The 141,299-nt window shown below is 52.5% G+C and overlaps 3 protein-coding genes across 7 annotated transcripts; 2 read left to right on the top strand and 1 right to left on the bottom strand.

Annotated features, from left to right (window-relative positions):
* Positions 1–20,535: 20,535 nt before the first annotated feature.
* Positions 20,536–22,565, top strand: TFF2 (trefoil factor 2). The gene is made up of 3 exons (XM_059064011.1): positions 20,536–20,626; positions 21,279–21,428; positions 22,351–22,565. The coding sequence occupies exons 1-3, from the start codon at positions 20,542–20,544 to the stop codon at positions 22,563–22,565; spliced, it is 450 nt and encodes a 149-aa protein (XP_058919994.1). The 5' UTR covers positions 20,536–20,541.
* A 25,464-nt stretch (positions 22,566–48,029) lies between these two features.
* LOC131756941 (trefoil factor 3) lies at positions 48,030–51,339 on the top strand. Of its 2 annotated transcripts, XR_010840944.1 has the most exons (4): positions 48,030–48,177; positions 49,549–49,695; positions 50,760–50,883; positions 50,952–51,339. XR_010840944.1 is itself a non-coding variant. In XM_059064012.2 (3 exons), the coding sequence occupies exons 1-3, from the start codon at positions 48,030–48,032 to the stop codon at positions 50,771–50,773; spliced, it is 309 nt and encodes a 102-aa protein (XP_058919995.2). In that variant the 3' UTR covers positions 50,774–51,339. The 2 variants fall into 2 exon arrangements, 1 of the variants encoding a protein (XP_058919995.2); XM_059064012.2 differs by having other exon boundaries at positions 50,760–51,339.
* Positions 51,340–59,488: 8,149 nt separating this feature from the next.
* ABCG1 (ATP binding cassette subfamily G member 1) lies at positions 59,489–127,756 on the bottom strand. Of its 4 annotated transcripts, none has more exons than XM_059063992.2 (15): positions 127,579–127,756; positions 120,776–121,019; positions 79,613–79,730; positions 77,610–77,742; positions 75,261–75,311; positions 72,895–73,040; positions 72,611–72,734; positions 71,807–71,921; positions 68,786–68,934; positions 68,512–68,613; positions 67,358–67,526; positions 66,435–66,535; positions 66,163–66,321; positions 64,903–65,021; positions 59,489–63,740 (listed from the first exon to the last, which is right to left on the bottom strand). In XM_059063992.2, the coding sequence occupies exons 1-15, from the start codon at positions 127,618–127,620 to the stop codon at positions 63,512–63,514; spliced, it is 2,001 nt and encodes a 666-aa protein (XP_058919975.1). In that variant the 5' UTR covers positions 127,621–127,756; the 3' UTR covers positions 59,489–63,511. The 4 variants fall into 4 exon arrangements, with proteins under 4 accessions (XP_058919975.1, XP_058919974.1, XP_066891267.1 ...); XM_059063991.2 differs by having other exon boundaries at positions 68,750–68,934; positions 127,579–127,755; XM_067035166.1 differs by having other exon boundaries at positions 64,903–64,969; positions 68,750–68,934; positions 127,579–127,733.
* Positions 127,757–141,299: the final 13,543 nt, after the last annotated feature.

Here is a 141,299-nt window from a genome sequence, read left to right as displayed (position 1 = left end):
TCCGTCAGACTGTTAGCTTCTTAACGACAACGTCTCTATTTTTCATTTCTGGGTCCCTATCACCCAGCACAGGGCCTGGCATGTACTTGGTCCCTGAGGGGATAAATAGATCCGTGTCTATTTCTGCTGCACTGGCTCCCGTTTCTAACACCCACACGCGGTGCTCCACAGATATTTATTGATTGAGTGAAAAAAGTTTAATAATTGTTGAAATTAATGAGCAAATGAGTAGATTATCTAGGTAGGTGCAAGGTTTACAAATCCCAGGCACCTTGCATTTTCCCAGAGTTTCAGAGTTTTCACATCAGGAAATGAGGACAGGGTCTCCTCTTGTATGGGGAGTCCTGGGTCTACATCAACAGCTCCGCTGGCTGCTGATTTAATTGGGGAAAGGAAGCGAGCTGGAGTGCGGGTAATAACAGGGAGGGGTTCAGCCCGCCACTTACCTTCACCTCTTGGCCCATATACTTTCAGATATTTGTCAGATGGAACCCCATCAAAGGGTAAATTGTGGTTCCCCCGGTATCACATCTACGGAGTGCCAAGGTAAAGGCTGCTGCTTTGATAGCAAGATTCCTGGAGTCCCCTGGTGCTTCAATCCTGTGCTCAGTGATACAGAAGGTAAGGCCATGACAGCACCGTGGGGTCTGAAGATGCAGAATTAGTGAGAAAAAAAACCCACATGGGACCACGGGACCCCGCTCCGAATTGCCAGCTGTGTTTTTCCCCAGAGTAATGGCCAAGGGGTGACTAGAAAGAAGTGGTTTTGCCTAAATCAGTCTGAATCCAGGGCCGGGGGATGGAACCACAGGGGTGAAAGACCCATTGGGTGAGGCACCCTATTTTTTTCCTGGCTTGTTTTCACATCTGTAACCACAGATCTGTGAAGAATTGTCGTTGGTAACGCTTCATCGCTTGCTTGGGGGTGGGGAGTGGAAAGAATGACAAAATATAAAGACAATCTTTGTTTTCTAAAGAATGTTCCGGGGTCACGCTTTTAAGCAAATTCTCTGTAATTATTTAAAAGTGAAAGAAAATACTTATTCTTGCTAATGCATCTCTTCTTCCCCACACTTCACCTTTGCAGGGTGTGAGTTTTAGACGCGCATCAGCCTGGCGCCAGGGTCGTAGCTCCAACTCTGGCCGGATGCTTCGGGGCCCTCTGAGCCTGAGCTCGCTCCCTGGATTGACTGCTCTGATTCCTCGCACCCAAAATTAGCCTAAACATTAAAAGAGATAAATGTTACTCTGTGCTCGTACTTCTGTTAAAAAATAGAAGGGATTTTCCCTTTGAGAGAGGAACGCGATATTTGCACCTCTGGGCCCTCATCGTGGATCACATATTAACGCAGGCTGTCTTGGGCCAGACGACAGCGTGACTCTCTCGATGGGTACCAGCCATCGGCGTCCGTGCACCAGGCCACTGGGTTGCAAAGTCTCAGAAGCAACTCGGAGCCACACCTCTGTCAAATCATGAAAACAGGCACCAAACTTTACTCACATTCTTTACGGATTCATGGTGGTAATAAAAATTGCCCGGCAATTTCTTCACTTCCCCCAGATGGAAACTGACTTAGGAGATCAAATGCATCACAAAGCGTCTGCAAGTGTTAAGAGTAAAAACAATTGCAGAGGACGGGCGTGAGTTGACGTCTTGAGGAAAGACCCACCCGCCTGGCCCCCCACTCTTGAGCTCCAAACTGGAAAATAGAACAAAATGGGGGGTGGGGTGGGCGATATGGAGGCCACGGTGCCCCCTTATCACCGACACAGGCAGGACGTAGGGAGCCAGTCGGACCTGCCGGGACCCAGCAGATGCCTCACCCCGGCGGGCAGGGCTGGGCTGGGGAACCTCAGGTGCCCCCGGGGCAGTCAGCCCTGCTCCAGGGAGCTCAGCTCAGCTCAGCCAGGCGCTCCTGGACGCCTCCTCTCAGATCTCGTCACTGGGGTCCCAGGAGCCCCGCCCTCCAGCACTCCCCAGCCACCTGGTCCCCAGAAGGAGGTACCGCCCCCTGCGCGACCAGTTTTTTCCCAATTTTCCAGCAGATCCGTCACCCACCCGCAACCCTTGGACACCAGGACGAGTAAGTACAGAGGCCCCGGGGGCCAGGAGATACACCGCACATGCGGAAACATCAGGATGTTTCCATAAGCCCAGCACACGCACACAGCAGCATACGTGTGTGTGCAATGGTGTGTGTGTCATGCGTGTGCCGTGACCTTCACGGGAGAATGTGCAGAGAAATTTTGGCTTCTCTTCTTTCAATCCGAAGCGTATCTGATCTTTCTCACAATCTTCACCTGTTAGTGAGAGGTAAAAATAAACTACCTGTGTTTACTCCGGCCCCTTTGGAAATGCAGAGTGTGTGACGGTACTTCGTGCAGCTTCTGCAGGTAGCGCAGTCGGCAGTCTCTCTGAGCCCTCCCTCTCCCACTTTCCTGCCCCTCCTTGGAGCTGGGTGGACAGAGGGGACCAAGCCCCCACGGCTGTGGAGCAAGGGAGTCCTTGGGTCTACGTCACGCCCTTTGGGTTGCCACTGGCCTGTCTGGGGGTCTTGGCTGGAGTCTTTTCTGGAGTGCAGCTTGTCGCGCGTCCCCTGTGCCTTCTCCCCACGTTCCCCAGTGCCAGAGATGAGGGCTTTCCCCCGTGACATAACAGGCCCGTTTCCCAGTTCCCGACATCCATTCCTTGCCTTCTTTCTTCCCTGACTCCCACTCTATAAAGAATGGAAAAAGCACTCACTTTCCCAACCTCTCTTTCAATTAGAGGTAGGACTCCACTCTGGCCCATGAGGCAGAAGCAGGCTTGGGAAAGGCTTTTACTGCTTGGTAAGAGGAGAGCTCCCTCTAGCCGTCGCAGATGGCCCTTGCAGCCTGCCTTGGGATGCTGTGTGGTGTGAGGGTGTGATGTGGTGCTTCAGGCAGTCATTCTATGATAATGAGGAAAAGCCAGAGAACTAGAGCCTTGATATCCCTCAGCTGCTGATTTGCCCCAGCATCACCCACCTCCAGACTTCGTGTTAAGTAAACCCAAATATCCTTATGGGTTAAACCTCTGCTGGCTGAGTTTTCTGTATCTTCCAAGACTTTTTCCAAGGCCTGTATCTTCCTTGTACCTTAGAGGGGTGAGCCTACATCCCAGCTACCACGGGCAGGGACAAGCTCTCACCCAAAGTAAACGTCCTCAGGGGGAGTCCTCCAGGCTGGGCCCTTCATCTGTTAAAGGACAGTGGGCAATCTGTCCCCTCTACCACACCTAGTGTTTCACTAACTTCTCACAGAGCCATCCACCCGACTCAGGCTCTCAGGAGGAATTTTGGGCTCAGAATCAGGAGTGATCAGGGGCAAAGGGAGGTGCCTGTGGGGAGAATTAAAAGGCATTTCTTTAGGTTTTCGAAACAAACTCCATTACAAATGTTATCTTACCCTTATCTTCATCCCTGTTGGGTAAGCCAAGAAATGTTTAGTAACTCGCCCAACTGAGCAGACGCACAGATCAGACCAGACTCCCCTGAACCAGAGAGCCTCTAGAATCAAGGTTTACTAATAATTTCAAGGACGCAATCAAGAGAAAAAGCCAAGGATGGGATCTGGGACACGAGGCCCACACCCACTCTGCCCCTTTGTGCCACACTGGCTCTGAGAGGTGAACTTGGTCTCCTGGGGGTTCCTGCAGCAGCGAGCGCTGGACTGGGCATTCTCCCCCCTTTCCCGGGCAGAGGGCGTGCAGGCTACGCCACTTTTCAAGGAGCTGTGATGCAGAGATTGGGGTTTCTTGACCCGAAGTTCTCCTGTGGCTGACAGGAGTCAGACTGCGGGGCGGAGGCCAGGTGGGTCCCCTGCCTTCCTTCTGTTTCTCTGGATCCCTGCCCACTGAGGGAGTGAACGGATGGAGGGCCAGCGGCTTCAACACCCCCACCCCCACCCCCACGTTACAGGGAAAGAAATCTGCGGTCCACGATGGCTTGGCCACCTCCCCGGGTGTCTACCCGCGTGGACGCGTGATCCCACGGCTGCACCGTCCGGACGCCAGGCCTCTCGGGCTCACCCGTGCGGGTACGAGAACACGGGCACGCCCGCAGGGACGCCCCGTCCAGCACCCCGCACGGTGGGAACGGGATTTGACTTGGCCTCGGCCACACTGTGCTTCCTGAGAATCACAAAATCCCTAGGAATTCCGACAGTGGAGGCCACTGAGGGCAGAGAGGGAGGCGCTCAGGGAGCGTGTGGGGGGACCTGTCAGAACAGGTGGCGGTGGAAACGCTCTGGGAAACCGGGTGGCCTCCGAGGGCAGTCAAGCCCGTGCCCGGCCGTGCTGTCTGGCCTCAGCCGCCCAGGACATCCCAGTGGGTCCCAGCGCTCAGTGAGGCTGTGGAGGGAGAGAGGCGAGAGGCGGGCTGTCGCGTCCATTCCCGTGTTCAGAGCCAGGACGGGGGAGACGGCAGGGGAGCGGGTGGGGGACAGAACAGGACGGTAAAGAAGTCGCCACCACCCACGGGGGCAGACCTGCCCCTATGGCCGCCTCCCCTTCACGGTCCAGCATCATCTGCGTCTCCCCGACACGCGCCCCCATGAAGGCGATCGGACGGTGACCCCTCCTGGGGAGGGGAATCTGGGCTTCCCAGGAGCCCGGACCACCTCCCCGCCCAGCGCTTCAGTACAGCCAGGGCAGCAGAAGAGATGGCAGGGCTTCGGAGCAAAGGGCGCCTTCTCACGGCCGGCACAGAGGCCTTGAAGCGTCCAGAAGGCGGTGGGGAAAAGGCAGGCTGTGTGATACAGTGTCTCAATAAGAGCAGCTCTGCTGATAAGGCACAAGGAGCCTTTAAGAGTTAGGGGACCATGTCACACGCATGCACATACACACACACACACATGCAGACCCACATACACACAGCTCTTAAAGGGCCCACGCGGCTCCCTCCCCCCAACCTTGGAAACCAGGCTGAAGGAGGCTATTTGGGGGTGAGCTCTCTTGCACCCCATAACCAGTGGATTTCTGCCAGAGGAGGGAAAGCCACCCTTATACTTTCTACATCTGAATACGTAGCTTGTTAGTGGAAAGTTTTATGTTTTCTATCTTTGTGTTTAGAGACAGGCCTTCAACTTCAGAACGACGCAACGGAGTGATGTGTCAGTTTAGAGTTTTCTTGGTTTTCACACATGTGGAGCTACAAGGCTAGCTGGCCAGTCGACACGGCTGTCTGACACCCTGCGTACTGACGGCCCTTTCCCTCCAGCCTGGAAACCACCAACGCGGGAATTTTTCTAGAACTTTCCATGTCCTTGAAGAGCTTCAGACAAAAGTCCAGGAAGTTTCTCCTGGGAGAGATTCATATTGACGGCCCTTTCCCTCCAGCCCGGAAACCACCAACGCGGGAATTTTTCTAGAACTTTCCATGTCCTTGAAGAGCTTCAGACAAAAGTTCAGGAAGTTTCTCCTGGGAGAGATTCATATTGACGGCCCTTTCCCTCCAGCCTGGAAACCACCAACGCGGGAATTTTTCTAGAACTTTCCATGTCCTTGAAGAGCTTCAGACAAAAGTTCAGGAAGTTTCTCCTGGGAGAGATTCATATTGACGGCCCTTTCCCTCCAGCCTGGAAACCACCAACGCGGGAATTTTTCTAGAACTTTCCATGTCCTTGAAGAGCTTCAGACAAAAGTTCAGGAAGTTTCTCCTGGGAGAGATTCATATTGACGGCCCTTTCCCTCCAGCCTGGAAACCACCAATGAGGGAATTTTTCTAGAACTTTCCATGTCCTTGAAGAGCTTCAGACAAAAGTTCAGGAAGTTTCTCCTGGGAGAGATTCATATTTTGGGGGGAAGTCAGGGGTCTTCTGGTGGACAGCTGGTGTAGGAGGGAGTCACGTCTGTGTCAGCCCTGGAGTGGACACGGAGTGGGTAACAAACGCGTAACAGAGGAGCCCAAGTGAGCACAGCTCCCCACGCGGCCTGAGGGGCCGGGCGAGGACAAGTGGACGTGCAGAGAGGGGCCCAAGGGAGAGGGAGAGAGTCCCGACCCCGAGGCTGGCAGTGCTGTCACCCTGGTGTCCCAGTGACACCTGAAGCCATGTGACACCCCCTCCCCTTTCTTCATCAGCTTGCGCTGGTATCCTCGTCCGACCAGATGGCTTAAACAACAGACATTTATTCTCTCAGTTCTAGAGGCTGGAAGTCCAAGATTGAGGTGTGGGCAGGGCTGATTTCTCCCGAGGCCTCTCTCCTTGGTGTATAGATGGCCGTCTTCTCCATGTTCTCTGTGTGTGTCTGTGTCCCTGTCCTAATCTCCTCTTCTTAGGAGGACACCAGTCATATTGGATTAAGGCCCACCCTACTGGCTTCATTTTAACTTAATTACTTGTAGAGACTTCATCTCCAAATAAGGTCACATTATGAGGTCCTGGAGAATAGGACTTCCACATATGAATTTGGAGGAGACATTTTAGCCCATAACAGCCGGTGTCTCTTACTTGCAACCAAGGAACCCTAATACATGCAAATTACCAAAGGGCAGGGGTCACAACCGTTCGTTGTTGAGACTAGTCACTTCTGCTCTAGATGATAAGAAAACAAAAGGAATGCGTGAGACTGAGAATGTGTCACATGCAGACAGTGAGCAAACCCAGAGACTATGAGACGTAGGGGACATTCATACTGTGTGCTAAGGGCAGACAGGGAGTGAGTGGGTCACCTGTAGGATGTGTTATGTGACAAAGAGGACGGAACAGGCAGAGTGTTACCCCAGGTGGGACAGGATGGAGGCTCCGTGGGAGGCAGACTGCCCATCTCCAGCCGGATCGCTCCGTCATCCTTAATCAGGCCCCCACTGGTGACCCTGGTCATGGCCCAGTTCAGGCTCCACATGTCATCCCAGACACAGACTAACAGCATGGCTGCTCTGTGGGTCACTGTGGGCTGCAGCTGGGCCAGCGCTGCTTTCCCCGAGTCTCCCCAGTAAAGCCTGAGTGTGTGGTGGCACTGCCCATGTCCTGGCCCCTGTCCAAACCCCAGTTCTGGTCCTTGTCACCATGCATTGATGGAAAGGCCGAGAGAGGAACAGGACACATGAGCATCTCGTGACCCAGGATCCAGGGGTGTGTGGTCCTTGCACCCACCTGCCCCCCGTGCAGAGTACAGACCTGCCCCTTCTGCCCCTGACTTGTCACCACGTGTTGGGGATAGATTACTAAACCCCGTGGCTCAAGCACCTTAATTGGATCTGTGAGCCTTTCCACTCTGCAGCTGGCCGTGTACTTGGAGGTTATCGCTGTTTCTAGATAATTGCCAACACAACAGGCTTCTATTCAGAACATGTTGAACTAAGGACCAGACCAGGAACCAACTCTTGAAGCCAAGTTGTGGCTTCAGATCCTATTCGTAGGGTTGTAGGGAAGGGTATTGTTAGCTTAAGAAAACTCCCTTGAGTCTATTTGTGAGTGTGGGCAGAGACAGCTTGTGGAAATATTCAGTGCCCGTGAGCCCGACAGGAAACATCAGATAAGAAGAGACACACACCTGGCAAATCCCAGCACAGGAATGTACTGGCGGGTGTCAAACAGTCACCCATTTAAAGGTCCGAGCAGACACATTCTAGTTAGTTACAGAAAGACAAATAGTATTATTTTAAAGGTATTTCTTAATTGTTCTTCTCAGCTCTGGACATTGTCCTGAGCCGGACATCTTGGGGGTAGCAAACAGATTAAATTCGGCAAAGCCATACATACTCACATATATATGTGGTACAGTGAGGTTGATTGAACCTAAAAGTAGGGAACATCTATTCTAAAGACAAACATTGATGGGGTTTTTATATTTAATCTTACGTGGTTCATCAGTGTTGAGAACTCAGAAGGACTGAGAGTTTACCCTCTTGCAAGCGAATAGCTTCACGGCTGCTGGCCGAGGACAGGAGACTCCCGGTTCAGAGATAAAGGACCTTATTACTCATCTCATAGCAAGCAGTGTAAACAGCAGCAGCTTGTCTTGGTTCCCTTTGCCACAGATGAGCTCAGATGGATGTCAGCACACACGGTGGGGGTTGCCTTTTGCAGGAGAGAAACACTGACCTCTCAAGGGGTTTAAATCTTTCAAGGGGCAGTAAGCCTGCCTGCCCTCTGCCACCTGCTTATCTACCTTCCAAGGTTGTTTGCCACACAAATATCCTGCCACGCAGGGCCACACAGGGATTGCACTCGGGAACAACTAGGGGCTGTGGAAGGAGCTGTGTAGTATCAAGAGGGCGGGGTGCCCCCTGGTTCCCGCAGGAGGATGAGATTGGCTTGTTTGAATAGTTCTGCTGGCTGGCAGGGAAGTGCAATCCACTCCTCAGGGATAAGCAGGAACTGTGCCCAGTCCCTAGATAAGGAGGTTGTTTGGCTAAGGGGCCTTATCTGTGGGAGCTGAGCAGGGAGGAGGATTTGTCGTTAGGCCACTTGCAGCCTCTCAGTTGCCAGGTGTCAAGGCAGCACTTAACATTCAACTGTAATCGGGACAGTTAGTGTCTCATTCGCAAGACATGCAAGAACGTGAGAGACTCATGCGGAATTGTCTCCTGACAATCAGTATACTGAATATACCATTTCCAAGACCAGATTACAGAAGGGGAAAAGAGCACTGAGGCACATTTCTGTAACATTTCATTTATAAATACACATATTTACCACCTCCTTTTTTAAATTTCGTTTTTAGAGAGTTGTAGGACTAAAATACAGGGATAGGCAGATTTTTTTTTTTTTTCTTAAAAGGCCAGAGAGTAAATATTTTAGGTTTCCTGGGCCATATGGTCTCTGCCACAGGAAATCAGCTCTGCAATCATAGCTAGAACGTGGCCATAGACAATGTGTGAATGAATGGGTATGGCTGTGTTTTTAATAAAGTTTTATTTAAACACAGGCAACAAGCTCATGGGCCAGAGTTTGCCAACTCCTACTCTAATATATCATTTTTCCTTGACTTGTGGTAAGTTTCAAGACTGGCCAGCTCCCACGCAGATACAAAAGGGGTACAAAAGAGACATTTTGAAGGAATGTAAATCTTGGTTAAAGTCCCTCAAAGTAGGACAAGGAGGAAGTCCATTGCACAATTCATTGAAAAACGCTAAGGTTTATGTCTGTCCAATTATGTCCCCCGAATATAACCCATCAAGACATCTCTATTTACTCCTTCCTAAACTCTGTACCAAATTCTCATCAGCATTGGCTCATCTATTTATGTCTCCTCCTAGCTTTGGCCATCTTCTTTATTACATAGCTAAATTAAGTCCTGGGTTTTAGAAGAGTCTATTATTATTATTATTTTTGGCTGCATTGGGTCTTTGTTGCTGTGTGCCAGCTTTCTCTAGTTGCGGTGAGCAGGGGCTACTCTTCATTGCAGTGCGTGTCTTCTCATTGTAGTGGCTTCTCTTGTTGCAGAGCATGGGCTCTAGGCACATGGGCTTCAGTAGTTGTGGCACACGGGCTCAGTAGTTGCGGCTTGTGGGCTCTAGAGCACAGGCTCAGTAGTTGTGGCACACAGGCTTAGTTGCTCTGTAGCATGTGGGATCTTCCCAGACCAGGGATCAAACGCATGTTCCCTGCGTTGGCAGGCAGATTCTTAACCACTGCGCCACCAGGGAAGTCCCATAGAAGAGTCTATTATTTACCCATTCTATTGATCAGCACAGCCAAACTCCAGAAACCTGGAATGCTGGGGAGGGAAATTGAATTTGCATGTTTTTCAGCCCCACCTTCTATATTTAGGAACACCGTACATGCAAATGTTAATAATAAAAATTTACTTTTCCCCCTGGTGACAGTGTAAAAATGAAATATTATCCTAGTCAGTGTCCGAGTGAGGGTTCACCAGGCATGTGAGATCTTGGAGATCATTTGATAAGCTCTCATTCCAGTTCTCATTTCACAGATGAGGAAATTAATCCAGAGATGAGAAGAGGCTTGCCTTACTTATTTGTATATATCCAGGCCTAGGTATTATTTTATGAATTCCATAAGGAAATTTGGGTGATGGGTGACATTAGGAGGCAGACTCCCATTCCTCATCTTCTGGGTGTCACTTACCCATTTTTCCACCCCACACCACCTCACTAAGTAGGTCTGGTTTGTGCAGATGCTGGCTTTGGTTCTAGGGATTCAAAATAAAGGAAGCATAGGTCCGGTTCTGGATGCCACCCTACACTTACTTTCTGTGTTGTTTGGGGAAACTATTTTTCCGTATACACTATAAAATGAGGGTGATAAGTTTAGCTCTTCATTTGGATTGTTGTAAGAATTAAATGAGATATAGCACATGAAATCCTTAGAATATCACCTGGGACAAATTTGGCCTGCAGATTTAGCTGTTACCATTGGTGCAATTAATAAAGGAACCAGAAATCTAAAACTCCACTTAAAATGCAAGTGTGGCTAAGTGTTGTGAATCAGGTGAACAAAGGATGCTTGGGAGAGGGGTGAAGGGCACTGTCTTCTCTCAGGGGAAGTGAAGGAGGCCTTCCTGGAAGAAGTGGCTCCTGAGTCAAGAGCTGAAGGATGGACAGGAGTTGGCAAAAGGCAAAGAGTGGAGGAAGAGCATTGCAGAGAGAGGAGAACATGCAATCAAAGTGTCAGAGGTCAGCGTGTGTCTAGAGGGCAAGATGCTTATGTTATGAAGGAGACCTGGCAATAGAAGAGTGTGGGGTGGTGGTGGTGGGGGGTATGTGGGGTCCAGTTCATAAAAGATCTTGCTTTTCATGCTCAGGAAACTCATACTCAGGTTTTACCCTTCAGGCTGGGAGGCGTGAGGGAGTGCCAGGGGAGTGACATATACTGATTGTCACTTTATAAGGGTAATCAAGGCACCAGACTTCTGTCTAGATGAGGACAAAACTCTGGCTGAGAGATTAGTTAGAAAACAGTTGTAGCAAACCAAGGGAGAAATCATGAGACTAGACTGGGCTGTAAACACAAATGCTGACAGAGGCCCAAACGCTGCCATAAATGAATAAATCCAAGCCAGGTGGAAAGTGGTGGCAGCAATGTGGAGAAATCATGCCCTGCATCAAGGGACAACCACAGCTTCAGCCTGAAGAACCAATTTTAGATTCCTTGGAAGACAGGTTGGCAAGTGACAGATTCTTACAGCCTTTGTTTGTCTAAAAAAGTATTTGGAAATCTCTGTACCTTCTGCTCAATTCTGCTGTGAATCTAGAGCTGCTCTAAAAAATAAAATAAGGACATTTTCCATGAGTACAGAATTCTGACTTGACAGGTTTTCTCCTTTAGCACTTTAATATCATTGTTCCATTGCCTTCCAGATTGAATGGTTTCAGATCGGAGGTCACTTGTCATTCTTTTTTTTCCAATACAATATATATATATATATATATTTTTGTGTGGTATGCGGGCCTCACTGTTGTGGCCTCTCCCGTTGCGGAGCACAGGCTCCGGACGCGCAGGCTCAGCGGCCATGGCTCACGGCCCAGCCGCTCCGCGGCATGTGGGATCTTCCCAGACCGGGGCACGAACCCGCGTCCCCTGCATCGGCAGGCGGATTCTCAACCACTGCACCACCAGGGAAGCCCCCAATACAATATTTTTAATAACTTTTAAATAATATCAATCTTTCTAAAATATACTTTAAGTATGTTTCTATCCAAAGTTGGAACTGACATTTTTCAATTTAATTTATTTTTTTATGCAGCAGGTTCTAATTAGTCATCCATTTAATACACATCAGTGTATACATGTCAATCCCAATCGCCCAATTCATCCCAGCACCACCCCCCCACCCCCGCTTTCCCCCCTTGGTGTCCATACGTTGGTTCTCTACATCTGTGTCTCAAATTCTGCCCTGCAAACCAGTTCATCTGTACCATTTCTCTAGGTTCCACATATATGCGTTAATAGACGATATTTGTTTTTCTCTTTCTGACTTACTTCACTCTGTATAACAGTCTCTAGATCCATCCACGTCTCTACAAATAACTCAATTTCGTTTCTTCTTATGGCTGAGTAATATTCCATTGTATATATATATACCACATCTTCTTTATCCATTCGTCTGTTGATGGGCATTTAGGTTGCTTCCATGACCTGGCTATTGTAAATAGTGCTGCAATGAACATTGGGGTGCATGTGTCTTTTTCAATTTTGGTTTTCTCTGGGTATATGCCCAGTAGTGGGATTGCTGGGCCATATGGTAATTCTATTTTTAGTTTTTTAAGGAACCTCCATGCTGTTCTCCACAGTGGCTGTATCAATTTACATTCCCACCAACAGTGCAAGAAGGTTCCTTTTTCTCCACACCCTCTCCAGCATTTGTTCCTTGTAGATTTTCTGGTGATGCCCATTCTAACTGGTGTGAGGTGATAACTCATTGTAGTTTTGATTTGCATTTCTCTAATAATTAGTGATGTTGAGGAGTTTTCATATGCTTCTTGGCCATCTGTATGTCTTTTTTGGAGAAATGTCTATTTAGGTCTTCTTCCCATCTTTGGATTGGGATGTTTGTTTTTTTTAATATTGAGCTGCATGAGCTGTTTATATATTTTTGAGATTAATCCTTTGTCTGTTGATTCATTTGCAAATATTTTCTCCCATTCTGAGGGTTGTCTTTTCATCTTGTTTATGGTTTCCTTTGCTGTGCAAAAGCTTTGAAGTTTCATGAGGTCCCATTTATTTATTTTTGTTTTTATTTCCATTACTCTAGGAGGTGGATCAAAAAAGATCTTGCTGTGATTTATGTCAAAGAGTGTTCTTCCTATGTTTTCCTCTAAGAGTTTTATAGTGTCCAGTCTTACATTGAGGTCTCTAATCCATTTTGAGTTTATTTTTGTGTGTGGTGTAGGGAGTGTTCTAATTTCATTCTTTTACATGTAGCTGTCCAGTTTTCCCAGAACCACTTACTGAAGAGACTGTCTTTTCTCCATTGTATATCTTGCCTCCTTTATCATACATTAGTTGACCATAGGTGCGTGGGTTTATCTCTGGGCTTTCTATCCTGTTTCATCGATCTATATTTCTTTTTTTTGTGCCAGTACCATATTGTCTTGATTACTGTAGCTTTGTAGTATAGTCTGAAGTCAAGGAGTCTGATTCCTCCACCTCTGTGTTTTTCCTTCAAGACCACTTTGGATATTCAGGGTCTTTTGTGTCTCCATACAAATTTTAAGACTTTTTGCTCTAGTTCTGTAAAAAATGCCATTGGTAATTTGATATGGATTACATTGAATCTGTAGATTGCTTTGAGTAGTAGAGTCATTTTCACAATATTGATTTTCCAATCCAAGAACATGGTATATCTCTCCATCTGTTTGTATCATCTTTGATTTCTTTCATCAGTGTCTTATAGTTTTCTGCATACAGGTCTTTTGTCTCCCTAGGTAGGTTTATTCCTAGGTATTCTATTCTTTTTGTTGCAATGGTAAATGGGAGTGTTTCCTTAATTTCTCTTTCAGATTTTTCATCATTAGTGTAGAGGAATGCAAGAGATTTCTGTGCATTAATTTTGTATCCTGCAACTTTACCAATTTCATCAATTATCTCTAGTAGTTTTCTGGTGACCTCTTTAGGATTCTCTATGTATAGTATCATGTCATCTGCAAACAGTGACAGTTTTACTTCTTCTTTTCCAGTTTGTATTCCTTTTATTTCTTTTTTTTCTCTGACTGCTGTGGCTAGGACTTCCAAAACTATGTTGAATAATAGTGATGAGAGTGGACATCCTTGTCTTGTTCCTGATCTTGGTGGAAATGGTTTCAGTTTTTCATCATTGAGAACAATGTTGGCTGTGGGTTTGTCATATATGACCTTTATTATGTTGAGGTAAGTTCCCTCTATATCTACTTTCTGGAGAGTTTTTATCATAAATTGGTGTTGAATTTTGTCAAAAGCTTTTTCTGCATCTATTGAGATGATCATATGGTTTTTATTCTTCAATTTGTGAATATGGTGTATCACATTAATTTATTTGCGTATACTAAAGAATCCTTGCATCCCTGGGATAAATCCCACTTGACCATGGTGTATGATCCTTTTAATGTGTTGTTGGATTCTGTTTCCTAGTATTTTGTTGAGGATTTTTACATCTATATTCATCAGTGATATTGGTCTATAATTTTTTTTTTTTTTTTTTTTTTTTTTTTTTTTTAGTATATTTGGTTCTGGTATCAGGGTGATGGTGGCCTCATAGAATGAGTTTGGGAGTGTTCCTTCCTCTGCAATTTTTTGGAAGACCTTGAGAAGGATGGGTGTTAGTTCTTCTCTAAATGTTTGATAGAATTCACCTGAGAAGCCATCAGGTTCTGGACTTGGGTTTTTTGGAAGATTTTTAATCACAGTTTCAATTTCAGTGCTTGTGATTGGTCTGTTCATGTTTTCTATTTCTTCCTGGTTCAGTCTTGGAAGGTTATACCTTTCTAAGAATTTGTCCATTTCTTCCAGATTGTCCATTTTATTGGCATATCGTTGCTTGTAGTAATCTCTCATGATCCTTTGTATTTCTGCAGTATCTGTTGTTACTTCTCCTTTTTCATTTCTAATTTTATTGATCTCAATCCTCTCCCTCTTTTTCTTGATGAGTCTGGCTAATGGTTTATCAATGTTATTTATCTCCTTGAAGAACCAGCTTTTAGTTTTATTGATCTTTGCTATTGTTTTCTTTGTTTCTATTTCATTTATTTCTGTTCTGATTTTTATGATTTGTTTCCTTCTGCTAAATTTGAGTTTTGTTTATTCTTCTTTCTCCAGTTCCTGTAGGTGTAAGGTTAGATTGTTTATTTGAGATTTTTGTTGTTTCTTGAGGTAGGCTTGTATAGCTATAAACTTCCCTCTTAGAACTGTTTAGCCACATCCCATAGGTTTTGGATTGTCTGGTTTTCATTGTCATTTGTCTCTAGGTATTTTTTGATTTCCTCTTTGGTTTCTTCAGTGATCTCTTGGTTATTTAGTAATGTATTGTTTAGCCTCCATGTGTTTGTCTTTTTTACGTTTTTTTCCCTGTAATTGATTTCTAATCTCATAGCATTGTGGTCAAAAAGATGCTTGATATGATTTCAATTTTCTTAAATTTACTGAGGCTTGGTTTATGACACAAGATGTGATCTATCCTGGAGAATGTTCCATGCACACTTGAGAAGAAAGTGTAATCTGCTGTTTTTGAATGGAATGTCATATAGATATCAATTAAATCTTTCTGGTCTATTGTGTCATTTAAAGCTTGTGTTTCCTTATTAATTTTCTGTTTGGCTGATCTGTCTATTGGTGTAAGTGAGGTGTTATAGTCCCCCACTATTATTGTGTTACTGTTGATTTCCTCTTTTATAGCTGTTAGCAGTTGCTTTATGTATTGAGGTGCTCCTATGTTGAGTGCATATATAATTGTTATATCTTCTTCTTGGATCGATCCTTTGATCATTATTTAGTGACCATCCTTGTCTCTTGTAACATTCTTTATTTTAAAGTTTATTTTATCTGATATGAGAATTGCTGTTCCAGCTTTCTTTTGATTTCCATTTGCATGGAATATCTTTTTCCATCCCCTCACTTTCAGTCTGTATGTGTCCCTAGGTCTGAAGTGGCTCTCTTGTAGACAGCATATATATGGGTCTTATTTTGTATCCATTCAGCAAGCCCGTGTCTTTTGGCTGGAGCATTTAATCCATTCATGTTTAAGGTGATTATCGATATGTATGTTCCTATGACCATTTTCTTAATTGTTTTGGGTTTGTTTTTGTAGGTCCTTTTCTTCTCTTGTGTTTCCCACTTAGAGAATTTCCTTTAGCATTTGTTGTAGAGCTGGTTTGGTGGTGCTGAATTCTCTTAGCTTTTGCTTGTCTGAAAAGCTTTTGATTTCTCCATGGAATCTGAATGAGATCCTTGCTGGGTAGAGTAATCTTGGTTGTAGGTTTTTCCCTTTCATCACTTTAAGTATATCATTCCACTCCCTTCTGGCTTGTGGAGTTTCTGCTGAGCAATCAGCTGTTAACCTTATGGGAGTTCCATTGTACGTTATTTGTCATTTTTCCCTTGCTGCTTTCAATAATTTTCTTTGTTTTTAATCTTTGTCAATCTGATTACTATGAGTCTTGGCGTGTTTCTCCTTGGGTTTATCCTGTATGGGACTCGGTGTGCTTCCTGGACTTGGGTGGCTATTTCCTTTCCCATGTTAGGGAAGTTTTCGACTATAATCTCTTCAAATATTTTCTCTGGTCCTTTCTCTCTCTCTTCTCCTTCTGGGACCGCTATAATATGAATGTTTTTGCATTTAATGTTGTCCCAGAGGTCTCTTAGGCTGTCTTCATTTCTTTTCATTCTTTTATCTTTATTCTGTTCCACAGCAGTGAATTCCACCATTCTGTCTTCCAGGTCACTTATCCGTTCTTCTGCCTCAGTTATTCTGCTATTGATTCCTTCTAGTGTAGTTTTCATTTCAGTTATTGTATTGTTCATCTCTGTTTGTTCTTTAATTCTTCTAGGTCTTTGTTAAACATTTCTTGCATCTTCTCGACCTTTGCCTCCATTCTTTTTCTGAGGTCCTGGATCATCTTCACTATCATTATTCTGAATTCTTTTTCTGGAAAGGTTGCCTATCTCCACTTCATTTAGTTGTTTTTCTGGGGTTTTATCTTGTTCCTTCATCTGGTACATAGCCCTCTGCCTTTTCATCTTGTCTATCTTTCTGTGAATGTGGTTTCTGTTCCACAGACTGCAGGATTGTAGTTCTTCTTGCTTTTGCTGTCTGCCCTCTGGTGGATGAGACTATCTAAGAGGCTTGTGCAAGCTTCCTGATGGGAGGGACTGGTGGTGGGTAGAGCTGACTGTTGCTCTGGTGGACAGAGCTCAGTAAAACTTTAATCTGCTTGTCTGCTGATTGGTGGGGCTGGGTCCCATCCCTGTTGGTTGTTTGGCCTGAGGTGACTGAACACTGGAGTCTTCCCGGGCTCTTTGTTGGGGCTAATGACAGACTCTGAGAGGGCTTACACCAAGGAGTATTTCCCAGAACTTCTGCTGCCAGTGTCCTTGTCCCTACAGTGAGCCACAGCCACCCCTCGCCTCTGCAGGAGACCCTCCAACACTAGCAGGTAGGTCTGGTTCAGTCTCTATGGGGTCACTGCTCCTTCCCCTGGGTCCCGATGCACACACTACTTTGTGTGTGCCCTCCAAGAGTGGAGTCTCTGTTTCCCCCAGTCCTGTCAAAGTCCTGCAATCAAATCCCACTAGCCTTCAAAGTCTGATTCTCTAGGAATTCCTCCTCCTGTTGCCAGACCCCCAGGTTCAGGTGCCTGATGTGGGGCTCAGAACCTTCACTCCAGTGGGTTGACTTCTGTGGTATAAGTGTTCTCCAGTCTGTGAGTCACCCACCCAGCAGTTATGGGATTTGATTTTATTGTGATTGCGCCCCTCCTACCGTCTCATTGTGGCTTCTCCTTTGTCTTTGGATGTGGCGTATATTTTTTGGTGAGTTCCAGTGTCTTCCTGTCGATGATCGTTTAGCAGCTAGTTGTGATTCCAGTGTTCTTGCAACAGGGAGTGAGATCACGTCCTTCTACTCCACCATCTTGAGCCAATCTCCGACTCACTTGTCATTCTTAATATGCTCCCCTGTAATGCAGTGTGTTTTTCTGCCAGTTGCTGTAAAAACATTTTAAAATTACTGATTTTCAACAATTTGATCATGCTGTGCCTTGATGTGGTTTTCTTTATCTTGCTTGGCATTCATTGAGCTTCTAGGATATACGAGTTTATATTTGTCAGCAAATTTACAAAAAAATTTGGCCATTATTTTTTCAAATCCTTTTTCTTGCACAATATTTCTTCCTCTCCTACTGGTACACTAATTACATGTATGTTAGTCTGCTGACACTGTCTCACAGGTCAGTGAGGTTCTGTTCCTTTTAATTTCAGCCCTCTTTCTCTCTACGCCCCAGTTTGGAGAGCTGTACTGCACTAACTTCAAATAAATCAGCCATTTCTTTAAAGTATCTAATTAGAATTTTTCATTTCAGATATTGTAGTTTTCATGCCTAGAATTTCCACCTGGTTCATTTTCAGTTTCCATTTCTCTATGCAGATTAAAAATGTGTTCCCTTGTTATATTTCTATATTTCTCTTTAAGTAGTTGAACATCTTAATGCAGTATCTGGTCTGTTTCTATTCTCTGTTATTTCCAGTGATTACAGGTCCTGCTTCTTCACACACCTGGTAAGTTTTGAGTTTGTGTTGAACATTATGAATGCTATGTCACGTGTCTGGATTTTGTTGTCTTCCTTAACAAAATGCTGAGTTTTGTTCTGTTAGGCAGTCAATTTACTTACAGATTAACTTGATCTTTTAGGACTTGTTTTAGAGTTTTGCTAGAAGGGGTATAAAGTGGCTTTACTGTAGAACAAGATCAAGCCTACTCTTATGGCATGTTATGGACTGAATGTTTGTGCCCCCCCCCCACATTCATATGTGAAAGCCATAACCCCCCATGTGATGCTATTAGGAGGTAGGGACTTTGGGAGGTAATTAGGGTTGGAAGAGGTCATGAGGATGGATCCCCCATGATGGGGTTAGTGGTCTTATAGAAAGAGACAGCAGAGAACTTACCCTTTCTCCACCAGGTGAGCACACATTGAGAAGGCCACCCTCTGCAAGCCAGGAAGAGAGCCCTCACCAGAACCCTACCCTGCAGGCACCCTGATAATGAATTTCCAGCCTCCAGAACTGTGAGAAACTAATGTCTGTTGTTTAACCCATCCACCTGTGGTATTTCGTTATGGCCACCCACGCTGACTAAGACATGGCATGGTCATTCTATGTCCCTGCTCAGTGCTTGGACGGCCAAGAAGCCTTTCCCCTGTGGCTGGTGGGAACTCATGTGAATCTGGCCGCTGACAGCCCTGTCTCCTTGGTGTGTGTTCCTTCCTGGGAGCTGTTTCTTCCTGGCCCTGTGTGTGTGTGGCAGCTTAGCATCTGACTCAACCCCAGGGAGTCCCTAGTCCTGTTTCAGGTGTCCCTCTCCTCCGGCCCCCACCCTGGAAACCCCTCACCCCGTGGCCTCTGATTCCAGCCTCTGTCCCTCAGCCCCATGAGCCTCTGATGCTCTGTGGCCAGACTGTGTTTCTAGACAGAAAACCAGGTGACCTTGGGCCTCTCCACACTGCTTCCCTTTCTGTCCCACACAGCCTGTTGCTCAGCATCTGTAAACGGTCATTCCACATAGCTTTAGAGTTACTTATGGCAGGAGGAAGGGTCTGGTACCGGTACCTCCATAATAATCAGAAGTAGACTGGGGCTTCCCTGGTGGTGCAGCGGTTGGGAGCCCGCCTGCCGATGCGGGGGACGCGGGTTCGTGCCCCGGTCCGGGAAGATCCCACGTGCCGCGGAGCGGCTGGGCCCGTGAGCCGTGGCCGCTGAGCCTGCGCGTCCGGAGCCTGTGCTCTGCAACGGGAGAGGCCGCAGCAGTGAGAGGCCCGCGTACCGCAAAAAAAAAAAAAAAAGAGTGACAGGGATGCAGTGGAGGGGAAAGGTGACTTTCTCAAAGTTTGCAGAGATAGAGTCATGGCGGTGGCTCAGCGGGGGAACAGGCAGGGGTCTGGAGCTGCTGCAGCTGGAGCCGGCGGAAGCCCTGAGCTCTCCGGACCCTGAGGACCCAGGGTTTCAGATTCCCTGCGTCTCTGGGTTCCTGGCTGCTCAAGCCGTGCTGGACAGATTGGTGGTTCCTGGAAGTCCCCCAGAGTAGGGAGTTTACAATCCTCTCTTTCCTCCACATCACATCTTTCCTCTTTGTGTGATATGTGTCTCATCGCCATTTCTCTTTTCTCTCTTTGGGTCCAAACCGCAGAGTCTTTTCCCTGGAGCACCTTATCCTGGGCCTAGGCTGGCTTGCAGGTGCCGTCTTTTAGGAAACACAGACAGTTCCCATGGAAGAAAAACATGACACACTTCAGGCTTTGCTGAAACGAACTTGTTACTTCCACACTCATCGGGGGCAGTTCCGTGTATCTGGACAGCTTCATCTTCACGAAGAGCAGCCCCCTCCCCCAAACAGAGACAAGGAGACACAGGCAGGGGCTGAGAGAGGGGTCTGCAGCCCTGAAGGAGGGTCTCCTGCCTTCCTCCGAGGCCCTCCCATTCCTGGAGGAGGGGTCTTCTCTCTGTCCGTGGCTGGCCCAGTCTTTTTCCCTAGTAGCCTTGGGCCCAATGTTTAAAAATTCCTGTGGCAGCCAAGCACTTTATCAGGAGAAATACGTGATTTCTCCCTTCCTGGGTGGGACCCTGTGAGTAAGCAGCGCCGCACGTGCACGTGGCCCGTCTTCCATGCTGGCATCCTGGCACGACCTGGCTCCCTGCCTGGGTCGGGGGAAGCCTGGCCGAGCTCGGGGAGCCCGGAGTCCTGCTCTGTCACCACTTGGACCTTCGGCCAAGCTATCTCAGCTCCTTTTCCCAACAAAGGTTCCAAAGTGTCAGTGCCCCGGGGAGAGAGGAGGTTATCTAGCTTGCTGAGCAAACAGAGAGATGCTTATAAAACAACGGCCCGCGGTGGGGAGTGTGCACTCTTCTGGCGGCCCCGGGGTGCAGCTGAGCATGGACATGGGAGACCGCGGCACCCGGCTCCTGGCCGTGCTCCTCCTGCTGGGGCCGTGTGCCCTGGGGGGCGGCCAGAAACCTGGTAAGCGAGGGCTCGGGTCCTCGAGGGGCCGCGGGGAGCATTCGGACCCGCGAGCCTGGGAGGCCTCTAGTGCCCCGAGCGCATGACGGGTCCTTGTTTTCTGGCCCTCGGGGTGTCTCTGTTCATGTTAGTTTCCCTCAGAGAGAAAAAGCAGGTGATGAGTTAACTTGAGAAGGGAAGCAGGTGGGAAGGTGGCCTAAGGTTTGGGGTGCTAGTCACCCAGCCAGCTCCCGTGTGCGCGCTTCCCCGCCACTCAGGAAGGACAGCGGGGGGGGGGGGGGGCTGGAGGGGGGTGAGACCTCCCAGGAGGACCCCCTTCAGGGTCAGTAGGATGGCCTCAGGCTCAGGTGGGCGGGCTCCAGGAGGGGCTGGCTGGGAGGCCCACTAAGGGCTCTTAGGGGTCCCGCCTTTTGCTCACTTTCGTCCTGACCTTGGCCTGAGTGCATCTGTCCACCCTCTTGCCGGAAGCTTTTATTTTTAAACTAAGAAAACACTTTGAGCTAAGCCCTGTCAGTTCCTCTGAAGGACACTGGCTGGTTCAAATACGAGCAAGATGGGACAGCCTTTCCCAGGGTGGGAAGGGGGGTCCTGGATGTGCCCGAGGGCTGGGGGGCAAGCGTGGGGGGCTGGCTGACCCAGGGCCTCTCCGCAGCCCCCTGCCAGTGCACACGCCTGAGCCCCAAGAACAGGGTGAACTGCGGCTTCCCGGGCATCACCAGCGACCAGTGCTTCTCCGCCAGCTGCTGCTTCGATTCCAGCGTCTCCGGGGTCCCCTGGTGCTTCAAGCCCCTCCCCAAGCAAGGTAACGTCCAGGAGAGCGGGGACCTCCTCCGGTGCCCCGGCTGGCAGCCCAGGACCTGGCTTCTTAGGGCTCCGACACCACCCGGGCCGCAGCCCCAGGGAGGGGAGAACGTGCCCCGAGCCCCATGTCCACACTGGACCCCGAGGGCCAGCTGTTTGCCCTTTTGGGGAGACTTGGGGGAATCCGTTTGACTGTATTTGAAGAACAAACAACTCTGAGGCCCCTCTCCGTCGTGGCTCCTGGAGAAGCTTCTAAGGGACATGAGGCATTAAAATCAGGGCATTATTAGCATAACTGCAATCAGACCCTAAACGTTAAGAAATTCACTTAAGTCTGCTTGAGGTACCTTTTGAGAGTGACTTTTGCGCCTGTGCGTATCATCCATTTAGAAAGTCTTCAACTCGAAGGCGAGCACGCAAAAAAGTCTGTGTGCGAAGCTGATCCGTGTGTGTAGAACCGAGTAGCCTGCCCTCCCCCCCGTCCACACCCCCCGAGGCTGCTGGCCAGAGGCTCCCGGGCTCCGGGGGCGACGGGCCCCACGGCTGTTGGTCGGTTGTAGCCAGGGCTCTCCCGGTGGTGGAAGCATCGTTGGGTTTCAATTCTTTGGTCTAATGCTCTACATCCTTAAAGGGTCCCCACAGGAGGTACGGTGGGCCGCCCCACTTTACAGAGCAATGTCAAGTCCAGGGAGGTGAGACGCTTTTCCCTCCAGACCTGCTGACTTTGGGCATCAGGAGGAAGGGGTGGCCACCTGCTGGCGCCCACTCTTAGTCCCGGGGTGACAGTCTCAGAAGCCCGTCGTGTTAGCCCGAGCCAGTGAGCCCAGCGGTGCCCCCCTGGGAGGATGCAATGGACGTGTCCGGTTAGCTAGCTGGCCTAACTGAGTCCCCTTGTCGTCCCCAAATCCGGCGGCACGCGGCAGGGCCGGAGGAGTGCGTCATGGAGGTCTCGGCCCGCAGGAACTGTGGCTACCCGGGCATCAGCCCCGAGGAGTGCGCCTCCAGGAAGTGCTGCTTCTCCAACACCGTCCCCCAAGTGCCCTGGTGCTTCTTCCCGCTCTCCGTGCAAGGTAACGTCCGGTTCCTGGACAAGGAGGATTCTCGAGGGTGGGGGCAGCCGGGGCAGGGGAGGTCCTAGGCTGGACAGGATGCCCGACGCCCTCCCGGCCAGGCCCCTGGACCCAGTGGGTGACCAGCTCAGGAAAAAGTGTACTCGTGTAGGAAGCCACCTTTCTCGTGAACCAGCTCAAAAGGCAATTCCAGAATGTTCTCAACAACGACAGCTTCTCTTTAATAAGTTAAGCCCTCCAGCCTTCCCACTATGTCTTTTGGATGGTTGCAAAAAGCATCCCTTTCTCAGCCGCACCCCCAGGTCCCAGCACAGCTGGGTGGTGTCACTATTTTGGATGCTTTGAATGCCACGTGCTGTGCTGGGCATAGGAGAGGGACCCAGAGTGAAGCAGGCGTGGTCTCTTCTCTCGTGGACCCCGCCGTTCTCCCCCGTGACCACGAGGGACGGGTCCTGCCCCAGCGCCAGTCCCAAGAGAGCCCACCTCCCCTCCCCTCCCCCACCCCTCAGTTACAGTGTGTCCCTGACGCCGAGTTTGATAAGATCAAGGAAAGACCCGGTATTCCAAAAGATGGGTGCATCTTGAAGGATGCCTCTTCCCATTCTGAGGAAATCAGTGCGCTCTAAAGAGCACGGCCTTTACTTTCAGAAATTTCCAAGTGATTTTTTTGTGCGACCTAAGTGTCTACCTGGAAAATTGCCAGTGATCTGGGGAGAAAGGACTCCCAGAGGGCATCTGGCCCCAGGGGACTGCGCCCCGCAGGCAGCTTCTTCTCCAGCGGGGATGGCTGGACCAAGGGCTGTGGTCCCGTGAACCCCCGGGGCCGCCTAGCTCGGGCTCCCTGGCTCTCCGAGGTGCTCACCAACAATGTCGCGTTTAAATTTCTAGACTGTCATTATTAAGAGGCAGTGGCTTCAGAGAACCCCTCAGGCTCCTTGGATGTCCTGAAACAAAAGAAGAAGATGCACCATCTTATGGTTTCAGATTTCATGTTTCCCGGATTCCTGGGTTTACTTAATCTGCTTTTTATCCTCTTTAATGGCTTCACATGCAATTTCTTCAAATAAAGAAAACCCTTATAATCTGCTAAATTTCATTTTGGCTTCATTGACACAGAGGTGGCAATAGCAGTGTGTGTGTGTGTGTGTGTGTGAGTGAGAGAGAGAGAGAGAGAGAGAGAGAGAGATGAGAGTACGAGTGTGTGTGTAATTTTAAGATTCTTTCATTTGCTAGAAGAGCAAAAATTCATCTAATACATTCAGGCTAGTCTGACAGTGAAAAAGTATTGTATGTAAGGAATTTCAGAATCCATGATCCCTTTATAACTCTCATACTAAATCACTGTATAAACATTCAAATGATTTTACCCCAAAAAACATACTAAAAATTACATGCTGCTCTTGCAGCAACATATAATTTCAGATCGCAATTACAAAGCTGCTTTGCTTTTACAAACGCATCACAGACCACTTGCTTTTGAAATTCGTGCCAGGCACCCAAATACCTCTTCCAGAGGTGAGTCGGGGCTCCCGCCAGATTAACTCCTGTGAGTTCTCCCCTAGGCCTGGGAGCGCATAGCTGCAGCGTGCGTGCGTCCTGTTGCGATTTGAAAGCTGTTCCAAAGAGGTAGTTCACAGCTTCCATCAAGGCTTTTAGGAAGCGTGTGGGAAAGTCGTTGCATGAGAGATACTTCAGGCATCTGGGTGAAGGGGTCCTGGCATTCTTCGGCTCAAGGGTGCAAGTGCAAGTGGGTGACCCCAGGCCAGACTTCCTGTGGCCTGTCCCTCCTCCCTAACCCTCCTCCAGCCAGGGGCCTGTGGTCACCCTGGAAACCCAGGGCCCCTCCTTCTAGGTGACACTGGCTTTGCATTGAAAGGAGGGAATTGAAAAAAGTGTTTCTTTCAGGAAGGGGCTTGGCCTCACCTCCCCTCTCGGGATCCCTACTTTGAGAAGGGGGCCCCATACAGTCTTAGGTCACCGTTGCATCTTTATCTTGCTAATAACACACACATAAGCTCCATGAAACAACGGCTCTTGCTGGAACACGGGATCTGAAACACTCAAGACAAGTGGCTCACGCGCGGCTCGCCTGTCCCGAGTCAGCCCCGCCTCGGCCCCCGCAGAGCCAAGGCCGGCCCTGGTATTGGCACACTGGGAAAGGCTCTTCGATGCATGAATTCTTCGCACCCACACCCCCGGGCCGGGAACGGGGCTGTGTCGCTCCCCGAGCGGCCCCGGCTCTCTTGGATTTGGGGTCTGGTGGAAGCTTTTGGTCTCAGGCCTCCGGTTCCAGGGCTGCAGGTGCGGGAGCCCCGGGTCTTTCCCAGGAGTCCTCGCGCACGACCCCCATCCCACCCCTCCTCTCGGACGTTCCCTCTGACGCACTGACGCCCTCATTTCCCAGCCGGCTCTTGATGGCCCTTCTGATAACCGAGCACAGACTTTTAGATTTTGAAGCAATGTCAGCGGCGTTCCCCGGGCGGGGGATCCTTAGGCCATTTGAATCTGTTTGACATTCTCCCGATAACGCCTCTTGCTGCAGCGCCATCGATTACAGAGAAGGGCGCGGCCCCCAGAGTGGCTCAGACCGCCCCGTCCGCCTTGTGTGGGTGGCCCATGGCGAGTGTCCTCGTTGCCCTTGCTGCCGGCAGCTGGTGACATCCCACCCCCCTCCGTCAGACACCCGACTTTCCTCCTCCCGCCTCCATCGCCTCCTCTGCTGGGGGCGCCCAGAGCCCCGCCGGGCTCCGCTGGGACGTAGCTGATGGTGAAGAAGGGCGGGCTTGGCGCACAGGGTCTGGCGGGTCACTCCCACTGTCCTGGTCCCCCGGCTCCGGGCCTTCACCCAGGTCCTTGCCCAGCTGGTCAGTAATGAAGGTGCTTTGAGAGGCGGTCGCGGGAGAGGGAACGGGCCAGGTCTCTGGGGCGGAAACGACAGGAGACATCCCGGTGCTCGCGTGCGACCAGTGTCGGGCACGTGGCGAGGGCGTCCTGACAATTAACGCCAGTTATTGTTAGAGTCACACACACTGACCCCGACGGTCCAGGCCCCACCGAGTGGGGGCCGAGGGGATCTCCTTACCTCAGTGCCCGATCAGCAGCCCCTCCGAGGTCGCCCCTGCTGGGGCAGAAAGGCGAATCCCTGCCAGGTCCCCTCCCCGGGGGTCCTTCTGTGGCCCTGGCTAATGGCATGGTCCTGGTGGACAGCCGTACCCACGGCAGGCTGCGCCCCAACTGCTGGACCTCCTGGGAACACGCTGGGAGTTGCCCGGCCAGCGGCGTCCCCGTGAAACGAGGGGAAGCTTCCTCTTCCGTCTCGCTACGCTTGGTGGGCACCCCGGGAGGGATGCTGAGCCTTGGCACCCCACAGCCTTGAGAAAGTGGCTGAAGCACAGTGTCCTCTGCGGCCCCCCGAGGCCACCGCTTCAGGGTCACACACACAGAGCGCAGCGTGTTTCTGGGCTTTGCACACCTAAGCATCGCCTGGGTGGTGAGCAGTGCCCCTTCCCCTGGCTGGTGACCTGTCCTGCTAAGCGAGGCGACACCGTGCCTCCTGGCCAGGCTGCCTCGGGGTGGCGCCCTCATGGACCACCGCTCTCCCCTGCCCGGTGTCCCTGCGTCCCTCGCCACCGGTCAAGCCCTCCCCTTGCACCTCCTGGGCCCTTTTCACAGCCTCTGTCCCCTCCCCAGGGTTTGTCTGCATCTGTGCGAACAGCAGTGGGAGGTTCCGGGACATGCTGGGAGCTCCCTGGGCTTCCCTGCGGCCCCGACGGATGCGGACCAGAGGTGCAGCCTCACTCCACAGCCCCTGGGGGCCGGACCCCCGCTCCAGACCAGCCAGGCCTCCCTGGCAGCTCAGACCCACTCCCAGGTGCCAGGTACCTACCTGGGCTGGTATTGCTCCGGGGCTGAGGGGCTGGGTTTCCAGAAGGTCCCGTGCGTGGCAACTTCTGTATTTATTTCCTGGGATGCAAAGAGAGCTCGGCACTTAATGAAGACTCGACCTTCATTTAGCACAGTCGGAAACGCGGCTTCAAGGAAGGAAGGCCCGTCCTGTTCGTCTCCGGACGCGGGTTTAATGAAGGGAAGGTGTTTCCCCATGAAGAGCCTTCAGGCCCAGGATGCTGGCAGGGTTGTGTGTCCTCCAGTGCCCTCTGCTGGCCACCCTGGGGACTGACGCAGCCGCCTTCACCGGCGGGCGGGGATTTGTCTGACAACAGGTGGCCTCCTCATATCCAGAGATTGGCCTCCATAACTACTGTAAAGGGGGAAAGGGAGGAGTGGGGGGAATTGGGAGATGGGGATTGACGTATATACACTATTGATACTCTGTATAAAATAGATAACTAATGAGAACCCATCGTATAGCCCAGGAAACTCTACCCAGTGCTCCGTGGGGACCTAAGTGGGAAGGAAATCCCAAAAAGAGGGGATATGTGCGTACGTAGAGCTGATTCACTTTGCTGCACAGTAGAAACTAACACAACGTTGTAACGCAACTGTACTCCAATAAAAAAATTTTTTAAAAAGATTGTAAGTTGCTAAACTTATAAATTTGGATCAGGCCAAATTTACTGATATGGGTTCAAGGAAGCAGAAACGCTGCACGTAGTGTTGCAGCCTAGGAACTTGGAAAGGGCTCTCTTGCTGGTTTGAAGATGGCCACCTTCTGGCTGTCCTTACAGGGGCTTTCCTAGGTGTATATACGCGGAGAGAGAGGCAGAGACTGAGATAGAGACAGAGTGGGACAGGGAGAGAGAAAGCTATAAGGCCTAATCCTATCAGGTCAAGGCCCTACCCCGATGACCTCATTTAAGCTTAATTACTTCCATAAAGGCTCCATCTCCAAATACAGTCACATTGAGGGTTAGGGCTTCAACAGGTGCATTTGGGGACACAATTTTGTCATAGCATTGACCTTTCATTCAGCTCACTGTCTTTACACCAGTACTACTGATAATTGTTATACCTTGAGGTTGTTGTGTTTTTTTAAAAAAAATTAGCCTTATTGAGGTATAATTCAAGGCAACAAACTTTGTCTATTTTAACTGAATCAGCTCAGTGAGTTTTGAAAAATGTTTGCAGTTGTGTAAACACTAGCCCAAAGAAGATATAGAAGAGCTTCATTTCCCCCGTCGATTCTCTCGTGCCCGTTTGTAGTCAGTGACCGCCCACCACTTCCAGCCCCAACTAACCAATGAATCTGCTCCCTTTCACTATAGTTTTGCCTCTTCTAGAATTTCCTGTGAGTTCCGTCAGGTGGTGCGTGATCCTTCGCATCTTTCTTTATGAGATTTATCTGGGTTGTCCACGCCTGTTGCTCGCTGAGTAGGATTCTGCAGGGGGGCATTTCACTGTGTGTTTACCATCCCCCAGTCGATGGGCATTTGGGTTGTTTCCAGGGCTTCACTCTTAGGAACAGACCTGCCGGGCACAAGTGTGTATGAGTCTGGAGTTGGCCGTGTAAATACCTTTTCTCTTGGAGAATATCGGCTAAGTAGGATCGCTGGGTCGTATGGCAACTGTTCTGTTGGACTTGATAAGAATCGAACCAATTCTTCTTGCAAAACGGTTGTGCCATTTTGCCTTCCCACCAACAAAGCATGGGAATCCGGAGGTTTCCCACCCCCTCTCCAGCACGATGTTGTTAGCTTTTACTTTGAGTCATGCTGCTGTGCGATGGGCATCTCGTTTCCACTTTAATGTACATTTCCCTAGTAACTAATGATATGGAGTATCTTTTCATGGGCTTGTCTTTTTTCTTTTTTTACTTTTTCTCTGGTTAAGCATCTGTTCAAGTCTTTTTATTTTAAATGGATTTTTATTGGGGTAGCGTTGATTTACCATGTTGTGTTTGTTTCTGCTGTACAGCAAAGTGAGTCAGTTATACACATACATAGATCCACTCTTTTTTTAGATTCTTTTCCCATACAGGTCATTACAGAGTATAGAGTAGAGTTCCCTGTGTTATACAGTAGGTTCTTATTAGTTACCTATTTTATACACGGTAGTGTGTGTATGTCAATCCTACGGTTTTCATCAGGTGTTTTGTCTTCTTTATATTGAGTTGTAAGAGCTCTTTATCCATTCTGCATACAAATCCTTTATCAGATTTATGTTGTGCAGATATTTCCTCCAAGTCTGAGACTTGCCTTTTCATTTCCTTAAGTATCTTTCAAAGAACAGATGTTTTTAATTTTGTAGAAGTCCAATGTTTTCAATTTTTCTTTCATGATTCACACTTTATGTGCCCTAGCTGAAAAAATTATTTGCCTAATCCAAGACCACAAAGATTTTCTAGTATGTTTTCTTCTAGGAGTTTTATAACCTTAGCTCCTATATTTTGGGTTTATGACACATTTTGAGTTAACTTTTTCAGTGTGAATTTTGGCATTTTCCTTTGTTTTTTAAAAATTATCTGGAACAATATATGTTGCATTGGGACTGTTTGGTATTTGCAGCTTTGTTAGAATTTCTCTGTGAGACCATCTGGGCACGGAGAGTTTTACAGAACAAATCTGTAAAACTTGATAACGTTCTCTCTTTCCTCTATGGTTGATTTGAGCTTCATGCCTCTACGAGACCACTTTGGGTAAAGTGTGATTTTCCTAGGAACTTGTCTATTTCATCTAGCTTTTCAAAATTAGCTGCATAAAGTTATTCAGAGCAGCCTCTTATAATTTTTAAAGTTTCCTCTATTGTAATAGGTGTTTCCCAAAGAATTCTTATTTTGTTTATTTGGGGTTTTTTTTTTTTCTCTCTCTTTTTTTTTTTTTTTTCTATTTTCTTTATCAGGTTGGCTAGTGGTTTGCATACTTTGTTTATTTTTCAAAAGAACCAAGATTTTGATTTATTACTTTATTTTTTTTCTCTTAGCTACTTCATTAATTTCTTCATCTTTGTGTTATTTGGCTTGCGTTCCTATTCGTTTCCTAGCTTTCTGAGTTGGGAATTTACTTCCATTATTACTGACATGTATTTAAAGCTATACATTTTCTTTTGATCACTATTTTAAATACTCTTCATAGATTCAGAAATGTCATGTTTTTATTACCATGATTTTTAAGAAAGTCTGTAATTTTGGTTCATAGTTAATCTTTTAGCCACAAGTGTTTAATAGAGATATTTAAATTTCCTTATGCAAGAAACTTCAGAAATGTTGTCATTATTTTCTAGCTTTTTTTTACATTTGACCATAGAGGGATTGTCACGTGTCTACCATATGGAACACAATGCTTTCTTTGTGAACAAACATATGATTAAATTTTGTGAATATTTCCCATGCAGTTAGGAAGTTGTAGTATGGAACCCACGTTTGGCTGCTCGCTGCTCCTAAGCCAATAATTCGAGAGGCAAGTGCCAGTAGAAAGGAAAGGTGCTTGAATCAGAAAAGCCAGCAATCTGGGGAGAAGGTGGACTCGTGTCCAGCGACCAACTCCGGAGATTCTGCTCAGCCATGGCAGTTCTCAATGGAAAAAAAACCGGGGTGGGGGGAGGGGCGGAATCTCAGTGAATTATGGAGTCGGGAGGTTGGGTTCTGCATCCTTCTCCATTGCTCACAGACTGGATGACTCTTCAGGTGTCATCTTGCCCAAGTGGTCTGCAGGATTGCTGAGGGGCTGTTGGGGCAGAGAGCTGGTCACCCTTTCACTGCTTACTTCTTCATCCTTACTTATTTTTATCTAGGGAAAGAATCAACAGGTCAGACACGGCATGGTGGCCATCGAGGAGAGCACACGTTAGGAGTTAGTTTCAACTGCTTAGTGATCTCATTGCTATAATTAGGTTCTTTGTAAGCTTAGAGGGGAACAGCAAAGGGGAAAGAGGAAAGGGGCAAAAGAGCTGCTTAACAAATCCCCGCTTGTCAGACATCACTCCAGTTCTAAAGGGTTATGGGCAAAAGTCCGCCTTGTCAATATGTGTCTGTAGCATCTCTCGGCTGACAATTTTAGTTGCCCTCTTACGGACACGGGCAGAGCAAGCTGCAATTATTTTGATGCCCGCAAAAATATAGATTACTGTGAGCAGTCATCTTAATCGCATTCTCTTGAGACCAGTTCTTGGCATTGTGCTAGCCACAGACTCAGTACTGCTCAAGATGGAGCCGCTTATGTCATGGCTGCAGCCTGGCCATCGTGCAGTGAGCTTTTCCCCTCCGGTGGCAGATGCAGTATCTGTAAAAGCAGTTCAGGAATGTGCATCAGACAATGAGTCTGTGATTCTATTGACCTAATCATTAACTCCTCGGTTTCGTACCTGGAGGGGGGCAGGGGCTGCAGGGTTCTGCTCGGTTCCAGTTGTATTATCAGGCCTTCAGTTCGACATATGCATGTCCATAAGATCTACCTTATTGATTGTATTGTTTGTCTATCTTTTCTTATATTTTTGTTCACATGACACACCCAGAATGGCGTCCCCATCAGCACAGCACGGCGTTCCCAACTCAGCATCAGCTGTGTTTTTCTCTCCTTCTGCATCACCTATGCTTTCTGGTTAGGAAAATAGAATACCTTTGCCCAGCCCCTTATTGGTGCAAATATATTTGTAACTGCTGGACCTTCATTGTGAATTGTGGCTTATAAAGTGTCCCTCTCCATCATGTGTAAGTGCTTTGCCCTGAATTCTATTTCGACTGAGGTCAAGACACATCTCCTGCTTCATGTCACATCAGTTAAATCACTTTTGATCCTCAGTGTTTCCAAATTTACATTTATTAGCAATATACTGACTAATTTTTAATCATAATGACTACTAGTTAAAAGCAAGAAGCAAGAGAATACTGGTCAAGAGATGCAGGAAGCTAATGAGGAGAAAAATCATAAAAGTAATAATACTGAAAATTCATCTTCAGATCTTCAGCAGAGAAGTTATCTGATGAATTGATTTAGAAATCTTACAGAGAACATCAAATTTCTCCAGAAAGTAAAAATGTTAAGAAATAAACACAACTGTAGTAGAAACGACTGCAGTTTTAAGGAAACACCTAAAAGAAAATATTTTTATATCAATTCACTTTATCCTACACCATACAAAGTTAATACGACTTATTTTTTTTGTAGTTCCTAGAAAAGCGTTTGAGGGTTTTTATTTTTTACTGTGAAAAAGGCACAGTGGAAAGGTCTGGGAAGCCCGGCTCCAGTGCCCGCCTCCACAATTCCTTATCACTCGGAACCTCAGAATCACCCCACCAGTTATGTACTAGCTACAGAATCTCTGAATTTTTCTGCTTTATGGCGACATCATTCTGCAAAATGTACCTTGTCGCAGTGAGTGTATTGAATTATGGTCCAAATGACCCTCATTAAGGCAGATAAACCCAGCACAGAGAGCCTGCCTGCCTGCTCTCACTTTGCTTTATTAGAGTCTATAAAAATGGGATGGTCAGCAAGGGCCCAGCTGATGGTGCTCCAATCATTTAATAGCCTTCGGGCACTCGCCTGGAGCAGTGCAGTCTGCTGGACTGCTAACTGCTGGCCTCAGGGCACAGCCCTCCGTTACAGGCTTCCTCATCCATGAGCTCCAGGCCAGGTCACCTCCTGCCTTCTCCTCCGTTACCCATCCCACCTCCACACTCACCTACTGGGAGGACCCCCACCCCCCGCGGCTGGGGTGCCAAGGAATTGAGCAGACAGCAGCTTCCAGCTCAGGGAGAAGAGCTGGCAGGGCAGGGGGTGCCAAGGGTCTGGTCCAGGACTGGACAGCTGCTCTGGGCACGAAACCTAGAGTGGGACCCAGTCCCCGAGGCCAAGTTGAGCTGAACTGAGTCTTGAGGGATGGAGCATGTTTATAGGCTTTGCACCTCCAGATTGTCACAAGTGCACTAAAGCAGTCGCCTTGGATAGGACTCCTGTTATGATGGCAACAGCACCCGCGACCAGCACGGGAATGACGCTTCGCCCATTACATTATCCTGACATCACTGCTCCAGCCTCAGACCCACCTCGGAAGGCGTCCTAGTTGCCCATCAGGAAACCACGGCTCAGGCATGCGGGGACACCCACGAAAGCTTGAATCCGGTTTTCCGTCTCTAGATCCCACAGGACCATCCCCTCTCAACCTTCCTGCACGACAGCGAAGATGACGTAGTGGAGGGTCCAGGTCACGACCACTGTGCTTGGTCCTGGAGCTGCTGCCACGTGGACACCAAGTGCTGGGGACCCTTCTGCCCAGGGCTCTCCAGGGTCTCTCTCACCACGTATGCTCCAGTGTCAGGACTGTCTCCCTCTGCCCTGATGCCCTGGAAAGAGGCGTGTTCTCGCTACATCTTCATCTTCCTCTTCCTCGCGTTTCGGACAACACACCCCCACTGCCCCCTGCCTGGCAGAGCCCGATTCAGGGTCTCCTGTATCTTTCATATTGATATATCCTCCGTTAGGAAGAGTGACGTGCGGACGTCGGGGCCCCAACACTCACACATCTTTTCCTCCCACACGACTGCCTGTGTGTTTTGAATTTATTTTTGAAATCAGCATATTCACCCACTCAATCCTTCCTAATATAACGAATACGAAAAGAATGTATGTGTGTGTGTGTGTGTGTGTGTGTGTGTGTGTGTGTGTATAACTGAACCACTGTGCTGTGCAGTAGAAATTAACACAGCAGAGTAAATCAACTGTACTTCAGTAAATTAAATTCTTTAAAAAATGAGTAAGTTTGGGGAATGATAACAGCTTCCTCTTATGCAAATCGAAGTCAGATTAATTTAATTATTCATGAAAGGCTATGTGTCATTTACCTCTATTCAGATAGAATTAAAAGGTATATATATATAATAGAAAACAAAGCACAAAGTTGACTATAGAAGTTTTTCAATTAATTTCAGGAGGAAAGAATTCTTAGGTGAAATTAAACTTTGAGACCATGTTATACCATTTCAATACACATACGACCATGTAAAAATAAAGAAATATGGATTATAGAAAAATAATTAAGTTGTTGTATTGTGAGTACTTTTAAAGATAAAAGCTATTTGGAGTACAATGGAGTCTTTCATGTCATGTTAACCATTTACTTATTAAAATACCCCCCAAAAAATCTTAAAAAAATATTCCTAACGTTTGGAGCCGCTGGAGGGAAGTAGCTGCAGCAGAAGGGATGCTGCATGGATTCCGTGATGAGGCATCTGGGTTTGAGTTCATGATGCTCCCTTCATGACCACAACTTCCCTATCAACTGTGACCACATCATCTTCCCCCCTTGGAACCTCCCCAGGGTATCTGGGCCAAAGGCTGTGCACACAATGGATGCTTAGTAAATATTGACTGATTTTTCTTTGCTCAGTAATGTATCGGCCTGTGGGAGTTGACCAAATATGAACGCTTTGGTAAAAGCTCTCAAGACAGTCAAACACAAGCTGTCATGTGAGTGCTGCGGATATGAATCACCTATTAACGAGCCTTGGTTTCAGCTTCTTTACATTTAATATGCGAAACAGGGCTATTCTGAGTCCTGAGAACATGTGAGCCCCTTTATAACTAAGAGGTACATGTAGGGAGGCTTCGGCGGTTGAGGTAGGCTCTGGCCTGTCGATGCTGCCATGCTTGATGGTCTCACACTTTGCTTTCAGTTCCCTGGTGGACTGAATTCTTAATGAGGGGAAGATGTTACAGCCGGGGAAATGCGTTCTCTGAAACATTGAAATGATGGTGAGTAGGACGGGTCAACCTGAGAGATATACTTGCTTCAAACCCACGTGGCACCTTAGCACAAGCCGGCCAGAATCCCTGTGAGCAGCAGCCCCGGAGAGGTGGCAACCCCGAGGAATTCTCCTCCATGCAGAGAAAGCTCCTTTCCCCCTCTGTAGACAGCTTCGAGGGATCAGTCGGAGATTCCAGTCTGGGTAGCGGATACATTCGCTTTGCAGTTTTGATGGTCCAGTATGGCTTTGCTTTTGGCGACACGTTTCTCACGGGACGGATCTGCTCTCCGCATCTTCTGAATTCCCTACAAACGACTTTTTAGGCAGCTGAGCCAACCATGGTCGGGGATGTGGTAGAAAGAGCCAGGGGTGAGATACGGCTGCAGTTTATGAGATGTAAGGTGCCTTTATTCTGATCGTCCGTATCCTGCATGGTAGTGAAAACGCGAAGAGGCCATTTGTTCGCCTCTGCTGGAACCACTTGCTTTTTGAACAACCTCGTGGTCACTTCCCCTAAGAAGTCAGAGCCACAACCTCCAGTTTATTTTCTCTGACAGACTTTGAGGTGAAGGATAAGCGGGCGCACGGTGTGAGGGTCACACGGAGAGCACAGCTGACCCAGGGATTCGTCGTATAAAACAGGGTCACTTACTGGACGCTTCCCTGGCGGGATGCCAGCTCACTCTCACGAATGCTGTCCACCCTCACCCAGGGATGTAGCCGGGTCTCCATACCTGGTGAATTTGGCAAATCTACTGATATACAGAGAAAGCTGGGATGGCACTGCAGATGCCCAAGGACCTAGGAGTTAAAGTAAGAAGACTTGAAGTGACTTGAGACTTTTATTTACTCTTAAGCTGGATGCTGGGTGGGATTCCAGTGGTGCCCTCCCTCGTCCCTGGGCAGATAAGTCTCTTTGGTATTGACCGGGCGTCCAGGATGGGACGTTCAAATGGCTCCCAAGCAGAGGCCCCCAGGGTCCTGACCCCAAGTCTCAGTGCTGACCTCTTCCAGGCCTGCTAACTCTGAGCCCTTCCTCTCCCTGCTTCCCGGACCACCCTATTTATTTGGATATTTTAAATGAAAATTTGAGCTGCCATATTTTCAGCCCTTTTCCTCAGATTACCAGTGTATAATGTTACGGGCTGGGCATCTATATACGTGCTACTCAGATTTATCCATCTTGGACTTTGGTTCTATTTGCCTAGATACCTCTCATTTTATAAAAAGGAATAAAACAATAAAAGTGCCCCCTTAACCCACCCTTTTCCCCTCCCTCCCCAGAGCCAACTGTCATTCTAAAGTCAGTGTACATTATTCCCATCATATCCATAAGGAATCTATAGTATTTGTTGTTGTTTTTAAAATAATCAGAAATGGTAGGGACTTACCCGGCGGTCCAGTGATTGACTCCGTGCTTCCACTGCAGGAGCATGGGTTCGATCCCTAGTCAGGGAACTAAGATCTCACATGTGGCACAGCGCGGCCAAAAAAAAAAAAAAATCAGAAATGGTACCATAATATGCAGGCTTTTCATCTTATATTTTACAGTTAAATTTTGAAATTTATTTCTAATGATAAATAGTCTGATTCATTTAATTTAACTGAATGCATTCCCCTATTGATAGGCAATTAGGTATATTATTCCCAGTTTCTTCCTTTCGGAACAATATGGACTTGCTCAATTTCCTAGGTATTGCCCAAATGCTTGCCAGGGTGGATGTGTCAATTACGCCCTACCAACTTTAAGAGTTCCTAATTCTCCACCCCCTTACCAACATTTGGTGATATGTCATTCTATTGTTAGTTTATTTTGTAATTATCAATTATGAGTGAGGTGGAGCCTCTTTCCACATCCTTATTGACTACTTAGGTTTCCCTTACCATACACTTCCTATTTGTGTTTTCTAAACACCATGTTTGTCCTTTGTGACCTTAGTTTGTAGGAGTTCTTTGTGTATCCTTGATAGCAATCCTTTGTCAATTATGTGGGCTCCAAATATCTTCTCCGAGTTCAAGTCTTGACTTTTTACTCATCTGTCACGTACAGATAAATATGTAGTCTTGATTTTAATTGAGTCACATTTATCAACTGTGCCTTCACAATTTGTGCTGTTTTAGAAAATCCTAAGAAACCTTTGAAACAAAAAAGTTATAGGATACAAAGTTAATATAAAAAATTCAATTGTGGTTTTATCTATTAGCCACAAGCAGTTGGAAATAAGATTATCTTTTGTGAATAAAGACAATTTTACTTCTTCCTTTGTGATCTCTGCTATTTTTTTACCTTGCCTTATTACATTTTCTGGAACCACCATCATAATGCTAAAAGAAGTGGTGAGACTGAGAATTCTTGCTTTGTTCCCAATCTTAGAATGAGAATGTCCAGTATTTCACCTCAAGGTACGATGTTAGTTGTGGGGCTTCTTTTGCCAGTACCCTTTATCAGCTTAAGAATGTTCCCTTGTATTCCTAGTTGCTGAGAGTTTCTATCATGCATGGGTGTAAATTTTGTTGAACGCCTTTTATGCATTTATTAAAATGATTGCATGTTTTTATTTTCATTTTTCTATTAATGTGGTAAATTGCATTAATTATCTGATGTTAAACCTACCTTGTTTTCCTTAGAAAAATCCACCTAAATCCTGATGTATCATTATTTTTGTATCTTGCTGGATTCAATTTACTAATATTTTGTTAGGTATTTTTGAATCTATATTCACAATGGTCTTTCATAATTCATAATGTATTTGTCAGGTTTGAGTATTAGGCTTATGCTGGCCCCATAAAATGAGTTGGGAAGTATTTCCTTGTTATATTTTTTTGGTAAGTTTGCATTAAGATTAGAGTTCTTTGTTTGATAGAATGCAATAGTGAAACCACCTTAGCCTGAAACTTTCTTTGTAGGAAGGGTTTTGATAGTAACCTCAAAAATTTTAATAGAAATAGGGATATTTAAATTTTTCTATTTATTCTTGTGCTCATCTAGGTAAATTTTGTTTTTCAAGGAATTTGTCCATTTCATCTAAGTTTGTTGGTATGAATATTAATTAATATTAATATTATTCTGAATATTACCTATTTTTCCTTTTAATATCTGTAGGACTGTAGTAATAGCCCATCTTTCATTTCTGACATTGGTAGTTTGTTTTCTTTAATTTTTGTTTCTTTATCAGTCTAGTTAGAGGTTCATCATTTTGCTAATCTTTTCAAAGATCTAGGATTGGTAATCTTTTATCTTGTTTATTTTTTTCTATTTTACTTCTGTTAGATGTTTTGATAGTTTCCCACAGGTACTGAGGGCTTTGTGCCTGTTTTAAACTTTTTTTCTTCTCTGTTCTTCAAATAGGATGATTTCCCTTGCTCTATCTTTAAGTTAACTGACCCTCACATATTGGAGTTCTCAGTTTTAGAATTGTTATTTGTCTATTTTATTACCATTTTCTTTCCTTTTCTTTCCTTCATTCCTTTCTTTCTTTCTGCTATGATTTTCTATCTTTTCATACATTGTGAGCACATTTTTCTTTACTTCCTCAAGCATAGTTATGGTTGCTGTTTTAAAATCTTTATCCTATTGTTGCAACATCTGGGTCATCTCAGTTTGTTTTTTCTCTTAAGAATGCATGACACTTTCCTGTTTCTTTGCCTTTTCGTAATTTTGGATTAAATACAGGATAATATATTGTTATGTTGTGGAGACTCTAGATTCTCTTACATTCCTCTCAAGAGTATTATATTTGTTTGTTTTAACAAACCATCTACTTGGTTGGATTCAAACTTCAAGCTCTGCCTCTTGAGTGGCACTCAAACCTCAGTTCTTTTATTTTAGCTGGAGTCTGTCCTGCATACACATGGTTCAGAGGTCAGACCAAAATTTGGGAAGAGTTTTTACACAGAATTTGGGGTTCTCCCTGTGGCTCTCTCCTTTTTGGAATTTCCCCCTCACTTCCCAGCTGCTGGGCTTGTCTTGTTCTCTGTATGCTAGTTACTTAGGCTAGAAAGACTGTAGATTTTCTGTGGGGGTTTTAGCCACCACCAGACAATATCAACCATGGCCTGCCCTCAGGCAAAAATCCATAAAGATGGCAAATTCACTCCATTCCCTTTCCCTTCCTCCAAATGTCAATGCCCCTCTAGGATCTTACGGGGCATTTTTGTTCTGTTTTCGCTTCATTTTTCACTCCCCATTGCCTACAGGTCATTGTTTTTGTATATTTCCCAGAATTTTCATTATTATATTCAGGAGGGTTGGGTCTGGTGTGAGGTGGCTGGTCATCTATATTTTCTTTTTAAATTTTAAGGCTTACTTTCACTTTGGGGCCTTTAATTTATCTGGGAATGTGTTAATGAGTTGTAAGTTGTGAATCTAAATTTACCTTTTTCTCAATATGGATAATTAAGAGATGCTTAGTGTTGTGACGCAGGGATCAAAATTTATCCTTTTCTAATATCAATAACTGATTGTCCTGATACCATGTACTTAGTTGTCCTTTCTTTCCCTACTGATATGAAGTATTTTTCTGTTATTATCCAAGTTACCTTATGTAAATGGATCTATTTCTAGGCTTTCTGTTCTGTTCCAGTTGTCTGTGACTCTATCATTGCACCAATACTTCTTTGCTTTAAACACAATTTTTGAATAATCTGATTAGACAGATACCTTCTGGTCCTTCTCTTCCTCTTTTTACTACTTGTTTTTTAAAAGTTTCACTGGATATCTTTGACCCTTTACCTTTCCATATAAATACTAGGACCAATTTGTGGAGTTTCATAAAAATCTCCCTTTGGGATTTTGATTAAAAAAATGTATTGAATATGTAGTTAAATTTTGAAAAAATGGCTACCTTTAAAATCTAGTCTCTTCAACAAGTGGTGTTGGGAAGGATGGACAGCTACATATAAATCAATGGAATTAGAACACTTCCTCACACCATATACAAAAATACACTCAAAATGGTTCAAAGACAAATATAAGATATGGCACCATACAACTCCTAGAAGAGAACATGGGCAAAACAGTCTCAAACGTAAATTGCAGCAATATTTTCTTGGGTCAGTCTCTCAAGGCAAAAGAAATAAAAGCAAAAATAAACAAATGAGACCTAATCAAACTTAAAAGCTTTTGCACAGCAAAAGAGATCATCAACAACCAAAAAGACAACCTTCGAATGGGAGAAAATATTTGTGAATGATGTGACAGACAAGGGGTTAATATCCAAAATATACAAACAGCTCATACAACTCAATATCAAAAAGCCAAACAGCCCAATCAAAAAATGGGCAGAGGACCTAAAGAGACATTTCTCCAAAGCAGACATACACATGTCCAACAGGCACATGAAACGATGCTCAACATCACTAATTATTAGAGAAATGCAATCAAAACCACAGTGAAGTACCACCTCACACCTGTCAGAACAGCTATCATCAAAAAGTCTACAAATAACAAATGCTGGAGAGGGTGTGGAGAAAAGGGAACCCTCCTACACTGCTAGAGGGAATGTAAATTGGAACAGCCACTATGGAAAGCAGTATGGAGCTTCCTTAAAAAAATAAAAAGAGAGCTACCATACGACCCTGCAATCCCACTCCTGGGCAGATATCCAGAAAAGATGAAAACTCCAATTTGAAAAGATACATGCACCCCAGTGTTCATAGCAGCACTATTCACAGTAGCCAAGACATGGAAACAACCCAAGTGCCCATCAACGGATGAATGGGTAAAGAAGATGTGGTACATACATATACAATGGAATATTACTCAGCCATAAAAAAGAGTGACATATTGCCATTTGCAGCAACATGGACGGACCCAGAAATTGTCATACTAAGTGAAGTGAGTCTGACAGAGAAAGACAAATATTATATGCCATCACTTATACGTGAAATCTAAAAAGTAATACAAATGAATCTAAATACAAAACAGAAACAGACTCACAGACATAGAAAACAACCTTCCGATTACCTAAGGGGAAAGGGGGTGTGTGAGGGATAAATTAGGAGTATGGGATTAGCAGATACAAGCTACTATATACAAAATAAACAACAAGGCCCTACTGTACAGCACAGGGAACTATCTTGTAATAACCTATAATGGAAAGTAATCCAAATCTAAATCTATTTCTATCTATGTTTACATATATATATATTGAAACCAACACAGCTGAAACTAACACAATATAGTAAATCAACTATACTTCAATTTTTAAAAAGTACAAAAAAATGTGGTCTTCTTATCCACGAATAGACACCTCCCTACTTATTCAGTTCTTTCAGTTGCTTCAGTAAAGTCCACAATTTGTTTGCTTATTTACCCTTCTGCTGTGCTATGAAGTCCCTCATGAGAAGGAAATGTTCATTTATCTGAGTTTATTCTCTCTCACTAGAGTCTGTCACAGTGACCTGCGCATTAGAAGATCTCAAGAAACAAACTTAGAACTTCTGTCTTTGGGTTTTATATTCAATCAAGAATCCTGTGAATAAATACAGTTATCATCTCTCTTCTTGCTCCCCTACCCCTAGTGTCATAGGATGTTAAGAGTGGAGGGTCAGCTGGGACATCCAGAAACAACAGATGTCATGTTTCAAAGTGAGACACAGACCATGACATCTAAAAAGTAATTTGGACTGTTAGATGAGTCTTAAATTTTGTACTTGTGTTGAAGCTATAAAAGCTTCATGAGCAGAGAATTTTGGAGAAGATGACATGTGAGAACATTCAGAGAGAGCTGTTTAGGTGCTGCGAGTCCTTCCTACTCCCATCTTGCCCCAACGGGGAAGGAGGGTGGGTGTGCCTGCCCTTAATCTCAAGTCTGGAGGACAAGGCATAGGGGGACCCCCGAGAGAGCTCCGTCCATGCTCGCCATAGTTGGGGGTGAGAGAAGGCTCGTTTCTGACTCTTGAGAACTCTGATATCAGGCAAGGAACAAGATGAGCTGTTAGGCTCGTCCTGCATCCCAGAATTTGTTGGGGTGGAGGATGAATAAGTGTTTCTACTTATGAACCAGAGACCGGCCATGGGGCCTAGGGGAGCTCCGTGCATCCCCTCTAGGGCTTGTACAAGAAGTGTGAACTCTTCTCTTTTTTTAGATAATCTAACTACCAATTTAAAAAAAAATTTTTTTTTTAATTAAAAAAAATTTGTTTTTGGCCATGCTGCGCAGCAGGTGGGATCTTAGTTCCCCAACCAGGGATCAGACCCAGGCCCTGGTATATATCTGAATATATATAGGTACCTGAATATATATACAGATACCCAGTCATCAATCTATAATACACTTATCATACCTACCACTAATTCCTTTATAGCATCAAAGGAAATCAAATTCAGAATTTTGAATTTAATTATAACATGGAGCTTAAAGCTTCAGTTCCTGACAACTAAGTTTTGTGACTTTAGGGATCATGGGATCACCTGAGTTTTCATCCCCAAAGGAAAAGAATCGGTCCCCACTGAATGGGAAATGAAGACAAAGACACTTAGTGATGCAATCCCACGGGGCCCTGCGTGGTTACTCGGCTCGCTGACTACTGATTGCAGCCTGCGTGTCCTTCCCAAACTCCTGTGCTGAAATCCTAATGCTCCATGTGATGGCCTCTGGGAGGTGATGAGGTCATGAGGGTGGAGCCCTCACGAATGGGATCAGTGGCCTTATAAGGGAGGCTCCGGAGATCCCCAGCCCCTCCCGCCGTGTGAAGTGCAGGTGTCTCTGAGCAAGAAGGCCCATCTATGAACCAGGACAATGGCCCTCACAGAAGGCCTTGGTGCCCTGATCCTGGGCTTCCACCCTCCAGAGCTGTGAGAAATAAGTGTTGTTTATAAGCCGCTCAGTCTGTGGTGCTGTTACAGCAGCCTGAGCGCCCGAACACAGGGCTGGATCGTCACCCTCACACCCACAGGCAGACTGCCCGCCAGTGCACAGGCATGCACGCCACAGCGTGACGGACCGTGACGCACTCACGTGTGCGCCCCTGGGCCTTGTGCCCCTGTCCAGAGCTTTAGAGAGCGCCTGGCCGGTGCCCCGTCAAAGCCACAGGCTGTTCAAATCAGACTCAGAAGTGAGGAGCTGGTTGAGTGCCCTCTTGGCGGGTGGCCTGGGTCCCCACACCTGCTGTCCTGGCGTAATTGCTAATAGCACCCCGTACTCTCCGAGCATGTCCCAGTTTGGAAGACCTACGACACGGTCACCTCCCTTTGGGGCTCCCCTGGGGTGGGCTGCTCCCTGCCCTGGCCCTGGAGGCCCTGACTGGGAAGTGAGACCCCTGCACTTCCCTGCTGGTCCGTGTGGCCCAGCCTCCCCAAGACAAGGAAATTGGGATAAAGGACCCATGGGGATTATTTGGGTGACGTGTGGAGCACGGGAAGGGGTCCAACAAGCACGTGGTGACTGATCATAGGGACCGACAATCGAGGACAAAGGCAGGGGCCCGAGCCGGGCTGGAGTCACCGTCTGCACGCAGGAGGCCCAGGGCCCCAGGCGGGGGCGGGGGGCGGGCACTGGGCAGAGTTCATGCAGGTCTCCAGGGGAGGGTCAGGGCGGGGAAGGAGAGGGGCTCTTTTCAAAACGACTGTCGAGATCTTTAGCTGTGTCCTCCCCGCCCCTCACACAAGAAAGTACAAGTTAAAATAGACCTTCAGAGCCGCGTGTCCCCTGGGGCGGCCATAACAAAGTAGCACAAACTGGGTGGTTTAAACCACAGAAATCCCTTCTCCCACGGTCTGGAGGCCGGACGCGTCGGTGGGCTGGGCTCCCTCTGAGGACTCCCCCCCATCTCCGGGCTCCTTGGGTCTGCCCGCGTCCCTTGGATCTTAGCTGCGTCTCCCGGTCTCGGTCCCCGTAGTCAAGGGCGTCTCCCTTCCTGTCCACGTTCACATCGTCTCCTTTCTGTGTGTCTGTCTCTGCACCTCCTCCCCTCTGATAAGGACACCAGTCAGATCGGACCAGGGACCCACCCTACTCCAGCCTGACCTCATCTTAACTGAAACCCTTAACATCTGCAACAACTCTGTTCCAGATAAAACCACGCTCTGAGTTTCCAGGAAGGACCCGGCACACCTGCGAGTCAGTCAGTGACAGTGGCTTAATTCACTCACGGGGGAGAAGAGCGCGGTGGCTTTTATCCAGCTTGGCTGGCGGGGGGCGCGGGGCTCCCCGGGATCTCCTGCTGCTGCTGGGCTTTCGTCCTGCCCCGCCTGTACCGGGGGCTCTCAGGGACCACCTCTGTCTTCCATGGCTGTCCCCCCGGGACACAGCGCAGGGCCAGGGGCTGGCGTTCGTCAGGCTCAAGTGGGGGCGCACCCAGGTGCCGCCTCGGCGGCTGACCGGCCTCAGCTTCCCGCTGGAGCCCGTGCGGCTGCAGAGAAAGGCCGTCTGGGTCCAAACGGCAGGGCTGTCTACGAGGGACCTGGTGCCCCCCGGCCGGGCACGTCTGCTCCCGGCTCTCAGCTCTGTTTATTTCTGACTTATCTCTGTTCCTTTGGGTGCCCTGGTCTTCGGCTGACTTGTTCTTGGGAACCTTTCCTCGGTGTCACAGCACCTGGGGCTGACGCAATAGCTCCAAACCCAAAGGAGCCCTGGACGTAGAGGTCACTGTGGCAGCATCACCGGATATGTACCTCGAGCGGGACGCTGCTTTCCCTGAAACCCCCAGGGGCTGTCACATGCCCCTGTATGCGGTATGCTGGGTGCTGGCCCAGGACTGGGGGCAGGCAAGAGATCCGGGGTCCATAAGGGGCGTACTCGGGCCCATAACCTCCGTCCCGACTCAGGACCCGCCCTCCCCAGCCCCTCCCCCACAGCGGGTGCGTGATACACGTGCACGATTCTAAGCCCCCTGCTTGTCCTCAGGGTAAACCAGGAGCCTCCCTGAATCGGTCCATGGTCGCGTCCCCAAAGCATCCACACTCAGGTCCGGCTCCTCAGGAAGGGTCCGGCTGGAGGGAACTCTGTACAGAACACAGAGGGCAGGGCCACACCCAAGGCAGCTGCAGAGCGGAGCGACAGCTGGTCAGCAGGAAGCTCCCTGGGGAGGTCTATGGCCCCAGGGCTACCCTAGGTGTGTCGATCAGTGTGACTTTGTACCTTCTATCTCTGTGTGGCTCTCTGCCGGCTTGAGTAACCAAGAGGGACAATATTAGAAAGCTGACAGGTGACATGGAGTGTACAGCCCTGACTGTGTTTTCTGTGAGGTGGTGAGTTCACAGTGACTGCCCGGAACGCTCTTCTGACCTTCACCCATCTGTGAACTCCTACTCATCCCTCAAGACCCAGTGCAGATTTCACCCCGGATGAGAAGCCTGCTGGGTAGCATTCTGCCAGGTCTCGTGGCGTCACACCCCAGTTCACACTTCAAGGCTGGTTCGCCCTCACAGGGCTGTGGGCTCCGAGGGCAGGACTCTGGGCCCGACATTACAGGCCAAGTACCAGGCCTGTGATCACGCTCGGTCCGTGCTTGTTGCATACGTGCCGGGGGCCATGCATCCCGCAGGTGGGAGGTTGCAGCCCCGGCACTTGGGGCCAGACGGCGTGCTTCTTGGCCCTCGCCTTCCCTGGGCACCAGCATACAAAGCCCAGGGAGGGAGGGGTGCAGGGCAGGCTCCCAGGTGGCTCTTCACCCTGGTCTCCGGGAGCACTGGGCAAGCCATCTGTCAAGGCTGGGCCAAGACAGGTGACCCTGGGGCCTGCCGCTCTGGCACTGGTGTTACTTCATTCCCGGAACTTGAACCCCCCCCCGGGGGAACGCGGACGGCTGCGGGCCTGTGCGCTCTGGAGGGCAGGATGGGCTCCCTGCCCCCATCTTCTGCCCCTGGTGGACAGCCCAGGGTCCCCAGAGCAGAACACAGAGGAGACACACGGCTGAACTTCCCCCAGCAACATGTGCTCAGTCCTCGAGGCTCCGAGGCCGGCCTCACCCGCTTCCTTCTAAGAAGCCTGTGCTCTGTGCCCCCCGCCCCCCTTCGCACAGCCGCCGCTTCTATCAAGACCTGGAGTCTGCAAGGCTGGACCCTCTGCCGCCGTAGCTGCTGCACCGCAGCTGGCAGGTGATCAAGTGTGGCCCCAGCACCTGGTTCGGGCTCACCAGCTCAGGCAAACCTGCAGATGAGGCTCCGTGGGACAGGCAAGGAAGCTGGGGCGCCGGCGGGAAGTGAAGCGTCCAAGGTCACGCAGCCCCGGACTTGGGACCGGGTCTCGCGGCTTCATCATTGTAACGATGAGCCCCGTCTCCCTGTGAGGGCGTCTTTCGGGACGGGGGTCTGCCCCCTTGTTATTCCTTCCTCAGCCCCAAGCCCCAGGCTCCTGCAGCGGCGGCTCCATCCACACTCACCCGGTGAAACGGAAGCAGAGCGTCAGGCGGGGTGGCTCGCGCTGGCTGCCGGGGTCTCCCAGTCACCTGCCCGGGCAGGCGGGGCCCAGGGGTCCACGCCGGTCCGGCCTTCCAGGGGATTCCAAAGGCAGCCAGGCGGGCTCCCTGCCAGGGCAGCCTTCAAATAACTGTCCCTTCTAAGCCCGTTTCTGGGGGTCTGTGCCTTCCTGAAACCTGGTCCAACCCCGGCCTGGCCCGGCCTGGGGTACTGTGGGGGGTGGGAGGGCGGGGGCTGTGGCAGCAGCCTGGCCAGAAAAGGCTCCCGGGAATTTCCCCTACGATGACACAGCCATCACGCCATCTGTTAGCTGGGGCGATTCTCCCTCTGGGAACAGAGCAAGTGGTGTGAAAACAATGCAGAACCTGCTCTGCCTCCAAGCCTTGGAGCGGGGAGCAAAGCAGAGGCGGGTGTCGCCACCGCGTGTGGATTCCCCCGGAGCTCACTGGGTAGCAGGGCTGGGCCAGGGGAGTCGCGAGGCGGGACAGAGTCCGGTTCCCAGTGCACACGCAGCCTGGCCCCATCGGTCGCTCAGGGGAGGACAGCTCTGAGGAGGAACCCCTACGTGGCTTGGGGACCCCCTCCAACACTGTAACCCCGCCTGGGGATTAAAATGCGGCCAGCAAGTGGGTCCGCCCTGGGATGGTGTACAACACCGACCCCACGGTTCCTGGGTCAGAGCCGAACAGAGAGAAGAATCGCCCAGCCAGGAAGGAAGCCTGAAGAACACACGGGACCTGGACCCCAGGTGCTTCCTCTCTCCCCGGTCAGCCGGCTGCAGGGCGGGGCGGGCACCCTGAATGCAGAGTGGAAACTGCAGGGTCCCAAGAGGCAGGTCGAATCCCAGCTCCCCCGGGGTCCCCCAGGTAACCGTTGACAGCCATCCTGTAACGGAGAAGAGCAAACCTGACTCCATGTGGGACCTGCCCCCTCAGCTCTAACCTTTGTGACCTGTGCTGAATCACTGTTGCCTCTTCACCTGGGAACCGGAATGTCACCTATAGCCTGAAATATACTTAACAGCCCTTTCTCAAGGCTCTGCCTCCCAGGCTTGACCTTTAAAGGTAAAACCCTTTTCATTCACATACGGATAAAAAGTTGCACAATAGAGAATAACCCTTGTCTTGTTCCAAGACAAACTTGTTCCAAGTTTACCGGAACACGGTGACTAGACCTGCGTGGAAGGCTCTGCAAGAACAAAGGTCTGGGTCTGGCGGCACTAAGAAGTTTCAGGCAACCAGCCACGCCCCCTCCCCTTTTAGAATAAAAGAAGCCCGAATTCTAACTCGGGTAAGATGCTTCTTTGGGAAATGAGTCCACCATCTTCTCGGACTCCCAGCTTTCCCAATCAAGCTGCTGTTCCTGCCCCAAACTGTCTCTCCATCTATTGGCCTGTTGTGTGGCCAGCAGTATGAGCTTGGATTCAGTAACAACATTTTGAGCCTTGGTTTGTTCCTCCAGAAAATGGGTAAAATTGTACCCGTCTCATTTAGATATGCTGTTATAAAATAGTTTCCAAGATATAGCCTTCGCTTAAAAAAAAAAAAAAAAAAAAAAGCCAGCTGGGCAAGGTGTAAATTCGCGTTTGTGTTAAAAATGTGCTTAAATGTACAGAGAACATTCTGGAAAACACCTAAGAACGTGTTAAACATGGACAGCGCCACACAAAAGGGGGAGAGTCTTCTGTACTGTCTGATTTTAAAAACCTACTGCAGGGACCTCCCTGGCGGTCCAGTGGTTAGGACTTTGCCTTCCATTACAGGGGCTGTGGGTTCGATCCCTGGTCAGGGAGCTAAGATCCCACATGCCTCCTGGCCAAAACACCAAAACATAAAACAGAGGCAATATGGTAACAAATTCAATAAAGACTTAAAAAAAAACAAATGGTCCACGGCAAGAAAATATTTAAAAAAAAAACAAAACCAGCTGCAGGTATTATATTTTTATGAAAATGTATCGAATAAGTTTATTTAACACATTTGTTAACGTGTAGCTGATGATAAAAACAATTTTTTTTTTTTGCTGAAGAAAAGCAAAAAAGAAAGGAAAGGAACTTCTACCTTTCAAGAGTTGTGAGATCTGCACGCACCACATTCCACACTTGCGCTGTCACCTGTCTTTTCAAGTACCCGAGGCTGGTCTGCGATTAGGCGGCCTGGGAGCTCTTGTCGCTGAGCAGAAGCCCTGGTGGCCTGCTGCTGGGCGGGTTGCAGGACTGATGCCCACGCCTGTTGACCCTGCCCTCCAGCCCCAGGCTGAGCCTTTATCCTTTTCTCCCAGCCAGGCTAACACAGGAATCTACACGGCCCTGCTCCCTGACGGAGAGGTATTCACAGGCAACTGGAATCTGCTACCACCGCTGGCTTGCTACCAAAAAGATGGGGTCGGAAGCAGTCTCTCCCGTTTGGGATGGACGACGCTCTGGGGGCTGTGCCATCTTGTGCAGGGGAGAAGCAGGTGGGGCTGGACCTAGAGGGAAGGGCTCTCCAGGCAAACAGAATCCGGAGTGCCTGTGTAAACACAGGGGTATAAATGAGTCTTCTCGGCCGACGTGGCATGTCCTCTGAGCCGACGGGTCCCCAGAGCCCGCCCCGAACCATGGAGGCCAGAACGTTCTGGCTGCTGGTGATGGTCCTGGCCTTGGTGTCCTCCAGCTCGACTGGGCAGTACGTGGGCCTGTGTGAGTACCGCTCTGACCTCCTCCCACCCAGCAGGAAGGAGGAGGGGCCGGGTGGCGGGGTGGGAGCACATGACAAGGGGACAGGACCTGGAAGAGCCAGGCTGGGGGCTTGCTGCGGCTTGAGGAGAGTGACCAGGCCCCTTAATAATTTAATAGTTGCCACTTACCAGACACACACATTTTCTCTCAACAGCTCTACATATTGGGTCTCGCTGTGCCCATTTTACAGACAAGGAAACTGAGGCTCAGAAAGTTTATAACTGACCCTCTCGGGCAGTGTGCAAATCAGGATTGGAACCCAGGTGCACCTGGCTGGCAGCCACTTTCCCACTGTCTTCCTTGCTGGAGATTTCCGAATTACAGTACAGGTCTCTGTGCATTATTCTGGCACATTCGCAAAACAAAAGGAAAAGACAAATGAAAGCGATCACTTCCAGAACATTTTCAATACCTACAAACACAGTCTTCATTCAGCCATTGCACTGCAGTTCCAGTGGAATGTGGCTGCTCCATTAACCAGGGGGTGAAGAAATTAGGGTGTGGCAGGTATATCTACTGAGAGGTCTCAAACCTGTCACCCGTCGGAGTCACCTGGAAGATTTTAAAACTCTTAAAGCCCAGGATACGCCAACTGTATCAGAGAGTCTCTGGGTGGGAGGAGGTATCGATGGTCTTTCAAGATCCCCGGCTGATCCCAAAGTGAGCAGAGTGTGGGAACCGGTGGAGTAAGGGAATTATGAATCGGCGGCCAGAGAAGAGGGTTTGAGAGTTCTCGTGATTTCTGGTTTCCAAAGGAAAAATCCAGTTTAAGAAATGAGGCAAAGTGGACTTTTGCTGAACTTCAGACATAAAGACTTACTTGGAAAATGAGTATTAGAGGCCCAAGGACCTACAGGGAAAGCTTGACAGGGAGGTAGGGAGATGCAAAAAAGCAGCAGAAAGTAGCACACATTGTGATTTTCTCTTTTGAATGCCTGCCCTCTATTATACTCCTCTTTTGTTTTAAGGGGGAGATTTTGTTGATAAGACTGTGAAGGGGAACATTGTTTCCGGGTTCAGGAGCCCTGGATTCCCTTGGGTACCTGCCAGCTGGAAGGAATCTGGGCCCTATTGACTTCCTGAGAAGGTGCTAGGAGCACCCAAGGGAGAGACACCCGGCAGCCAGCCAGATCTCCTACAGAACGTTCCTCCTTAACCGTTTACGGGGAGCGCGTCCTCCACAAGCAGACCAGCACAGGTTATGGGAGGGGGGAGATCACAGCCTTTGAGCTCAGGAGCTGGGGGGAGGGTGCAGAGCTGCAGAGTGCAGCCGGAAGACCAACCCCAAGGCCAGCCAGCGAGGGCTCTGACTGGGCTTTGTTTGGGACACAGCGCCGAGCCAGTGCGCGGTCCCGGCCGAGGACAGGGTGGACTGCGGCTACCCCGAGGTCACCCCAGAGCAGTGCGACAGCCGGGGCTGCTGCTTCGACTCCAGCATCCACGGGGTGCCCTGGTGCTTCAAGCCCCTGCAGGAAGCAGGTGAGTCTGCCCCACGTGCACGGGGCACCTTTCCGGGCCCCCAGGAAGCCACACCCACCTGGGCCCCGGGCGGGACCCCCCCGCGCCACGGCTGTCAGTTGGCCGAGGAGGTCTTCGCAAGCTCTAATCGTTTCACAAAGGTGTTCAAAGCCGAGGCCCTCTGGAGAGGGAACTAGTTTAAAAAGTACTTTGGAGAGAAATGGACAATACGTAGGTTTGGAGAGCTGGGCGGATTTCGAGGTCATTTTCAGCACACGACCCCAGCAGAGTCTCTGTCCTTTGCGACTGGCGACATGCTCTCGGCTGGGCTGGAGTCCTGGCACCTCTCCCCGCCCCGCCATCCCCCACCCTGCCCCCAGCACGAGGTGACCACCCCTCCAACGCTGGAGCGGTGGGCTGCAGGACAGCCCCTGGGCACCGCGTGTCGGGAGCAGGCTGTGCACAGGGCATTGGCTGCCTTGGCTCCACGCCCCACCCATCACACGTGGGGCGTGGAGGTGGCCGCGAGCCATCTGGCAGCCCCGGTGCCGGATCTCCGTCTAAGATGAACGTAGCTACCTAAGGCCCCTTCCTGGAAAGGGCCCCCGGGGGGCCACTCTTGCCCTTCGTCCCCGGGTGACGACAAAGGAGGCCGCGTCTCCGCCTGATCGCGGCTCCCTAATCAGCGCGAGGCCCCTGCCCACTGTCCAGGGCCTCCTCCCCTTCCCAGCAAAGCCGGGCAGAGGTCCAGACGAGGCTCTGGGCCCAGGAGGGAGAGTCACCCCTGAGCTGGCCGTCTCCGCTCTGCTGGCTCCTCGGCCTGGGACGACACGTCTTTGAACTCTGCCAGTGGCCCTGCCTGGGCCCGTCTCCGGTGCCATCTGCCCCGACAACCTGGGTCCCCGTGGGGCGTGTGGCTATCCTCCCACGAGGGCCGGGGGGAACTCAACCCTTCCCCAGGGACTTGGTGTGGAAAGCAGCCAACGGCGCCGACCTTGGAGCCCGTCGGGACCTGGAGAAGCGGGGCAGCGGGTGGGCAGGCACCGGACGGCTCAGGGTAACGCATGTCTGTGCTTTGTTCCCAGAATGCACCTTCTGAAGCCATGCTGCTGCCCGACAGCTTGGGAGGGGGACTCTGCCTGGTGCTATAGCACCTCTCCTTCTCTATCAATCACCCGCTCCCGGCCAGCGCTGCCCCTGATGTGTGAGGCCTGATGCTATAGCACCTCTCCTTCTCTATCACCCGCTCCCGGCCAGCGCTGCCCCTGATGTGTGAGGCCTGATGTCTTAGAGAATAAAGCTCCCCGTATTCAGCATGAGGACACGTCTTCACTCCCGAGACTTTCCGCCGCTGTGTTTTCTTTCTGCTGAGTCACTCTCTCCCTTCTCAGCATTTCACAGACGGGAACGGTGGAGGGTGTCTTAGCATCTCCCAGCAGAGGGTCTCCCCCAGGCCTGGGGAGGAGGGAAGGGCCCCAAAGTAGCTCCCTAGCGGTGACGGTGCAGCAAACCTCACATCTAGTGCTGACCTGACGGGGAGGGCAAGCCACCTTCTAAGTGTCACTTGAGAAACCCCGTTCCAAATATAAGTTCCAAAAAAAAAAAAAGATTATTAATATCTTTCTTGGCGAAGAGAAAGCCAATAAAACCATCTTACCAATTGGCACTTTTTGGTATTTCTTTGTAAGTCAAGTTTACCGTCTGTGACAGCTTGGGTGGCCTTCTTTTGCTTTACTCCTCTGAAAATGGATGCAGCTCTGTGGATAGATGAACACATGTCACCACGAACACCCGTGAAGTCTTAGTAACCCCGAGTTGGAGAGTTGTTCCCCGAGCCATGAAGACCACAGACAGGTGGGCACCCCCCAGGCCACTTTTAAAAAAATTATGTTAAAATATCATTCCTGAGTTACGGGCACCCCCTCGGATCCCAGGCCTCGCCCGAGCCACTCGGTGTGGGAGGCCCACAGACCGCCGTCGGGCCGGCCACCGTGACCACATTGGGGCCGGACACAAGCAAGCCTACGTCCCCGTCCGACCTGGCCCACACCTCAGCGGCCATCAGCGCCCTGCGCTGGGTGACCCGAGGGACGGTCGCTTCCCGCGATCCCCGCGGCAGCCCGGCTGCGAGCCACCCACCTCCCAGATGAGGTTTATTAAGAGACGCCACCACCCAGCTACCTTGCCTGCTGACAGCATATGCGCAAAAGGCTGAGCAAAGCTGACCCCGTGTCCGCCGATCAAGGGAAAACTTCATGTTTGCAGAGAATCCTGAATTTTTTCTCCTTCTCTTTTCTCTTGTGGTTAAGTCTCACCCAAGGCACGGCCCAGTCTCCTGCATTTTCCGCCTCCAGCGATGTCCTCTGGGCCCGGTTGGTGGGGAGAGAGAGAGGCGGGCGACTCAGGGAAGCGCCCTGTCTCCCCCTGAAACTACCGAAGGAGCGGCTCACCCTCCTTTAGTGCGCACTGCCGCGGCCCTGCAGGGTTTTACGCATTTGACTTCCTTTCATTCCCACAGCAGCCCTGCAAAGTGCGGGTGATTCTCTCCACTTTTGCAAGTGAACAAGCAGAGGCACAGAGAGGTTAGGTCAGGACCCCAGGCTCACACGCAGTGCATGGAGCTCTGGTTCCAGCGTCCGAAGACACTCTCCCACCCCAGCAGCTCTGAGCTCTCACAGTACGGAGGGCTCCTTCTCCGTCCCCAGCCTGGACGCCGGACGGGGCTGCCTCCGGGTGGGGGGGAGGAGAAGATGCGCGGGTTGGCTGGGCGGCTCCAGTGCCCTCGGGTCAGTGAGGACCCCGGTCGGCTGTGTGTCCTGCCAAAGAGAGCTGGAAGCAGCCCCGCTGAACCCGCAGGTTCCAGAAGGGTCTGGGAGGGTGTCCCATCGGGACCCCACCTCCGTGTGCGCCAGCCCGGGGGCGGGGTCTTGCGGAGGTCCACGGCACCCTGCCCAGCATGGAAGCCCGGACCCCAGCAAGCCCCAGCTCGCTCAGCAGGCAACGGGATGGAATTTGCCCCAAAGTGTGCCTGGGTGGGGATTTTAAGTTCAGCAGTCGAGAAAACTCGAGTCACTGGCGTGCGCACATCGCAAATGAATTTTGGGGTGAGGCTGAAACACGTGTGTACCACATTTCGTGTGTCTGCCCTAACGGTGTGGCCGCCTCTCGTTTCACCCTTTGGGCGGACGGACACACAAAGGGTCTGCGTGAAGCCCAGAGTCTCACGGTGACATCTGGGGGGTGGAAGGAACTTGGAGAGACGCGGTTGCTGGAGAGCTCTGTGTTGGGGCCGGGTGGTTTCTGCCTTTATCCTTCCCCCGGGTGTGGACGTCTCACGGTGCAGCCAGCCGGAAGCCCTGGCGGACACCCAGAGGAATCTGTCGAGATAATCAAAGCTAATGAGATGGTCAGGCACTTGGCATGCGTCAGACACCCATCAGGTGCTTGAGATCTGCTAACTCCTTGACAGCCCACGCGGGGAGGGGTACCACCATCCCCATTTTCCTTTTCGGAAGAGGAAACTCTCCTGGGATCCCTCCAGTAACTTGGTCAGGGGGCGGCGCCCAGAGGCAGCCTGCGAGGACAGGCCAGCAGCCGGAGGCGGGGAGGGTTCAGAGCCCTTCTAGAAGGTGGTGGCTGAGTCCTAGCCCCTCCCACTGGGCATTCCCGTCTCATTCAGTTTGTAAGTCACAATAGATTTGGGATAAGGAAATTCAATAGTTAGTATGTTTCCAACCTCGTGTGAAGGTCCGTAATAACAGGCTAGGTTTATAAAGGAAACACTGAAATGCCTGTAAACTAGAATCATTATTCTAATTACTGGCTTGCCGGGAGCCAGCAGCTGATCCCACTGAGTTCTCTTCTGTCCTTGCGTTCGCTGTGACTCGATGGGGGTCTCCCAGGGGGGGGGGGGGGTGGGTGGTCTCCCTTGGGAATTTTAAACAACCTTCTTGGCTCTGGACAGTGGATGTCAAGTAAGTACCCAGAGAGTGCTAACCGATTTTAAAATTCTGGGATCAGAGTACTACAGTGTGGACTGGAAACCTTTTTCTCTTTTATCCAGAGTGCAGTGAGTAACTTGATATTTACCCCTACTTCACCCATGAGGACATTCAGACAAATTCGCTCCAGGACGCGGCCTTGCTAAGACTCAAACCCGGGATGGGCTGTGGCCGCTGTTGCTGGGCTGCGTCTAATACGATCGTCATCGGTGGACTTCAGCCCCCTGCCGGTGCTCAGCTGACGCTGACTGCCCGCGGCCCGCGTGGCCTTTACACCGCCCTTAAACCTCCCCACCTCCCGGTCACCGCGCCTCTAAAATCTGAATCCACAAGCGGCTCATGGTGAATTCAAATGGTCAATTGAGTTTCACAGGGTCCAGGGGTCACTTTGATATCAAGTGCCTTCCGCACTGACTAATGGTGCACATTTGTAGAACCTTCCAGAAACCATGGAACGAGAGCTTTGACTTGCCAAGGAGAAGCCAGACCCCCACTGCTGCTGGTGAAAAAGGAAGATAACACCAGGCTCCCCCCCCCCACCAGCCCCCAACACACAGTGTGGCCACTAAACCTACTGATGACTCCCTGTGGTGTTTACGTGCTTCTCCCCTCCTCTCGTGTCAGTACGGTCGGTCTGTAAGAGCGTCGCTTCAGCATGTCTTATTTGGCAATGGTTCCCTCTGCACTGTTCCAGAATATGTCAAAAATTCACTGGAATTCATCATGCTATTCCAGGAATTCTTGAACATTCAGTGGCCTGGAGAGGAGGGATTTAGCTTCAAACTCAGACACCTGCACAGGCTCAGATGGTCAGCAGACGCATGGCGGGGCGGGAGACCCTGTGAGGGAGAAGAGCGTGTGTAGCAGGAGGTCTCAGAGCTCACTGGGGACCTGACACCACTGAATGGAGCGCTGAGTGGAGCAGGGAAGGAAGGGCTGGGTGGGCAGAGGGTCTCAGGCCAGTGCCAACTTAGACAAGGTCTCCGACAGGTGGATGGACGGTCCCTAAGCCAAGGTGCCCCATCGGGGAATCCCGTTTGGGGCAGGAATGGCCTGCTTGGGAGAGGCCAGCGGGAAGCGTCCTGGTGTAGGTGACACGGGACTGGAGGCAGGATGTGGGTGGTGGACGGGGCTGCCTTGCAAGCACCGTGGGAGTGGGGGGCACCCGCGGGGTCTGCAGTTCCACCTCCAGTGGGAAACCTTCTCCGCGTGCCTGTTTCGCATTTTGGAGTTCCTTCCGCTTGAGTTTCAGGAAAAGCTTCTGTGGTTTAAGTGGTGGGTTGTAAGGATGTAAGCGTAGGGATGTCTTCCAAATTTTCAGACTTACTGAAGCATGGTTGTTCTGGTAGAAACAACCACAGCACGATCAGAAGGGACGTGGCTTTACGGATTCTGGAACATTCTGACGAAGGCGTGAGTGCTGTGCCTTCTGGTCCAGGGCGCTGGTGGCAATCTGGGGCGAGGGGCGCAGCTCCGGTTACCTCGAGGGGGTGGGCTTGGGACAGGGTGGTTTGGGGGTGAGATGACTAATGTTTGTATTATTTGTTCAAAGAAGTGTGCAGAATATTTGTAAATTAAAAGGTCTAATAAAGATCATTTGGGAAGGAGTGGGGATTTTGGTGGGGAAGGTGGCAGGTGGTTCGGGAGCATCAGACAGCATCCAGGGACAGGGAAGCCTGGGCAGGGAGGAGGAACGGGGGCGCCAGGTCCTCAGCGTGGTTTCTCTCCCTGTCCCGTCCCTGCACGCACACCTTCCTCCACACCGACAAAGATAACCTAGTCCAACCCCGTTACGGCCACACCCGGGTGATTAATCCCAGAGTGGCGCCTGAACTCCAGTGCTGACCCATATGGGGTCCTAACAGCACAAAGATCCCCAAAGCTGACTCCGGGGGATGTTCGCCCGTCACCCTACCCTAAGCAAAGCGTCTGGGAGAAACTTCCCCTGGTTGTGGGGGACGGACTCCCCCAGGCCACTTCCTGTGACCCGATGGATCCTTTGCTGTCGGTTCCTCAGTGTCTTCCTCCAAACGAGGGAGTGCGAAGCAGGGGCCAGAGCGCCGGTTCCCTGGCTACGTCACCGTCTGGATTCTGCCTCCACCACTTGCCTCGGGCCACTTGTCTAACCTCTCTGAGCCTCAGTTCCCTGGCCTGTGAAATGGGCCGGCAGTGACCTGAGACCACGTATAAAAGGCACCTGACCCTGTGCTACCACATCACCTAACAAGCGGGGCTTGCATATCAGCACCATCACTCTTGTTTTTCTTCCCAGTTTCACCCAAAGCCATTATAACACCTACCAGAGGAACTTTTCCATTAAAAGAGGGGGCAGTACAAGAAGGAGAAAATTCCCCAAAGGCTCCGCCAGACCCCGGGCCCAATTCTCCTGGCTGGTCTGCAGGCTGCTGTTGTTGAAAGCAAAACGGAGAGAGAAACAGAAATCTGAAAAGAACGATGCTTTATTTTGATTTATGTCACATTTTCAAAAACGGCATCTATTTTCAGAAAACAAAGTTCAAGTCTGCAAAAAATGCACGTACAAATTTTCTAAGGAGATCTCTGCAGAAATATACAAAGCAGGACCGCGGTCTGTAGAGTCAGAAAGCTCACATCTTAGGGTCTGCTTGGGTCTATGTTCCAATAGACCCAAGGGAAACAGCCAAGGAGACAAGTACCCAAGGGAGCCGCTGTTATTTTATACACACACACACACACACACACACACACACACATTATGCACGTATGTATAGATGTTCTCATCTGGGATAGTGCACACCTCTCCCAGGGTGCAAGCACATTATTTCCTAAAGTCACGTGGCTAAATCAATGTAAGGTTCTCCACACAGCATTATAAAAACCAGACATTACATAATTACATATTAGATATACAGATATATGCACATCTTTACACGATGATTAAAAATGTTATTTGCATTGACTCTTGCTTTGGAAGGAAGAACACAGGAAAAATGTTAAATAGCTAACCATTAAGTAAAAGGCAGCGATTCGGATTCCGCTCTGAGCAGGTATTAAGCCACCGCAAAGGAAAAACAAACCCGGGTAAGGGGGTCAGCTACACACGTTAACTTTTTAAACATACTCATTCTATGGAGAAACTCATTTCTGGTCACCCCCTCCCCCAGCGAGCATCTGACTAGAGAAACAGAAAACTCCTTGTGTGGGGTGGGTGGTCCATTTTGTTAGCAGTTTGGATGATAGGACCTTCGGCTGCCATTTTTCACTGGCCGAGGAGTTGAAATGAGATATTTATGATGAAGCTTGGGCAACCCGTGTTCCAAAGGTTGTGGAGAAGAGACCCCCCCCAGGGTACATGATGACAGAATTGTGAAAACAGGTATAAAGATATAAAAACAAAATATCTACCATGGCCGCTGACATATTCTCAAAGAAACCAACCATGGTACCTTTCAGATCAGGTTGCACCTGGGATGTCCAGGAACCCATGAACATACGGACCTTAACCTTGACCCAGGTACCCATGACTTTCAGCCTTTCCCTTCAAGGCCTGATCCGTCCCACCCAGCACAAGAGAGCGCATGCTGGGGCCCTAAGAGCGGAGGTCGGTTTGCTAACTTCTCCCCCAGGGACGGATGAGCCCACAGTTCCCTCTGCCTCAGCCAAGCCCTGTCGGATACACACTGTTCTCCCGCAAGCTCCACCGTGCCGATCCAGGGCTGTGATGGAAGGAAGGGGCTGATGCTGGACGATCGCCCCACGGCAGGTGAGACGGAAGAACGCTCCGCTCCCGGTGCTGGCGACAAGGGCTCCCTGACTCCTTCCAGGAGATGCCCTGGGGGACTGGAGAACTGGCCCCCGGGCAGGCGGCAGGGAGGGTCACCCCTCACCACTCCGACGCTTGCCAGCCAGGCCTCAGCATCTCCGTGCCAGCTCGCCTTGGCGCCCGCTGCAGGTGAGGGGTGACTGCCGTCCTGCAGAGGTACAAGCGGGGGGCTTACGAGTTCCCCCGAATCAGACGTCCGAACATCAGTGAACGCACGAGATACCATTTCACTGTCTACAGCATCAGGGCCACGGTTAGGTTCACGTGCAAAGTCCGGGCCAGAGGCGCCCCCAGGGGGTCAGCAGGGTTCTCGTTCATGTTTATGCAGACACAGCAAGCAGAGGATGGGGCCGGGCCACCGGGAGAAGACTTCTGCTGAATGCAATCATTTGCAGCTCTGCTACGTCTCGCTTGCACGGCGTGGCCTCATGCCCGTTCCCAGCATCTGGGTCCAACCACGAACCCCAGGGAGGAACTCACACGTGCCTGTGGCCACGTCCCTGGCTTGGGGTGTCTCCCTGGGAACCGGTGGGCCGGGCCCTCCAGCTGTGCGTGTACGCACATCCGACCGCCCTCCTTCCCAAAGCAGGGCTCAGAGCCAGCCGGCAGCTTCCGCCCGGCCTGTGACAACACGAGGGCACCTTCGTGCCCCTGTTCCTCTCTTCTGCAGCTTTACAGCGGTCATTGCACGGTGGGCAAGCCCCGAGGCCGCGCCCCCACCGCTCATGACCCCTTGGCTGGACAGAATGCCACGGCCAGTGCGCCTGGGGTGCTTTCTCCTTTGCGACCCCGAGGGGCTATTTTGAGAACGGAGGGAGGCGGTCTGGGGCTCTGAGCCGGACCTGTGTTCACTTTTACTCATTTGTAGGGACCTGGCTTCCTTGGTGGGGCTCGGGATCCGCTCGACCAGGCCACAGAATGCCGGTCTGAGGAACGATTCCAAGCGGACTGTTCAGAGGTAACATAAAAAGTGAAGCGAACGCGAAACCCTCGTTTCCTTACAGATGGGGAGGAGAAGGGAAGGCTACGCGACAGTTAACAGAAAACCTAGGCTAGGCCTGCAGGACGGGCGCGAGGGCATCACCTTCACGCGGACTTCCGGCCCGGGAGGCTGGATTTTCAGCACAGGCGGAGCGGAGCCTGCAGGTGTGAAAACCGGACTGTGCAATGGGGGTGCGGGGCTCCCCGACTTCCTCCTGCTTCTGGTCCCAGGGAGGCGCCAACAGGGACGTCAGGAGCATCTGGCTTTGGCAGAGGACGACTGTCTCCGGGGAATCTCCCCGAGGCAGGAGGCCAGGTGCAGCGACCTGGAGGACCGTGGCCTTAATGGAAGCTGCACAGAAGAAGGGCGGGGTCCGCAGGGCAGGAGGGGTGCGGAGAGGAGGCCAAGGGAGCCTCGTGAGCTCGCCCCACCCCGGGGCGCTCTCTGATGCCCGTCTCCCTGTCGCTCGGCGGGACCGCGGGGCCGTCCACTCTGGGCCTTGGCCCAGCACCCCGTTCTTCCCCGTGTCCCTGAGGAGGAGGGCAAGCCGGGGATGGCAGCCCGGCCCTAAGCACGCTGCTCTCGGAAGCGCGGCTCGGCGTAGCTTACCCACCGGAGCTGAGCTAAGACAACACCCTACACGCGGCTCCTAGGTCCTCCGGCCTGGGGCGCCCGTGTCCCCGGGGACCATCGCAAGGGAGGCACACGTGGGGCCCGTGCATCTGGGCTCCGGGCATTTCTTAAAGCCCCGGCCGACATTAGCAAGAGGGAAGAGATGGGTGACGAGGCTGGAAAACGGAGGAAAGACACAAAACTTGAAGACAGTTCGACCTAAAACATGCAAGTTACCGAGACAGAAAGGTGACTATTGACCATGGGGTGTTAGACCAGCACGCTGAGGAATGAACCAGAAGCCATGCTAGACGTACAGCGAAGATATTCCAAATACAACCTAAAAACCCCCTTTACCTGGTACAGCTCAAGCCAGTTATTTTGAACTTGAAGCATTTAACACTGAACACAAGTAAAAAGTTTTCCATAAAATATTTTATTAGCAGTCTTATCTCTTCAGAGCATCTTACTTTATAGCCATACAGGCTGCACCACCCTCCGCCCTGCTGGGTTGTTTTGGTTTGGTTTTTGTCACATTCTAATTGAGCTGGCATTTGCTGAAAGACTTAGTGGGTTCTGACTACACTTTACCAACTGCTTGGCGGCATGAGGTGAGGGAATTTTCTCTTTCTTTCTCGCAGTAAAGGACGATTGAGGATTTAGAAACACCACAGACAACACTATGAGATACACACCCAGATCGAGCTGGCACGTGCCCTCGTATGTGTGCACACGTGTGTACATGCACACACACACACACACCAGCCCCTCTTGGGCTCCAGCCGGACCACTGGTACACTGAGTTAAGAAGCTAAGGCTGAGCAAAAGGGCAGAGGAAGGCACCTCCCCACCGAGATGGGGGGTAAGAAGCTGGGCCCCCAGGCCAGCTCGGGACACCCCTACGCCAGGCAACTGAGGAAAGGGGCGTAGGCTACCCCCCATCTCAGCTGTCCGTTTGGTGACAGCGAGTCCAGAGCTGACCTAGTATTGCACTTCAGACCTCGCAAAGCGTTTTCACGTACATTTGCACACTATGAACAGGAGGCAATACGGCAAAACAAAGAAATAAGAGAATTTGGAGTCAGACTTGGGCCCTTTCCCGGCCCCGGACCCGGGGCCTCACGGACCCTCTCCAGCCTCGGCGCCCTGCATCTGCAGAACGAGATCCCCTCCGGCCCGCCAGCACTGGAGGGCGAGCCCGCTCTGAGCTCCAAGCCCCTTTGCCTGGGCCACACCAAGCACGCAGGGATGGGTCAACACACGTCTGCTGAGTGAGCAGTTGAACAGAGGCGTTGGTAAGGCATCCAGCCAGCTCCCGGGCCACCCGGCAAGGAAGGATGCTCGGGGCACTGAGGCCCAAGCTGTTCTCTCCTCAGCGAGCCCAGCGGAGGGCTTTCTACCCCATGGATTCAGCCTGCCCCTGACCTCCTGGCAGTGCCTTTCTCAGGTGGGAAAATGACCTTTTTGTGGGTCTCCAGGATGAGTTTTTACCTAAAAGCTTGAGTCCTATTTCTTGGTTGTGAAGTCCCTCCCCATAAGGTGACGTAATCAGATTCCAGCATCTTCTATGTAAGACGTTTACCTGATTTCTTTCCTTCCCATGTCACCCACACAGGAGCTTTTGAAGCATTTAATTCTCGAGCTGATACCCAGCAAGGGTAGAAGAAACAGAGGCACAAAATGCTATGAACGCGGACAGAGGGGCACGGCTCCCGGGGGAGGGCTGGTCAGCAGACCCAGGCCCTGGCGCCTCCGCGGAGCAGGCACGGGAACCCAGCAGAGGCCCTTCCTCTCCCCAGTTCCGTGTAACAGTGATATTCTGTGGACTTCCTCTTTCATCTCTACTAACAACAGGAAAGGCTGCACACCGTTCATCCGATGTTTCCTCCCTCCTTCTAAACGAAGAAGCGCAATCGGAGATGAAAGGCAGATCTGAGTCATTACATTCAGAAATTACTTAAAAGAAGTAGATTTGGGAAGTCGGCCTGGTTTGAATTCCAGTGTATGAAAGACAGCATGTCACCGCCTCCCCCCACCAACTTCTTAACGACACCTACGTAGAAAAATAAAATCAACAAGTTACTTGCATGTTTTCTCGGGCTATTGCAATAAGGTGTTTGATCCATCTTCCGTACGGCAAAAAGCAGAGGGGAAGCATCTGAGATCCAAATTGCAGCGTCTGGGTCTACGCTGCCGAGGGTTTAGGATGAGAAAGCTGGAGCGAGGGCCGAGGGGCGTTGCTGACTCTTGAAGACTGATGAAGGCAGCTTCCTAGGTCGACATCCTCAGTGGACCCGGCCTCAGGTCCTCCTAATCAGGTTCTCCTGCGGCGGTGACCTCAGCGTACTTACTGCACTCCAAGTAGCATCCTTGAAAACGTACGCGTGTGCAAGTCCTTCTTGGGCTCACAGACCCACGACTGGAAGGACTCACCTGGAGGGAAGAATCTTTCAACACTGGCCTCAGCTGACGTAATTCTGAGGCATGGTCCAGGGCTTTTCCTCTTCCCAACTCTCTGTTTCACCAGGCTGTTCCCACGTGTGTCTTCCTACGTGTGACATTCGTACAGGCAAGTCTACCTTGAAGCTGAATAAAGACTTTATAAAGGCTAAGTTTGACCCTGGTTAAGTAACTTAATCTGGAAGGCAACGCCACATTGGTGGAAAACAGGCAAACGTAAAATTACGTTGAAAATACCTCAATTGTGTTGACTGAAAGGGATCTAAGGGTGAAAAAAGAGGCCTCTAAGCGCTTGCAAATCAAATCCACGTGTGAGTCAAATGTGCACCTTTCTCATTCTCCTACATAGGAAATAAAAGTTCTGGAACACAACCTAGGAATCTCAGAACCTTTCAGAGCTGAACACGACCTGGAGGGCGACCTCGTGCTGCTCTTTGCAGGTGGGGAAACTGAGGCTCAGGGAGATGAGTGAGTCTGTCCGCAAAAAATACAGTCTTTCATTAGGAGACCCTGATTCCCGGTTCACGGCATATTCTAGAAGGGGAAGGCGATTCAGTCTTCCTTCCGAGGACCTTCTTTGGCCAGAGTCGCCTTCCACACTGGGGTCATACTGCCGTCAACAAGCACACGGGCGCCCGCCATGAATCCAAAGGCCGTTTACCCTGCAGCTGTGCCCACTGCTCCTGTGCCAGAGGGATTTTACTTACGTGACTGCATCGCTGGAAAGGAGTTCCCGGTCTGGAAAGACTATATGCTAGCCCGGCGCTGAGAAGGTGAAGGTGCCACTGAGAGGCCATGGAAACCAGATGCGGGAGACAGGATCTCCCACGGCTCTCAGAGCGTGACGTGATGCAGCTCCAGACGCCTCGGCCACACTAAGTCTTCACCAGAGTCTCTGGCAAAGGCCTCGGATTCTCGGGAAATCTCAGCATCTTCCCTCCTGTGCAGTTAGAGCATCTTTTGCAGGCTACACCCGCAGATACGGCAACGTTCACACCTGGAGTCTCTCTAAGCCCAGCTTCCCCAGGTTCAGTGGAGGTAGTTGATGTGATATGTCAGGGAAGAGAAATGTTTGTAAAAAATCAACAGGGTTGATTTTCTAGAATTTTTTCTTTTAGGCAAAATTAAGGTGCTTGGAAAGTTAGGAAGAAAAAAACCCCAATATATTTTGCTTAAAATAAGAAGCACGGGGAAAATAAAAGACTTTGAAAGAGATGGCCACTTTCACCCTACAACCTTCTGTGTAACTTTAAAAGATTTCCACATGGCTTAGCGCGTACGGTTCCAAGGCCATCCTTCAACCTGGAGCCGGCTTCTGCGTCTTTCCCAAGTTCTGTCTGTAAATGAGACCAGCTCAGAGATCCAGTCAAACTCCTCTCATCTCTAAACAAAGTATGTTTACCCTGAATAATTTTCTTCACCAAGTACTAAAAAGGTACAGTTTCTGGAAGTGAATGAAATTTGTCGACTTTTGGCTTGGAAAATGACCTCATTGGAAAAAGAGACAAACCGTAGAAAGGTGAAACTACGAAAACACCAGTCACAGAGCGGAATTGCTCCTGGCTCCGCCTTTCTGCCCCCGGGCGTCTGACTGCACGGGGATCCCCAGGAAACCGCCCGAATCCCCCGTCCAGGACCAGAGCTCCCTGGTCAGAAGGAAGAACTTTGCCGAGGAACCCTCTCATCACCAGCTTTGTTGCAATTTTAAATTCTGCCTCAGGGGTGGTATTTTAAAATCCTGCACGTGGAAAAAAAAACCTTTCTACATCTTCTTCTTAGTTACAGCTAGAAAGGGTAATGGAGAGAAGGCCCAACCCAGCGGGGCGGCGATGTCCAGCACTGGCCGCCCAACAACCAAACGTGGTCCCAGGGGTTGGGTCACAGGAGTGTCTGTGTCCTCGGGCCCGGGCTTGCCGCAAGTTTCTGCAAGTGGCCCTCGGCCACTGTGTCCGATTTTCCTCTCCCTGGCTTTCCAGTGCTTTACCTCTCTGCCCGGATTTTGTATCTCAGCACAAAGTAGGCAATGAGACGCAGGGAGATGAAGAAAATCCCCAGGACGATGAAGTCTAGGTAGAGCTTGGCGTTCTCCACGTCCAGCTCTCTGAGAATGGCCTCCGACTTCTGGAAGTGGCACGTGTCGTCGATGTCACAGTGCAGGTCCTCCCGGTCGAGGCCATAGATGGAGAGGATGACCCCTTCAAACCCATACCTGAGGAGGGAAGTGCCCGCATGAGGAGGGCTCAGGAACCCTCACCCCGGCCTCTGCCCACGTCTGCGGAGGGTAAGGAAGGTACCACCGCCATCCCCCCACCCTCAGCCTGGCTCCCCTCCCTCCCCGGAGATCTTTCTCCCTGGAGCACTTCCTAACGACTCCACAGCTTCCTAAGATAAATCCATTCAACGGCTTGATGATGTGTTTTCCGATTTTGGTTCCTCCAAAGTCTCAACGAAAAACAAAAACAAAAACAAAAAAATCCCACCCAAAACCCAAATTGAACCAAGAGTAGGTATTGTTCAAGGGTGATACGAATGGTAAAGCACTTTGATTACTTCTGATACCACACTTTTTTTTAACAGTTAAATATAATAAAGGGTCCGAGAGCTTTCCAAGGACTGGGGAGCATTGAAATGAAACATTCCTGCATCACCTTTCATTCTGTTCCAGCCCTGCAACATCAGAACAAAAACGCTAATTCTGAGAAGAGAGACATGGGTTTCTGATTTCTTGGTCTTGGAAGGTGCACCGATGGCTGAAACTGTAAAAGTGCTTTGGTTTGATTTTGTTCACCGGAACAATATACCTGGGTCTGAATGGACATTCTAGAAAAGACAAGCTTGTTCACAGCTGGGGACCCTGGCTGTCACGTGGAATGGGTGTGGCTGGGAGAAAAGCTCTAACGACCAGCCCCGCCTGCCGAGGGCCAACGGAGCCGAAGCACCTCTGAGCCGAGAGCGTGAAATCTGATCGCCTAAGCGCCGAGGGGCCGGAACTGTCTTGTTCAAGAATATGAGGATGCTCGAAACGTGACCTGTTTCCCACTGGATTTTTCTTATTAAGGTTTTACGAGTTCAGAACCTTGTTATAAGCAGTGCTCATCCCAGAGAGGAATGAAGTTCCTAAAAGATGGAAATATGCAGGGCAGCCCTCCAAGGCACGCAGGACACGGAGCCACGAGTAGGAGTGTGTGTGGCATATGCACTACCAGGAAAAAAACAAAAGGCACCGATACTCTTTGGGTTCATGATCCAAGAAACATGCCGTCATCTCGCTGACGGCGAGCAAGGGGCTTTGCTGAGCCTCTGCACGTCCCCGGGTCCCTTCCCTCTGTCGTCCTAAAGTCCCTGAGGCGTAAGGGGCCCCCGCATGTTACCTGACATAGGAGATGTAGGACATCCACTGCAGGTAGGTGGGGATCGTATCGAAGCTGACGAAGAATCCTGAGAAGAGGAGGACGGGGATGGCTGTCACGGGGCCCACGAACGTTGCCACCTGGGAGGGGACACAAAGGGGACTGACTCCCATCTCCCTCCTCCTCCTCCTCAGGTGGCCCGGAGGCCACAGCCCATGTTTCTGGACGGTCGCCAGCAGCTGGGAAAGGGCCAGAGACTTCAGGACGGGTCACACCAGGGCCAGGACGGCGCAGAGAAACACTCTGTTTGGGGAGCGAGCTTGCTGGTCTCTGGCACAGGGAGGGGCTGGGGTTCGTGCCCAGAGGCCCAGCCGGGCCCAGCAGAGGGGACGGAAGGTAAAAGAGAGTAGAGACCCCACAGAGCAGGGGTAGCACGGCGCTGGATGTGGCTGTGAGGGCGCGTGGTTCGGAGGGAGGCACAGCCACCCGGGACCTGACGTCGGCGTGTTCCGGGGAGGAAGCGTTGGGAGCGCGGTTCCCTGGGCGCTGACTGCAGCTGGCGTGGGCCGAGGCTCTGAACACAGAAAGGAGTCCATCCCGCGTCGGGGAGGGGGCGTCAGAAGAGGCCACGGTGGTGCTGACTCCCCAGGGCTCTGGCTTTGTCTTCTAAGGGTCGGACTGGCCTGAGCACCAGGAAGCCCCAGGGGTGCAGAAACTGCAAACGCAGTGGGCTCGGCAGGTTGGGGGTGGGTGGCACCGGGCCTCCAGAAGGGACACCTGGAGGGGCTCGGGAGGGCGGGAGCAGGGGGTGCAGAGGGGGGGCGTCTAGGGGACAGCTGGGTGGACCCCGCAGAGGCAACGAAAGGTAGGCACTGAGGGCTTGGCCTCTGAGCCGGCTGTGTGACTCCGGCAAAATCACGTTGCCCCTCCGGGCCTCAGTCACCCCATCTGTGAAACGGGCAGCACTGCACGTAACTCATGGGTGGGCCTGGACTCGATGAGCTGGCGTTCAGAAAGCGCTGAGCCCGGCACCCGGTGTGCCCAAGCTCCGCACGAGGGCACCTGCCGCTGCCAATCTGCCAGCCTGAGCAGCCAGGACCACGCGATCCCTTCCCTGGGGGGGGGTCACTCGACCTACTGAAGCCAGTCTAGGAACCTGGGGCAGAGTCAGGAGAAGGGTCACAAGGGGGGGGCGCCGAGCCCCAGCACAGCCACAGCCCTGGTCGCACGGGCCAGGGCGGAGAGGCGAGGCCTGTCCTGTGGCGCGTCCTCGGCCGGTACCTGCAGGGATGTGGAGGCGGCTCCGATCAGCAGGCCCAGAGACTGCGCCACCAGCGACGTCATGGTGCCCAGGGCCGCGAAGAGGACGAAGCGCACGGCGTCGGACGGCTGGGACGTCATCCAGTACACGATGCTGCAGTAGGCCACGGGGAACAGGATCTGGAAACACAGGGCCCGTCACCCCCTTCCTGGAAGCCGCACTTCCCCCTCCCCCGCTGGGGCCGCCGGAGGACCCCTGCCCCCTTCACTCCGGGCCGCTGCGGCTCACATACCTGAAAGGGCACGTCAGCCATGGTCTTGGCCAGGTAGTAGGCCTTCAGGCTGTACCAGTAATTCAGGTGTTCTCGAAGAAACACTCCCATCTCCAGGGGAACTAGGGGACGGGAAAACGGAAAGGGTCAGGCCGACGTCACAGTGGGGTCACCGCCTCAAACAGGTGGTCTCCTGCCGAGCCCTCTGCGGCCCCAACCTGTCCCACACCTCCCCGTGGACCGTGCAGTACTTACAGTACCTGAGGGTTGAACGGAAAGGTGTGAAGTGCTTTACCCGTCTGGAAAGACCGCCGATCATTTTTATAGCGGAAGCGTCACGAAGGGGAGAATCTAAGTGCGGAGCGTTGCTGTGGCCGTGCGCACAAGTATCTACGGCTGCCCTTATCCTCCCTGAGCAACCGTAACAACGGGGTTCCCTTCCTGCGCGAGACCTCGCAAGCCGCCCTTGGCAATTCAGGGCAATTGAAGGAGGAGGCGTTGCCGGGAGCGGGGGTTTAGGCTGGAGAGCCGGTGAAGCGACGGCTTTCCACACTGTCTCCCTGAAGTGGCCAAGGGCAGCCTGGTTTACAAATAGTCTAGAATTGCGTGGAAATCCAGCGAGAATAGCTTTACCCGCTCACAAACTTGGCCGCACCAGGGCTGTCCTAACTGAACAAGGTAAGGCCCGTGCAGTAGTGTTTAAGGGGATCCCGGTGAGGAAACCTTTTAGAAATGTCTCCTCAGCCTCTGCCACCAGGCTTACAAGTCTTCCTAGAGATTCACTCCTTTGGCTGAAATGTACTATGTATTTTCTTGTCTAACGGGACATACAACAACACCTACACCTGTCAACAAAGAAGACGGTACTTAAAAGCACGGGAGGCTGCGCGACCGTGGCCGATCAGGAGGGAGGGGGGGGCGAGGGGCCCGCCGGGGGCACTCACACGTGAGGACGGTGGGCATCAGCGCTGCGAACATGAGGAAGAGCATGGAGAAGAAGAGGAAGCCCGAGTTGCTCAGGACCTTCTTGGCTTCGTTCCCGATCCCCAGGTAGAGCAGCCCGATGAGGAGGCCGATGCCGATGTGGGAAGTGATCCGCAGGTGCGTCAGGACCTGGGGGCAGGCGCGGTCCACGCTCAGGTGTGCGGCAGGCCCAAGGTGGACGGTGAAAGGACAAGGCGGCCGAGGCCCCCAGAGGCAGCGGCCAAGGCGGGTCGCAAGCTCGGTCCTGCCCCTTCCCTCCACGAAGCAAGCCCCCCACCCTAAACCTGCACACGTGCGGGCGCGCGCGCACACGCGCACATGCACACGCGCACATGCACACGCACACGCACGGCAGCATTTAGCTGCCATGAAAACGGAAGGAATTGCCACCCTTTGTGAAATCCCCTCCCAAAGTGGCAAACCAGGGAGGGCAGTGCACCTTCAGAGGGGAGGACAACGGACAACGACGGTGGTGAAGGGGGCAAAGAATGGAAGCATGACGGGCCCACCCTTGCAGAGCTCCGCCTGGTGGCCACCAGCCCCTACATCTTTCAAACTGGGTCCCAGAGGCCCCCGGGCACCCAGCCCCCTGCTCAGGTCGTCAGATCATCCACTCGAAAGGGTGGATATTGTCATGGTTCCCAATCCTTCACCAACTCCTTCCTGTAAGTGCCTGCACAACCCGCCGTGCCCTGTGTCGGGCGGAGCTTTCCGGAGGGAGGAGCACAGCCCCCCCGATGTCGGCCTTGGCCGACGGGACGTGAGCGCCAGTGACCGTTTCCCTCCAGGAGCCAGAGCTGTAAGGGCCGCCGTTCGGCCTCTCCTGCTCTTTCCCTCTGCCGTGTTCCAGAAAGGAGCCGCTCCTCCATTCTGGGTCCCAGGACGAGAAGACTCGTGAGACAAGGCCGTGGCCCACAACACGTTACACGAACCAGACCTCAGTATTTGCTGTCCCAGACACTGGCACCTGGGGAATGTTTGTTACTACCGCTTCACTGGGAGCTGACGGATGCAGATGGAGGAAGAACAGTCTGAAAGTGCAAAGCAGGACCAACACCCCCGGAAATGACCCTACAGCTTCCTCTGCCGCAGAGAGTACTGCAGACCGCCTTACCGAATCCCTCATGATGCTGAGGAAAGTCCTCTTGAAGAGGATGCAGAACTGGGTGAGGCAGCTGGCAGAGAAGCTGTGACAGCCTTCCATGGAAGTGGAGTCCTGAGGACACACCAAGGGGGGAGGAGGGGTGAGACCCCAGCCCTGGGACGCCTCCCCTCTCGGCTAAGAGAAGTTCTCGTGCAGCGGGTGCACGGCGGGCCGTGCAGTGCTGCTGGGGGCTGGGGCTTTGCATTACCTTTCTCCACCCCTTCAATCGTTTTGCCTGCTTTACCTCTTCAGAGGGCCGGTGCCAAAGAAAAGGGTTCACCTCGCCACCGCCTCCGGGCTCTCTCCTGTAGTCAGAGTCACACATGCTCTCCCGGACGGCTCTCACCAGGCGGCTGTTCTGATCGCCATATTCACCGGACGCGACTTCCATGACTGCACCGTGAGACACAGACAGGGTCACCCTAGGCATTGCTCGTGTGAACGGAGGGCCTCTTTGCTTTGCAACACAATCATTCATCTAGCAGGAGTATTTTTAACTGATTATGTAGATGCTGTGTGATGATGCTAATGATATGATCAGAATCATTTAGTGACCAGTGTTCTTTTGGCTCTCAGCGCCCAGCAAGGCCATTCATCACGTCAGGAGCCCGAAAACGCAAATATGGGTTGTGATGTCGGAGAGCCCGGGAAGTCACGAGCTCATGCATCTGTCCTATATTCACTGAGTGCCGGCCACGGGCATTCAAGCACCAGAGTCGGAGCTGGGAGGACAGCAGAAGAAAGCAGGATGCCTGCTGGCAGGGCGGTTCCCAGGGCGGGGGTGAGTGACGGGCGCTGTGGCAGCTCTCCGGGACCAAGGAGAGGTGCCGGGGGTCCTGACGGGGGTGCGCTCGGCGTCCCGGGGACGTCGAGATCAGGGACCACCAGCCCCAGCTCTCAGGTCCCCAGGGACCACCTCCTCCACCTTCCCTCCTCGGCCCCCGTGTCATGCCTCTGCACCCCAAACTGTGCGAGGCCCCACGCGGCTCCCTCTCTCCTGGGTCCGCACTCCCCCTGGCGACTGCTACTCCTTCCCGCCCTCCCACCTGCCCTCTCTTCTCCCCCATCCTGTCCCTCCTGGTGTGGGTCCCAGGCCCTCACCCGAATAAGATTCTTGCTAATGCAAAGCCCCCAGGGACCGACCCCCACCCCCCCGGCAAAACCAGCCGTCTGTTTCCCGAGCCAGGATGGCTAAGCCATCCTCCATCCGGTCGCACCCCAGGAGAGGCTGTCCTCACCAGAACGACACAATCAATGACACCAAACGAGCCAGCACTGACCGCTCTGCTGGTCACTCACCCTCTACACCCTTCTCATCTCTCACCCTCTCCTCAGGCGTGATACTGAGGATCTAGAAGCCACCGGAAGGGCATACCTTCCCCTTCTCGGGCCCTCCTTGCGGTCCCACGTGCCCTGTTCCTTCTCCTGTCATCCTTCTCTCTAGGTTCTCACCTCCTCGCAGGCCACGGACCTCACTGGCCTTCCCTGTGCAGCAGCACCTGCGCCCGACCGTCCTCTGTCCTGAACGACTGTGCGGCTATCAACCTGATCCAGCCCTGCTTTTCAAGATGCTCAAGCGTCCTCCTCCTCTCCCTCGGCCCTCACGTCCTTCCAGCTCACGGCACTCTGGTTCTGCTTCGTCAGAGCCCCTTCTTTTAAGACAGAAGCATTTCCCAGCAACAGCATCTTGTGGAACACTATTTGGGAGATGCCATGTAGAGAATGCGGGGTCTGGATGCTTGAGAGTAAAACAACTGAGTGAGAAAGGCTGGTGACCAGGAGACCGAGGAGGAGAATTATGGTGGATTGAAGGGTGTTCCCCCAAAATTCATGTCCACCTGGAACCTCAGAATGTGGCCTTATTTGGAGAAGGTTCTTTGCAGATGTAATTTTATGGTTATGGATCTTGAGATGAAATTATCCTGGATTTAGGATGGGCCCTGAATCCGAAGATTGCCCTTATAACAAGAGGAGAGGACACACAGAGAAACACAGAAAAAGAGCCGTGGGAAACAAGGGGCAGAGACTGGACGGACGCGGCCACAAGCCAAGGAATGCTGGAGCCTCCAGAAGCTGGAAGAGGTAAGACAGGACCCTCCCCCGGAGCCTTAGGAGGGAGCCTGGCCCCGTAGACACCTTGACTTCTGGCCTCCAGAGCCGTGATCAAATGAATTTCTCTTGTTTGAGGCCACCCAGTTCGTGCTACTTTGTTATAGCAGCGCCAGGAAAGCAGGATGCGACGGCCAAGAAGGGACCCCAGACACAGTGGCGGAGGGAGAGAACAGGACTGGGTCGGGGTGTTTGAGCACTTGGTGGTCTAGTAAATATGAGCTTGAGAGAAAGAGAAGGCAAGGGGGGCGGGTGCAAGGTCTCCCGCTTGGAGAGCAGGGCGAGGAGGGCAGACCTGACAGAGGAACAGGGAGGCATGGGACTTGAGGAGGCTGCCATTTGCAGGTAAACGTGTGTGCCGCACAGGGCAGATCTGGCGGGAGAGTGACTTCAGACGTCGGTGTCAGCGCTCTGGAGGGCCTGGGCCAAGAGGGGAGGCCGGAGGTGGAGCCCATAAATCACAGGCTGCAAAGCATGGAAGCGCCAGCCTCAGGACCTCCGAGTCAGGAGGAGTAACTGGGACCATTAGCCTGGTCTCTGGACTCCCAGGGTCCCATTTTTTGTTGCGTTTGGTCAAAATTTAAATCAGCGTTTTAACATCTCCATTAGTCAGTGCAAAAGGGTTTTTCTTCTAAGGTTATTTCTTTTCAGAAATAACTTCCTTTCGACTAGCAACATCACAGAGTAAAGTATGAGGAAATATTTCTCCTAACAATAGATCCCTTTGTGGTAGTTCCCAGGTATTTTATCTGGAGGAAACAAAACCTCTTTCAACTTGGTCTTAAAAAGTTCTACCTCAGGATGGCACTTGAGCTGTCTGTGGAAAATGCAAGTAATTCTTTTTTTTTTTTTTTTTTTTTTTTTGCGGTAAGCGGTCCTCTCACTGTTGTGGCCTCTCCCGTTGCGGAGCACAGGCTCCGGACGCGCAGGCGCAGCGGCCATGGCTCACGGGCTTAGTTGCTCCGCGGCATGTGGGATCCTCCCGGACCAGGGCACGAACCCGCGTCTCCTGCATCGGCAGGCAGATTCTCAACCACCGCGACACCAGGGAAGCCCAGTAATTCTTGATTGGGAGGCTTCAGGTGAAAGCGGAAAGCCACCAAGAATAAAAAAGACCCCCTTTCTCTTCTTTCCGGCTGGTCAAGGCTCTACTTACCAAAATCGGCCGGGTTGTGGTAGGTTGGGCAATTCAGACCTAAATCCCTCAAATACGGTACAAGATTTGAGACTTTTCCCCGGTACACACACTGTCCTTGGCTGAGGACATAAAGCTGGAAAAAAGTACGGAGAAAGGAAACATCAACTCCGCCTTCCTCTGTAAAGCAAGAGAAACTCTCAATCCATCCATCCAACCATCCAGCCATCCATCCGCCCACCCATCAGTCCATCAATTTCTCTCTCAGGAGAGCTTTCTGTTACCTCCCAAGGACTCAGAGTTCAAAGGGAAATCCATGATGAGTCAGGGAAACAGAGGATATCATATGACCAGGAATTACTATGATGTTGCTTTTTTCCCTTCTTGCTAACCACCCGCTTAGGAAAGCTTTGGAGCGCTACACATCTCATCCCTTGGGACATGTTTTCTACTCATGACAGTATCGAAACCTAAGACTTATAAAAGAGATGATATTGTCCAAATATCACACAGCCTGCTATCCAATTCTGTACGGCAAGTACTCCCCCGCTGTCACCAGGGGGTGGGGAATGAAGCCTCAGTAATGTCAGCGACTCCCCCAAGACCCCGGAGCCGGACACCAGCCCCAGAGAGAGAAGAGGATACCGGCCAACTCTTCCGACCCCCTCCGGTGCTGCCCCCCGAGCTGCTTACGGAGCCAAAATCCTACGAAACATTCACACTCAAAGCCACTCAGGAATGCAGAGCGCCCAATGAGCTGAGGGGAAGCCGTGAGGACCGGCGTTGGGTTTCCCCCCGGGGCTGATCACAGCAAGGCCTACGCACCTGGTCGAAGAGCTCAAAGAGCTTGGCGCTGGGCTGGTGGATGGTGCAGATGACGGACCGCCCCCCCTGAGCCAGCCCCTTCATCAGGGAGACCACCTGGAAGCAGGAGGCGCTGTCCAGGCCGCTGCAAGGCAAGGGGCACCGTGAGACGCCTGTGGTCCCCGACCAGAGCTCGCGGTCGGAGAGCCCCGGCTGGGTCTGCGCAGGGAGGGGAGGGGGTTCGGGAGGCACCCCCTCCTGCCGGCGGGGAGGGCGGGGGCCCCGCCTCCGTGGCCCCTGCTTGCCTGGTGGGCTCATCGAAGAACATGACCGGGGGGTTGTTCACCAGCTCCAGCGCGATGGCCAGGCGCTTCCTCTGGCCGCCCGAGAGGCTGCCGGTCCGCGTGTCGGTGCAAGACAGCAGGCCCAGGGCCGTCAGGATCTCCTTGACCTGGGGGACAGTGGAGCCAGGGTGGCATCAGGGACCGCCTGCCCCCCGGCCGCCTACAGGGCCCACGTGGCACCCCCAGCCGCCTCCCCAAGCCCACTCGCACGCCTGCCCTTTGCCGAGGCGGCAGACGCTCGGCGAGTGTGAGCCCAGGAGGCTGAGAGGCCGGGCTGGGGCCAGGCCGTCCCGGGCTGGGGTCCTGGTCCTGCCCCCTGACGGCCACCTGTCAAGTCCCCTCACTCGTAAGCCTCGCTCAGGGCCCGGGTCAGGGAAGATGGTGGATAAACGTGGCAGGAAGTGTGGATCAGCGAACACAGAGGCGGACGAGTGACCAGGTGTCTGATCAGCCCGAAGGCGGGGGCCACCCCGATGCTCTGACGCGATACAGCAAGTCCCCTACATGTGAACCTTCAAGGTGCGAACTTTCAAAGACGTGAACGTGCCCCCGTGCCGGCTGTTATACCGTACTACGGTACTTTTCAAGGTACTGTACTGTGATATCTAAAATGTTTTCTTTATTCTTTGTGTGCGTTTGTTTTTTATGTATTATTTCTGTGAAAAGTCTTATGAACCTATTACAGTACAGTACCCTACAGCTGATCGTGTTAGTTGGGTACCTAGGCCAACTGTGTCGGACTTACGAACAGACTGGACTTACGAACGCGCTCTCGGAACGGAACCCGTTCGTAAGTAGAGGGCTCAGAGCAGAGAATGAGACGCTCGGCATTGACTCGAAGGCAGCTATCAGTGACCCTGTTACTAGTGTACACAGCTCCTGTAGACGCAATCACGCAGGCCGGGCCCGTCGGAAAGAAGGGGTGAAGCCCCTTTCACACTTGTAAACGGGCAAAGAAGGTCTCTGATTCAGCAGCAAGGCGAGGAAACTGCTTAAAGCTGTCCCCACCTCCCTCAGCGGCCCTGCCGACGCCACCCTGGAAGCAGCCTGGGCACCGGATATAAACAGCCCGCCGTGCACCGAGCGCTGCCCGCTGCTCCCGCCTGATCACTGGCGCGGTGTCGGCGCGGCACAAGGACCACATCCCCACCTGCCCTCTGCCCCACCGGAAGGATGCTGGAGGTGGAGGTCAAGGTAGGTCCCTCCTGCTTCCGCCCTGTGCCGGCCTCTGGTCCCGGGTTCTCAAGAGTGACGCCCTGAAGGCTGGTTTTGTCTTAAAATGAATCAGAAAGAACAATGTTCCGGCCTCGGGAGAACTGGCTCCTGAGGAAGGCTCCTCGCTGGGGGTTCTCGAGGGTTGAGGCTGCTTTTCTGGGAAACGAGGGAGGTGGGCAACATGCTACCACGTGCTGGAACATTCCATTCTATTGTGTTTCCTCGAGAAGTAAACAACCAGGACCTCGGTGCACACAGGGGCTGGAGGGAAATGAGTCAGGGCACGCCCTCAGCAGCAGCCCTCTGCTTAGACGGTCACACAGTGCAGCCGATGGGTTCTGGGGGCAGCAGACCCCGCCGAGGGCCGGGAGGATGGGTCAGCCCAGCCAAGCTGGGAGCTCCCGGGGAGAAGCGTGGGCAGCTGCCCTGCGGGGATGTCCCCGACCTCGGTCAATCCAGCAGCAGAGCCCCCTCTGCGGAGAAGTGCAGGGTTAGGCTTAGGGCTGGCTAAGCTGAGTCTCCCTTAGACAACGGGGAGACATAAAGGGATGCGTAGATACAAAGCAGGCCTGCCCGCTAAGTGGGGCCTTCCGGTGCCCCCTGCGGGGTCTGCTCCCCCGACACCCTCGTGCTCCCTGGGGTTTTAGGGAAGCAGAAAAGGATTCGGAGATCTCCATCCCAGAAACTTGCTTGTGCCATTTCTAAAAGGCCGGTTAGTAACACGTAAGAACCCGATTTCTCCTTGCAAATGTGTCTGGGTGGACTCTGGTTATTTTTAAATGAATGATGAACCATCTTCATTGCTGGTGTTTTATAAACAAACAAACCAGCGGAGCAGAACGTGTATGAAACGCTGAACGGGCGCGGAGCGCGGGGTCTAACCCTGAGGCTGGGTCCTCAGGCCGGGGACCTGCACAGACTCACCGCGTCTGTGTGTCTGCGTCTGAGAGTCAGCCAGCCCAGGCGCACCCCGCGATGCCACCGTCACCCACACGAGGACAGCCGGGGCCAAGCCACAGACTCAACCGGCCCCCAAAGGCCCCTCCACGCGTGTGTGCTGAGCGGATTTCAGGCAATTCTGGACCCCCTGTGGCCCAAGCAAACACACTTACCATCTCCCTTCTGCCTTTGTCCTTCTCTTGGAGTTTCAGATGCGCAGACACCTGCAGGGGACGAAGGCCACAGTGTGGAATCCGAACAGGTGGCCGGCAACGGGGCCGACTCGCCCAGCGACCGCAGGCCCGGCGCCCCAGGGGCTGAGCCGCCGGATGGCGGAGGTAATCCTCAGAGGTCTGGGCTTCCAAGCTTCCTTGGTTAACTAAGGTGGGTCCAGGGGAGCAGTGGTGCCCGGGACGCATCCTGTTACCTCAGGGGATTCTCTGCTGTGCCCCGAGGGAGGTTAGACGTGGGCAGTTGAGAGAGGAGGAATCCCCGGGCAACTGAGGGCTTGAAGCCGACGGGTGCGTGTTCAGGAATTTCACAAGCCACCTGCCAACCCACTGAGAGCTTATAATTACCCATAGCGGAGTACTTCTGCCACAGAAATTGGTAAGTGGTACACAGGAGAACTCCAGTTTTGTTGTTGCTGTTGTTGTGTTTTGTTTTCTTTGAGATCCTGCCTGCTAGCATAGCATGGGGCCCCTGACCCTGCTCGGCGAAGCCCTGAGGAAGCAGCACCCCGCCCAGCATCAGCCTCGGCTCTTCTCTGCCAGCGTCTGTGACCTTGGGAAGCAAGGACCTCGGCTTCCTCGTCAGCACGGCGGCGAGGTTAGAACCTGCCCACCAGGTGAGCTGGCGCGGTTGTCCCGAGGCTCCACGAGAGGCTAAGATGCAGAGGCGAGCGCCCGAAGGGCCACGGTCCCAGAGTCAGACGGGGCCAGCCGCCTGCCCTGTGACACCAAGTGCCCCATCGTGGCTTGCCTGGCGGTGGAGGGTCAGAAACAGCACGTGGAAACGTACCACCCACGGCTGGCGGCCAATGCCATCCCTACGCGTGGGACAGGACCCCGCAGAGTGAAAGGTACCCTTTCTTATTGACTCAGGTTAACTGTATTTCTCAAAGGAGTCGTGGAATTCTCAAAATCAAAATCTAATTGATTTTAACTCTGAAAAATAAATGGATTTCACTGCAGAGCCTGGTGACAGGTTGGGGGAGGACGGAGGTGACAGCAGCAGTCACCAATCTTGTTTGCAAAAGAAAGCAGTGATCGAGCGGGAAATCAAAGTGAAGTTTCGCAGACAGGTAACCGAGGACTTCACGCGCTAACTCTGACAACAGGAACTCTGGTTACCCCGGGTGAAGGTGAAGCAGCGATTGAGGAATCCACAGGGTCGGTAGAAATCTTGTACTTCCTCACTTTACCGCCCTATTTTCAAACACCTCCTGAGCTCCCTGTGCTCCCAGCAGTACGCCAACCTGGAGGCCAGAGAAGCTACAGGGTCAGGGTGCCAGGCGCTCATGGCTGCTGGGAGAGCCCGTTAGAGGGCAGACACCCTCCCCGCTTCTCTTTGCTCAGCTGAGGATCTCCTGGAGTCGCCCTTCGGACGAGATGCGACATCACAGAGAGGAAGCCTCGTAGCATCCGAGTCAAGAGCGCAGGGCAACACTGCGCCCGTAGTAGCCCAAGGGGAACGCCCGTCTACTGCCCGAGTACAAGGCAGACCGGCTGGGAAGGTCCAAACGTGCCAGGAGAGGCCCGGAGGTCAGGCACCGCCTAGCGCCGTGGGCGAGGGGACAGCAGGACAGCCAGCGGCCCCGGGCACGCACGCTCCGTGACGGACGAGGGCGGCCCGCCGACCTTCCGGTCTCCTCTGGCTGGGAGGCTCTCTGGTGGCCCCCACGGCGGGTCAGTGTGGTCCCTGTCCACCCGGCGCCTGGCTGGGTCACGGTCTGTCCGAGGAGCACAGCTGGGCCAGGCCATCGTGGGCCACCCTGTACGGGGCGCCCGGGCTAGCTGCTGAACTCTCGGAGGCGCCCTTCCCCGTGTGCTCCGGCAGGATTACGTGTCTGAGGGCTGTGCCGGGCTATGAAGGCGAGGGGCCTGGGAGCCGACCGGTGTGCAGTGAACTCTGGGCTCACCCCCACCTGGCGGGCACGCGAGTCGGAGGACGAGACCCTCGGGGCCCTAACCGGGGCACCAGACCGCCTGGAACTTGGCCCCAGAGCCACAGGACACGGACGAGAAGGGAAGAGCCTCAGCTGGGGTGCGGGACTGTGGTCACCCTGGGGGCGGCCCCTCACATCAGCCGGCTTAATAACCTTTCCAGAAACCTGACCTCGATTTCGTCTCCCAGGGTCTACAGGACCCAGGGCCCTGAGGGGGTGCCTTGGGCAAAGCTGTCCAAATAGCGCACCCGGTGCCAGGACTCCGTGTGAGGGAGGGGTGCTGGGCGCTGCGCTGTGTCACGCGAGGAGAGAGGGCCGCGGCCGGGTGAGGGACTGCAGGCCCCGGGACGCTCACCATCATGGCCTCCTGCACGGTCAGGTGTGGCAGCAGCATGTCGTCCTGCATGATGTAACAGGACACCTTCCGGAAGCAGCGTAGGTCCCGCGGGAGGCCGTTGATGAGGACCTCGCCCTTCATCCCAGTCTCCCTGCAAGGCCAGCAAGAGGACGTGTCAGCCCGATCCGTCCTGGACCTCTTCCTCCTCCTCTTCCAGGGCCTGGGGAGGGGAGCGAGGACGGCCCTTCCCAGCGCCTTCTGGCTGGACCAGTGGGGACACCAAGCCAGGCAGGGATGGGAGGCCCAGGACAGCACCAGGACTCAGGGGAGGGAACTGCACAAAGAAAACACTCAGCGCGGAAAGGGAGGGGCTGGCGTGGGGCCTCTCTGGGACAGCACATCCGTAACAGGCGCCTATGGACCAAACCAATGGAGACACCCGTGGATGCTCCTACACGCGGCCACGAGGCCCCACGCACACCTCGGGCTTTGCAGCGTTTCCTAAGATGGGCGTGTGAACACTCCTGTGCGTAGCCGAGGCTACACCAACCGCCCCAAGGGCCCCAGAGGCCACGAATCTTCAGTCTGGAGTGTGGCCACGACCTCCGAACCAGTTCCCGGGGGTTGCACGACTGTGATGCTGACTGGAGGACCACTGCAGGCTCCCTGGGCTCAGGTGGCTCCAAGAGGAGGAGGTCTGCGCCCTGACCCTCCTCGGCCAAGCGATGGGAAGCTGTTCTCTCTGACCGCAGCGAGGGCGGGGCATCCTACGTGCACCGTGGAGGCGGAAGGGCACGGCCCCGCCCGCCACGCTCGCTCCCTCACCCACAGACCCGCTGGGCAGCGCTCTGGCCCCGTGCTCTTCCGGGTGAATCATCTCAGCCCAGGGACACAGGGGGAGCCACGGGCATCCTGCTAAGAATCCTCTTTCTCCAGCCCTGCCTCCTCGATGCCATGCAGAAGAGTAACACAGAGGCTCCGTGGAGACCGGTGCAGCTATATCTGGTGTCCGACTTCATCCGGCCCATTGCTGTGACCGTGGGCCCCGTGGTGGGTCCCTTCTTTCCTCCAGGGAAGGCGTGGGATCAGCGGGCGTTCCGGGGAACCAGGCTGCGAGCTCAGTGGTCTCCGGGGTGCCACCTGTGGCTCCAGGACGGCCACGTGCCGCGCAGGCTGGACAGCAGCTGAGGGTGTGTGATGAGCTGAAAAACGGCTGCTCGCACCAAACAGAAGCTACTCTCCCCTCCCGTGGCCCCAGCGTGACGCGGGGTGGTGGAAGTCTGGCTCTCGCCTTCAGAAGTGACTACAGCAGACATCAGTGAGACTTTTTAAAAATCCTGCTTTTCATCTTTAAAGGGTAATTCAGAAGTCCTAAGGAAGGGGGCGGGCGGAATTTATCTTTCTTTGCCAGTAAATGAAGTTAGTTTTAAAATTTATTTGCTGAAGTAGCAAACGGAAGCCGTGAGGTCTGAAGAGCACTGGCTTTAAGAGAGCGTTTCGTTAACACTTCTGAAGATTCAGTTTTCAAACCATTCTTACGTGAAGGTCACCGGACAGGATGTCGAGAGCTGTGGTTTCCAAACAGCGGAGCAGCTAACATGGCCACAGGCAAGAGTCGTGTGAGCTCTGGGCCCAGCCTGACGCTGCTGCTTTTCTTCTGAAAATGGCTCATCTTAGCTTTGACCTTCATTCACACTTGTCTCAGCGCTCTCCCGCCGTCCCCCTCCCCAACCTGGACCTCTCCACTACTTCCTGTCCCATAAGGCCTGGCCCTTCTGGCCCCAGGACCTCCCTCTCCTGAGCGCAGCAGCCACTCACCGCCACCAGGCGACAACCAGCACGTGCTGCCTTCTGACGCCCCCCCCAACGCCGGAGCTCTGTTCCCTTCACAGATTCCAAAGCCTCTTAACGCGAGACACCCCTCAGGCCTCCCGGGAGCCTGCCCCGAGCCTTAAGCAGTGACGAGATGGACCTTTCATACTGTTGGCCCCTGGCCGAACGCTGGGCAAGGGTCTGCTCACCTGTATCCGGCCAGGATGTTCATGAACGTGGACTTCCCAGCCCCGGAAGGACCCATGATGGCCACCAGCTCTCCACTGTTGAATTTCCCAGAAATTCCTTTCAGAAGGGTCTTGTATCCTGTGAAAAGCGGATCACACTCATTTTCAAACCAGGACTCACTGGTTTTGCCCCCAAGTACGGCAGAGGCAAACACACAGTACCATTGGCTGCAGAACCAAGGCCAAGGGCAAGGTTTTTCACACCATAGTACAGCATTCCCCAACCTTTTTGGCACCAGGGACTGGTTTCGTGGAAGACAATTTTTCCACGGATGGCGGGGGAGGACGGTTTCAGGATGAGTCAAGCGCATTACATCTACTGTGCACTTTATTTCTATTATTATTACATTGTAATATGTAACGGAATAATTATGCAACTCATCGTAATGCAGAATCAGTGGGAGCCCTGAGCTTGTTTTCCTGCAACTGGATGGTCCCATCTGGGGCTGATGGGAGACAGTGACACTCGAAGGGTGTTGCTTATGTCCAGTCGACTCCATAAGATGCAGCTTAATTGTCACTTGCCACCCACTGACGGGGATTTGATATGAGTCTGCAATCAACTGATTTATGATGGTCTCTGTGCCGTCAAACGTCTCTGCTAATGATCATCTGTATTTGCAGCCGCTCTCCAGCGCCGGCATCACCGCCTCAGCCCCCCCCCGCCCCTCAGATCATCAGGCGTTAGATTCTTACAAGGAGCGCGCGACCGAGATCCCCCGCATGCGCAGTTCACAGTAGGGTTCCGCATGCGCAGTTCACAGTAGGGTTCCGCATGCGCAGTTCACAGTAGGGTTCGCGTTCCTATGAGAATCTAACTCCGCAGCTGATCTGACCGGAGGCGGAGCTCAGGCGGTAACGCGAGCCACGGGGAGCGGCTGTAGATAAAGATGAAGCTTCGCTCGCTCTCCCGCGGCTCACCTCCTGCTGTGCGGCCTGGTTGTGGGGGTGGGACCCCTGCCATAGTATTTATGAAAATGCTGAGTTCTGGTCAAGAAAACGGACCTCGGGTCTTTTAGATGCCTCTGCCTACTTCCTCGATTGCATGTCGAGGGTGTATCAGTGACAAGTACCAGTGCACGTACAATGCTTTAGAGTTCACAAAGCCCTTTCGTGGACACCATCTAGGGTACGAGGACTCCACCATTCTCGTTTCGGATCGAGGAAGTGGATGTCCAGTGGGCCTGGGCGACTTGTCCAGGAGCCCAGAGCCAGTGTGAACAGATCCTAACCCAGGGCTGCACCACCCACCACAATGGTCAACTCATGCCTTTATCAACGAAGTGATTAATTTATTATTTCATGTATGAACGTTCTAGTTCTCATCTCTAGCGGTATAACTTCTCTGTAGAGAATTTATTCACAAATCATTACTTTATAATTAAATGATTCATATATTAATAATTCATTAATAATTAAAAGTTTATCATTTTGCAGTTGCATCACATTGCTTTGGACTTTCTGCCAAATCTCCACCCGAGAGCTTTGTAAAAGGAAAAAAAAACTACGCATGCCAAACGGAGTCACATTACTTTTTCTCAAGCAGACTGTTCAAATGAGCTACAAAAGAATCAAATAGAAGCAACTGGATTCATCTAAAGACTCCTAATTCAGAAACATTTTTCAGGGACCTCCCCGGCGGTCCAGTGGTTAAGACTCGGCGCTTCCACTGCGGGGGCCACAGGTTCGATGCCTGGTCGGGGAACTAAGATCCCGCATGCTGTGCGGTGCAGTCAATAAAATAAAATAAAAATTAAATTAAAAAAAGAAGAAACACTTCTCAGTCCCTGAGAAACATTCCAAGGACATACCCTCAAATGACCAGAGTCGGGCAAAAGCAGTACTTTGGCTTCCCTCGCAGAGCTGAAAGGGGCCTGATGAGGAAAGGGCCTGTGGAGCCCTTGACTGAGCCCTGGTCTTGGACTCTGCCCCTAGGCGCTCCCTGGACCCCCAAGCCTGTGTGTCTACTCGAGCCCCAGCCTGGGTCTGGGGAGTCTTCTCCCAGCCGCCTCTCGTCTTTCACAGATGGGACCCCCTAAACACCCAGCCTGTCACCAGCTGCCTCCTCGATCTTGACGGCAAGTCCCTGAGGACCTTTAAGTCAGGCAGAGAGACATGGAAGCAAAAGGCGGGAAGCAGGCGGCCCTGCGACCTGACTCGTTACGGGGAGCGGAGGTCTCGCCTGGGGAGACCTGAGACGGTCACCCCTGGTTGGGGGGGAGGGGCCGAGGAGCAGACAGACGGGGGCAGGGGGGCCTGGGGGAGCAGCAAGAGAGTGAGACTCCTGCCCCCGGGACGCGGGTGGTGGCAGGTGGGCAAACGCACAGCAGGGGGGCCAGAGGAGACCAGGGCTGGGGGTCGGGGACCCTGAAAGATCACGTCTGCCACATGGCGGACAGACGGAGGGAAGAGCTGGGGGACAGCAGGGCCCCCTCCCTGCAGGGCCCAGCCCCAGTGTGGGCTCCCCGTGGGCTGGAGCTCCGCGGAGGGGGCCCAGGGGACCTGCGTGACGTCACTGAGGGAGCACGGAGGCCGGGCGTCCGCTCATTACTGCCCTCCCGGGGGTTCGGGCGGCGTCGGGGCTGCTCCGGAGCAAACCTTCCTTTAGGCTGCTCTTGCCCTAGTTCAGAGCCGATCCCCAGCTGGTGCCCCAGCAACCGGGAGCCGCCCGGTTAGGGGAACGGAGGGCTGAGGTGACCACTGGCCGCTGAGAGGCCACGTGCAGCCTGCCCCTGGGTCGTGACGCCCGAGGACAGCCCCACCTTGGGGACCTGGGGGGTCCCCTCCCTCCAGCAGGGCCCGTGGGCGCTGCTCTCACTGCGACCCGTGGTGCTGGGGTCCACACCGGGGCACCGGATAATAGCACTGCCAGCTGGGTCCCACGGGCTGTGACGCCCACGGCCAGGAGGCCAGGAACACACATGGGTCTGGGGGTTGGGGGGGCATCAGGCCTTTCAGGGGAGAAGGCAGGCAGACCGGGCTCATAGACCACGGTGTTGTCATTTATAGCCAGCGAACTGGAGGTGGGGGTCTGGCTGTGGACCCCAGAGCTAAAGCGATACGTGTGGAGCCAAGTGAGTTACCGGCCCCCCAGCTCTTGCTTTGGAGGGGCGAGGGCTCCCGGGGGCACGTGGAGCGAGGGACAGGGCGTATGTGTGACTCGACGCAAGGCCGGACCGCTGAGGAGCGTCCTCATGTGCGGCCCAGCCTCTCGGGCGGTGCCTCTCTAGTATCAGAAACCTGCTTTTCTTTTAGAACGACAGACTTGCATTTGGGATTGAAGAATGTCTGAAGTGGCACTGGACTCGGAAGTCCAGAAGGCATCCGTCCACCTGTGTCCTCCCGGACCCACAGAGCTGGGACGAGGAGACAGTGCGTGCTCTGAACCGGGCTGAGGGCCCGGGAGCTGGTCAGGGGCTCTCTCGTGGGAGCCGAGTCTGTGAGCACACGGGCATCCCTGTGTCCATGCAAGGAGACCCTCCTTCACTGCAGAGCCTCGCGGCTTGTCCCCTTATAGAAATAGGAAATGGAGATGCTGCGCCCCCGCCCCAGCCCTACTTTCCCGCCATAAGCTCTGCTCAGCCAGGTCTTGGCCTAATGGATAAGCCGCCTCCTCTGTGTGCTGCGGGCACTTGTTTACACGGGTGCCTCTCCCGGGCTGCTCTTCTGGTCGGGACACTGGGCACTCGGGATCTAAAGCACGGAAACCTCCTGAGAGGCAGAGCCACGAGTGCCCGTCAGCTCCACGCAGGGTGCGGGTGTTGCATCCTGAAAAGGCCAGGCCAGAAGGCAGATCCAAACCCAGACCGGGGAGGGGAGGAAAGATGGAGAGAGACGGACAGACAGACAGTGAGGTGACTGCCCCGGGCCCACCCACCCACCCCAGGGGAGGGAACTCTTCTCGGACACTGGGTCCAGCAGGAGTTTTGCTATAGCATCCTCTCGGGTGGGGAGGGCGCCACTTGCAGGGAGAAGACGGGGGCCAAGGGCAGGAGCGCCCCCCCCCCCTGAGCCCCGAGCGGCAGGAGCGTTGGGGCAAATGTGCCGATGGGCCGGAACGGGGTGCCGTGCGGGCGGCCCACGGAAACCCAGGGCTCCCGGCACAGAGCCAGGGCCAGCCGGGGCCAGTGTGTCTCGCAGCCCCCGAGGCTTTACATCTAGGGGATGTTGAGAGGGGTCTTCGTGGGGAAGAGGACAAAAGTAAAGTGAGATGTTTGGGTCTGGCCGGAAGACCAGTCACACCCGGACGTTTGGAGGAAACACTATGGTTGGAGGGGTGGCGGGAGCGGGTACCCAGCACGCGGGAGGACCATACGTCTGAGGGTGAGGAGAGGCCCGATGCAGGGGAGACGTGCCTCTCGCAGCCCCACTGGCCCTAAGGGCAGCCCAAGGGCCACCTTGCCTGGTTCGTCTTTGGTGTTCAAGAATAGGCTGTGAGAAGCAAGATTCGCTTTCCAGGGTTTTGCTTTACAGATGCCCTCGCCAGGCGCGGTGTGTTTTGTAAGGGGAGCGACAGACATGCCACGGCACTTCTAACTAGCCCGCGGACCCGCTAAACTCGGAGCTGGTGGACGGGCCGGCCCTGTGCCTTGCCCAGTGGGCATCACGAAGGAAAACCACGATGGTAAAACCGGTAAAGGCTTTCTGCATAAACCCCGCTAGTGACACGAAAATGAAGCCAACCGGAAGTGACTTGTCCATGATCTAATCCTTCTCCAGGGGAGTTGTGACATGCACAGAAAACCCACACGTCCATTCAGCCCCCACCTGGTGGGGCTGTAATTGTCTACAAAGACATGGAGATAAAGATGCTTATTAGCAGTTAGCATTAAGGGAAACTGAAGGGCTTTCTTAGCTATGCCTGCAGTGAGTTACTTTGGGAATGTTACCAGTTCGGGAAAAGCCTGTCCAGACATCCTGAGTTTCCAGAATGAAGGAGACAGCTGAGCAGGCTACTCTTCTTCTAAAGGCGACGCCGGCCTGCTGGCGCCAAACCGAGTGCCCGACAGGAGCCCAGCGCCTGATACCTGCCCCCGACGACACCTCCTCTTGCCTCCCGGCCCTAGCGTCGCCCCTAGAGGCCGTGAACATCAGCTCCGCGGAGACGTGACCAGAACAGCCTCCTGAAGCACTGTGTCCGCACGTAGTGGCCACTGAAAAAGCGTCTATGACGTCGATAATACGAAGGTGAACTCTTTGCACAAGCGAGTTCAGAGTGACAGCACAAGTGAATTTTTTGCTTTGTGAATTTTTGCACAAGAGCACAAGTGAATTTGCACAAGTGAATTCAGAGTGACAGCCACCGCCTTGGGCATTGCCCTTTGGTTGTCACTTCTTTCCAAGCCGCCCCCAACAGGACCAGAGCCCTCTGGCGAATGCTGGGCCAGCAGGAAACGGCCAGGAGCTCCCGGAGGACCAGCTGTCTGGATGGCCTCTGAGCTCAACTCACAGGGCGGGCACTGCCTGATGGAGGGGCCGTGGTGTCCCTGTGTCTCACATCCTATAAGTATAAACCCGCGCCCCGTCGCCTGTGAGCTCTTACGTAACAGCAATCGAAATGTGCACGTTCCATCATTTCTGAGTAATCACTTTTGATGCAAATTTTATTGAAGTATAGAATACACAGAGAAAAGTGCACGCGTCTTAAGTGTACACGCGGCTCAGTATACGCCCCCAGACAGAACCACCACGGAGCCAGCGCCCGGATCAAGAAGCAGGAGGCACAGAGCCTGTGGAGGCCTCTCAGGTCCCCTGCCATCAGGTCAGTGCCTAACTGCTCTTGAATCTTACATAGAACCCCTAGGGCGTTGATTTTTTTTTTTGATTTTTTTTTTTTTTTGCAGTACGCGGGCCTCTCACTGTTGTGGCCTCTCCCGCCGCGGAGCACAGGCTCCGGACGCGCAGGCTCAGCGGCCACGGCTCACGGGCCCAGCCGCTCCGCAGCACGTGGGATCTTCCCAGACCGGGGCACGAACCCGTGTCCCCTGCATCGGCAGGCGGACTCTCAACCCCTGCGCCACCAGGGAAGCCCAGGGCGTTGATTTTTAATCAGAGGAACATGTCTTTCCCAAACAGAGGAAAAAAAAAAAAAAAAGATAATTTCCTCCCTTGGAAATGAAGACACCCCTCCTTTGCTACGGACAAGCCAAGGATAACCCCTTGAATGGGAAACCACTTTCCAGTATCCGGCGGTGAGTGCCTGTTTGCGGGCGCGTGGCCCCTGCCCTCCTCCGGCCAGACAGCAGCTCCTGGGATGAGCTGATTCTTGCCCAGGACGTACTCCAGGAAACCAGGGAGAAACAGAATGAGTGACTGTTACGTTTCCTACGTCAGCTAACGGTGCTTTAAAGAAAAACGGTCCTTGTCCACACCTCCCAGGTTCTGTAAGGTGGGTCGGGTGGGGGTATGGATTTTCTCACTGTAGACACGCGCCCTTGAAGGAGGGGCCGGGGAGCAGCCCCACCCTCGGGAAGCGCCAGCCCTGGGCGCCCTCCCCCAAGGTCAGCACAGGCCAGCTTTGAGACACCTTCCCCTCTACGCCCCCCAGCAGGCTGAGTCCCAGGTGCCCCTCTATATTGCGCAGAGGAGAAAGGAGGGCTCAGAGAGGGTTCGTGACCTGCCTGAGGCCACACAGTGGCTCAGCAGAGGAGTCAACATTCCAACCACTTCTGCCCGACTCCAGAGCGGCCGGGAGTGTCTGCCGGCCCAGGCAGCACAGCCGGGGGCCCAGGCGGCCTCACCCGTCCCTCCTTCTACGTGCAGGCCTCTGCTCCCAGTGAACCCCGAAGGTCAGCTCAATGCGGGAATGTGCATTTAGCCTGCTGTTGCATGAAACATTTAACAGAGGATGGGAAGAAACCACACTCCTTCCTTCCCCAAAACATGAGATGCCCTTGGTCACCGAAGGCCGTGGTTGCCACCCGGGTGCCAGCAGCCTCTCCCAGTGGCAAGATGTTCTGAAAGCCAAGCTCCCAGGTCCCTCTGTGCGTCCAAAGGGCTCCTGACTTGTCCAATCGTCCCTCATCTTTCAATGTCTTTTTCATTTTCATGAAATGACCTCAAGTTTAAAAAACATAAAGGAAAGAAAGAAAGCCAAACGCTTCTTGCCCACCCAGGATGAGGGAGGCTTCTTTGGCCGGAGCGGGGGACCCGAGCCCCGCTTCTCTTAAGAGCCCTCACTGCATGTCCAGAGTCTCCGGCCCAAGTGGACGCTCCCGTGGTGGCTTCTCACGTGGTGGCTTCTCTCGCCTTCACTGTCAGAAGCGGGCTGGGCGGGGGCAACACACAGATTCGTGAAGAAGGTGCAGAGCAGCAGTGTCGCCAGCAACTTGCGGCCTGTTGTGTGAACCCCTCGGGAACCACTAGGCCCCCGACCCCGCTACCTGCAGAAAATCAGAAGCGGCTTGTCCGTCAGACTCCAGCCGGTGGCCTGCTCACTCAGGTTGCATTTTAACAAGCTGCGGTCCTTGTTACAAGGGGCAGCTCTTCTAGGAGATCCCAGGGTCGCTCAGTCTGTTTCCGAGCCGCTCCGCACAGAGGCCTGTGGTCTGACCGTGCCGCGGGGCCGGGCCGGGCCGTGGACACCCTCCCAGGCAGGCTATCTGAAGGTCCAGGGCCACAGCGGCAGCTCAGCACTTGGGACCCTCGGCGGGGTCGGGGGGATAAGTGTGCCACAAAAAGTACTGGACGTAACCCACAGGGCCCACAGCCAGCGTGTGTGTGTGTGTGTGCAGCTCACAGAGGTGACTGGACCACACAGAACATTCCACCTCTGAGCCTCATGGCAAAGAGGTGAGTTTCATCACAGAGGAGGGTCGCCAGTGGGCAGAGAAGCCGGCCTGCGGGGGGGGGGGAGGGAGCCTCCCCAATCCCCCTCCCATCCCCACCTGGCCCCCTCACCCACCCCCAGGGTCCCCACGCCCATCAGCCAGGCTCCGAGACGGAGCTCCGGATCCCGCTGGTTCGCATCCTCCTTGGGAGATGCCCTCTCACACCGAACCTCCCCCTCTAACCCCACTCCCACCTCCGCACATCCAGAAGGTCAGTCTTCCAAATAAAAATCGGATCCCCGTCATCACTGACCGCCAGGGACATCGGAAACCCCTACGGATGCCTCCCTGTCGAGGCTCCCTGCGGCTACAAGGAGGCCCCTAAGGTACCGGGCGGGCTGGGGGTGCCCGCGCCGTCTGAAGACGGTTGCCGGGGACTCCGTGCTGGGAGGGGAGGGGGCAGGAGGACACTGGAGAGGAGCCGGCAGCCCACCTCGAATTGAGGGATGCCTGCCTCTGCGTGCTTTCCCCGTTCCCGGGACGTCTTTCCGCTTTTTCTTTCTGCCGATGGGTATCTTCCTGCCACAGCTCCTTGGCTCCCTGGCAGAAGCGGGGAGGGGGAGGGGTGGGCACAGGAGACCCCCGTCCTGCCTTCTCCTGCCACCTCTGGTGTCACCAGGCAGGTGGGTGGGTGGGTTCAGATCCAGGTCTCTAACTGTCCAGCATTCCACGCACGCATATCCACACTCCCGCCTCCTGGCAAATAGCGAGCTTTCAGATATTTGAGCAAGCTCTTTTTAAATGTCTCAACTCTAAAAGGACCACAGCAAAATCATTCAGAGGGAACCGGGGGGGGGGGAGGGGAGAATATGTGACTTTCAGTCACCTCCCGGTCTCAGCACAGTTCATGTGTCATCGAGGGACAAGACCCTGGCTGGTCAAGTGCTGACAACTCACATCTCAGGCCCTTTGGGAGGAGCCTGGTCCCAGCTCGGCCACCATCGAGCTATGGGACTCGGGCCAGTTCCCGGAAATAATCGCTGCCCCATCTCCAGATCTCACCTCAGGGTAGAGGTCAGCATCCGCTCTAAACATGCGGCCTGTGTCACCGGATTCACCCAAGAGGTGACACACGGTCCTCACCTTCCTCCACGGGTTGGTCCAGGAAACCGCAATCCTTTGCGCCTTCCTGTCCTGTGAGCCCCGGTGTGACTGGTGTTGACAGAACAACACGCCCGGGATACAGTGACCCTCGCTGTAGGGGGACTGACAGCGTGGAAGCAGTGCCTCCAGAGGCCATGACCTTGTGCAGTAAATGCACACAGAGGGACTTCCCTGGTGGCGCAGTGGTTAAGAATCCGCCTGCCGATGCAGGGGACACGGGTTCGAGCCCTGGTCCGGGAGGATCCCACATGCTGCGGAGCGACTAAGCCTGTGCGTCACAGCTACTGAGCCCGTGCACTGCAACTACTGAAGCCCGCGTGCTCTAGGGCATGCGTGCCGCAACTCCGGAGCCCCAGTGCTACAACTACTGAAGACCGTGCACCTAGAGCGCGTGCTCCGCATCAAGAGAAGCCACCGCAATGAGAAGCCCGTGCACCGCAACGAAGAGTGGCCCCCGCTCGTCGCAACTAGAGAACGCCTGTGCGCAGCAACAAAGACCCAACACAGCCAAAAATAAATAAGTAAAATAGATAAGTAAATAAATAAACGCATGCACAACTGCCTGACAGGCGCAAAGACGTGCTTCAGCAATCCTGCCAATTGCACAAGATGAGTGACAGTTAGGTAAGCCAGACAATGGCCAGCTCCTCAAAAGCCACACTGGCTCCGGTCACCTCCACAGTCCCCAGGCCAGCACGGCTCCCCTAGCAGGGAGGCCTCCAGGAAGCGCTCCTTGAATGACCGGTCCAGTGGCAGCGATGACAAGGTTCAAACCCTGCAGACCAGGCGTTGGCGACGCTTTTCTCTAGGGGGTTGGAGCATCAATATTTTAGGCTCTGCAGGATGCACAGCCTGTCAGAACCACTCAACTCTGTGCTTTTGCCACAAAAGCAGCCAGATGTAACGAACAGACGTAACTACATTCCCATAAAATTTTACTTAGAGAAATAAGCGGTGGGTCAGTTTGGTCCCCAAGCCATTGTTTGCCGGCCCTGCCCTAGGACCCTGGGGCGGGATGAGACCCCAGGACCAGCTACGGCCACTTCCTATCACGCTATCCCTCCAGTTAAGGAGGGGGCACCAGTTCTCCGAGAAGAACAGGAGGGCTGAGGCGGGTCTGAGAGCAAGGCGCCCACTTTACACCCAGAAACAAGGAAGCGCACTCACCTGGACCTCAAGGAGCTCTGGGCGGCATGTTCTCCAGCATTCTGGAATGAGTAACGCCAGGTCGGCCAGCACGAGAGAGAGGTGACGGCCTGCAGGTGTACCAGCCGCTAGGAAAGCTTTGGGCTGGCTGTTCTCCCATCCCTCGCAGACTCCCCACTGGGCCGCCCCAGTTGGGACATGAAGCCACTGCCAGGGGCACCACCAGAGCTACGGCCTCGAGGGCCACCTGCACGGCAGCCCTCATCAGATGTCCTGAGAGCAGGTGCTAGCAGCTGTCCTGCTCCAGTGGCCCCTCCTCTGATAGAATGTTCTAGACCATGTCTCCAAAGCTCACCAGGAACAGCAGTGTCACCTACAAATTGTCACTTGCCATCTACCTCTACAAGGATTAAATTTTGAGCCACTGCAGTCACTGACCTTCAACACCCCCTGAAAGGAGTTCAGGGTGGAGATAAGGAATGAGGCCCTCTGTGCTCTGGGAAAAACTGGCAGACCAGGCCTTCAGATAGTTAGAGATTTTCAGAAGAAGATTTGTGTGTGTGTGTGTGTGTGTGTGTGTGTGTGTGTGTGTTACGCGGGCCTCTCGTTGCTGTGGCCTCTCCCGTTGCGGAGCACAGGCTCCGGACGCGCAGGCTCAGCGGCCACGGCTCACGGGCCCAGCCGCTCTGCGGCACGTGGGATCTTCCCGGACCAGGGCACGAACCCATGTCCCCTGCATCAGCAGGCGGACCCTCAACCACTGCGCCACCAGGGAAGCCCCAGAAGAAGATTTTTTGAGCCCAATTCTGGCATCTCCTCGTATCTAGAAAAGCACTAAAATCCTTCATGGTGACGTCTGCTCCTCGTGACCAGCAGTGACCTTCACGAGACCAGCAGGACCTTCTGCAAAGAATATGTGCTGGATGGCGTGGACTCCCCCCCTTCACCCAAACCACACGTGTACTGACCTTCCCCCTACCTCTTTGGTGCAGCTTCTCAGAGCTCTCTGAGATGCTGTCCTCATTTTGCCCCCGATAAAACTTAACTCACAGTTCTTACATTGTGCGTCAACAGCAGGAACATGTTCAGAGCAATCCCCAACTGCAACCCCCACGGTTGTTTACAGGCCCAGATGGTTGGAGACTCAGGGGGAGGAGAACTCTGGGTGGAGCGGGGGAGGGAGGGAGGGGAGGATGGGTGGGTGGACAGGGGGAGGGTTGGTAGGATTCATGCTCTGCTCACGGGGCCGGGGGGGGGGGCAGAATAGCAGCCCCCAAGGATGTCCACATCCTAACCCTTGGCATCTGTGAATACGTTGTCTTACATGGCCAAAGAGACTTTGCAGATGGGATTAAATTAAGAATCTTGAGGTGGAGAGATTATTATTCTGCATTATCCTGGGGGGGGGGGTCCAAAATCATCACAAGGGTCTTTACAGGGGAAAGAAGGAGCAGGAGAATCAGAGGCAGCAGTAGGAGATGTGACGACAGATGCAGAGAACAAGAGAGAGAAATTGAAAGACGCGACTCTGTTAGCTTTGAAGGTGGGGGAGGAGGCCACAGGCCCAGGAATGCAGGTGCCTCCAGAGGGAGAAGAGGAAGGGAAGGGACTCTTCCCCGAAGCCTGCAGAAGGAACACAGCCCCGCTAACACTTCGATTTGAGATTTCTGACCTTCGAAACTTTCAGGTAGTAAACTTGTGTGCGTTTTTAAGCCACCCAGTTGGCAGCAATTTGTTATAGCAGCCACAGGAAACGAACACGCCCAGACACCCACTGCCCACACCAGCCACGGCCCCGCCAGGCCTCCTGGGTCCTCCCTGGGGGCCCACTTCCCTCTGAAGATAACTTCCTGCTTCCTCCATGAACATTATGTGACAGTTGCACTTTTTAGCCAGCAAGCCTTCACAAGGGGCAGTGTCGTGAGAAGGAATGTTCTAGAAGCAATGAGAGCTGCCATCTTGCAGCTCTTCCAGGGGTCCTTCTCCAATCCAGGGTCCTTCTCAGACTCTGCTGTGCAGCCCACATGGGCACGAAGCCTGGTTAAAGCATCCCCACTGCGGGCTTCTCATGATGAGGCTAAAGGAGCCGATTAAGCTCCGTCCAATTAAATGTGAAAAGAAAGATGATCGACCTTGGAGTTTCCAGTGGGGACCTCAGGAGAGGGGGGAGCACGGGGGAGGGTAGCAGCCCGGGCCTCGTTTCCAGCCATGCTCATGGCTGGACAGAGGCCATGCACAGGCCGCCCGCCGTCCTGGCCTCAGTTTCCCCCGATGAAAGAAGAGGTCTACCCTCCAAAGACCCAGAATTCACCAGGTGTGCGTCACGTGGGGCCTTCTTCCCTGGACAACCAAATGTCAGCTGCGGTTCAGGCGTGGGCTTTTACTGAAACGGCTAAGGGTCCCAACCTAAGGGCCGGAGACACGGAATTCCACCTGCAGACTCAGCGCTCACGGCAGACGTTGCTATTGAGGCTGAACCCAAGTTTAGCGGCAGGCAGAGCCTGGCCCAGAATCTCTCCTCGGTCTGAAGCAGGTCTTTCATTTCACAGAGATGTTTTTCAGTTGGTTCCGAACGAGGACAACGAAAAAGAAATAAGGGAGCCCAAGCAAATTACAAAGAGCCAGGCAATAAAGCCAGATCACTGACTGTTTTCAAATGGACATGTGTCTTTAATTTTTTTTTTTTAAATGGTAAATTTTTGCACAGCGGACGCACAGGGTTCTAGAGTGAGACGTTTCCTAATAGCCCTGCCAAAGCAGACTTGCCCAAAGCCCACCGCACTGCCCTCATACCACACACATCACTGGCTCCTCCCCCGCCCGGAGCTGTGCTCACCGACTCTGTGTTTTCTCTCCTGAGACGTAGAAACGAGGCCGACATTCCTGCCCGGCTGGTGAAAATTATCGTCGACGTCATGGGGTGCGCAAATTACGGCAATCAAAGGATTGTCTGGTGTGGTGAGCACGAACCACTCCGGGTCCTTCTCAGTGTCTGGAAACCAGGAAGGGAACACCGGCTGAATGACGCGGGAGGGAAGTGGGGCTGCGCGACACGGAAGAGGCTGCCTTGGCGGCTCAAGAGAGGACAAGTCGTGTTCTGGTTGTCCGGTCGCCTCTGGAAGGAAGTGTAAACGTCTCCTGTGCCCGCCAGCGTTGCCCACCGTACCCAACTGGCATGGAGCAATTCGGCCCACGTGCGCACGCTGCATCCTCACGGAGCGTCGTTTCCGAGAACCCCTTCGCTGGCGCGGTAGCTGGGCTCACGCTGGCCACGCGGGGAAGCGCCTCTGGACCGCAGGCATCTCGGCGGCCCGTCCCATCACATCTAACGTGGGTGAAATTCTTCTTGACCGTGAATTTAAACAGATTCCAGTTTCTGGAGTGTTGTATCCACTGTGGGGGGCCGTGAGCACGGTGGGTGCGTGGCCTGAGGGAGGGGCCGGCCAGAGGCTGGCTGTCCCAGCATCGTGCCTTCCCGTGGTCGGCGTCTGTGCCCTCACGCTGGCCCAGCAACAGGCTTTGGAACGAGGCTGCTGAGAGGAGGGGGGACGGACAGTGGGTCTCAGCTCATCTATCCCCCCAGCACCAAGCAAACTCCAGCACGTGTCCCGCTGAAGCTGCGTCTCTTTTCACCGGCCCTGTGCCTCCTTAATAATAACTCCGTAAACAACGAGGGATAATTCAGGCCAGACACTGATGGGAAATGACTCTGCAGAGACGCCAGCCCCGTGGTCTCCAATATCGCCTGCATGTGGAGTCTTCCTGGAGTTTTGGAAACAATTCTGATGGAGTCGGTCTGGCCCCAGGGGCCCCTCCATCGCCCTACAGCTGTGCCTCTAGCTTGCTGTGTGACCGGGGCCCCTTCCTTCCGCTCCGAGACTCACCTTCCTCACCTGGTGATGGGCAGGAAAGAGGACTTGACCTTGAGGGTGTTTGTGAAGACAGAACAAGATCGCGTGTTTGAAGAATGTCGCGAGGAGCTGCAGGTGCAGGTGATGTAATAAGCAGCGGTCGCTAGAGACGCACCTGGGACAAAACGCAGCCCGGGAACCGCAAGCCGTGTGACAGCAGCGTCTCTTCACCTGAGGAGGAACAGCTGGACCACCACCCTCACACACGTGGACTGAGGACGCCACACGTGTCCTGGCGCATCTGCAGGGAAGGGGCGCCCGCCAAGAGCGCCCACCTCAGGGTTATTAACCTTCTGGATTCGGCTGCCCGGGCTTGTGATCATTTTCAGCGAGTCAGAGCCCATTTCTGGAAGGCTCCGGAATGCCTCCAAATGCTGCTGGGTGCAAAGAGGCCGGTCAGCCTCTGTGAGGAGGGACGGGGCTGCCTGGGAACCCTGACCCCAGCCTCCCCAGGAGAGGACCTGCATCCGTTTACACCAAGAGAACTTCTGTCTCTCAGTGGCTCAGGGCCCCAGAGAACGCTGATGGGACGTTGCTGGGAAATCATTTCCTGTCACCCAGGCTACACAGGTCACCTGGAGTCACAGCGCCCTCAAGCCAGCACTCCGGAGGTGGGTGCTCAGAGCAGCTCTGACGCTGATGCCAAGACAACATGCTGTGTACCCCTACGTGCACACACACACACACACCATGCATATACACTGTGTACACACACACACATACCGTGTACACACCGTGTACACACACACACCGTGTACACGCACTGTGTACATGCGCACACCCTGTACACACACATACCATGTACACACACACACACACCATGTACACACACATACCATGTACACACACACACACCATGTACACACACATACCATGTACGCACACACACACCATGTACACACACATACCATGTACGCACACACACAGTGTACCTATGCACACACCGTGTACACATACCATATACACACGCAGCATGTACACACACACTGTGTACATATGCACACCTTGTCCACACACTGTGTACACACACACACACACCGTGTACACACACACCCATGCCCCACGGGCAGCTAGTTCGTCAGCGCACTGGCAGTGGAGGCCCTGCCCCAGGGCAGACACTAAAAAAGAGATGGGAGTTATTCACATCTGCCTGTCAGGCGTGAAGCAGTTTTCTATCACTGCAGTATTTTTATCCTTCTAAAAGAAGAACTGGTCTTTTTCACAAGCTTCTAAACCTGCTAGAACAATGAAGAAAAAAACATCCTTCTGATTACTCAAATTACGCCAAAAGCACCAATAAGGTTGCCAGATAATCTAGTATCACGTCAACTTCAATCTGAAATCAACACAGCAGGTCCATTTCTGCACCCAAAGTCGCGCTTTTCCTCTAGAGGCCAACATCGACCAGGTAAGCCCAGCGGCGCTCCCCACCCCTCGCCCCTCCCCCATCAGTCTCCCCTTGGAGCTGAAGGGGCTCTTGGTGAGAACAGACAGCCTTATTCTCCAGACCCCTCTCCCTCCCTTTCCAGGAGAAAGCTCAAGGCAACAAGGACAAAGGTCCATATTCCCAGACACCAGTGACATTTCCTTCTCCCCGACCTGCTTCTTCCCCCTAATGCCCTAGGGCCGGCTCATCAATGCCTCACTTTTCCGTATGAAGGGGCACAGCCACACCCACAGCTCAGACCTCTTCTTGTTTCTCGCACCTTCTGAAATCGCAAGGGGGGTTTTTTCGCCGACAATAACAAGAAGAACCGGGTCTGGGAAGCTGGGCTTAAAAATATCAACCTGGACCCGACCATGACATGTGAAGGCTTCTGAGTCACGGGGAGGGAGCGCCACCCGTGAAATGAGGACGTTGTCATGTGTCCCCAAGCCGCGCAGATAGCACGTCGGCCCCTGCCAACCCCCGGTGCTTGTTACAGCAGAAGGTCCACTCTGCCTTCGGAACAGCTGGTCAATTTGTCAGGCTGTGAACACGGACCCTGGGATTTTTCGCAGGCGCTCACGCTCTGGAAGTCGACAGGGCAACAGCCAAGGCGGCAAGCTTTCTGGGCGGTTCCCCCAAGGCGCGACTTTAATGGACGTAAAATGGTCCCCCGGGGACTCCCCTGGCGGTCCAGCGGTTAAGACCCCGCGCCCCCAATGCAGGGGACCTGGGTTCAATCCCTGGTCAGGGAACTAGATCCCGAATGCCGCAACTAAGACCCGGTGCAGACTAAATAAATAAATATTAAAAAAAAAAAAAAACCCTCCAGGGACACCCAATCACAGTGGGTCCCCACGCTTTAAAAAAAAAAAATGGTCCCCTGACCACAGCTCAGGGATGCTTTTCATCCGTTTGTCCTGAGAGCCTCTCCCCGCTCTAGCACCCCGATCTCCCTCACGTTTTGAGGTCCCTGTCAGTCTGTCTGCCTGCCCCCGCCCTCCACAAACCCAGTGTCCCCTACTAGGTTCCACTTCTGTGCTGACCCCAAACAGAAGCAGCCCCGCAGCCGTCCGCCTGAGTGGGTCTAAGTATTGTGAATTTCGGTGGGCCATTATCACGTCAGTAGGTATCGTGTACAATGATGCTCTGTGTCCACAAGCCCCGCCGAGGAGGCGCACACAACTTCCTCTCGCCTCCCATCCCACAACACTGTGGGGAAATCCACCACCTGAAAATGCGCCCCTGCAACACACAGCTTCTTGCCTGTCCTTCAAAGCCCACTACTCTGCAGACTCGGGGGACAGCGGCACGTCAGGGGCCTCTCAGCAGAGCCACTGAAACGCAATTTCCCTTTCGTGTTCCCCAGAAAAATGTCATAGCACCGAGGGTGGCGCCCAGCTCCTCCCAGGCGGGCTCCTGGCCTGGGGACGGTGGGATGCTGGCTGCAACTGCCCGGCGGGTCCCATCAGATGGGGGCCTCCCTCCCTAGCAGGATCCAAGCAGCTCTGGGAGAAAACGGTTCGGTGGGCTGCATCCCAGGCCTCGCTGAGCCGAGCCCGGCACGGGTCTGGCTCACTCCCCACCTGCCGAGGGAGCGCCTGCGCGTGCCCGGTCTGACCCTGCGGCGGGATCAGTGAGCACAGGGTCGGTGAGCACAGGGCAGGTGCTGCGGTCTCCGCCCCGCGCCCGCGTTGCCGGCTGACACGCCCACGCCGACCCTGGCATCTCCCGCTGGAGCAGAGACCGGCCCTTGATTCAGGGCAGGGCAGGCGTACTCCCTGGGGACCAGCTGCCCCCAGGCTGGGATCTGGATGTAGATGCCTCGTCTGCCGCTTCCTGAAGCTCTGGCTACAGCCATCCCCACGTGTCTCTGTCACATGCAGGCATGCGGGGACACTGGAAGGCAGAGCACACAGGTGGCAGCCCCAGCACAAAAGTCCCTTCCGCTGGGCGCCCGAGCAGCAGCCCCTGGAGCTCGCTCACTGCCGCCACCACCTGGCCTGGGACGACATGGAGAGGTGGCCTTCCCTCCAATGACTCCCCGAACCCCGTCCCCAAAGCGGGTGAAAATCCAAGCGGTGAACCTTGAAATCCAAGGCTGCCGGGAGGAGGGAGGGAAGGTCACCTCCAACCCGCCGTCACCCAGCCGGGAAGATGCCCCACGCCCCCAAGCAGCTCATCTGTAAATAAAGCTTTCTCTTGGGACACATGTCAAAGCTGAATGACATCGGAGCCACCTTCTACTAAAGAAAGATCACAGTGCAACACCAACCACAGGCCACAGACTCTCAAGAAAGGCACAGGTAAGACTCTCAAACAGGATAGCCCAGAAGGTGAGCCAAAACGCCCCGCACCCAGCAGCCGCCCCCCCCCCCAGCTCTGTGCCTCTGAGCTCGGCTTCCAGCCCCGCTGGCCGCTTCGCAGTCGGGGGGCCTCTATTTCATGAGAGCCGGGATCACTGCTCTGATACAGCAGATGGCTGTACTCCTGGCCCCAACTTCATACCGAGAAAGGGAAAGAGAAAACAAAGCAAAAATCAGCACGCGCACAAAGGCAGGCGCAGAGCACGTTGGAAGCAGGGCCTGGCTGGCGACCACTGGGCTTCGGCGCTTCCCCCGATGTTTTTACGTTAATGACATTTTTCAGAGCCCGGCAGCCCACAGCCGACGCGCCTCCAAGTAGCCAGGTGGAGCTGGGGGTGCTCGGCTCGGCCACCGGCCGCTGTGCGGAGCAGTTGGGGGTCAGTCTTAGAAGCAGCAGCTCAGAGAGCTGCTGTATGTCTACACTGGGGATTTTCAGGAGCTCGGTGACCTGGCTGAGGCTGCCGCCACCTGCTTCGTGCACTTGCCCCCTGTCCCGCGGAGAGAGCGCTGCACACGGGGCCGGCCGTGTGCCCGTTACGCGTCCTCGACGGGCTCCGGGGACACACCCTGGACCCGTGGGGCTCCTGGGTGCGATGCTGAGCCTCTCGAGGCTCCCTCTGGATGGGCCCCCGCCCATCTGCCTCCAGGACCAACTCTACGTACCCCAGCCCGGGGTTCACGGCCTTCCTTCCACACTACACACGAGCCCTTCTGGGCCCATCTCCCTTTACCCGCCTTTACCCACTGCCTCAATTTCCCGGCGCGCCGGGCTGGTCCGCTTGGGGTCTCCCCGGCCCGCCGTGCTGGTGCACGTCCTGCACTGAGGACACGCACACCGTCCTCTCTCAACCGTGTCCTACCTGTTCTTCAAACCAGTTTCCTGGCCCCTGAGGAAGAGAATGACCTTCATAGGGTGACAACAGCTCAAATCTGAAACCCGCCCCTCGCGTATCATGGGACTTGGGGCAACCTGACGTAGCTCTGTGAGCCTCTGTTTTCTCATCCGTAAACTGGGGATACACATACCTCCTACCACTGGGTGCCGTCGGAAGATGAAATGACATGAGGACTGGGAAGCATCCCATACGTGGTTGGATCTCAAAGGCTGCCCCCCACAAACCCAAAGCAATGGCTTCTTCCTCCAAAGCAACCGGGCCATTTTCATCCATTTGTTCAACTTGCCAACTCATCGTTTCGCCCCCTGCAGAGTCCCAATGGGAGGCCCGGAGGCAAACCAGCTGGTCCCATGTGCCCGCCTCCCTCCTGGGCCCGTGACAGAGTCCCCCGGGCCCCAGGCTCCTCCCCTGCAAGGCAAGGGCGACCCGGCTCCATCCGGGCTGTAGGCGGGTAAACAAGGCAGCGTGTGTCGGGCGGGGACAGAGCCTGTGGCACCGAGTGGGTGCCCATCAGGCCAGAGTCACTGTGACGGACGTTGGGTGCGATCGCATCTACTGCTGGCAGCAGAGTACTTATCGGCTCGGCCGTGATCCCCCTTCCCAGGTGTCTGGCGGGTCTCCCCCTGGCGGCCCCGCTCCTGCCAGGTACCCGGAGCAGGCCTTCCACTCCTGAACAAACCCCCAAGCCAGCGATGAGGCGTGATAGGAGGAAAGGTAAAATTGTGCGCGAGAGGGACAAAAGAGCTCGTGTTATCCTCAGTTCGGTGAGCACGAGGCCTAGAACCGGCCTCGGTTCGCGGTACCGTGTGAGAGACCCTGATGCGGGCAAGCGCACCTTCTGCTGACACCACGAGTGACCCCAGAGGACCAAGAGCAGCCACAGGGGGAACCCAGGAGCAGGCCGGGAGGAGGCGTTTCTCCTGAAGGGCCCTGACTCATTCCCACAGACGCCCCAGTGCCCAGCTTCAGGCGCCACTTCCAAGGACCGAGCCTGAGTGTGGCTTCTCAACGCCTGAGCGCCACCGCACGCAGCTGCCTCTCCCGGGGGAGCCCAGAGCCACCCTCACGGGGCGGGACGTCCACGGGAACCCCGAGGAGACCAGAGGACGACGCAGCCCCCAGCAGCACGGGGAGGGTGAACTGGGTTTCAAGCTGCCTCCTGTCCATTTAAATGCTTTCAAAACGTGACCGGAAGGGCCAGACCCCGCCAAGTCCCAGCTCAGCTCCAGCCCCTGCTTTGCCCCTGGGAACACGCCTTCAGCAGGGCCCCTCCTGCTGCGGCCAACAGAGTGGCGGCACTCGCCCCAGGAGGACGCCGACCACCCAAACGGAATCATCAGTTCCTGCCAGGCCTCGCCCCTCCGTCTTCACCTTGTGTCACTGCCTCCTGTGGTTCCTGGTCACCCAGGCTGCCGGTCAGCACCCCCACCGCCCCCGTGCACTCACCCCATTTCTGCACGGTCCCGTCCCTTCCCTTTTTAATGTCAGCGTACTTTACGTTTACAAGGTGGTGACGATGATGTGAGGACAGCTACAGCGGCCGACGGGTATCCGGGCTCACTATGCCCGGCTCTGTTCTGAGCTCTCACGGGCATTAACTTTGCTTCTCACCACAGCCCTGTGTGGCACGGACTTTAATATCCCCATTTCACAGGTGAGAACACGGAGGCACAGAGAGCTTAAATAACTCTCTTCAGGTACCACGGCTAACAGAGGGAGGGCCAGAATTTAACACCAAGCAGCCGGGCTCTAAGCCCATACCTGACACTCTGCTAATTCTCTAACGCAGACTGCATGTTTGTGAGGTTTAAAGAAGAAAAATAAATGAAGACACACGCTGTGCCCCTCCTGATCTCAGTCCCCTGCCTCACTCCAAAGGTCACCATTGTCTGGAATTGTATTCTTCCCTTATTGTTGTCTCTATTGTGTCACATTTGTATTTATCCTTAAATAATTTTGCCAGCAAGGGAAAGAAGAAGCCCAATTCTGGCATCTCCTCGTATCTAGAAAAGCGCTCTAGAAAAGCACTAAAGTTTTGCACGTTTGGGGGACTTATATAAATGGTGTCATAACGTGTGTCTTCCAAGAGTTGCTTTTCTCCTGCTCTCCGCTTTATTTTGTCTGTAAGATTCATTCTTGTCGATGCGATGACTGTGCTCCTTTTCTTTCACGCTTCTACAATGTTCCACCGCGGAGTTAAGCACCGCTTGTTACCCACTCTTCCTTCGATGAGCATTTGGGCTGTGTCTCCAGTCTCTCTGCTATTACGAAAAACACACGACGGCACTGCACGCACCTAGGAGGGAAAGTGCCGGGTCACCAAGCGCATGCGTCTTTGACTTGACTTCACAAAGCCAGATACGTGCTCCGGGGCTGCACCCCTCCACACCCGTGGAAGAAGAGCATATGCTCCCTCTACATCCTCCCCGACGCTCCGCAGTAAGGTTCTTTGTCAAAATGTTGATCCCTTCTTTTCTCGTGTAGTCGTTTCCTGGAGCTGCCTCAATAAGTTACTCCAAAGTCCACTGCTTCGAACAACAGAAATGTATCCTCTCACAGACTGGAGGCCAGAAGTCTGAAATCCAGCTGTGAGCGAGGCCGCGCTCCCTCCAAAGGCTCGAGGGGAGGGTCCTTCCTGCCTCTTCCAGCTCTGGTGGCTCCATGCCCCCCCTGGCTGGTGGCCGCATCTTCAATTTCTGCCTCTGTCTTCACCTGCCTTCTGCCCTGTGTCCCTGTGTCTTTTTAGCTCAGAGTGTCCCTTTCTCCCCTAAGACCTAGTCCTTGGATTTCAAGTCCACCCGAATCCAGGATGATCTCACCTCCAGATCCTTAACTTAATAAATCTGCCAACACCATTATTCCCAGTAAGGTCCCATTTACAGGGTCCAGGGTTGGAACATAGACTCATCATTTTTCAGGGTCACCATTCAACCCACCACCCCGTTGTCACTGTGGATGAAGAGTGTCACCGGCCGCCTGAGTAAACAAAGGATGTTGTGGCCGTGAAGCCAGCGTCCACTGCAGGCGACCCCAACCTTGCGTCCTGAGGGGACTCAGGATGGGGAAGAACAGGATGCCGGCCCCAGGGAGCTATGGTGCCTATGCAGGGAACGATTTCCACGAGCCCAGACTCTAGCATCTTCCCATACATAGAAAAGCACTAAATGCATTAACTTGAGATGTCTGGTTTTCTTTAATTAGCAGTAATCTTTTGACGGTCCAGCTACCTGTCGCAAAAACTCCTCTATATCCTGGCTCCTCCCTGACCTCTGTGGAGCCATCTGGGAGGCTGCCTCCTAGGCAGGCATGAGTCCTCAGAAAGCTCACCAAATAATCAACTCTCAACCTTTAGGTTGTGCATTTTTTTTCAGTCAACATCACACTCGAGTCCAAGATCTTCACCCGAATCGTGGTGAAACACCCTTTAGGGGCCTCCAGCCTCTCTCCTCCCAGGCACCCTGCACCCTGATCAGGCAGCCCCCGGAAAGCCCGTTTCCATCACCAAGCACCACTGACCTCTCCCAGCACCAAATCTCAACTCCACAGCCAAGCCCTCAGCAGGGTCCTTCCTTGTCGCTCCCACAACCCTTCTGTTCTAAAGAGGCTGCCTGGGCTTCCCTGGTGGCACAGTGCTTGGGAGCCTACCTGCCGATGCAGGGGACGCGGGTTCGTGCCCCGGTCCAGGAAGATCCCACGTGCCGCGGAGCGGCTGGGCCCGTGAGCCGTGGCCGCTGAGCCTGCGCATCCGGAGCCTGTGCTCCGCAACGGGAGGGGCCACAGCAGTGAGAGGCCCGCGTACCTCAAAAAAATAAATAAAATAAAATAAAATAAAATAAAGAGGCTGCCTCTGTTCTCCCCGGACATTCTGTCTCCAGGCCCCTCCTCTTCCTCTCACCAACTGCATCTGTGTCCTGTCTTCCCAGGTCATCCAAGTCCCCCCTCCCAATGCCCAGAGACCTTCTCCGTGCCAAAGAGAAGCTCATTGAGGGCCATGGTTCCTCCACTTTTTCCTCCCCAACACTCAGCAAAAGTACTTTGCTGATGACAGATAATTAAAATAAAAACATGTTGAATGACAGATGCTTAATCCCACAGAATGAAATGGAAAAAAAATTCAAATATTTTCTACCTTGAAAATTACTCACACTGAGAGAGAAGCAAACTCAACAGGAAGCAGGAAGAGGCTCAGCTAGAAATCGCTTCTTGAGAGTTTATAATCCCTCAAATGCGTACCTTAGACGCTCATGACTAATTTGAAGTACAAGGTTGCCCCAGTGTCACTGTAAAATCAAGGGCTACAGCTCTGTGGCTCTGTTGTAATTCTAGGCGTTTGACGTTTTTTGACTTATCCTAATCTGCTTACATGAGGCTTTAGTATTGACAGGAGAATCATCAATATTTCACTTTCTCACTCAGAACAAAATAAATACATGTATATAAGACACAAATTTAGATGTGGCAGTCATAGGACTTGATCTTAAACGCTGGTTTATCTTAAACCAAAAATCTCTCAACCTGCGACGTGGTTTTCTACTCTATAAAATGAGAAGACAACTACAGGGACCTTTAACAGCTTTTCCTAACTTAAAAACATACTCATATATAAATATAATCGCACATGGATGTATTTATAAATACAAGCACAAATATATGCACACGCTCTTGTATCTTGAAGCTACAGTCCTTCCTTCCTGCGAGGCAAATTTATGAAAGAGGAACGGAAAAGCTCACGGAGTTGTATTTCGTCCCTTTATGTCGGTGAGGAAAAGCTGTGCCTGATGGCTTTTCTCTCAGTCACAGGGGCTCTGTGTACTCTCCTTGCACTGGACTGAGCTTCATTTATGCAAATATTCATATTCTCAGGCAAATCGTTAGAACAGCTTTATTGTTTTTGCCAATATCTCAGGTGAAAAATGTCTCGATAGTAATGATTCCTTTTAGAGGCTATCTTATAGCCATTGATGACTATATTTCCCCTCGAGCCAACAGCCTCTAAAAACCCCCATATTAATTCCTCTCAAGTGCTTGGATGGCAAATTCAGATGTTGCCGCCTCGCAAGTCTGGAAGCTGACCGCCGAGCCAGTGAGCTGCCCAGAGGTGGGAGCTACTTGGTGGGACAGCGACCTCCCGCCCCCGGCCATCGGCTCCTGCCCCCCTCCCAGAGCTGCTACCGCCTCCGGTGACAGGTGTCCCACGGTCCTGGGCCCCCTGGGAGGCTCCTGCCCAGGGCTGCCGTTCCTGATCTCATTCCGGGACATTCTGTGGAAGGGACGCAGGCAAGGCGTCTCTCGCGGCCCCACCAGCACTTTCCCCGCCCTGAGCCCCGCCTGCCAGCCGTCAGAGCTCCAACAAGACACTCCGATGTGGGGGTGCCTCCGAGAAACGGGGTGCTCAGAAACAGACGGGAAATGCTGGATCGCCTGGCTTCCCCCAGAGTTTGGCCAGCGAGCTTAGTTCCCACCCGAGGGGGCTCCCCTCCCGAGCCACTCTCGCCCCTGCCCTGACGGGACATCCGCCCGCCTGGCCGGCCCAATCCCTCTCCCCGGATCTCTCCATGCCTCCCTCCCACGAGGGCACTCGGCTTGTCTTTGCTTCTGCTTTGCCATCTGTCCTGTCCCCCGGCTGCCCGTCTCATCTGGGCCAGATTGCAGGATGTGTGGCCCAGCTTACAAATGAGAGGACCCCGGTGTCCGCGAGAGCGCCTCGCCCAGGCAATGTCACTGTCGTGAAGCAAATCAGGATGAAGGTGTCCTGCTTCCCTCATTGGGTGATCCCTTTATCTGGCCCGAATGCCTAAAGTCAACTGGAGAAAAATGCAATTTCCGGTGTCTTTGTAATTTTTATGACTACAAACACCCCAGACTAACGTCTCCCTTGTGAATCAGGCTTATCCACAAACCAACAGAAAGGCTCAAGTTTTTACATAAACCCCTTTTTCTTTGGTTCTTCCATCTATGGACTTTCAAAAGTCTTTTGATCCTGGGGCTTCCCTGGTGGCACAGTGGTTAAGAATCCGCCCGCCAATGCAGGGGACACAGGTTCGAGCCGTGGTCCTGGAAGATTGCACACGCCGCAGAGCAACGAAGCTCGTGCGCCACAACTCCTGAGCCCTTGCGCTACAACTACTGAAGCCCGCACGCCTAGAGCCTATGCTCTGCAACAAGAGAAGCCACCGCAATGAGAAGCCCACGCACCGCAACCAAGAGTAGTCCCCGCTCGCCGCAACTAGAGGAAGCCCGCACACAGCAACCAAGACCCAATGCAGCCAGGAAAAAAAAAAAAAGTCTTCTGATACTGAAGTCGGCTTCATCCTACACCCTCCGGGACAAAGCACGGGGCATGTGGAATTCACTGGAGGAGGCCCAGGGGCAGCCCCAGAGGACACACCCCAGAAAACCAGCTCCTAGGATGGGGCTGAATTTCGGGAGGCACCTGAAGGGCAGAGCTGGGCCAGTGACTGGGGAATTCAGGACCCGCCAGGCACAGGGTAGCCGTCCTTGGAGGTCACCCTCCACAAGTGAGTCAGGAAATGAGGGCGCCCACATTTCTGGTTTCTCCTCCCCCTCCTGGAATGACTCTCTCTGAACCTGAAGTTTCTCCAGCAAGTTTGGGGTTTTCTCTGCCGAAGGCCACCCCCCTCAAAGGGAAGGTGCTTTCCCAGGGGTGAAGGTCACAGTCAGCTCTCAGCGGGTGTTTTCCAAGCTTTTCGTAGAGTCGGTTATTTGTGTGTCGAGGGGAAGGATTTCCTGGAAACAGGCCCTCGCTTTAGCACAGAGGCACAAAGCTCACGGTCAAACCACTAGGACACCTCTGTGCTCCAAGTAGAATTTTTAAAATTCATGAATGAGGGCTTCCCTGGTGGCGCAGCGGTTGAGAGTCCGCCTGCCGATGCGGGAGACGCGGGTTCGTGTCCCGGTTCGGGAAGATCCCACGTGCCGCCGAGCGGCTGGGCCCGTGAGCCGTGGCCGCTGAGCCTGCGCGTCCGGAGCCTGTGCTCCGCAACGGGAGAGGCCACAACAGCGAGAGGCCCGCGTACCGCAAAAAAAAAGGTAAGTTTAGGGGCTTCCCTGGTGGCGCAGTGGTTGAGAGTCCGCCTGCCGATGCAGGGGACGCGGGTTCGTGCCCCGGTCCGGGAAGATCCCACGTGCCGCGGAGCGGCTGGGCCCGTGAGCCGTGGCTGCTGAGCCTGCGCGTCCGGAGCCTGTGCTCCGCAGCGGGAGAGGCCGCGACGGTGAGAGGCCCGTGTACCGCAAAAAAATAAAATAAAATTCATGAATTACTCTCACTGCAATTCAGAATCTGCCATCTGGGAGACAAGGAAGAGGCTCCAGTTCTTTACCAAAAAGAGAGTGGTGATCACAAAGTAAGACAATGCCATCCATTAGGCTGTGGGTCCCGGTGCGTCAGAGGACAGACTTTCGAGGCCTTTCGGATGTGCCGATGGATTGGCGAGCCCGGGACATCAGCTGCCCGTGTTTCCTATCTGGTCCCTGGAGCTGCTGCAGAGGACTGTGGACATGCCGACCTTATTCTGCAGTGACCGGGTATCACTACATGCGAAACCCCGAGAGAAGGGCTCAGACAGGCTCATGTCAGAACACGGCACCGGGAGGGGACGGAGAGGCTCGGGGCCCACGGCCCAGCCTAGACACCCACCAGCCCCGCAGCTGCTCCTGCCGTGCTCTCCCCACCCCAGACTGACCGCAGGCTCCAGCCTCTGCGAATGATTTTGCTACTTGCTGTGTGGTTTTAGCCAGAAGAGGACAACTCTTCTTGTAGGCAAAGATGAGGAGGTTCACAGACAAGGAAAGAGAACGGCCAGGGGAGCCAGGGGAGGGGCGCGTGCACGTGGCTCCTGCGACCGCCCTCCCGCCGTCTGTGTGAGCAGTGCTGCGGAGCCCTTCCCGCCAGCCCTCTCCCCAGACTTCACAGCGGGGCCGGCCAGGGGATGAGTCGGATGGCGAAAGAGATCAACACAGCTTTACTTGGGGGCTTGACGAGGTTTTGCAAATAAGCAGAAGGAAACTTTATCTTCTTTATCCCGCACAGATGATATTGCAAACCAGGGAGCATGCACACACACACACAGACACACACACAGACACACACACACACACACAGACACACACACACACACACACACACACAAGGGTGGGTACCTAGAACACGGTTCTCTGGATCAGATGAAGACAAAAATACAATCTGTGCTCCCTTAAATAATGGTATAAACTGCTAAATCCTGGGAATTCCCTGGTGGGGCAGTGGTTAGGACTCTGCGCGTTCACTGCCGAGGGCCCGGGTTCAATCCCTGGCCAGGGAACTAAGATCACACAAGCCGCAAGGCACGGCCAAAAATGAATAAATAAATAAATGGCTGAATCCAGGCATTGCTGCCTCGTTATCGAGCGTCTGGAAGCACAGAGACGCCTTGAGGGACAGTGAACTTCTACGGGTCGCTGTGGAGGGGAGGGGCCTGCAGGCTCCCCAAGTCCACAGAGTGGGGGGCTCAGAAGCTATGCCTGGCCCTGCATCTCCCACGAAGCAAGGTCTGCATCTTTGTCCCACGACCCTCATCCCCAGGGAAGCCGACTGTGCGGGCAGGGCCGTTTCCGGCTCCGGCGTTTCAAAGGTCAAGTGTGGTTCTCAAGTGCCCGCCAGCTTCTCTGCTCTACCCCAGCGGCTCTCGGAGCAGGGTCCCCAGGCCGGCATCAGTGTCACTGGGCACTTGCTGGCCACACCGAGGCTTGCCAGCCTCAGACCCCCAAAGAGGAGCCCCGGGGCAGGGCAGGGGGCCGGTCACCCTCCGGTTTGGGACCGCTGCTCACTGGGACGGACTCCTGCCACGTCAGCTTCTGGGGGCATGAAACAGCCAAAGTGCCACCTCCTGGGCCATCGCACCCTCACCAGCTCTGAGAGCAGCTGTGGACGTGTGAGGTGGGAAAGAGCCCCCCCGAGAGGTCGGCCTCCTCCCAGCAGCAAACTCACCCCTTACCTCTCGGCACTTCTCTCCATCCCCAGATTGACCATCCGGTTCTGGGTACCAGGCGTCGCTGCCCTTAACTGCTCCAGCACCCTCCTCCCCTCTCACAGCACCGTGTTTGAAAAGCCACTGCTCCCTAATGGGAACACAGAAAGTCCAAATACAGCAGTAAGAGTAGCACGTGCTTTGATAACTTTGCACAAAATAAAAGAAAACCTCACTGCCCCACGTTCCTTAGGGATGTATCTGGCTCCGCTGTACTGTCCATGGCAGGCACATCTGTAAAAAAAAGTGACCGAAGCACCCTGGGGTCTTCTCCATACAATGGAATCATTTACCAAACAGTATAACATTATCAAACCCTATGGATTTTCAAACTCCCCCCAGAAACACAGCTCTGATGTGTCCCCCTTCAGCCTACAGCAAGCTCACTGACGTCATGTGAACCAAGAAGGCCACTTTGCACAGGTTTTCATGGAACCTGGGGGGCCCGGCCGGGTCGTTCGGCTCTCGCATTCCGAGTCCAGTCACTTCTGGACGTGGGCAGGGCTCTCAGAGCAAGTCCTTGAGCGGCAGAGTCACGAACCTCCCAGAGATCCACGTCCTCCTTCCTGGCCATCACAGGCCCCCGGGCCCCCGATTCCCGCTGGGAAGTCTGCCCACGTGGCCACCCCACCCCCGCGATGCTGACAAAGTCGCAGAGCAGCGGACTCACCCCGCACGGCCCTGCGTGCGCGAGTGTGGTGTCCACTTGTCGCGGCCGTCTGCTGTCCCCAGAGATGCAGAGCAGGCTTAATCTGGGCCGGATGCGAGTCCTGGTTGCAGGATCCCCACACCACAGCCTCCAAGCTCATCAGATTTCTGTCTGATGACACTACCTCGTTCTCAGTGAAGACAAGGCTGCAGAGCGCATGCGTGAAAGAAGGAACTATTTTAACGCTTTAAGTTCATTAAAAATGCCTGTGGACCTGGGAGCTCCAAGGATCTTTTGACAGGATGCAGGACAGAGAGGAGGAGCCCGGGGTCCTAGTGGCCCTCGTAGGAAGCCTGAAAGCGTCGCTCACGCTTCTCCAGCAGCGGTTCCCTCGTCAATGACAAGGCGGTGGGGACGCCGGCAAGGCTGGTCACACCAATGCCATCCTCCTCCGCCCACTGGGGGGCCTCGCAGCCCAAGGCGGGTACACAGGGCTGGACCCTCCCTCTAACACAAGACTTACAGCCCTGTGGCCTCCGGAGGTCCCGAACACCTCCCCCTCCTCCCTCGCGCCCAGGAGACGCTCAGCTAAGTCAGCCTTCACCGCAACTGTGCAGTAGCTTCACTTCTTTTATTTCTAAAGCCTCAGATTTTACCCCCAACTTACTTTTAGAATGATAACATCCTATTGACTCTAGGCTATTATTATTTTATTATATCCCATGTAATACCATTCATAAGGACAGTAGCCACTGTTTATTAAATGCTACATGTTGGGCACAGAGCTTCACCTCTATCAAGATATTTGGTCCAATAAGATGGGTATTATTATTATTATTAATAACCCCTTCCTACAGGGAGGTTACATGACTCAGCCAGTTGCCCAGCTAGTAAGTGGTAGAGCCGGGTTTTGAACCCTGACTCTTTGAGTCTGGAGGCCACGTTTCCAGCCCCACTCCCTTCTCTGCTGAGTGCATGTTGCTAAAAGGCGCTAGACGGGGAACCATTTTATTAAAATGAACACAGAGAGAGAAAGAAGGAAAATGTTAACTAAGCCCCACGTACAATTCAATTCATCTTAACCTCCTCCGTGGTACACATTAATTGAGAATTACCGTAAAGGAAGGAAAGTACATTTTCTACAAAACTACAGCCAGTGAGATTGCACGTTAAATATCTGCAAATCCGAGAACAGCCTTCACGTGCTGGCCACGCCGCTGCCACGGTGAGACCTCGCTCGCCACCGACACCCGCGCGGCTGCTGGAGCGGCGGGTGCAACATCCTCAACCTTCAATCGTCAAAGTCTAGCCACCAGACTAAAATGCACGGCACCTGATAAAATCTCACCTCCTCCTAAGGTAAAACCTACACAAACCTCACTCCTGAGGCCACGCTCTAAAGTGTAAGGTTGTGGGTAGCTCGTTCCAACGGTGGAAGTTTCCATCAAGTAACGACAAGTGTAGATGCTTCCATGTAAATGTCTGGACCACGCAGCCCTCCTCGGGTGGTAACCTAAAGCTCTTGGAAGGCCTCCCGGATAGAAAAAAACTCTACCTAGCTGGTCCACGAAAGCACATGCGTCTTAGCAAGACGCATTTGCTCACATCTCTGAAACGCTCTGTTGATTTAGTCCTCACTGTTGCCGCCATGAGCAGGAAACCCAGGGCACGGTAGAGAAGGAACAGTGTAGAACTTCTCTCGGAGAACAACTCTAGGGAAGCTTGTCAGCTGTGTCTCCCTCTGGGAGGGCAGGAGGCTCCAGGCATTGGGATGAGAGATCCCAGATGCCGTGCAAGAGACGGCACTTCTGTGCTGCTGGACAAGTGCGCAAGGGGCTTAACTGCTCTGAACCACAGGGCAAGGGTAAGCAAACCTTCCCACGGGGTTGCTGGGAAGACGGGGTAAGTTACTGCGCATGAGCTGTATTTATTTTTATTATTATTCATTATGCCAAATCTTTAATGAAGCCAAGAACCCAACCCTTCAGAGACCTTTGACCCACACACTGAACGGCACTGAGCCCCACTGTGTGCACGTGGGCCACAGTCACTCCCGGCTCGGACCCTCTGAGACCGGCACTCTTATCAGCCCCATTCTGCAGATGAGAAACCGAGGCCCCCAAACCATGTGGAGCCAGGCTTCAAGAGCAGGCTGCCTGACCCAGAATCCAGGCTCTCCCCACTGCCCGGCACCCCGCCTGCCCATCCACGACGCTGCAGCTGAGGCCAGCGCTTGAGCTGCCCCAAGGAAGCAGCACCTAGAAACCACTTCCTACGTGGCTAGTCAGAGATGGCTCACGGGCTTGACACAGCAAGGGAAGATCAAATCACTCCATCTCCTCGGGGCTCTTGCTTTTCCTCCCCACTTCTCCCAAGACCTCTTCCGGGGGAAAAGCATATGCTCTTCTACTGTGATTCAGATTATTGTTATTTCACACATTCATCTGGCAGACACCTAGAGGGTGCCGACTCTGAGTGAAGCCTGGGGTAGGTGGTAGAGATGAGGGGTGACTGACACAGCCCCTGCTTGGAAGCTCAGAAGAAGAAACACATAAAATCATGCACTGAGTTCTATGATCGTAGGGCAGAGGGCTAGGGAGGTGCCCAGGAAGGACCCTGGCCCTGGAGGTAAGGATGGATGAAGGCAGGCTTTCCCCCAGCTTGGGGAGGCAGGGAGGGTTCCTGGCAGAGGGTGTGGCCCAGGCAGAGAACACACAGATACTGGGTAAGCAGCCCCTTCTGCAGCAGGAGGTCCAGCTGGCTGGCACATGCAGAGTGGCTGCGGAGAAAAGAGACAAGCAGGAAAGGGCCCACAGAGAGACTTTCGGCCAGGCTAAGCACCTTGAGACTTATAGAGACTTATCCAATCCTGAAACTAAGAACACTCTTAAGAAGAGACAAAGGGACAAGATGACAGTTGTCATCCTCCTCTCTAAGCCAGACGAAAATCAGAGACGAGAAAAGCGTGTGGGGTTTGGACCAAGGCATGCAGCACATTTGTGACAACTTACAGGGTAGACCAGAAGCCCGTGATTAGACAGTGCCCTCTCATACCATTTAGGACATAACCATTTTCTGGACAGGCCGACATGCAGGTCTTAGAAACAGGAAACCCACAAGCTTCCTTTCCAAGTCTCAATGGGGACTCTCATGAAATGTGAAATTAAATGTCAGGGGTCCCCACTTTTCAACCAGCTTTTGGATATAGTCTGTTCTTGTGTTGGCAACAAGCACTGTTATTGTTTATAGCAATGGAACGTCTCGGCTATCATAAATGTGCACTTCCTTCTTTTCTTCCAAAGGTTTTCCACCCACCTCACCAGCAGCACCTCAGGAAAACACAAGAGGGAATTTATGTGTAAAAGTTACCCACCACCATCTCTGATTCCTGTATCCAACCTTCAGGTCAGTGAGTCTCAGAGAATTGAGAACCATACTTTCTAGGTAGGTTTATAAAAATGTCAACTGTACACTCACAAAATCAAATAAGCAACCAAGTAAAACCCAAGACTGTTCTCATAAGAACAATCATTAGCTCCTGGTCTCCTCGCGTTTGGTCAGGAGCCATATGAATGATGGCACTGAATGTTTCATAACTCACCTAAATTCAGCCCATAGGAACCAGACCGGCCGGGTGTATAGGGAAGACCCTGGTTCCCAGGGAGAGGCAAAGCGTGACACCTCCAGTTCCATCAAGGCATCCCAGGCCTTTGAGGCGCTGGAACGGAGTCCAACTTGGGGAAATCGTGTTTATATTTATGATCGCATGTATGGATTCTCACACACACACACACACACACACACACACACACACACACACACACACGCGCGCGCGCTGTGTACTGGATGCTACGGGAAGCACACCTAAAGTTCAGGTGCTATTTCTCTAAGCCTCGCTAACTCGCTCAGCATGGAAGTGAGTCAGCAGGGATCCGGGAAGCGGCAGCCTTGCTGCGTGACACTCTGGATTCCAGCCCACTTACTGGACCTGCCACCCAGATTCCTAAGGGAATTCCAGGATTCCAAAATCCACCCTGGTCATTTGTAAACGCTGACTGCTTCATCTGCTTGGCCCAAACCAGGAGGCCCTGCCTCTCATTACTTCACCCACAGGGAGAACCTAAAACAAAGCAAAACAAGAATATTTCATGAGGATTCAGGTTTCGGTTGTCTCACGGGAAATGCATGCACCTGACCTAATGGCCCCACTGGCCACTTTAAATAGAAGTCTGGAAAATTCATGAAGCCTCCCCATTCTGATGAAACCGATAAGGACTGAGACGCTGCACAGGACGCCAGCCATTTTCCTGAGGACAGCCTTTCTAAATATCTATGTGCTATTTCTATTCCAGTGACGTTTCCCAATTATGCTTAAAGACATCAAAATAATCATCGTTGGGTAAGAAACATCTCCATTCCTCAGATGCATTTTAGTGATGCCTCCAGAGCAAAATTAGGCTACTGGAAAGGTTCTCCCACTTTCCGGGCCCAGGTGTTCGTCTGATCTGGGCTGGAGCGGGGGGAAGTGCATGCCCGGGGGTCCGCTGTGCACAGGGCAGCCCCAGTCGGGGGTAGGCGGAGACCCCGACAGGCTCGGAGGGGCCGCAGCATCCGGACCTAGGAGCTCGGCGTCCTCTTCTCGCGCTTAACAACAGCGCCCGGCGCGCAGCCAATCGCGCGGCGCTGCCGAGGTTACCCGCGAGCGTTGACCGGTAGTAACCCCGGCGCGGGCGGCGGCGGCGGCCGGCGGCCACTGCGCACGCGCAGCGGGGCGCACCTGCCCGGCCCGCAGCTAGGCTGGCCGTGCTCTTCTCTTTCAACCATTGAAAGTTTAGGATTCCCGAGGAGCACGAAAACCTCCAGGGAGCTTCTGCCGGACCCTCAGCCAGATCTATATCTGAAAGCAGGTGTGTCCCTGCCGCTTGGCTGGGACAGCGCAAACGTCGCTCTGGGCCCCATGCCTGCAGAGTCAGCGTCCGCCCCGGCCAAGAAAAGAGATGGGTTTTTACTCCATTTTTAAGGCCGGCGGAAGAGCCTTCTTGGCTGGCGGGGTGTGGGGTGTGGGGGGTGTGTGTGGGGGGACTGGCCAGAGTGAAGTCGCTCCTTTGAGACAAGCCCGTCCGGTCGCCCTTGGAAGGAACGTAGGGGTGGACGACAGGGGCCCCGATAACCCCGTCCTGGAGAGGCAGGGCGAGGAGAGGCGCCCCGCACAGACCCCAGCCAGCTGGACCGAGTTCTGATTCACGATGGAAGCCAAGACTGCCCCCAGCCCAGCTCATGAAGGAAATCTGGGGGTCCCCTTCCCCAGCACATGAGGAGGGCTTTTGTGGCACCCCTGCTGCCGCCAGGGTCTGGGGTTGTGTTTGTCAACCGCAAAGAAAAAGTGAGAAAAACAGCTCATCTTACGTGGACCTGCGAAATGACAAAAGGGAGAAGGGTTCTCAGTGGAGCTTGTTGAGAGGCAGGTCGTTGCCTGAACCTGAGATCTGCCTCCTTCCAAGCCTCCTTTTCTCCTGGGTAATGTCCACACTGATAATGCCCTTGGCTTTCCGGGGAACACTTAATGAGACAATGTGCTAAAGCAAACAGCATTTGCTTAGTAAACAGTTATTTTTAATTTAAAAAAAAAATAGACACTTCTCCCGCCAAAAAAGTGGGAGGGAAGGAATAAAAACTGAGAAATCCCATAAAATTCCTGCTAAAAGTTTCGTTTTCAAGACAGGCAGTGGAGCTATCAAGGCGAGGGACTTTTTTGTCTGAGTGCATCAGCTCACCTTATGACAGTGAAAGAAACAGAAAGAGTCACTCAGGTTCTGTTTTTCCGTTGATCTCCACCCTTACCAGTTCACAACCAAGACCAAGAACGATCCAGCAGGGCCCCCGCTCACTGCCCTGCCCCCAGGGACGCCACTGTGGTACCTACTCCCAAAGCAGGACTCCAACCTCATCTCCTCCACGAACCACAGGCTTCTTATTTCCTCCTTTCCAGGTAGCCCTGGATCTTGATGTACCTGTTTTGTACATGGTTAGGCTTTTCTCCTCCCAATTCGTGAGCTCATTTCAAGACCAAGATTGTACGTGTTCTGCGCAACTCCAAAAAGCAGAACTTGGATCAACAAATGAACATGACTCGAATTGAGATTTCAGCTCAACAGACAGAATTCTAAGAATGAGAGTTGTGCAAACATGGACCTGGCCACGCAGGGAGATGTCAGGCTCTGGCTGTTGCCCAGACAGAGGCCGGCCGCCCGTTGTCATGGGGCGAGAGGGGCTGCTCCACGGGTGAGGGGTCAGAAGAGGGAGCTCCCAGGCCCCTTTGGGCTCCAAGATTCAGGCTCTAAATATAGGTCTCCGCTGGACATAATCACAGTCTTGAAATCACTCTGGCATGTCTTAATGTTGACACCGGATGCCCTTTACCCCACAAGCACAAAGGTGACCAACGACAACACAGCTGACAAAGTGAGAAGTAAAACTAAAGGCTGTGGGTCAGGCCGGGTCCCTGCAGGTGCATTAGCCTCCATCCTTCACTCTGAAAACTCCTCTGGAGGCCTTTTCTCAAATTAGGGGCAAAACCATGCAGTATCAGAGATATTTTACCTGAATGTAAGCTTTCCTGTAGAGGTTTTGGAACTCCATCAAGGGTTTTATAGAGTATGTACCTCCACCCTACAAACCCCTGGTTTGTACGGTTCCGTCTTGCCCAATGTTTTTTAATCTGACCCACGTGGTTCCCTTTGTTCCTTAAATAAGCAAATCTGTTGATTCGAGAACTGAACTCAAAAAGAGCAGGTGTATGGTTACTAAACATTTTCTTCTGCCAATTTATAGACAAAAGAAATGGTTTCGTGTTCAGCAGAATGTCACCCTGTGTTATTTCTTGGCCTTGATGGATTCGGTGCTGGTTTATAAGAGAGGACGTTAGTTAGTTCCGGCATGTGAGGTTGTCAAGATGTCAGCATGTTTGGGGGTGCTAAAGGAAGGCAGGAGGGCACCACCCCCCCAGCAGGTGAAAATGAGTGTCGCAAGAATGTCCTTGAAAAGTGATAGTGACACCAACCCCCCACTGAGCAGAACACAGTCCTGCAAAGTCACACTGAAGAGGCCAGATGGCTCCAGACCAGGCACGCTCTCTGGAAAAATAGCAACGTGTTACTGTGCCTTGCCAATCGGAAGGCGACGGGGGAGGCCTGACAGTGAAGCAAAGCGGAAGGGCCAGTGTCGGCAGGGCCACTTGTGCCCTGTCTACGGGGGCTGCTGAGCTGATCGAGCCACACTTGAATCACACACCCCTGATTCCAGGTCCCGACTGGTGAAGGTCTGGCTCCCATGCAGTGTGCTCCAAGGGAGAGAAGGGGCTGGCTGGAGAAGGGGCGCCTAGACCCCTTGGATGTTCGGGTTCTGCCTGTAAACTAGCGAACCCTTTTGGTTTTGTACGTGGTCACGCTACATCCATCTGTCCTGAGAGTTATAGCCCAACCTCCACAGTTTTTCAAAGCCTCTTTTGGAGCATGGAAGACGGAGGTACAGAACTATTCCAGAAGACCTCATCACCAAGTGGGCCAGAGAGGAAGCCACTGAGGGCCTGAGAACTGGCCCGGCAGGGGATGGGAGGAGCTCTCCAGCCACCTGCGTTCGCCAAGGCGACCCGGGGCCATTGCGCTCCGGGTGTAAAGCCGCAGCCTCAAGCAGGGAGCCCTGGCAAATGCAAGGTTTAGGTCTGCCACACTGCGCTATAAGACCAGTCACAGCCAGAGGTAAAGACAAAGGCACAGTATCCAAAGCCATTTCTTTCGCACCCCAAAGAAAGCCTACCTTAGAGTGATAGTTTCCAAGAAGTACAAAAGTAAGTCATTCATGCTAGGGGAACATAAACCCACCTTTGCACTCGAGCAGCCTGCCCTCTGGAGCCCCCTCTCTGCTCTGGGATTTCTATAGTTCCCCTTGCTCTGGCCTTCCCTCCCCACCCCTGTCCCGGTCGGTTGGATCAAGTCACCCAGCGCTGGGTTGGAATCCAGTCTTCCCTTAATGGAATCGCTGAAAGGGATTTTAATGGTACATTCTACTCACTTTAGCCAGCCTGTCAGAGCAGGCCTTGTGAAATTGCCATGGAAATTAAGAGAAAGCAAACTTCAATTTGAGAAGGGCGTTCAAATGCATTTTTACAGCTCAGAAGCAAACCAATACAGATAATCCGAGGTGGGGCTGCCCAGAATATTTAACTCCATCCTGGCATTTGGCAAGGATGAGGCTGGAGGGTCCGGTTTCAAAGTCGGAGGTGCTGTCCCGTTCCATCGGAGTGTTACTGGGTGAGGCGCCAGCCGGGCTGGGGAAGGGTAAAGAAAACTCTCCAGACCCTCAGATATGACTACTTTCGTTCTCAACCCACAAGGTCATAATCTTGGGAGGTGTTATTTCACTTCTAAGAATCGCGTCACCTGTTTGTGCAAAGCATGTCATACATGCCAGCCTCACCTCCCTGGCGGGGAGACGGGAGAGCCAAGCCTCTCCGTGGGATTAGGAAACCTCTTTATGGGTCCTTGTGAAAGGCAGAGGTGACTGACATCCAAGCAGGCCGATTAAAGGGGAAATGAGTCAGAGGTAACAGTCAAGGCCACCCCCCCCCGGTGGTTTTGGAAAATGCAGTGAGGCACAGCCGTGCCGTCATGGTCTCGCTGCGTGCCCACGTCAGGGCCGGATGTTTGCTAGGTGTCTTGTCACGTCCTAGCCTCAAGCCCCCCAGACCTGACTTCGCAGTCCCACCTCCCCTGCTCCTGTGACCTGGGATGTATCTCTGAACCTCGTGTACTCCACACGTTGAACGGACAGAATTGGCCCCCGAGCCGACTGGACCAAAGGGCTGCTTGAATTGTATAAATGGACATGGCTCCAGTCTCCTTGGGGGACAGACGATTAACTCCACCGTGTGGACGAGCTCTGAAAGCCCGAGAGTGCCGTCTGCGTGCAGAATTGTCTCCGCTCCACCTCAGCATTTCACAATGTGGATTCTCTGCTTAACAAGGGGTCCTAAACGTCACCAGCAGCACTGCAGCGTCTACCAGCCAGGAAGCAAAAGCTGCTTTCCAAACGAAGTCACACTGGGGTGAGTGAGGACGATCAAACCAGATTGTTCCCCTACGTCCCTCGACACAATCGTCTGTGTAACGGCACCAGAGCCCACATTGTTCCAAACCATCTGTCCCATCGACTTAGGCTACGTGAGTGAATTCCCCGAGGGAAAGTAATGACTGTATCAGAAGCCAGGGAAATCATCCTTGGGGTGTACTTTTTTTCTCCTGAGAACAGTTCCTTTCACAGTTGTGTTGTCTACTAGGAATCTTTTATACGATCCAGATTTTCCTCTCAAGACATCATTAATCATATGGTGAAAATGGAGCTACAATTGAAAATACAAGATGTTTTCTTAGGTGCTGAAGTCAGTGCCTGGCAATCGTCAAGCTCAAGAATTATAATCAGTGCCTGACATCGCCTTCTTAAAAATACTGCTATGGAGTCACTTATGACCTTTCAACTAAGGATTAAGAAGCTCTCTTTCTCCGTCTTCTTTCTCTAAAATAATTGTGTAGGAGTTTTTAATATTATTCTAATCCCAGGGCCAGGCTTTGCTACAGCGCTCTGTGTTGAGTTTGTGTTGTAGCACCATGTTCTGGGAGAAAAAGACTTTCCTAGAGTTTGCTGGAGCGCCCCGGGGTCTTCGTGACGGAGAGAAGCCTGGACTAGGAATCCGACGGCTGGGTGGTGGACCTCGCTGGCTCCGACCTTGAGCGAATCAGTCCAGCCCTCAGGCTCCTCTGTCCTCCACTCCACACTTCACTGTGGTCATTACAAGGAGCTCAGCACATAGAGTTGAATTTAAAAACAAAAAAACAAACCATGGACTCGATACAGACAGAACCGAATATGGTCAGAGAAGTAACAGCAAAAGCTCCTGTCCCAGAGTTTGCTCACACTTGGTGTCACGCGGCGCACCGCACAGAGGTGACGCGAAATATAAAACTGCCACCAGGAGCAGAGGGAAACGCTTGCCAGCTGGGCAAGCCTTTGTGGGCACCAAGCCTGGAGAAAGCAGCACTGCTTCCCTATGGCCGTGGGGACCCTGGCACCCTGAGGCCCTGCGCCAGGCGCCGCCCGGCTGCCCAAGCTGGACCACAGACTCGGAAACCACCACCCAGCCCCCCGCCTACCCCCAGCTCAGGCTCGGGGCAAGCCCCTCACACGTGGCTTCCTTTCTCTTCAGTCAGCAGGTGGACAAGTATCCCACACCCTCAAGGTGTGCGGGAGGGATAAACCCTCTAAATTCTGAACTGCGAGGGTACCAAGAACAGAGGAGACGATGGGGCTGCACGGGAGAGGGGGCACAGAGAGGGAAGTGCGCACAGGCGCTGGGGTGGGGGGAGAGGCGGGGAGGAAGCCAGACAGAGAAGTCAGGCCTCGTTGGCTGAGAAACAAAAAACCTGGACACACCAGAGTGATGGTGCCCGACTTCCTCTCCAGCTCTAGCCATCTCTGACTCACAGGCAGGTCCCTGGGGCCCACTTTCTACTCCCCCCCCCCCCGCCCCCCCGCCTGAGCCCACACAGGTTACTGCAGGGCAAGTGTCTATCCGGCAGCCATCTGGGCGGGGCTTCCCAGGAGGCCACGGGCCATGGACAGTAGCGGCCCCTCCCTCATTCATTAAGAGGCCATCGCCGTTGACCGTCAGTGTGACCAGTTCTAACACGTAGAGAACACAGGGTGGGCAAGTCGCACACCTGACCAGGAAATGATATTCTTCACCTGCCAGCCCCAGGCGAACACCTGCTGGGTTGGATTTCAAACCAAGATGCTGCCGTGGTTTTCAAACATGTGCATTTCTGCATTTCAAGCCTTCACCTGAGAGGACACCAATCCAAGCGTTTTCAGCATCATGACCACGTTTCTAAGGCCACACGTAACACGTGGACAGAAACCCGCCCACGTGGCCCACAGGTCGGCCGCGGTTTGTCTGTCGAGACCCATCAGGCCAAAACCTCACAACACCCTCCTGGTCACTCAGTGCATTTTTTCGGTAAAAATCTTTGTTCAAGCGGAGAAGGAAAAGACTGGAATCTTATGTTGAAATTTCAAGAGGCTCAAACAAATGGGCCCAACCCTGAGCCTCTCACAGAATTTCTTTGTTAACAAAACAGGCTGGCACACTCTGAAAATGCTGAGTCCCAGGTACCAATGCTATAGTATCAGCCGCTGAGAAGGTTTGGGATCTGTTCCCATCTGTGCCAACAGACACAGAATCATCCCACAACCAGCTTGGCTCGAAGGCCCCAGGGACCAGTCGATCAAGGTGCTAAACTCATGGTTCCAAGGAATTCCAGGCGCCCACGCCAACCGTCTCGACTGCTTCCCGTCAAGAGTAGGAAGCAAAATGAAGGCGATAAGGGGCAGGAAGATGAAACGTAAACAAGTGAGTCTTGGTGGGTCGTCTTCAAAAAGGAAGAAGGAGTGAATCTAGATTTCAGTTGAGAGCTCTAAACAACCCCAATATTCCAGGATATTCCGGGGCTACCTGAGTCACTTTTTTCCCAATCCCTCACAGATTTTCAAGTTGTCTTAAAGGATTCATTAGAAAGTGAGGGCCCCTGTTTCTGGGTGATATGTAACGCGTCCTCTCCCAGTCACCCCCCCTCGAAGATGGACAGGCGCAGGGAGCAGCGGGGGAGGAGGAGTGAGTTCCACGGGAAGAAGGCGGTCAGGCTCGAGAAGGAAGTACCAACCCAGGGAGGCATTAACTCCACACACTTTGAAAATCGAGAGCTGGCAAAGGAGCATCCACATTGCTAAGAAAACTCAAAATACCATCAGTCATCAATTCCCATTAACATGCAACAGGCCGGCGGCAAACTCCTGTGCGTGTGGCTCTCCCGAGACCTCCGAATCCCACCTGCTCCATCATCTCTTCTGTTTTTATGGATAGCCCCCCAACACCCGCCATGAGACAGTCCTTCCAAGATCTGTAAATATCCATGACTGGTTTCCAGAGAGGTTACTAGAGGTCACTGGTTACTTTTCAACACTTCAAGCTTGGGAGGAAACACCTGTCTTCCACTTTGCTCTGAAACATTAAACAAAAGCGTCCTATCTCGAAAGACTAACGTTAACAGCATCCAGTAAAGAGGACCCTCCGAGTGCAGACAGGAAACCAGCACACATGGACCCTGGTCAGACTCTGTGATCTTATCAGAGTTGAAGAACCAATGTGTGACTCACAGACACAGAAAACAAACTGATGCTTACCAAAGGGGAAAGGGGGGGGGGAGATAAATTAGGAGTTTGGGATGAACAGATACACACGACTATATATAAAATGGCTAAACAACAAGGACCTACTGTGTAGCACGGGGAACTGTATTCAATATCCCGTAATAACCTATAATGGAAAAGAATCTGGAAAAGTGCATACATATATATATATATATAGGTATAACTGAATCACTTTTCTACACACCTGAAACTAACACAACATTGTAAATCAACTCTACTTCAGTCAAAAAACAACAACAAACGCGGTGAATCTTGAGTCATCTAATCTGATCTGTTCGTATCATAAGTGAGGAAAAATGGGGCACAAAGCAGTTACATACATTGGCCGCAGCAGAGCCAGGGTCTGGGAAGAGAATCAGCCTCCCAGCTTCCAGACCCAGACCTTCCCAAACAACCTGCTCCTTCCTCCGAGGTGCCCGCGCCTCTGGGTGCACACAGCAGCCCCCGCCCTACCTTTCTTCCTCCACCAGGGGCCTTCTGGGACCGAGTAGGAAAGGTCCTTGAATTCGATGTTCACGGCCGCCCTCCGCGGCAGGGAGGAGAGGCGCTGGGCCTCTGTGAGACTGTTGTCCTCTTTCTTCAGATGTCCGTTCAGCAGCTCCGTCTCCATGACCTCCCTGTTGCTGGAGACCACCTCGTCCACAGAGACGCACACCGACTTGGGCTCTGTCATTGCTGCGGAGTAACTGCTGCCATTCTAGAAAGATGGGGAGGAAGCCCAAGAGCAGGTATAAGTCACATCACGGGAAGGGCCACAGGGACTCACGATCAGGCTCAGGGCCATCGAGCAGTGAGAGTCATCGATCAATGCTTCTCACCCTCCATGGCGCCCTCGGCATCACGGGAAGCGTGCTCACCTAGAGGGATTCCTCCTCCCCAGCCCTCGCTTATTCTTCTGCTAAAAACCTGCTAAAGATAAACTATGATCTACCGTCTTAGTTAGGAATCATAACATCTCATCCCCAAACTGGTAAATATTATCACCTGTCTCGAAGAATAAACACCAGCCACCCTAAAAATGATCTACCTGCAGTCCACTCACTAAAAAAATCCCATAAATATGCATGAGGCTGCTGAGAAATGCACAACTGGAAAAGCTTTACAATGAAGCTCTTTTAGTCCCTTCCTGGCGCAACCTCATCAACATTTCTCAAGAGCAATGATACCACTTGGACCGATGGGGTTTGTAGGAGATGGCCTTTGTGTTTTCCTTGTACATTTTCCAAATCCCTTACAGCTCTCCTCTCTCACTGTATCTTCATAATAGCACTGAAGTGTTGGAAAGGTCGATTTGTTTTTCTCTGGGATACAGACAAGGAAACTGAGGCACAGACACTTTTAGGGAACTGGCTCTGAGCTCTACGATCAAGTGAGGGGCGCAAGCGATCCCAGTATGAGTCATGTTAACAAACGGGTGCCTCTTCCACGGCATCACCTGGATACCTAATAATACACGGCTACACTGGCTTTCCAAGCTTCCATTGGGAGTCCACTGAACTGTTACAGATAAGCCAGGCACCGAAGGTATTTAAGCAAAGAAAGGAATATCCTTTCCAATGGCTTGGCAACGCGGGACAAGTCAATATGCCTTAGGCACCTCCAAAACACAGAAGAACCCTGGGGTGGATAAATAACGTGCTGCGCTTTTTCCAGCTGCCTCTTGAATCAAGAGAGAACATCCCACAGTGCCAAAAGCGTGGGCCTCTGGCGACACTCCTCCGTACTGTTGAAGGCAGCCAGCCTGATCCGGAGAGCCCGTGGACTGGGAACCACCTTGGATAACTCAGGCCCTTCTGATGGCCGCAGGGCTGGGGAGACACTGCCAGGCTGCTACTTGTTCTAAATAACATCATACTGTTAGTTTTCCACAGGTTGTGAGGTATTTCTTTAACGTTGATGGCGTTTTGATTGTTATTGTTTCTAACAAAAAGCTAAAACGAAACCAGAGAGCGGATCAGCCATAAACATCCTTGTAAACTCCAGCAGCTCTAGTGACCGAAACAAGCCCTCCCCGCGTTCGAGTGGCCTCTTGAGGGTACGTGACTGCAACCTTGAAGAGAATTTCCATTATTATTATTCCACATTATTTCCATCGTGGAAATCCCGGACGATTTGGAGGTTTTGAATCTTTAAAACACAAATAGGGGGCTGGGGAGATGTGGGCACAGGGGTTTCCGGTTCTTGTGCTGTTTGAAAACGTTGCTTTGCCGTTTAAAAAAAAGACACCCAACACACACACCTCCCAGGCATCTCCTACCTCTGGAAAGCTTAACCGCATCAAAACTTGGCTCACTGACTATGACATTCTGTGGCTAAAAATTAAAGTGCGGAGTAAAACTCTGACAAAATTAATCTTGGTTTGCCGCTGGCACCGAGCACGAGAAATGCTTCAACCACGAGCAGAAGTAGGTCCGTGCATATCCTCCACGTAACTGGGGAGGTTTGTGTTGGGCTGAGAACGGGCCTCCTCAGAGCCTGGGCTGAGAACGAGCCTCTCCTGCTCCCGGGAGGGCGCTGCAGGGCGTGGCCTCTGCATCGGGCTTGTCTGGTGCCTTCTGCGTCGGGGCCCCTTGAAGGAACAACCGGAGACCCTGCCCCAGCTCAGCACGCTCTTGGCTTGGACCTGAGGGTAAGAACGTGCACCTGCAGCTCCGGCACCCAGAGCAGCGCCAAATGCCATCCCTGGGCCCACCTGTCTTGCTCTTGGGAAACACGAGCTGCTGTCCCAGGGTTATAACCCCGTTTGACTCCACAGGGGCCCTGGAAGCGCCCAATCCTGGCTTTGCTGTGGGGGTGGGGGGTAGTGGACAGAGCAATGGGTGAGATAGTTAGCACCAGGCCTGGTCGCCAAAGTCCATCCTCACCCCCACCTGGAAAGGTGAGACATCTGCTTCCAGACCCACGTCCTGCCGGGGCACGGGCTCTGCCGGGAGAGCCAACTGCTCTGTGTTCAGTTGGGGGCGGGAGCTCCCAGCAGCCCCTCCCCAGGGCGTGGCCCCCTCCACCTCCAACCACCTTGGACCACCCACACTCTCCCCCAGCACCCACCACTCGCGTCAACCCCTGAGTTAGCCCAGGGACAGGTCGGGTCTTCGCTTTTTAATGAAGCCTACACGAATACAGGGACGCTGGAGCAGATGCCAGACCTGGATTATGATGAGGGTCTGACGTGCCTGTCTAGACTCCAAGCCTATCTATCCTCTCACTCACTCACAGCCCAGATAAAAGCCCTGGCCAGACAGACATGGCCTGTGGCCTCAGCAAGCGCAAGGCCAAGACTGGGCCGCAAGCAGTTTCAACACCAAGGGGCAAGAGCCAGAACAAGACGATGCAGGGACCCACGAGGGTCACGCAATGCAGTGGGGGCCCTGGGTGGGGATACACGGCGTTTCGGAGGAAATAAACTGTAAGCTGAGCTTAGCGAGGTGGGGTGGGGAAGGGGCGCTCGCTCACGACCGACATTCCCTGTGAGGGAACAGTGTGTGCAAAGCCTCGGCAGCAAGAAAGCGGAACATATGGAGATCTGAACATCTGGAGATCTGAAATTCACGGGCTGGAGCTCTGATTTGGGGAGGGGCGAGGGGCTTTGGGAACAAGGTGGGACTAGCGAGGGTCCGCACGGTGGAGGGCTTGCAAAGCTTGTTCAGGGATGTGCACTTTATCCCGAGGTCTCTGCGGGTCGCGCAGGCATCTCAAGGCGGAAGTGGCAGACCAGCGGGCCGGTGAGAACCGTCTCCTGCAGCCGCCTGCAGTGGGGAGGGTGCGTGGCCTTCAGCAGCGGGGGGCAGTGGGGAGGGAGACAAGGGGACAAGGGGACGGGCCAGTGGGGCAAAGCTGGGGGAGTAAACTGATTTGGGAGCGAGAGAGTGCAGCCAGAGGCCCGTACTTACTATTCACAGTTTTGCATTAATGCCTCCCGCGTAGTAGGTAAGCAATTATGAACAGTAGCGACTATTCATTCAGCAATGCACACTCACAGCGCGCGCTCGTTAAGCTCCAGACTGCACAGGTTACTCCTCCTCCGTCTCCACGGCTCTCCGGGGCCGGGGGCCGGGTGGGGTATGACTCTCTTCCACTCCATTTCACAAGGAGACGACCTCGCCTGCCTGAGACCCCACCGTTAGGCAGTAGCCAAGCTGGGGTCCAGCTCTGTGCGGCTTCCCTGCCTGCACGGCTCCTCCCAAACAGTCCCCAGCAGCGCCGGGACGTTGCGTGGCTTTCTGTAGGCAAAGCTCTAGTGGACCCTGGGTCACCCCAGACCCCGTCCCTTGCAGGGAAATCCACAAGAGAATGGGGGACCACACAACCCTACCCCCAAAGCAACCGACACCAAAGCGGTGCATATGCCATCACCCACCTTTCCGCCATGGGTGTCCACTTAATAAAATCCTGAAATCCTGTCTGATGGGTGGCAGTGGCTGTCACTCCAAAAGAGACCAGCTCTCTGGAAACACATCCTCAGAGGAGAGCCGCCGGCGATGTAGGTTACAGCTAAGCTCGTGCTTAGCCTCCCGAGTTCATGAAAGGTGAAACAAATACGTCCTCCCTCCCCATTCTTTCCCTTTCTTTGTTTGCTTCCCTGTCTTGCCGAAGCATTGTCTTTGACCTCTCCTTCCACACACAATTTGTGCTGCATAATAAATGGTAAATACTAGTGAGTTCATTCACAGGTGTAGAATGCGGAGGAGACCCTATTTGGACCGGTCCTGCCTGCTGCTGGTAAGAATGTTTTCTTGGGCACCGATTTCCATTTGAATGCTAATATATTGAGACGCTTGTTTAGCTGGGGGGCGGTCTCTAATGGTCAGAGAGCCCCTGAGCCGTTGTGAGGCTGCTTCACTCTCTTTAACCAGGGAAGTCCAGTTGGAGATCGAAACTTTCCCCACAGCATCTTGGGAAGGGAGGAAAGCCAAGAGGAACCCGCAGGCTCCAGGCATGCGCTCTCTCTCACTTCTCTCACTGCTGCCAGCTACGGTGCCCACCTAGACCAGCAGACCCTGCAGCTGAAGGGCAGATCCCTCCCTGGGACCCTGGGCACATAAGAGGAAAACGTACTGGTCCAGAATCCTCGAGGCCACTGCCTAAGGGAAAAGAACCCAAACGTCACGCCCTTGAGTAAGCAAAGGGTAGAGGTCACTGGCATGGTCACTCAGAGTGCCCTCATTGTCTCCAAAATCTGGCTTCCAACAGCCCCAAATACCAGTCCCATTGAGAGCCCTTGCCTGCCCTGCCCAGCCCAGCGCAGGGACTCTGAAACACCATGTGGGTGCTTCCTCCATCCTCCAAGGCACCTTCTCCAGACTCACACGTGGCAGCCAGCCCCGGGCTGGGCCGCAGAGCAAAGTTTAGGATCCTGGGTATCTCCCAAGGGCTCTGTTTATGACTTGGGTAGAATTTTTAAAATTAAAAACAAAAAAGCACAAGGTTTTCAGGGAGAATGGTTTTCACACAAAACAACATTCTCTGAAGAAATTGAGCTCAGCCTTTAGCACCTCCACACGAACAGAACACCTGAGTTCTGGGGCTGTCTCAAACCATAACGCAACATCCAAAATATCTTGACATAAAAACACCTGTACCTTAAACCATTCTGATTCGTTATTGTCTCACATGTATGAGCTACTTTTGCAGCTTTGAAAGGCGTTCAAGAGTTAGTTATACCCGGTCTCTCCAAGACCTGAAACTTTCTTTGCCCACAACTAACAATACTAACCTCCTTCATTTTCCATTACCACCATCATTTAGGAATCCCAAATAAATGAACGCGGGTAAAATGAAGAATGGCCAAGTGTTACCCAAACATGCAACCAGATGAAAGCAAATGTCATGAGAAGGGGACTGCCTCTTTCATTGTTTGATCCCTCTTATATGGAAGAAGCTAAGTCTTAAAGGCAGAACATGCCCAGAGATGGGACCCGGCCTGTGGGTCCCCCTGCCCGTGGCTTTTTCCTGCTCTACCAACCTCTTTAATGTGTCCGAGGCCCCATTCTATCGGTTTACACAAAATCATTATATAATGAGCTGCCGAGGCTTGGTATGTTCTACAGTAACCTGTCTGGAATCATAGGATGCAGTTGTCAGAGCAGAGCATGCGCAGAAACCCGGCTACTTTTTTTTTTTTTTCTCTTGAGCTCCCGGCAAGAGGTAACTGTCGGTCAAATCCTGCTGAGCCCTGCTGACTTCAAATACAGGATGCTAAAAATGAAATAAAGGCGAGGGGTGGAGGTGAAAACCGATGTGCACGGTGGGGTTACAGCTCACGGGGAAGTAGCTAGCAGGATAGTAAATACATAGACAAACGATAGAAGGAGGATGGATAGGGAGGGCAGGGCGAGAGGGCTTGGAATACGGAATGCTTTCTATTTGTACTTTAGATGACCTGAAATCGGCCCCGGGGTACCTAACTGCAGTGTTGGCGTGCTAGGCAGAGAAATGAAAGGCCCTAGGATGGGTGAGACGATGGTTAGTTTGTTTGTTTTTCCTAATGTGACTTTATGGGGCTGTTTTAAAGGGGCAAGAGGAGACTCTTGACCGCTCTGAGGAATAGGTCTTACTGTAATAGTGTCTAGCAAAGAATGCGCCTGCAGCCGGTGGTCCCCCTACGGAGCTGGCACCCTTGGGAAAAGTGAGATGCGTGCCTCTGTCCCCATCCTATTCTCTCTATAGGGTGCAGAAATGTGGCCAGAGGTACCCAGGCTCGCCCCTCATCGGCCTCCCCATGACTCCGCCGCCCCCTCCTGAGCAGGTCCGGGAGAGGCTGTCCCCCGAGGGCGAAGGGGCAGCACGGGCTCCGGCTCTCCACCGCCTCCCCCCCCCCCCCACCTCACACAGTGCCGGTGCTCTGGAGAGAGTAGCGCGAGGGGCGCCCGCTCCCCAGGCTCTGGCCGCACGCGCCGGCAGAGGGGTGGGGCCCCCTTTCCCTCTGGCCCAGGCTGCCGCCCCGCCCCAGTACACTCCGGGGCCCCAGGCCCCAGGCCCCTCACCGGAAGCAGACGAGGTCAAGGCCATCAGTACACTTGTGGGGCTGCTGGCCTCCTTCCTCCCTGCCTCTCCCGGCCCCTCCGCCTTCCCCGCATCCTCGGCTGCAAGGGGCATCCCGAGGAGCCAGGTAGCCAGGGCTGGGGGGCGATGGGAGTCGGGCGCCTCTCCCGGGGCTCGGGGGACAGGAGTCAGGGTGCGGGTGCGGGTCTTTGTGCGTTTCTTATTCTCCTAGAGAACAGAACCAAGCCCCGGGGCCGAAAGATGAGCTCACTCACCATGGCGGTGCCGACCGAGAAAGCGGCCGTCAGACAGGCCATGCCCCGGGGGCGGCGGCGGCGGCGGCGGGGACGAGGCTGCGGGCGGCGGGCAAGAGGCTGCGCTCGCCTCAGGCTCGGCGGCTGCGCCGGGCGAGGACTCTGGCTCCGGCTCCGGCCGCAGCTGGGGTCCCGGCCCCGCCCACGACCCGCCTGCGCCGGCCCCGCCCACGACCCGCGATTGGCCGGCGCGCAGGGGCGGGGCGGAGCCGGCAGGTGCGCGTGCTCTTGTTTTGCTCCTGTGCGGCGCGGCTGCCCCAGTTCTAGGCAGTCCCGCTCCTCCCGCTGCCCGCGCCCCTGGCCTGGCAGGTGCCGAGGGTCCGCCCGGGCCCCGGAGGCGCCGAGTTCGGAAACTCGCGGGGCCTGGGCCAGCGACCCCGGGCCCCCTGCGGTCGTCAGCGGGGGTCCCCCTCCAGGACTGCCACCTCAAAGCCTGCAGTGCTGGGCCAGAGCGGGGCAGGGGAGGCGTCTGGCGGGGGAGAGTGTAGGGGCACTTTTTTCCCTGTTGGGCATCTCTCTGCCGCGTAGGAGCGTGAGAACTAAAGGAGAGATGGCCGCTCCAACACCCCCTCCCCCGCCACTGCAGCTCCATATCTGGGGTGGTACCCCTGAACTGAGGCAGCACACACTCTTTAATGCAGCATTGCTGTGTGCCAGACGCAGAGCCAAGTGCTGGGTAACAAAGGGGTGACTAGGTGAAGATGCCCAGGCCTCTGTCCTCCCCTGGCTCCCACCCCCGACCCCAACAAAAAAAGAAAAGCCTTTTTTTTTTTTTTTTTTTCCCAGACACGGTGTTCCCAGTACGTGGCCCAGCACCTGGCCCAGAGCTGTGTTCATGTAACTTCATAAGGAGTGACACTTCAGGCACCCTGCCTTTTGGCCCCAGATGGGAGCATCAGATGGCCTGGCCTCTGCTAAAGCCCTTATTATATATAAGTGGGACCATTTCCCGGTAACCATGGTGAAAAGACATTCCTTACTGCCAAGCTCAGAGGCTAATGCTTTTATTCAGTGGTTTGCAAGTGGGGACCACAGGTAGGAATGCATCTCTTCTCCCCTCCAGCACACCTGGATCGCCCCTCCCCACTACCCCTCAGATGAGCAAAGCCGCTGTCCTTCTACTCACCTAGAAAGAGAGCACGGCTTTTCATGCCAGGCAGGAGGGCTTCACACCACAGCCTGATGACCATAGGCAAATTCTCCCCTCAAATCAAAGGAGGGCAAGGCAGTATAATGTATGATTTCAAGGGGGAGAGGGCCCTGCTTTTGCCTGCATAGTTCACTTGAAGAGTCCATGCATTATCTCTATTCTATTGTTAGGAAATCTGACTGCTGCATTTCCAGGTGCCACCCTCTACATGCCGGGCCCACGGGGCTGGGTGGTGCCTTAAACGTGCTGAACAGGGAGGCCAACAAACTCTGAATGTTTTGGAAAGAGAATTCAAATCCACAAACCTCCCTGGGAGAGTTTAGGCCAAAAGGCAGAGACAGAGGTGCCCCATCTCTGGGATCCAGCACTGAAGCCCACCACTTGCTCCAGGGGAAGATGGGACAAAAGCAGGGGAGAAAGACACAGAACGCGGCCGGGGAGAGATTCTCTGTGAGAACCCAGCTGGTCACTGCCCAGCTGTGTGGCTGGGACAAGTGAAAGCGTGGTCCTGTTGCACTGGCATCTATTCTCTGCCCAATATCCCTTCTCCATGCTGCTAGGAACGTGTTCAGAATTTCCTTCTGGAAATCCCCTTGCCCCCAGTTCTACACCATGTGATCTGGTCAGTGGTCGGTCAGGAACCAGAAGTGTAAGGCAATGCTCGCGGGCTCCTGGGAATGGCCAGAGGGACGATTCGTAGAGCCTAGGATGAAGCCAGAGAGGGCAGACAGTGATAAAGTGGGTCCTTATTGCCGTGGCTTGAGCTGCTGGTTTTCCACTTACAGGCCTGGAAAGAGTCCCACTAATACATCTATACATTGGGGTAATAATCATCTCGGCCACACGGGAAATAGTGCCTGTGTAGTGCTCTCCACTGTGCGCGGCGCATAGCTAGCACCCAGTTCTAATCCTTTCTAATGTTACCCCCCTTGCGCCAAATCTGAGAATAAGCAAATGGTAAAGTAGGTCGGATCTGTGACATTGCTATTGGGACTTTTGGGTGTAAGTGACCGAAACTCTGCTCCAAATGGCTAAAGGGAAGGCTCAGGGTGCACTGGTTTCAGGCCTGCCAGGACCAAGCACCCCTTCTGGGTTTTCAGCCCTTGATCTCTAGCTCTCTCCGCGGCTCTGCCTTCCACCTGCTGGCTTTCTGCTCCGCGAGGCTGTCACCACGGCCCTCCTGGCAGCCCCAAGCCTGCATCCCATCACTGTTACCAAGCCAAATTCGGGTCCACTCACCTGCCACACAGCAAAGCCAATCTACTGACACTGGGTTGTGGTGAAGGAAAGTACAGCATTAATTGCAGGGCATCAAGTGAGGGAAGGGGAGACAAGCCTCAGAGCCGCTCCCACCCGGTCTTTGGGTCGGGGGATGTGCTTAAGGGGAAGAACAAAGAAGCTGGGGGTGAATCTTTGTCTTGTGACATTTCTGAATCATGGTTTCGGGAGTCAGGGTGTCCCAGGCGGTCCCCGGCCCAGGGGTCTGTGAGCTCACCTTGCCCTGGAGAAACCACCCGAGTCTGTACGTTACTGCTGACTCTATAATAGCGATTTTAGTACGTTAACGAGGTTACGGGCAACGGCAACCCTAAGCATCTGACTCTGGTGATTAGCGTCGTCGGCCCGGCTTGAGGTCAGAGGGGACAGAAAGGGGATGAAGTTTTGGGTAGAGAGATGAATCCTAAACTTGTTAAAGGAACTTGGTTTTAGGGGACCGGGTCTCATCAGCTGGCAACCAGCCACAATGCCCAGTGAGGGGGAACCAAGCACTGACTGTGGCCTGGCTTGAATCCCAGGGAACCAAACAGGCCAAAGGGGACGCCGGCCCTAATGGAAACATGCAGCAAGACTGCGACGTGGCTGCTTCCTCAAGGCCATTTCGGGGAACTCGGAGCCCAATGCGCGTGCCCAGCAGGCACACACGAGAGGAGCTCATCACAGGACTGCCCAGTCCAGACCCCAAGCCCCAAAGGAGTTTCGACAGGACATCACAGGCTGGTGGACCAGGCTGGGCTTGAGAACGTCCAGTGGGAAACCACTTCGTGCCTCAAAGGGCAGCCCGAACCAGTCTGGAGTAGTTGTCGTTGCAGGGGGCGGTCCCCGTGCCTAACGGGACTCCCTGTCGCCCCGAGGGCTCTGTGTTCCACCGTGTCTGTGAGCCCCGCCTCCACACAGCGGGACTTGAACTCTTCAGTCACGGCGCCATATTTCTCTCCAGGCCTTAGCTTCCCTGGACAAATCATGCCTGGTCCCTCCGACGTTGTTCTGTAGGAGATGCCCCTTCTTCCTGCTCACCTTTCTCTCTGTGAGTTCCGTTTTCTCAGTGTCCCCTGTGAAGCTTGGGGTCCACAACCGAACCCCTACTCCAGGTAACTCCTCCGCTCTCTAATGAGCATTTGCTCCCTGAGATTGTCGGTAAGGACCTGCTACTGCGCTGCAGAACCGACTGCCCGATGCCCTGGAGGCAAGCGGGCCAGTGGACTCAATCAGCAGCCGACTCGATTCACTTTCCTTGTAACCGTGTAGTTTCAGTTGCCTGGTTTGCACTTTATCCCCCAAATCCCACGTTAAGGAGTGTCCAATTTATCTATGCCAGACATACAGCCCCCGAGGCTGGGCAATGGAGGGGACACCCTGAGGACTTCTTCTCTGGTGCAAGGATTCCACTCTTGGTGCCTGGGGAGGGGGGGGCGGGGGTACAGGTCAATCAGATGTCCAGGTGGCCTTGCGGCAGGCCTGTGCATTGACGCAGGTGTGCTTCTGCAGGGAGCTGGCCGCAAGGGGCTGAGCATGGCTTGGCGTCTTGGATGGCCCCAGCACTGGAAGTCCGGAACAGGTCTCTGATCCCTCCAGAGGAACCTTTGGGCACATCCCAGGGCTTACCAGCCTCAGCTGGCTAGGAAGAAATCTAATGAACACCGTCTTCTTCACATCTGGGTGATCTGGCTTTCGATAACTTGACCTTGAGCCTTCTTTGACCAGAGGGTGGCCAGCTCTGAATTGATTAACCTAAGTGGACCCTGCTCGGCCGATGTTCTTCTGTTCGAGTGCAGAGCTCCACCAACCTGAGCTTTGTTTTCCTTCCAAGACCTACGATTCCAGCCACGCCTTTCAGCAGACGGAAACACCTGCTTTACTGGGATCCGGCCTCAACGCTGGGAACCCAGGGTGGACGAGATGGGGGAAACCGGGCCTCAGGTCAGACAGTAACGGGGAGAGATTGGAAAGCTGACATTCTTGTCTGAATTGGGTATGTTTTTAACTCGTTCCATGAGCTCAACGTATTTTTTAAATAGTTAGAGGAACGAACTCTCACTGTGTGGTTTAAGGGAGACCCTGCCAGAGGCAAACTGGTGCCACAGAGGCCTCTTGGTCTACCGTAGTCCAGCCCTTTTGGAGTCAGCCTTTCAGGTGTCCCACCCTAGAGACTTGATGTCTGCAGTTGTGTCCCCCCAGCCTGCCTCACCCCCAGTGCTGTGCCCCCTTGTAATCTGGGCATCACATGTCACATAATTAATTTACTACTGACTGTGCTTTTACTGCCCACCAAACCCCTTGAGAATGTAAGCTCCACGCCGGCAGGAATGTCCATCCACTGATGGATCTCCAGCCCCAAGAATGGCGCCTGGTAAAGGATTTTGTCCCGGCTCATCAGCTGTTTGATGGCTACCTCCCACCCCCATCCCTCTGGGTCCCCCAGCCCAGCTGTTTCCAGCGTGCATGAAGCCCGCAGTGTGGAAAGTGCCTGCCCTGCAGTGTTCCACCAGGGGAACTTCTCTGGTACCCCACCATTTCCCAGAGGAAAATAAAAATCCACAGAAGCCTGGTCCCCAGCTCCTCTCACGTCGACCCCTGCGCTGTGTCAATATGAGTGTTTATGGGCTATCTTTCCCCAAAGCCTCACCAAACTTGATTCTGGAGGCGTGGTGTAGGGGAGTGTTTGCTTGCTTGCTTTTTACAACCCAAAGCTCTGACTTTCTAAATGTTTTCAGTCAAGTGAAAGCAAAATCTGGTGCCACCACAGCCAGTAATAAAGAGGGACTGTTCCCTTCCCCAGGCTGGCCGGTGGTGGGAGACATGGTGGGGACTCCTGGGAGGCGGGGCCGTGGGGGGGACCCTGCCGTATTATACCCCCAGGCTCACGACAACACAACAGGTACCAGAGGCGTCGCTGGGGCACACTTGCCCCTGTCTGGGCTGGAGACCTGCCTTCAGGTCATGGCTCCTGCCTTCTCAGCTTCTCTGATACTTCCACTTGTGTTAGCAGAGAATTCGTGGCCATCAGGCCCTTTCTCGCTCTGTTCACAAAGAAGCCATTGCCTCCACTTTTAAAAAGGAAGAGAGAGAGAGAATGAGAAAGACAGAGAGAGGAGGTGGGAAGGAGGGAGGGAGGGAGGGAGGGGGAGGGAGGGAGGAACACAGGAAAGAAGGAAGGGGGGGAGGGAGAGATAAAAGACCCTTAAGTGGTAAGAAGAGGTGCCTTAGCCCTTGACGGGGAAAGGGTAGAAAAGGGAGCAGATGAGCAGACAGACGCAGAGACAGTCCGTCAGGGAGGGTGACAGCCTGAGGTCAAGTCACACACTAAATGGGGACCCTATAAGTTGGCGTATTTTAAAGCAACGTCATTTCCCTCTCCGTGGTTTGCTTGATCCCTGGTTTGCTGGCCCTACTGCCTCCTGCAGCTTCCGTCTCCACCCAGCTGCTTCCATCACGTGTGGGTGCCAGCCCAGCTCCAGAGAGGGGCCCCTCCCTCCCCAGCCTGCCCGGAGGTGAGAGCAGGGGCCATTTGCTGAGAGTGCAGCGCAGAGTGGAAGGAGAGAGCGGGAAGAGCCCAGAAGGTAAGAAGAAGGAAAGTTGAGATGAATGAGGGAGAGGACAAGGCAAGTAAGTATTTCATAAGCTAGGTCAGCAGGAGGCAAGTTCACCATTGCAAACAGATTATTTCTGCTTTCTTCTGTTCGCATGGAACACGGCGTGGCGGGAAAGATGCAGGAGACAGATGAAGAGGGACGAGCATGTGGCAATGAGATGCCCTTCAAAGCTGAGGATTGGGAGAGAAGTCTCAGAGGCAGACACTGGAAAATTACCAGAGGCCTCCCACCCCCCACACAAGGTCCCAGCTGGGACATAGCTGGGACTCCCAGGCCAGTGGGCACCCACCTGTCCTCTGGGAAGCTGCCCTCCCGCACTCCATGCGCTCAATCCTACAAAGCAACCCCTACCCAGATCCATTGCATGATGCCATCTAATGGTTTGAAAAATGCTGTCACGTGCATTACCCTCTGTGATGCTCAGACACCCCCGCGGGGTCGGAGGGCAGAGGCCATCACCGGAACGCGTGTGAATTTGATTCCCAAGCCACAGATGCAGGACAGGCCATGCCCCCTGGGACACAAAGAGACTCTCCACGCCTCCAAAGACCACAGCTCAAGTCCAGTGTGCTCAGGATCCTGGCCACGGGCAGAAGCCCTCTTGCCTCCCCACAAGACAACTGAGCTCTCCTGGCGTCTGCCCACCCACCTCTCCCCTCTCCAGGCCTGGAAAATGCTTCTTCTACCTCCTGCCTCTCCCTTCCAGAGCCCCAGCTCCATCCCCTCCCCTCCCCTCCAGGAAGACCTGGCAGTCATTTTGCTGAACCCTAGCTTTTGAAAGCAAAAGTCTGGTTAGGGAGATTATCTTCTGCATGCTTGGAAACTTCTGGGCAGAGCCCTGCAACCCAAGTTCCTAGGGTGAGAGAGAATCAATTTAATTTAAAAAAAAAAAAAAAAAAGGGCTTCCCTGGTGGCGCAGTGGTTGAGAGTCCGCCTGCCGATTCAGGGGACATGGGTTCGTGCCCCGGTCCGGGAAGATCCCACATGCTGCAGAGCAGCTGGGTCCGTGAGCCATGGCCGCTGAGCTTGCGTGTCCGGAGCCTGTGCTCCGCAATGGGAGAGACCACAGCAGTGAGAGGCCCGCGTACTGCAAAACTAAAAATTCAAAACAAAACAAACTCTTGGCTACTTTTTAAGGGAGGGGAAGGGAAAATAGCTTGAGCAGGGAAATCAGTGTCAGAGATTCTTTCAGCAAATTATTTCCTGCCACAGAAAATAAGGAGATGCAGCATGAGGTTTGAAACCTGCCCAGGGCTGTGATGCCCAGGCAAGGACCCAGCTCTCCCCACTCCTGCTGAGCACCTTTTCCACTTTTTTACAGCTGCCAAATGTTTGTTGAGAATCACCCAAACCTATTTCAAATAGGGAGACAGCCCCAAGAAGCCCAAGTTCAATCTTTTAAAAGTCACAGGCAAGCTAGTAGGGAGATGGAGTAGACATGCTTTTCTCTCTTCTTCCCCCCAACACAACTAAAAACTCTGGACATTATGCCAAACAAACACAAGGAGACTCTGAAAGGTGGAGAGGAGAAGGCAGGGTGGTCAGGGCCCTGGGACTTAAGGAAGCGCACTACGGTGAGGTCCCGGGTCTTCTTTTTGCCACATAGACAGCCTTCAGACTTTCCGTTGACAAAAGCAATAACCTGGAAGTGCCAATGGCCATGAACGACAAAAGCCCCCACAAAAGACTGTCCTCTCTCACCACGGGAATAGAAAAGGAGCAGCCTAGCACTACAGAAAACTTGTAGACAACTACTACTCTATTCCAGCCAAATACCATGCAATAAACTCCCTGCACCACCCACACCAGCAAAGATGAAGGGAGAGTCTAGATGTCTACCCTCCTCAAGCTGTAATGAGGGACCAAAGCCTGCCCCATCTCCAGTTAAAATGGTGTCAGAGCAGGCCCAACAGGGAGTCTGGAGCACACACCTACTGGCAGGAATGAGGAGCACCTTCCCTCCTCACGTCTCCCCTTGGCGGTGGTGGCTGAGGAGACCCAGCAGAATCAGGACTCTCACCACCATTCAGTGGTAACAAGAACACAATACTACCCCCCAAGCCATGACGCCAGTGGATAGCATGTAGGAGCAGTACTGAGCTTCACCTCTCCCAGCCAGGGAGGTGTGGGCGGTGACCAGGTGGAGAGCCAGGACTCCAGCCCTTCCCAGCAGTAACAAGGAGTCCCTCCCTTGGATGTCAAAAAAGGCTGAACAGGGAGCCTGGACTTCTATCCTCACCTGTCAGTAATGAGGCAGTGCTCCTTCTCCCTCGCCTGCCCTAGTGATGTCAGAAGAAGCCAGCTAAAACAGAAGGCTTAAATAAGATCTAGCATCTCGTAACATAATACCAAAAATATCTAGGTTTCCATCAAAACTCATTCATCATCTAAAACCCAAGGGAATCACAATTTAGATAACAGAGATTTATAATTGGAGCATGACTCTTTGAATTTTTGCTCACTTTAATTCTAAAATTAACTGCTATATCAATATCAAAAAAACAAACAACCCAATCCAAAAATGGGCAGAAGACCTAAATAGACATTTCTCCAAAGAAGATATACAGATTGCCAACAAACACATGAAAGGATGCTCAACATCACTAATCAGTAGAGAAATGCAAATCAAAACTACAATGAGGTATCACCTCACACCGGTCAGAATTGCCATCATCAAAAAATCTACAAACAGTAAATGCTGGAGAGGGTGTGGAGAAGAGGGAACCCTCTTGCACTGTTGGTGGGAATGTAAATTGATACAGCCACTATGGAGAACAGTATGGAGGTTCCTTACAAAACTAAAAATAGAACTACCATAGGACCCAGCAATCCCACTATTGGGCATATACCCTGAGAAAACCATAATTCAAAAAGAGTCATGTACCAAAATGTTCATTGCAGCTCAATTTATGATAGCCAGGACATGGAAGCAACCTAAATGTCCATCGACAGATGAATGGAGAAAGAAGATGTGGCACATGTATACAATGGAAGATTACGCAGCCATAAAAAGAAATGAAATTGACTTATTTGGAGTGAGGTGGATGGACCTAGAGTCTGTCACACTGAGTGAAGTAAGTCAGAAAGAGAAAAATAAATACCATATGCTAACACATATATATGGAGTCGGAAAAAAAAAATGGTTCTGAAGAACCTAGGGGCAGGACAGGAATAAAGACAGATGTAGAAAATGGACTTGAGGATATGGGGAGGGGGAAGGGTAAGCTGGGACAAAGTGAGAGAGTGGCATGAACATACATACACTACCAAATGTAAAATAGATAGCTACTGGGAAGCAGCTGCATAGCACAGGGAGAACAGCTCCATGCTTTGTTACCACCTAGAGGGATGGGATTTAGAGGATGGGAGGGAGATGCAAGAGGGAGGAGATATGGGGATATATGTATATGTATAGATGATTCACTTTGTTATAAAGCAGAAACTAACACACCATTGTAAAGCAATTATACTCCAATAAAGATGTTAAAAAGAAATTAACTGCTATAAAGAGCCCTGTTGAAATAAAGATCTTTTCAGAAACATTAAAAAAGAGAGAGAGAATCACAATTTAAATGAAAAAAAAAGCCAATCAATAGATGTCAACACCAAGATGAAAAAATGTCACAATTACCCAACAAAGATTTAAAAGCAGCCATCATAAAAATGTTTTAGTGAGCAATTGGGAACACACTTGAAACAAATGAAAAAACAGAAAGTCTCAGCAGAGAAATAGAAGATGTAAAGAAGAATAAAATGGAAATTTTAGAACTGAAAAATACAATAACCAAAATGAAGAACTCAGTGGATGGGCTCAACAGTAGAATGGAGGGGAGAAAGGAAAGAATCGATGAATTGGAAAGTAGAACAATATAAATTACCCAGTCTGAACAACATAGGGAAAATAGGCTGTACGAAAATTGAGCAGAGTCTGAGGGACATGTGGGACCATAAAAGAAGATCTAACAGAAGGGGGTTGGGAGGCTGAAAATGTACTCAAAGAAAGAATGGCAAAAAACTTCCTAAATTTGGCAGAAGACAGAAACCTACAGATTCAAGAAGTTGGGTGAACTCCAAACATGATAACCTAAAGCAATCTATAACAAGACACACTATAGTCAAACTTCTGAGAACTAAAGACAAAGAAGAAGTCTCAAAGGCAGTGAGAGAGACATGGTATCTTACCTGGAGAGGAAAAGCCACTCCAAGGACAGTAGATTTCTCATTAAAAATAATAGAGGTCAGAAGGAATTAGCACAACACTTTTCACTTGTTGAAAGAAAAAAACCTGCCAACTCAGATTCCTATATCCAGGAAAAATATCCAGGAATGAAGGGGAAATCAAGACATTCTCAGATGAGGGAAAACTAAGAGAATTTGTCACCAGTAGACATACCATAAAAGAAAAGTTAAAGGAAGTTCTTTAAACATAAATCAAATGGTAAAATAAGGAAACTTTGCGCATCAAGGAGGAAAAGAGAACACTATAAATGAAAATGAGTAACTAAGGTGGATTTTCCTTCTGCTATTGAATTTTCCAAATTTTGTTTGCTGGTTAAAGCAAAAATTGTAATACTCTCCGATGTGCTCCTAAATGTGTGTAAATAGGTAAGACAATTATATTATAAACAAAGGAGAGTAAATACATATAAAGGGAGGTAAGATTTCTACACAGCCCTCAAACTTATAAAACTATAACACCAGTAGACTGATAAGTCATGTATATGTAATAAAATACCAAGAAAACAGTAAAAGAGGTATACAAAGAGGTACACTCAAAAACACTATAGATAAATCAAAATGGAATTTTTAAAAAATGTTCAAGTCCCAAGAAGGAGTTATATAGATAACAATAAACAGGAGAGCAGACAAAAGAAAGCAGGGCATTGAAAAAGAGAGAACACAGGGACAACAAAAATTTAAATGCATACCTAAGCATACTGTGTTAGTACTTACATTAAATGTAAATAGACTACACCAATCAAAAACACAGAATGATTGGCAGAGTGGGTTAAAAACATGTCCCAACTACACACTATCTATAAGAAATTTGCTTCAAATATAATGTTCTAATCAGCTTGAAAGTAAAAAGATGGAAATGGTGTATCGTGCAAATATTAATCAAAAGAAATCAGGGATGGCTACATTAATACCAGACAAAGTAGACTTCAGGCAAAGAAAATTACCAGAGATAGAAAGGGACATTATATAATTATAAAATGACCAATCCACCATGAAAATATAGCAATTCTAAATATGCATGAACCAAACAACTATAAATATGTGAAGCAAAAACTGATAGAACTGAAAAGAGAAATAGATAAACCGACAATTACAGTTGGACATTTCAACACCTCTCTCTCATTAATTGCTAGAACAACTAGACAGAAAATCAGCAAGTATATAGAAGTACTCAACAACACCACTGGACAAGAGGATCCAATAATATTTATAGAACACTCCACACAACAACAGGAGAATACACATTCTTTTCAAACGTTCCTAGAACATATAGCAAGACAGACCCTATCCTGGGCCAAAAGACAAACCTCAACAAACATAAAAGAACTGAAATTATACAGAGTGTGTTCTCTGATCCAAGTGAAACGTTTTCAAATCAATAATCTAAACTCCCACCTCAGGAATGTAGAAAAAAAGAGCTAAATAAGCCAAAAGAAAATAATAAAGATAAGAGCAGAAATCAATCAAATTAAAAATAGAAGAACATTAAAGAAAGTCAATGAAACACAAAGCTGGTTCTTAGAAGTGATCAATATAATTGACAAAACTCTATCAAGACTGACAAAAGAGAGAGAGAGAGAGAGAGGACACAAATTACCAATATTAAAGATGGAACAGGAGATATCATTACATATCCCACAGGCATCCAAAGGGTAATAAGGGAAGAGTACCAATAACTCTACACACATAGTTTTGGCAACTTAGATGAAATGAGCCAATTCCTCAAAAAACTACAATTCACTGAACATAAAATAGGTTATTTGAATAGCTCTATAACTATTAAGGAAATTAAATTAATTATTTTAAAACACCAGATAAAGAACTCTCCAGGCCCAGATGGCTTAGGAAGGAATATTTCCCAGTTCATTTCATTTGGCTAGTATTACTCTGGCACCAGACAATGATAGTATGAAAAAAAGAAAACTACAGACCAACATCCCTTATAAATATAAATGCAAAAACCTTTAACAGAATATTAGAAAGTAGAATTCAACAATATATTTTAAAACTTAAGTATATGCTCAAGTGGGGTTTATTCTAGGCATACCAGGCTGCTTCAAGTTTTGAAAGTCACTTAATGTAGCACATTGTATTAACAGAGTAAAGAAGAAAAATCACATGATCTTGCCATTTGATGCAGAAAAACCACTTGGCAGAATTCAACACCCATTTATTATTTTTAAAAAATGTCTATCAGGAAAAGGGGAATAGAGGGCAACTTCCTTAACTTGATAAATGACATCTATAAGAAACCTACAGCTAACATTCTAATGAATGGTGAAAGACTGAGTGCTTTCCCCTTAAGATCAAGAATAATGCAATCACCACTCTTATTCAACATAGCACTGGAAGTTCTAGCCACTGTGGTAAGGAAAAAGGAAGTAAAAGGCACACAGATTGGAAAGGAGAATATAAAACTGTCTCCATCTGCAAATGACATCCTTGTCTTTGTAGGAAATTCCAGGGAATCAACAAAAACACTCCTAGAACAATAAGTGAGACCAGCAAGGTTGCAGGATATAAGATAAATGTACAAAAAAATTTTTTATTTCTATACCCTAGCAATGAACATATGGACACTGATATTAACAATAGTGTGTCATTTACAATTGTTCAAACAAAAGTAAATACTTAGGCATAAACTTAATGAAAACATGTAGAGGGCTTGGGTACCAAAAACTACAAAATGGTAATGGAAGAAATCAAAGAAAATCTTTTAAAATGAAGAGACAGATCATGTTCATGGTTTGGAAGACTTAACATAGTAAAGACGTCAATTATTCCCAGATTGATATATAGGTTTGATACAATGCCTGTCAAAATCCCAACATTTTTTTGTAGACATAAACAAGAGTAGTCTAAAATTTTTGGAAAGACTTTTCCTTAGAATTAGAATAGCTAAAACATTTTTTATGGAAGAAGAATAAGGTAGGGGAAATTGTTCTACCTGATTTCAAGACTAATTATAGCTACAGGAATCAAGACTGTTTGGTATTGGCAAAGGGAGAGACACAAAGATCAATGGAGAAGAATAGGAAATCTGGAACTGTACCCACACAAACATGCCCAGCTGATTTTGACATAGGCTCAAAGCACTTCAGTGGAGGAAGGACAGCTTTTTCAATAAATAGTGCTGAAACAACTGGACATCCATAGGCAGAAAGAAAAAGAAACTGGGTCTAAGTCTCATGCCTTATGTAAAAATTAACTCAGAATGGATCACAGATTTAAATGTAAAATAATAAACCTTTTCAGAAAAAAGTAGGAGAAAATCCGGGATCTAGGGCCAGGCAAGGAGGTTTTAAATATCAAAAGCATGATCCATGGAATAAAACATTAGTAAATTGAACTACATCAATATGAAAAACCTTGATTTGGACAAAGACCCTGTTAGAAAGATGAAAAGCCAAGCTACAGCCTGG

Source organism: Kogia breviceps, chromosome 5 (assembly GCF_026419965.1).
Source record: "Kogia breviceps isolate mKogBre1 chromosome 5, mKogBre1 haplotype 1, whole genome shotgun sequence".
Classification (NCBI taxonomy): domain Eukaryota; kingdom Metazoa; phylum Chordata; class Mammalia; order Artiodactyla; family Physeteridae; genus Kogia; species Kogia breviceps.
The sequence above is the reverse complement of the archived record's forward strand: the minus strand, read 5'-3'. Positions and strand labels throughout refer to the sequence as shown.

Bases quoted from the DNA above. Each gene is read 5' to 3' on its own strand.
- LOC131756941 (XM_059064012.2), top strand. From the start codon at position 48,030: ATGAGTCTTCTCGGCCGACGTGGCATGTCCTCTGAGCCGACGGGTCCC. The intron at 48,178-49,548 runs GTGAGTACCGCT...TTTGGGACACAG, and splicing joins TGGGCAGTACGTGGGCCTGT to CGCCGAGCCAGTGCGCGGTC.
- ABCG1 (XM_059063991.2), bottom strand. From the start codon at position 127,620: ATGGCCTGTCTGACGGCCGCTTTCTCGGTCGGCACCGCCATG. The intron at 68,614-68,749 runs GTAATGCAAAGC...GTGTGTCCTCAG, and splicing joins GATTGAAGGGGTGGAGAAAG to GACTCCACTTCCATGGAAGG. The intron at 66,322-66,434 runs GTATGTGAGCCG...CTGTGTTTCCAG, and splicing joins TGGCTGACGTGCCCTTTCAG to ATCCTGTTCCCCGTGGCCTA.
- TFF2 (XM_059064011.1), top strand. From the start codon at position 20,542: ATGGACATGGGAGACCGCGGCACCCGGCTCCTGGCCGTGCTCCTCCTG. The intron at 20,627-21,278 runs GTAAGCGAGGGC...GCCTCTCCGCAG, and splicing joins GGGGGGCGGCCAGAAACCTG to CCCCCTGCCAGTGCACACGC. The intron at 21,429-22,350 runs GTAACGTCCAGG...GGCACGCGGCAG, and splicing joins CAAGCCCCTCCCCAAGCAAG to GGCCGGAGGAGTGCGTCATG.